The 144,179-nt window shown below is 36.2% G+C and overlaps 7 protein-coding genes and 2 non-coding genes across 37 annotated transcripts in view; 5 read left to right on the top strand and 4 right to left on the bottom strand.

Moving 5' to 3' along the window:
- Positions 1–9,433: 9,433 nt before the first annotated feature.
- Positions 9,434–21,810, bottom strand: armc1 (armadillo repeat containing 1). Of its 2 annotated transcripts, none has more exons than XM_067377153.1 (7): positions 21,596–21,810; positions 20,637–20,845; positions 18,677–18,768; positions 15,324–15,513; positions 15,104–15,220; positions 13,906–13,980; positions 9,434–12,773 (listed from the first exon to the last, which is right to left on the bottom strand). In XM_067377153.1, exons 2-7 carry the CDS (start codon positions 20,796–20,798, stop codon positions 12,582–12,584), a joined length of 828 nt encoding a protein of 275 aa, XP_067233254.1. In that variant the 5' UTR covers positions 20,799–20,845; positions 21,596–21,810; the 3' UTR covers positions 9,434–12,581. The 2 variants fall into 2 exon arrangements, with proteins under 2 accessions (XP_067233254.1, XP_067233255.1); XM_067377154.1 differs by having other exon boundaries at positions 21,555–21,810.
- Positions 21,811–26,323: 4,513 nt separating this feature from the next.
- mtfr1 (mitochondrial fission regulator 1) lies at positions 26,324–30,341 on the top strand. Its single transcript, XM_067377152.1, has 8 exons — positions 26,324–26,462; positions 26,969–27,071; positions 27,151–27,255; positions 28,133–28,257; positions 28,341–28,567; positions 28,853–29,105; positions 29,201–29,378; positions 29,449–30,341. Exons 2-8 carry the CDS (start codon positions 27,036–27,038, stop codon positions 29,494–29,496), a joined length of 972 nt encoding a protein of 323 aa, XP_067233253.1. The 5' UTR covers positions 26,324–26,462; positions 26,969–27,035; the 3' UTR covers positions 29,497–30,341.
- Positions 30,342–30,526: 185 nt separating this feature from the next.
- pde7a (phosphodiesterase 7A) lies at positions 30,527–83,728 on the bottom strand. 21 transcript variants are annotated; one of them, XM_067377127.1, is made up of 15 exons: positions 66,182–67,233; positions 42,595–42,655; positions 40,311–40,355; positions 39,783–39,815; positions 39,164–39,253; positions 37,913–38,064; positions 36,987–37,050; positions 36,682–36,777; positions 36,269–36,369; positions 36,042–36,173; positions 35,822–35,913; positions 35,536–35,680; positions 33,029–33,125; positions 32,854–32,934; positions 30,527–32,281 (listed from the first exon to the last, which is right to left on the bottom strand). In XM_067377127.1, exons 1-15 carry the CDS (start codon positions 66,317–66,319, stop codon positions 32,058–32,060), a joined length of 1,551 nt encoding a protein of 516 aa, XP_067233228.1. In that variant the 5' UTR covers positions 66,320–67,233; the 3' UTR covers positions 30,527–32,057. The 21 variants fall into 21 exon arrangements, with proteins under 21 accessions (XP_067233228.1, XP_067233233.1, XP_067233235.1 ...); XM_067377132.1 differs by lacking the exon at positions 66,182–67,233 and adding an exon at positions 52,189–52,379; XM_067377140.1 differs by lacking the exon at positions 66,182–67,233 and adding an exon at positions 83,595–83,728 and having other exon boundaries at positions 30,534–32,281.
- dnajc5b (DnaJ (Hsp40) homolog, subfamily C, member 5 beta) lies at positions 52,788–79,612 on the top strand. 3 transcript variants are annotated; one of them, XM_067377156.1, is made up of 6 exons: positions 52,788–52,883; positions 72,237–72,324; positions 72,763–72,885; positions 75,368–75,581; positions 76,791–76,965; positions 79,516–79,612. In XM_067377156.1, the coding sequence occupies exons 3-6, from the start codon at positions 72,779–72,781 to the stop codon at positions 79,599–79,601; spliced, it is 582 nt and encodes a 193-aa protein (XP_067233257.1). In that variant the 5' UTR covers positions 52,788–52,883; positions 72,237–72,324; positions 72,763–72,778; the 3' UTR covers positions 79,602–79,612. The 3 variants fall into 3 exon arrangements, with proteins under 3 accessions (XP_067233257.1, XP_067233256.1, XP_067233258.1); XM_067377155.1 differs by having other exon boundaries at positions 52,806–52,932; XM_067377157.1 differs by lacking the exon at positions 52,788–52,883 and adding an exon at positions 61,794–62,045.
- On the bottom strand, positions 81,848–81,933 carry trnay-gua (transfer RNA tyrosine (anticodon GUA)). The gene is given in 2 exon segments: positions 81,848–81,883; positions 81,897–81,933. It is a non-coding gene; the product is annotated as a tRNA-Tyr (tRNA).
- trnaa-agc (transfer RNA alanine (anticodon AGC)) lies at positions 82,449–82,521 on the top strand. The gene has a single exon. It is a non-coding gene; the product is annotated as a tRNA-Ala (tRNA).
- On the top strand, positions 82,584–92,244 carry trim55b (tripartite motif containing 55b). Of its 2 annotated transcripts, none has more exons than XM_067377150.1 (8): positions 82,584–83,224; positions 83,580–83,749; positions 85,681–85,855; positions 85,998–86,093; positions 87,741–87,974; positions 88,383–88,405; positions 88,485–88,609; positions 90,341–92,244. In XM_067377150.1, exons 1-8 carry the CDS (start codon positions 83,105–83,107, stop codon positions 90,508–90,510), a joined length of 1,113 nt encoding a protein of 370 aa, XP_067233251.1. In that variant the 5' UTR covers positions 82,584–83,104; the 3' UTR covers positions 90,511–92,244. The 2 variants fall into 2 exon arrangements, with proteins under 2 accessions (XP_067233251.1, XP_067233250.1); XM_067377149.1 differs by having other exon boundaries at positions 82,610–83,224; positions 85,678–85,855; positions 90,341–92,226.
- A 194-nt stretch (positions 92,245–92,438) lies between these two features.
- Positions 92,439–120,404, bottom strand: crhb (corticotropin releasing hormone b). 2 transcript variants are annotated; one of them, XM_067377159.1, is made up of 3 exons: positions 120,343–120,404; positions 104,596–104,657; positions 92,439–93,097 (listed from the first exon to the last, which is right to left on the bottom strand). In XM_067377159.1, the coding sequence occupies exon 3, from the start codon at positions 93,073–93,075 to the stop codon at positions 92,587–92,589; it is 489 nt and encodes a 162-aa protein (XP_067233260.1). In that variant the 5' UTR covers positions 93,076–93,097; positions 104,596–104,657; positions 120,343–120,404; the 3' UTR covers positions 92,439–92,586. The 2 variants fall into 2 exon arrangements, with proteins under 2 accessions (XP_067233260.1, XP_067233259.1); XM_067377158.1 differs by lacking the exons at positions 104,596–104,657; positions 120,343–120,404 and adding an exon at positions 94,692–94,887.
- A 15,785-nt stretch (positions 120,405–136,189) lies between these two features.
- pcyt1ba (phosphate cytidylyltransferase 1B, choline a) overlaps positions 136,190–144,179 on the top strand; it is a 12,782-nt gene continuing 4,792 nt past the window's right edge. For 2 of the 4 annotated variants that reach the window (XM_067378198.1, XM_067378199.1), the window contains exons 1-7: positions 136,191–136,761; positions 138,850–138,949; positions 141,089–141,205; positions 141,317–141,468; positions 141,540–141,618; positions 141,698–141,840; positions 142,820–143,008. In XM_067378198.1, the coding sequence (XP_067234299.1) occupies positions 136,723–136,761; positions 138,850–138,949; positions 141,089–141,205; positions 141,317–141,468; positions 141,540–141,618; positions 141,698–141,840; positions 142,820–143,008 (819 nt within the window). In that variant the 5' untranslated portion in view covers positions 136,191–136,722. Of the gene's footprint in view, positions 136,762–138,849; positions 138,950–141,088; positions 141,206–141,316; positions 141,469–141,539; positions 141,619–141,697; positions 141,841–142,819; positions 143,009–144,179 lie in introns of all 4 variants that reach the window. The other 2 variants (XM_067378200.1, XM_067378197.1) reach the window with 2 other exon arrangements.

Below are 144,179 nucleotides of genomic sequence, written 5' to 3' on the forward strand. Positions count from 1 at the left end.
TGTCATTTGGGGGGAATTTGAATGTCACACCATATTGTGGAGCCGTAATGGTGTCCGGCAGATCCACTGATGGGACGTTTTAGGACAATTATAGCAGATATTCAAATCGCAGGTGGGATATTGAGTGACCCGCAGCATACACAGATTTTCTGTCACTGTCTGAGACACACACACACACTTCCTCCTCCACACTCAGAACTTGACCCTGCGATCCTCCGCGCTTGACATTGACAAAATGAACGCCTCTGCCGCCGAAATAGTTTAACTGTAGCCTGATCGCTTTTATTATCCTTCTAATCCAGATATCAGCTATTTCATCAGGCCGGAAGATATGCATGTCATGAATTATTTTGACACGGGGACCTTTTAATTTTCTCCAGCAATATTTCATCCCACCAATCAGCGCCTGAAGTCAGCGGTGCCGCGCGGCCGTGGCGGTGTTAGAGGACAGTGCTCTCCCGACGGCTTCAAATCATCTGGGAGCTGTAATGAGCTATGGACACAATTATTATCATCTCCTGTGCTCACACATTTCATCAGCCCAAGGGGGGCAGATGCACGCACAGGGAGCCTTAAACATAACCCAAGCTATTCTATGTAAAAGTCTTATACTCCATGATATTCTGGGATAAATTCAAACACTATTGATGGCATTTTTTGGCATTATTTTGAGTCATGCTTGTGTTTGCAGTAATGCGCTTACTTTGGAAATCTAGGGGCTGACATATAGCACCGAATTTTCAGTGTTTTGAAAGTGTAGCAATAATATAAAGACATAATAAGGGGAGGAGATAGATCACTTATAAAAAAAAAACATTAAAAAAAAAAAAACAATTTGAGACATCTTTGTTGTTCCTGGATCAACATTTCAATCAACCAATCAGGTCTGAAGGACAAGTTTAGAGATTATGTCAAATTTAGGCTTACAACCAGATTTAGGTGCTTCTATATCAGTGTTATACACCTATCATTTCCCTCTGATTTTAGGAATAAGTTATGGTATAATGTTAGGTTTAGGGGGGAGGGATAAGGTTAGGACAAAATTTTCAGACAGGAATGTTGCTCCATGAATCAACAAAATATGTTGATCCAGGAACGTCTTACTTGGCAAAATCACAGTGAACAAGAATGGAAGTCTGCTATACAGTTAAAATACCAAACGCCTGTTCATTTTAGTCTATAAAGCACATGCATACTATATTTTTGCACAAGTTGAGCTAAAGAGGCACATTTTATGATACTTTCTCTGTCAGATATTAGTGTTGCTTTGAAATGCTTTTATAATGCCATACTGACAATCAATGTTTGCGATCCCGGTCTTTTCCATTTCGTTGATTCGTACTATACGTCAAAATCTGTTATAATCTGTTTCAGTTTCAAAGACTTTAGTTTTCTGTGTTTTCTTTCTGTTTACGTGTGTCATCATGGTTACCTAGTAGGTTGTTATGGTTAATCATAGGTTCATTGATTAACACCAAAGTCCCTTTAAGACAAGTCATTTCACTCGGCGGCCATCTTTGAAACGCCTCTCGGGCATCCTGGGCATCATGCAATCTCTTTAAATGGGGAAACATCAAATTCTCCAAAACTGTTCGCCACCCTTACGATTAAATTTCATATTTGAAATCACCAATGAAATCTAACAACAACCGGCTCATAAATGTAGTTTCTAAACGCTCGAATCATGACAAAAAATCTATTTTACAGGCTGGATCAAGCTAATGGCGCATGTGCAGACCTAAATGCGCGTCTCTTCGGAGGCGCGCGGTGATTCTAACGGCCGCTGAAGTGACGCGAAGACTTTACCAGTCGGCGATTGGCTCTTATTTAGAAGGCGGGACTTATTCCGCAATATTGCGCGTTACATTTTCCTCCATTCAAAACAATACGAGTGACACATCTTGTGTTATTCTATAGTCTTTGTTAACACACACCTGCTCCTTGCTTTCATCAGTAGTTCTCTCAGTATATATTGCCCTATAGATGGGTTTCATGACATGTGACGTCCCTGTATTCTATCGCCGCCATATTTGGGACCGGTCACAGCTGCGCGCCCTGTTAAAGTATGGTGACAGCAGCCACAACTACCAGAGGAAGGCCAACAAAATGCTCTTAGAAGGTTCACAACAAGTTTACAATATATCTGGGATATGTGGTGCTGTTAGCCGTTTCAACAGTCGTCAGAACTACAAATTTATTTGATCACAAAGTAGTTAGATCGGCGGAATTATTGGCTTCATTCAGAAGGGACCACACCACTGGCAGCCAAACAGCAATGCACAACATTAATAACTGCTGGGACTGTAATTTACATAACATTATAACGAAAACACGACTGTAATAAAATGTTGTGAATTCTCTGTGTTGTTGTTTCAGCGTGTTGTTGTGGTAAGAGCGCGTCGACTGAGTTAAACATTGATTACATAACTTGTTCAAACTTCACATGTGCATTCGCGTCATTTTGTGCAGATAAAACTTGCAATAATTTTATTAAGTATATCTGATTATTCTCATAAAGGATGTGTTTCGTTGAGGTAAATAACCCACAGAGCTGATGATCATCTATAGCTTCAGCGCGAGCGCTCAAAAAGTAAGACAACATTAATATGATTGGGACTGTTTTCTTCTTATACATGATATTATAATCGTATATACTTGTAAAATGACGTTGTGAATTATTTGGGCTTATTTGCTGTGTTTCGGTGTTTCAATGACGTTACTTCAAGTTCATCTGTGCGTGATTTTGTGCAAATACTAGTTGTAATATTATTTTTATTTTGTATTAATATCTGGATTATTTTATATAGGATGTGTTCCGTTGAGTTAATTAACTTTCAGTTTATGTTTTTTTTTTTTATTATTCTCTTCAGCTTCAGCGTGCGCAGCTCAAACAGCAATGATTAAGTCATTAAAATGTTTTACGTTACTACACAGTAATATTAAAACTTTAATATTTCTTTTAGAAAATTAATGCATTATTTTTAATACCTAGCTCTTATATTGTTCTAGTATTATTTTCATCAACACATAGTTTGATTAATAATAAGGATCATGATTTTTTTTTTCTCAAATCATCTCATTTTGATAACAGTATTATTTGAGCTGCGTACGCTGAATGAACACCGGTAAACTGAAGCACTTTGCTAGAAGGTTAATTTACTCAACGGGACACATCCTATATAGGGTAATTCATATATATTTATACAAGATATACATTAAATTACAACTTATATTTGCACAAAATTATGCATGTACTTGAACTAAGTAATGTAGTCAGCTGGTGTCGTGAATTTGTTTATCCTGTAACAACACGCCGAACTAGAATTCACAATATTTTCAAATAAATCAAATAAATTTGTAGTTCTGACGACTGTTGAAACGGCTAACAGCACCACATATCCCAGATATATTGTAAACTTGTTGTGAACTTTCTGAGAGCATTTTGTTGGCCTTCCTCTGGTAGTTGTAGCTGCTGTCACCATAGACTTTAACAGGGCGCGCAGCTGTGACCGGTCCCAAACATGGCGGCGGACATAGCGGAAGTGACGTCTTTGAAACCCATGTATAGAAACAGTGCAACGATTAATCTCGATTAATCGTTTGCAAAATAAAAGTCTGTGTTTACGTAATATATGTGTGTGTTCTGTGTATAATAATTATGTAATACACACACATACATGTATAAATTTAAGAAATATATGCATGTTTAAATAAATATACAGTATATATTTATATATATTTTATCTTACATACACAGAACACACACATATATTATGTAAACACAGACTTTTCTTTTGCAAACGATTAATCACGATTACTCGTTGCACATCCCTAAAGACGCGCACCTCAGAAATGAGGCACAAGAGACGCGCATTTAGGTCTGCATATGCGCATTAGCTTGATCCAGCCTAAAAAATCCAATTTTTGTCATGATTCGAGCGTTTGGAAAAAATAATTTATGAGACAGTTGTTGTCAAATTTCATTGGTGATTTCAAATATGATATTTAATCGAAAGCTTGGCAAACAGCTTTGGAGAATTTGATGTTTCCCCATTCAAAGAGATAGGAGTTGCATTTGCATGCCTGAGAGGCGTTTCAAAGATGGTCGCCGAGTGAAATGACTTGTCTTAAAAGGACTTTGATTATATATCTTATTGTGAATGATTTATCCATGCCTGTGTATGATTTTTTTTGATGATCTTTCGACCTCATAATGTTTAATCAAAATGTCAACTCGATCTTCCGCTAAAAATAACAGACTTCTCACTGGTGACGTATGCTGTTAAGCCCACTTAAAGGGTTGGTTCACCTAAATATGAAATGTCTGTCATTAATCACTCACCCTCATGTTGTTCCAAACCTGTAAGACCTTTGTTCATCTTCGGAACACAAATCAAGATATTTTTGATATAATCCGAGAACTTTTCTTTGTACATACAGTCCAGGCTTCTGGGTTCTATGCCAGAATGCCATGTTTTGTTTTGTTTTTGCACACAAAAAGTTTTGGACTATTTTAACAATGACTTTACTACCTTTCTGTGCTTTGAAATTGGTTATGTGGTCTATAGGGAGGTCAGAAATTAATTTGTGTTAATTTGTGTTCCGAAAATGAACAAAGGTCTTACGGGTGTGGAACGACATGAGCATGAGTAATTAATGAGTAAAGAAATTAATTTTTGGGTGAATTAACCCTTTAAACCCCATCACTCGACATTCAACTACAAGCTTGCATTCATTTTTGTGTGCAACACCAACATCTCCAAATCCCCACCCTACATTTTTTCTTTTGTGACAATCCATTACACTCGAATGATCATCAGAATAAGGTAGAAAATCTCTGTTGCTACTTCTGTTACATCCACTGAGTAAAGTAGTCCCGTTTTTCTGATCCCATGTTTCAAACTTTAGTTAGTGTGTAATGTTGTTGTTAGAGTATAAATAAAATCTGTAAAATTTTATGCCAAGCGAGATATTTTATTTATTATTGTCTTTTGTGTTCATTCGGCACAACACCACAATAATCCACATGTAAAACTATGTGCAGCACACGTTATGGTAAGAGGCGTGACCTTTCCGGGCAAGGAGCGCTAAGCTGCTGTCGAAACACAACACAGGAACCGCTGGCACAATCAGAACTCGTTACGTATTTCATAGAACAAGGAAGTCATCAGCCCGTTTTTATGACAGTGGAAACAGCCGTATACAGATAAGTAAATTATGTGACAAATACTGTGTTTTTTTACACGCGAAACATGAACACATGTTATATTGCACACTATAAACACAATCAAAGCTTAAAAAAACACGAAAAATGGGACCTTTAAATGATAAACATTTTTAGTGAATAATTGTAAAAGTAATTTAACCAAAAATACAAGCTTTATGCTTTTAAACACTCCAAAACATCTTGTCTCATAGACTTCCATTGTACGTGCATTTATGTAAATGTGTTTTTGGAGGTTTTGACAAACAGAGATGATTTGAAATTATTTTTGGTATACCTGTGTGCCATGTTTCAGACTGTCTTGTTGCATTTTTACCTCACTATATCTTGATTTCTGGAGATAAATGTATGTGGAAAAGCTGTTTCCTTTTCCTGAATCTGGGAATCTATGACCTTCTCCCAACCAGGTGATGACCCTAGATTTAAAATGAAACATTACAGTACATTACACAACAAGAAGCCATTCCATCAGCCTTTGGGGAAAAGAAAAATGTTTCAATTAAATCTCCGGTATCAGCACCGGCGCTGATTACACACACACTTTCACATCCTCAAAAAGTTATTTGACATAAATTACGGGTGTCACATCATTTTCCTGCACATAGAATGTAATTTACGGCCGATCCCATTGACTGGGAGCTGAACCTCAAATAAAATCGTCAAACTGCATGGGCAATAAGATGCACCTTTCTCTCCCATCAGCACACAATCAGTCCACCGGCCGCAGGCAGATTAACAATGCAAATACTGCTCATGATAGTAACGACACATTTATGCACAAATACTGAGCTGTGGTCGATATCTTTGAGCGCCAGAGAGGTTTGGAGGCATTGGCTTTATCAGCTTCCCTCTTCAAATAAAATGAACTGCCTAGTAAGAGGAGAGAGATGCATCTGTAATACTCAATAAATTAAAACATGTTTTAGTGGAATTCACAGCATCACTGTATTTGTCTTCAAGGTGAGTTTAAAGGTCTTTGTGACAGTTTGCTTTTCAGTCAGATGTGAAACAATGAAAAAACCTCAGCTAAATAAATACAATGTATATACTGTATGAGTCTTAACAATATAAAGAAAAGATCCTAAAGAAGAGTGTTTCTCAACTGGTGGGTCGCGGAGAGTGCAGTAAAAGAAACGGTAACACTTTATTTTGATGGTCCCTTTTGAACATTCGGTTAAGTAACTTTGCATCTCGTCATAACATTACTAACTATAAGTAAATTTGAAAGTACAACTTATTCTAACCCTAACCCTACCAGTAGTCTACTAACACTCTAATGATAGGCCTAGTTTGTAGACATAGGTGAAACGTTACTTATAGTCAAAAGAATATGTTGAATTGACCATCAAAATAAACTGAAGCCAAAGAAACAACAACAAACTGATTCTGTTTTTCTGATGCGAGACTTTTATTTTGAAAGACTTGCGTGAAAGCTGTTGACACTTCTGTCACGCAGTTTTTATGTGTGCCTGAGAAAAATTTGTTGTCCTGATTCAATATCAGCCAGATTAGATGTTGTCAGGATATTTGTCAGTGTCATTATTCCAACATTATTCAAGTAACTTGTTTCAAAAAAAGTCTCCCACCTCAGAAAAACAAACTTTCCTATCCTGTTAGCCGTGCTCATAGCGTGCACGCTGTATCTATATCACTTTATTATAAATGAATTATGTTTTCAATTAGTTAGTCATGAAATAAACAAAAAGTACCAATAAATATGTAACTGGTACGTCATGTATTGGGAAGGATTTGCATGCAGGTATGATGTTCATTATTCATCAGTAGTTTTTCATGCTTCATTAACAGCAAAAACTTTAGAATAACACAAGACGGGTCACTTGTATTGTTTTGAATGGGGGAAAGTGCAACGCAGAATAAGTCCCGCCCTCTAAATAAAAGCCAATCGCTGATTGGTAAAGTCACCGCGTCACTGCAGCAGCCGCAGTCGTGCGCCTCCGAAATGAGACACGAGATACGCGCATTTAGGACTGCGCATGCGCATTAGCTTGATCCAGCCTGAAAAATAACATTTTTAGTCACGATTTGAGCATTTAGAAACAACAATTGTTGTCAGATTTCATTGGTGATTTCAAATATGAAATTTAATCGAAAGCTTGGCAAACAGTTTTGGAGAATTTGATGTTTCCCCATTCAAAGAAATAGGAGCTGAGAGACGTTTCAAAGATGGCCGCCGAGTGAAATGACTTGTCTCATAGGTACTTTGTTTACAGTTCATGTTAGTATTGTGTATTTACCATGGTAACTGTTGTTTCCTTAACCCCAAAATGCCACTCTATTTTCACTTTGTGTTATTTTGTATATTTTTAAATGTTCGTGGTGGCTTATACCAACTTACTATCTTTATTGTGTTAACAAAAACTAGTTTGGGACTTCTGTTCATATGTATTAAATTCTGAAAAAAAAATATAGTGTATGTTGGACTTTTATATGGACTAATATTATATTAGCCTAAATAATATGGACAAAAAAGTAACCAATTGTTACGTCAAAATTTCTACTAGACCTTCTCATTTAAACCACTTTCATTGGTGTAACCTAATTTGTCAATCTGATTTAGTAATTTTTAATTTTAACATTTTAGACTAGAATAATAACAGCAAAGCAATTTTTTTAGAAGGCTACCTGAAAATCACATTTTACAAAGCAGGATCTTGTTTGATTCGTTGAGGATTCTTTTTTGATCTCATTAGGATAGTATAGGGATGTTGGTCGCAAACTATGACAGGAAACTACCATTCCTTGGGGACTTTACCACTTCTCAAACTGTTCATGTTACTGGAAGGAGTCGACATGTAAAGCGGCTATCAGAATGGGTCTTAAATTGGTCTCAATGAACGCTTGCACACGGCCCTCACAAAGCTGGCATCAAACACTTAAGCACATGACAAGGCAAAACATGCACTTTGTCCTTAAATGTGATCGTTTATTTAGGATGCATTACTTCACTGCATGAAAATCATAGCCAACCAGCGCCCCCTAGTGCAAGGACTGACACAGTTACTGTAATAAAAGTGTCAGACGTTTCACCAGAGGCTTGGAGAGGTCTGACTGGGTAGCTCTGGCTTTTGAAAGCCAAAATCTATAAAGTCACGTAGTACTAACACAATTACCCCTAGCTAAACCTGCCATACGAGCACAGTATGGTAGCCATATACATGTCTTCTAGGCCTGTGGCCCAGTTGCAGTAGCTGACCCACTTCACATCACCATGTGCCATAGGGGTCTTTCAGAGATGGTATGAATGTTGGAAAAGGTGCATGGTGATGATTGATGAGGTTTCCTGCGGCTTTCTCTCTGCAAGGCCTGTTAGAGGAGCAAAGCAGAATGACTTTGTCCTGATATCTCCCTATACACTACCCTGCTGCTCGTTTCTAAGAATCTACAATTGGACTAGGAACTTGTCGATTTACTTATTAAAGCTCAGTGATCTAACACCATGTACAGAATCACATCTGACCATAAATATCTCTGCTATCTAAGCAGGGCTGGAGGAGGTGAACAAAACACTTCCTTTCCACACATTTCCTGTCCTCCGCTCTCGCTTTCTCTTCTCCTGCTGCAGGCAACAGCACTTTGGCTGCCATGATGATGCTGGCAGTGCCCCCCGGCCTGGAGGTTGGACCCTGATTTTACAACCCAGCAATCAGTACCCGCTGGTCTGGATCTAGACAGCCTGAATAGAGATATCCTGTGAAACTGTAGTTCCTTAGTATGGGGCCTAGTATAGCCTAATGCAATTACAGTGCTGGGATAAATGTAAAAATACATGACAATAAAGACAATAGACAATACAAGACAATTAAGGTGAGGTGGGGACTGAGGTTGCATTGGTAATTGGTAGCCAAACTTAGACCGCTTTACAACTCAAATAGCACATTTTGGTTGCAGTCGACCAGTATGGGTTTTTCCAGTGGAAAAGATAAATTAAATGTTAAATATAATATATACACTACCATACAAAAGTTTAGAATCAGTAAGATTTTTTTAGAGAAATTAATGCTAGAAAGGATGTATTAAAATGACACTCAACACTTTTACATTGTTATAAAGAAAAAAAAAAAATCTAATGTTTTATTCATTAAAGAATTCTGGAGAAAATATCAACTATTTTCACCATTGGTAATAATAAAAGTTTATTGAGCACCAAATCAGCATATTAGAATGATTTCTGAAGGATCATGTGACACTGAAGACTGGAGTAATGATGCTGAAAATTCAGCTTTGCGATCACAGGAATAAATTACATTTTAGAATAAATTAAAATAGAAAACAGTTATTTTAAATGGTAAAAATATTTCACAATATTGCTGTTTTTACTGTATTTTTGACTGAATAAATGCAGCCTTGGTGAGCATAAGAGACTACTTTCAAAAACATTTATAGACCCCAAACTTTTGAAAGGTAGTGCAAATTATATTAATAATTGTTTGATTCAGTTTACAATGAGTTATGCACAGACCTGAAATTAAACCTTATTTTACACATTTCAAAATTCTCTCTCTCCCTCTCACACACACAATGTAATTAGAAATTGTTCAGTATCCATAGCACATCTGCCAGTTGGAAATGTGACTGAAAAGGCTTGGCGATAAACATGTATGTTAACATTTAGCCAATGACAAGAAACTCAAAATGGGCAAATATCAGCTGATTAATCAGCATGGCCAACATATATGCAAAAAAAAAAAATGTTGTGATAGACCGATATAAGCACTGTATGAAAAGCTGCACATTTATGGAATGCCTTGCCTTATTACAGTAAAAGCAGTTTGTTTCTACAAACGGAGTCAAAATTATGTGCAATGATAATCAACAGCATGCCAACGATTGTGTTGAACATTTGAAACCTTTAAAGCTATAGTAGTACCCATTTAATTCATAATAACAACAAGCTTTCACAGAAAACTGACTTAATTATCAGATTTTTGGGTACTTCTTCTTGCTGTCTGTGAGCATTCAGCTTGAATAAAAAAATAAAAAACAGGAAGCAAGTTGAAAGTAACAAATTGGTGTCACCAAGCCTAATGAAATGCAATTTCCAGTGAAAACAAAACACAACAAACCAAATTTATTTTATCTATTTAATAATCCTTGTCATTACTGTGAACAGTCACGAATTGTGTGTCCTAAAACTCTTTGTATGGAACAGCGAATATGCCCTGTACATGAGAAGCTACTAAAATCTACCATCTGCCATGGGCTCTGGTTCTGCGTTCTTGGAATAACAGTGAACAGTAGCTTAAAACGCCTCAAGGAAGGATGATGTACAGTACAAGAGGGAAATAAAAACAAAGAAAATGCAAAACTCAATTCCATTTGGATTTTGTTCATAAATATAACACTGATGGCCTCCTTCTCATCTTGCACCCAACTAGAAGCATGCCACTGTTTATGGGGATTCAATTCTGTACACTAATTCTGTCTTTATAACAAATCCTTAATGTGAACCAACATGATGTGAATTAAAAAAAAAAGTCTCTTAAAGCAATGCTGATTAAATATTCAAATGAGGAAAAATACAAAAGGGTGCAAACACTGATGCTTTACAACAATCCGAGTTTTCCAGCATAATATGGTGAAAAATTAAATTGATTTCAATAAAACAACAGGAACATTTAGGAAAGGGCGTATGTTGGTTTGTGTAGACTCATTTTGATATCGATGTGTGCAGGTCTCCTTTTGGAAACACCCTATACTGAACCCAACGGCGACGTACAAGAAACCATCGGTTGCGGGAGAACGTACACACATCCCTGAGCGGACTGGATGTCCTGAATGCGATATGTGAGGTCAGTCGATCATCTAAACTGTTAAAAGACACCATTGGTCAGGGAGATCTCAGAGAAAGGCGCGAGGGGGGGGGGGGGGGGTCATGCAGAGCCGTCAGATTTGACCGGATCATGCATTTGGCTAGCAGGTGAACCCACACTAAAATGATCATGAGTATGAAAGGCCCTGAACAAAACATTCAGATTTATAGATTTAGGAATACACCGAAAGAAAATGTATAAATAGTCCACATGGCATAATGGAAAACTGTATTGATGCTTAAAGATGAAAAAGAAAAAAATAATCTTATGATATCAATTCCTAAAGGGTCAGAGCTATTTTATAACATATTTCGCTAGTGTAATGAGGTTATCTGGTGTTTGGCACATGCTGTAACAAACAACAAAAAAAAAGGTTAGTATTACACACAGAGTAACAGCCATTTGTGGTGACTTCCCATAAACCGTTAATTGTTATTATTGCACACACAGCAAAATCCCGAGAGTTAAATCAACTCTGTTCAGAGTACATATGGCCCCTCTCTAAATAGTGTTAAAATAACACTAAAGAAGGGTTAAAGTTAATGAGATAACTATACAATTAATTAAGTGATGCTTGTGCATTAGTGATGAACACCTGCTGTTAACAATCACTGAAGAAAAGAGTAACACAAGAACTACAACTGACTTCAGTCACAGCCTTGTTAATTGCTTAATTATCTCATTAACTTTAACTCTGGTTCAGTGTTACTTTAACACTATTTAGAGAGGGACCATATGTACTCTGAGCAGAGTTGATTTAACTCTGGAGATTTTACTGTGCACAAACCAGTGTTGGCGTTTTAATTATGTATGAACCATCACTACACATTTCAAACCTAAAAATCACATCTTGAGAAAGCTTTAGAAGTTCAGTCGAAGCAAATAAAGAGGATTTAAAACTGTGAAAATGAATCGCATCAACAAGCTATGTAGTAAAGGCACACACAGAAGGAAAGGGGTTCAAAAAAAGGCATGCTTTGAAAAGTGCTGATGAATAGTAACATCATGATTCTCAAATAATTGAAAACAAAAAAAGTTGTTTAAAAATGTACAAGAAAGCTGAGATGAAGGGTTAGAACACATCAGAAAACACCCAAATTCATAGAAATGTAGAAAACTGCAAAAGGTACGACCCACCCGGTGAAACCCCGGGGTGTTGTTTAGTCTCAACAGACACAAACCCACAAGGAGTATCTGGGGCAAATCGTTTAAAAACTTTCTCCCAACCAAAAAACAAAAAAACAAACAAAACAAAAACAAAGGTGAGTAAGAGAGAGCAGATACACACAAAAATCTTTCTGTGAACTTCTCCCGGTTGCTCTCAGGTTTTAGTGTCTCGTGTAGTGCGTATGCAGCGTTAATGTGAGTTTGGGAGCAGGTTGGATCGCGTACCATTTACAGCCGCCTGTCGTGGCATTTTTTTTAAAAGTTGGAACACAGTTATAAGTTTATTGCGAGATGCGCTCTGCAGTCTGGCGTGTCGAGGGCAGGCTGTAAAGAGGCGGGGCATGCGGGGAGTCGTCGGGTCACCAGTAAAATGAGCGGGACAGGAAGTTGGCGGCCGTGCTTAGCCAGCTCACGCCATCTTGCACGGAGCCCAGTCGCGTCACAGCCTTGTGCTGCTCCTGAGACGGGCTCTCGTCCTCAGGCAAATAATCCGGCAAATTTACGTTCTGCTCGACCACCACATCCGAGTCCTCTTGGAATGGGATAACAAGCTGAATGAGAGGAAAAAGAGAATGATGGGAACAATTACCCATTTTGTTTTAATTGCTAAGCTAGCAAGCAGTACAAAATGGAATTAAATAAATAAGCAACCAAAAACAAGGAAATAAATTACCAGCCAAAACAACAAAACAGAAAGTGAACCATCTGAGTAAACGTTTTTCCAATATAACAGGAAAGAACTGAACTCTTGAGTCAACTCTGTCACATTGAATTAGTTCAAAACAATGATATTACTACAAACAATTCTTTAATCTACTAAAGAATGACTGTTCAAAATTGATTGCTTTGATTTGAAAACATCTCATTTTTAAAAATACAGCTCCAATATCATCATAAACATTTTATTTTTTGTTATATCACCCTAGCCCTACTTACTATGTTGTTGTTTTGTTTTTTTAAATACAGAGCTTTTAGTGTCTGTTCAAGCCAAACAGTTTGATCAAGAAGTCCATAATTCAATCAACTGTGCCACCTGCTGGTTGATAAAGGAAGTGCATGGTACAGCAGTGTTCCAGACCGCCGGGATGACGGCCATCGGAGGTCATGACTGTGCCGCTGCAGGTAGAGATCGCCCTTCCAATTCAACCAGAGAGGACACATCTTTCTTTAATGACCACACAGTGTCTATTTGCACTGCATGCAAGTGTGTGTGTGTGTCTCCAGGGCCCTCTGACACATGGTTTCAGGGGAAGAGGGACATCCTGAGTGATCATGTGATGAGGGGAAAATGAGTAACTCTTCTGAAGGGTTGGAATAGCAGGGTTCACCCTATCAGACAGACAGCACCAGCTCCACATGACAAACTGCATTACCCTCAGCTTCCTCATGGCGTTAAGGACAGATGCAGCCATGACAGAATCAGCTAGCATCCTCAGGTAGAGGTAGTCAACAAAACTTAACGTAACTCAAGTCAAATGGATAGCTCACCTAAACTCTACACGGTTATATTTACTCTCTCATGTCTTTCAAAACATTTGACTTTATATGCACAGGGAGATCAAGATACTATATACTTTACTTTTTCTGGAAAAGAGTAATGGAGGCTAACACCAAAAAAATACTCATTTGGTTCAACTATTCATTTAAAGTGTGACCAGAGATCGGTTTGTTTGATTTACTCACCTCTGATCCGTCTTCCCTCTTCACTACCTGCTGTGCCTTCATGACTTTGGTTGAAGCTATAGCAGTTCCCAAGGCCTGAAGAATGAAAAGAATCGCATGAGAATGCTGAAATAGATTTTCTAATAGCAAGTGTGATTTCTTTCTTCAGAATGATATCTTTCAAACTGTTTATGTCTTACAATTCTGACTTTATAACTTGCAATTGCATGTTATAAAGTTAGAACAGCTCAAAGATGGATTTTAGTCTATGACTATCTTGCTTTATATCTTGCAATTCTGACTTAAGACGCAATTGTGAGTGTATATCATGCAATTCTGACTTTATAACTCGCAATTATGAGTTTATATCTCGCAATTCTGAGAAAAGTCAGAATTGTGAGTTATAAATAAGAATTACGTTATAAAAAAAAAAAATCACAATTGCAAGAAAAAAGTCAAAATTGCAAGATATGAAGGCGCAATTCTGACTTTTTTTTCCCCAATTGCAAGTTATCACATATACATACATACATACATACATACACTAATATATATATATATATATATATATAAAATTGTTTGTTTGTTTGTTTGTTTGTTTTTCTGAAAAGTCAGAATTGTGAGATATTCTTTTTTTATTTTGTGGCAGAAAAAGCTTCTATACGTCTCTTATGCTCACCAAGGCTGCATTTATTTGTTATTTGTAAATCAGTAATATTGTGAAATATTATTACAATTTAAAATAACTTTTCTATTTTAATCATTTTTTAAATGTAATTTATTCCTGTGATGGCAAAGCTGAATTTTCAGCATCATTACTCCAGTCTTCAGTGTCACATGATCCTTCAGAATTCATTCTAATATGCTGATAACCTTTTGTATTATAAAACTGTCACTTTTGATTAATTTAATGCATCCTTGCTGAATAAAGTTTTATTTTCCAAAAAAAAAAAAAAAAAAAAAAGGTTCTAAACTTTTTAACAGTATACAAGTAATTAAATATTATTATTTTTTTTTTTTTTACTTTATTAAATGATTTTTTAAATTACAAATACAAGACATCTAACCAATTTTTAATTTTAACAAAAACAAAATCTCCTCAATCAATACAACACTAGTTTAATTTTTCTCAGGCATTATTATGTAGTCTGTAGAGATTTCGATATGAAGATTTTTGACATGAGATTTTTATATGAATTCCGATAAATTGTGTACTCACCTCGGCCTTCAGGTCCGAACGTATCCTCACCACACATCTCTTCACAGCCATCTGGAAGGTAAAGCTGATGACTCCTTTGATCTTTAGCAGTGCCTCTTCACAAAGACTCCTCCGAGTCTGACATAAACAAAAACTGTGTCAAATTGTGCAGAACCTATATCTGTATCTCCATACACTGACATTAAACGAGCTACAGTACAAGTTGTTTGATTGCAGTTACCGAATCATCAAGCCCGTCGATCTGAAGCACCACTGTTTTGGCCCGTTTGTTCGTGGAGCCCAGGAAAAACTGGGCTTTTCTTCGGCACGATGCGCCCGCTTCCGCCTGTTCAGCCTCCGTGCTGCTGGAGTTCTGCAGGATCTCATAGATCTCAGAGGCTAGCAGCTTTGTCTCGCCTGGCGACGTGCCCCTAGAGAAACACATCACAGTTTACTGTAGGATTCACAACAGATGAAAAACAGTAATGGCCACTGATGATGAACAAAGGAATAATTGAGCAAATATGCTCATCTAGTCTTGTTAAAAGAGCATATATTGTACAATTCAGTGCTTGTCGGTGCTGATATTTGAAAAGGTCGCCACTCCAGCAGACAAGGGGACGCGACATAGATCTGTGCAGGGGGTAATCTGCACACACGAAGGCTACAGAAAGTCATTCTGATGGAGCTTGAACCAACAAACCTTTAATACGGATATAACATTGTGATTTATCCAGAGCTGTGCATTCCATATGGTTTAATATCATAACTAAGTATAAATGCATATTGAGCGTAAAGTTTGAAAATAAAGAGATTGATGCATCATAGTAGAAGAAAGTGTTTATAACACAAGGTCATAGAAACAAATAATAAATAAAAAATTAATAATAAAGAAAAGTTAGGTATTATGACAAATATGTAATATATGTGAACGGTTTACATTTCAAATGTAAATCTGGAAAAACGTTGATACAAAAATAAAATTGAATTACTCTTATATCATAATAGCCTTATTGTGCTGCAGAATTTTTTGAAATATACATAAACCTTTAATATCAGAATGTTTAGTTTAAATTCTAGATTAACAAAACAGATACATTTGCTAATAAAAATTGTTATATCTTAAAAATGCCTAATATTCTCATGTGCAGAGGTAGATTTAGATGATTGGCCCTTGCTAAATATATGGTCACAAAAAGGCCTTAAATAAAGACCAAGAATGAAAACAAATGGAAAGTTATTAGGAATTTCTATTTAGCCAATCTGTTTCTTGGTTGCTAACTATAGTTAAGTGACCTGTTCATTTAATGAGGTTAAAAAAAAAACAGCAGTTCATTGACATCCCCATTTTAGGTCAGGCATGACATCAGGATCTTGATATGCCCTACAGGCACTAATGGGGGAGATGCAACTCTGCCATCATTCATGCAGAGTTACAGGAATGGGCATCTGCTCACTGGCATATCTGAGCTGCCAGACCTCCAAGCTTCCCATGTACACCTGAGGGAATGCTGACGGCATCATATCCTCCGTCAAAAGGAAACTGTATAGCAACTTGCAAATTCACATATAAGACTTGGAAATGTACAAAAAAGTACAATGTCAGAAAACATTGAACGTTTCTCATAAAAACAAATTAAAGCCTTAATGTAGCTTATTTCTGAGCTCTGTCGTCTCATTAGGGGTGATGAAGGATTTCTTCACTTCCTCTAGCCATAAAATTTCACAGACTGGGGCGATACACAACCTCTACCCAAAGTCGTCGTGCTGGAAATAGTGACGGGCAGCTTGTGGAACTGCAGGGCACTCCTTGATGGCGTCTGTGCTAACTGAAGTGACTGGTGAATCGAAGGGGGTGGGAAGGGAGTCGCCCTGAGAGAAGGATAGGCATCTCTCTGCCAACCATCGGCACTTCTGTCTGTGAGGCTTCATGTAAACAGAAGGCACTCGCTGTCTAAAAGCCTGCAGACTTTCGCACTCGAAATAAGCCCGAACTGCAGAGAATATACACATATATGTGAATCCTGCGCCTCTATACTTAGCCTCGGGAGTGTAAAAAACATGCAGTTGTATGAATATTTAAAGCATCAGTTGGCATCTACATAAGTGTTGTTTGACATGAGGTAAAAGAAACCCTGTTTTCTCAAGCATAAATCTAACAAAGGCTCAACAATAAGGATCTTTTCTGCACTAGATCAGAACTGCCTTGCCACTTTACTACTGTGTGTGTATTATATTATATTATATTATATTATAAACACTTACATGCTTGAATACTTTCTATTCAACAAAGAATCCTGAAAAAAATGTATCATGGTTTCCACAAAAAAAATATTAAGCAGCACAACTGTTTCAACACTGATAATAATAAGAAATACTTGAGCAGCAAATCATATTAGAATGATTTCTGAAGGATCATGTGACACTGATATTAAAGCTGAATTTTCAGCATCATTAGTCTAAAGGAATAAATTACATTTTAAAATGTATTAAAATGAAAAACATTTATTTGAAATTTATAAAATATTTCTAAATATTAGTTTTACTGTATTTTTGATTAAATAAATGTAGCCTAGGTGATCATAAGAGACTTCTTTAAAACATTATTATTATTGTTTATTATTATATACACTTTACAATAAGATTCCATTAGTTAACTACTTCTAAATACTTCTACAGAATTTATTCAGTGTTCAACATTTAACATTAATGGACTGAACTAACATGAACAAACAATGAACAACTGTATTTTATTTACTAACATTAATAAATAACAACAAATGTATTGTTCATTGTTACTTCATGTTAGTTAATACATTACCTAATGCTAACAAATGAGACCTTATTGTCGAGTGTTGCCACAATAAGTAACAAATATATATATATTTTTTGACAATAAAGGTAAAACAAACAATTTGAAAGGTTTTTATTGACACAGCTATAATGTAACTACATGACGGCTATAAATTCATAAACATTTTTGCTAGACAATTGTGGCTTCCTTATTCTCACATTTCAAACATTAGATAAGTTTGCAATGCATAAAAACACATGCGCATAATCTATACAAAAATGCAGCATAGCTAGCCCTAAACTGTCTCACACTGGCCACTGGGCCATCCTTTCTGTTGAACCCTGAGATATGATGTCATTTCCCTTCTTGTCAGGTAAATGTATAATAATTGAAAAAAACAACAACAACAACAACAACATATTGATCAACCAATAATTCTGAATATGGCCACTGAACGTGAACTCCTCAATGTCAACAGTGACGTGATATTTCTTTTCTCTCTTAGACTGACCTCTGCTGGACATTTACCGATGGCGAGCAAAACAAATGCAAGCATGCACTAAATCAGGTTGCTTGACAGGTCGCATTACACTTAAACAGCAAGATTGCATCATCACTCCTATTTAGTTTCAAAACAGACAAATCCGCTTATGACAGGACGACCTTTCTCATGCACTTAAAATCTGCCCAGCACACACATTCATTTCAGCTAAAGCTGCAGGATGAGGTTTTCTGCGGAAAGTGCAAAGCGAGCTCATGTGGCCTTCATGTTTTGTGGCAGCATGATGGGAGCGACTTACTTCTGCATGACGTTCTGCAGGCTCAGCATCATTCCCAGCTCGCCCTTCATCTTCTCCCTGTTGGCGCGGCATTCTGCCAGGTAGCGCACCGCCTGGAAGGACACAAAGCCATTAAGGGTCATGCAGGGCCATTACAGAGGCATACCGCCAGGCACCGCTGTGATAAATCCATTAACACAACACTAAAACTTCTCGGGTCAGAGTTACTGTGTGTGTGTGTGTGTGTGTGTGTGTGTGTGCATGTGAAAGAAAAAGTGTTATTCAGATATTCTCCAAATGTCTCCACAGGTGTGATGTCCTCCTGAAAGAGGTAAAACATACAGTGGGGTCAAAATCTGGGGTTCAAAATCTAATTTAAACTTGGAAATAAAGTTTTATGATTTAAAAAAAATGTAATGACATAAAATGAAGACAAAATATTTCAAGTTCAGCACTACCTCTAGGTCACTAATAAAGTAAGGAAATTTGTGACATTGACCATGACAACTCTTTTCTTTCTTCCATGGAAAAACAAGATGCTCAGGAACATTCTTAGATCATGTTGGAGAACATGGATCATGTCCAGATGTCTCTGTCCGTCTTACAGAAGAAGTGGAAACCCTTTGTGGTCAGCCTGCACAATGAGGCATTCCTGTAGAAGTTACGCTAAGCGTTGTGACAATATTGGACAGCAGGTGGCAGTCATGTGACATGTCTTTAGACAGCTGGGTGGGCACTGAGTGATCTGATTGATTAAAGGCATTCATATCAACCAAACAATTGATATCAAACTATTTGAGTTTCATAATAATAATAATAATAATAATTAGTGTTATTTTTATAATAATAATAATAAAACTAATAATAACTAATACATTAGTTTAAAAGTATTATTATTATTGGTGGTATACATTTATTGGAGTTTAATAATAATATAATACATTATTATTGTTGTTGTGTATATAATAATACTATTATTAATAATATTATAAACTATGTATCATAATAATAATGATAAGCCACCATATTAGTTACAAATTATTATTATTATTATTATTGATATAAATATTATTTGAGTTATTAATAATAATAACAATAATAATAATAATAATAATAGTGTTATATTTTATAATAATAATAATTGTGTTATAATATATTATAATAAAAATAATAAACTACATATTATTGTATAAATACAAATTATTCTTCTTATTGGTATAAATGAACTTTGGTTTAAAAATAATAACATAATAAATTATTATTATTTTTGTTATGTATATAAAAATAATTAGAAGAAGAACATGCAAACTTACATTGGTTACAAATTAGTTACAAATTATAATTATTGATAAATATTATTTGATTTATAATAATAACAATAATAAGTATATATTATTAATAATAATAATAATAATAATAATAATAATATCAACAACAACAATAAGCCACTATATTAGAAGAATATCATTAATATTTTTGTTATGTATATACCAATAATGGCATTATTAGTTACAAATAGGTGGCAGTAATGTGTCATGCATCGAATCAGCTGGGTGTGCTTCGAGTGATCTGATTGGTTGATAGGAATACCTTGATATCAACAACTGGGACATTTAAAAATGACTGGAGGTATAAGATCTAAAATCATAAATGCCATCTATAAAGCTTTAAATTGGGAAGACTGAATTTGAAGCTGAAGCTGAGACTGCTTACAGCACACTATAAATAAACCATTCATAAGATTTCCCTGAAAAGTGGAAAGATTGCAGCTATCAAAACATTGCCATTTATTTGAGAACACATACCAAAATTATACAAAATATTTATGATTATTATAGCGTAGGAACATCATCATCATCGTTTATTTCTGATTTGAACCCTTACCTACTATACAAACATAGCAGGAAGTATCTTACAGGTCACTATGGCAAGAATGTCTGCACAAGTCTTGACTGCAAACGTCTTACGAACTGGATCTTACCAATAGCGCAGAGTAGACGACTTGTGGATTGGGGTGGTCGAGGAAGAGAATGAGGCCTGGCAAGCAGCCTTGATCTTCAACAATAGCTCGCCTGTTGAGGGGGTCAGCAGCTAAGTCCCTCAGCTGATTCACCACAGCCAAGGCATCAGGCTCCCCGCTCATGGTGCTCCCACACCAAGGGCCATGCACAGAAAATACACTGATCTTAGCTGAGGGGGAATTTAAAAAAAAAATCATAATTAGATTATTTCTGATACCATGGAACTCTTTGTTAATGACAGAAATCACGCTAAGGTTTATGATAATAACATAACATACAAGCTAGTATAAATTGAATTCATAATTTTCTGTCTGCTCAATCTCTTCAGTCATTAAATGTTTTACGCCTTTTTAAAGTAAATTATTTGAAACATAAAAACAGGAATTAGAAATATTTTGCCTGACGTCACTCAGTAAACATGCATTTTTGTCGCGCGTCACTTTCGCATTGATTTACTGAAAATCTTTATACACGTAGCTTATTATTGGCTTCATAGTGCACTGAATGACCCATGATGGTCATATCGGAGTCATGTAGCACAACAGAGTATAACGAGGCCTTTAATGGGGCCTGTGCTAACCGGCTAACATTAACACGGCATCACAAAACAATGACAATCTGCCTTCTCAAATGGTAAATAAAGGAACATGTATAAGCAAACATTTGGCGCTGACTGCTCATTCATATTTAATCTACAAACATCAATACATGTGGATCTGAATGTCTTTCTATGAACAATGCAAGCACCAGTAAGAGAAAGGCAGAAGCTGTTTCTATCGGGTCATATATAAACATACGCATATATGTAGCCAAATAACAATGATAAATGTGCATTCAGTGTATTTGTTTCTGATATTCGTGGTGTCTAGCTTGTTAACCTTGTGTGTGTTGTGGCACTGTTGTCCACGCATAACCTTACAGCAAACACGCCCAGGACGGCTCCTCGCTTCAGATGATCCTGTCCGGTCAAACGATCCCAACAAATCAAGTGCTGATGGACACGACACTGGATGTAACTAGTATAATAACGACGAGAATAAATATGGTTAAAAATCTCTATGACAGCTGTTCTGGTCAGGTATATTTGGCCATTATCAGCGGAGCTTTTAGCACCCTGTATAACACGTCCTAGAATTAGACAGACTGATTGGAGGATATGGACTATGACGCCATGCGTTCTTGACAAATTAGAGAGGGTTTTACTAAGAGACTTATTAATATTCCATAATAACTGTGATACATAAGCTATACAATACAAACGAGTTTTACAGATCAACTAAAACTTACTGAAATATTTGTTTGTTTAGCTGTTGTTGTTTTATGTATTGTAAATAAAAAGCATTAGAGCCAAGAAAGCAATTGAAAAAAAATATAACGTTACTATTAATATGTGTTTGTTTTTTTATTGGGCCTTATTAGGGAGCTGGACGTCATTTGGAAGCCTGTAAAAAAAGTCCAGTTCTTATATGAAATGATGCTGACATCTGGACAATTTTTTCCCTAGGTAACTTACACGTATATAATACATATATAAAACAACGGAGGGTTGGGAGCAACAAATATATAAAGAACAGGTTTGATACTATTTTATACAATTAAATGTTTTTGACAGACCAAACAGCACATACTTCCAAAATAAATTCATATAATAAAATACACACCTATGCATGCCTCGTGTATGTGAATCATAACTATGTCAAGACTGGCCAATTGAAATGCCTATCAACCACTCTAAGCCAATGGTTGGCTCAAAACTTCTAGGACCCACCCATTGTTGGAATATTCTCAACGCCTATTGGCCAATACTGTAAAGGCCCGCCCCTCTAACTAAGCGAGTGCATACTGTGGAAATCATAAGATACCGCTGGACTGGGGCCCATATCAGAAAGGAGGTTAAGTGAGTTCTCTGAGTAAGTTAACCCTGAAATTAGGATACTCTGGGTTTTCCGTTTGAGAATGGGAGGTATGTCAGCCCGAGAAAACCGGGTAAGTCAAGCCCGTTTCTTAAAGGAGATAACTTATATAGGCTACTCAGAGTCAGTTACCATGGTAACTCACTCTTTACTCTGTGAAACTAACCTGGTCAGGAGCAGGTTTTCTTCGGTAAACCCGGAGTTTCTTTCGGTTTCCTCATCCTTTTTAAAGCCCAGATGATGTTTAAATACTTCATTCACGTTGCAAAAATGCTCTTCTTACTGAGTATTTTTTCTTATTTCAAGTACAAATATCTAAAAATTCTTAACTTATATCAGTATTTTACTATATAGAAATTATTTATTTAGTCTTGTTTCCTGGGGGATCTAAATTAACCCTCTATGGTACAGAGTTGCCATATGGCAACAATTAATTTCTACTCATTTCCTTGTTATTCAGAAAAAAATACAATATATGGTACAATGGGAATTAAAAGGGTAGGCCTTAAGGTTGCCAATGATGTGCAGTTTTTAATTCCCATGACATTTGAATGTCCCTCAAAAACTCTCTTTCCTGTAGAAGTGCTCCAGAAATTGTTCCATTTACCTCATTTCTAAACATCTCTTCTCAAGGGGGATTTTTCTGCAGCATCTTTGATAAGTAAATTAGAAAGTTTTACAATTCAATGGCAAATATATCCGTCTTACAGCACTTACAACAAAAATACAAATCACCTAAAATAAAGCACCTCTTCTCTTTCCAAATATCAAGAGAAGCACAAAAACTGTCCGTTCTGTACAGAATCCAAAACCATACACAAAAATGGAATGTTCAATGATAAAAATCAAATCAAGTACACATGAAATCAAAATAGACCTTATTTATTTTGTTAGCTCAAATTGCTAGTTTTCTGGTGAACAATTCATCCGTGCAAGTCAATCCACACACACATACAAAAAATGCTTGGTTTCGTAATATTTAATTAAACTCTGAAAATGCTCCTCCCCTCTGCAACCGTGCCCCTTCTCTAATGACATCAGTTTGACGGCTTGGGTTGACCCTGCAACCGTGAGCTGGTGATGGAGAGGAGGAGCGCTACAGTAAAACCCTGCCCTCTATTCAATATATTCCGTTTCACTTGGAAATACTTCACAACACTGGAGAAAAGTCGTTTGCAACTCCCGGTTCACGGGGACTTTAAACCAATTCTTCTCCATACTGTATATATATATATATATATATATATATATATATATATATATATATATACAGTATATATATATATATTTTTTTTTTTTTTAAAAACGTCCACGACAAAAGGCAAATAGTGCACTAAATGGACAAGGTGATGGGTTTTTAATGAAAATGACAGCTGGTTTGGTCACTTAGCTTTGTGCATAGTTTTAAGGCATTGTGTAGCAGTCTTCCGAAGAGACGAGAGTGGCTTTGAGACATTCTGAGAAGGACTTTTGTTTCTCTTGGTCTGAGAATCCTTCAGGTGCCTTTTGGCAAACTCCCGGCGAGCTGTCATGTGCCTTTTACTGAGGGGTGCCTTCCGTCTGGCCACTCTAAAATACAGGCCTGATTGGTGGAGTGCTTCACAGATGGTTGTCCTTCCGCAAGGTTCTCCTATCTCCACAGAGAAATGCTGGAGCTCTGTCAGAGTGACCAACGGGTTCTTGGTCACCTCCTTGACTAAGGCTCTTCTCCCCCGTTTGCTCAGTTTGGCCGGACGGCCCGCTCTAGGAAGAGTCATGGTGGTTCCAAACTTCTTCCATTTAAGGATGATGGAGGCCACTGTGCTCCTTGGGACCTTCAATGCTGCAGAAATTTTTCTGTACCCTTCCCCCGTTTTGTGCCTCGATACAATACTGTCTCGGAGGTCTGCAGACAATTCCTTTGACTTCATTGCTTTGTTTTTTGCTCTGACGTGCACTTCTTCTTCTTCTGTGGATTAATTGGCGGGTCGCATATCAGCTTTTTGGTGCATACCGCCACCTCCTGTGCTGGGGTGTGAAGTGAGGTCAGTCTAGGTAGGCTACATGATGTTATCTATATTTTTAAGTCCGCTATTTTTAATGAATTTAAAAACTAATCTTTACAATTTTACCAGATCCTTTTTTATGTTTGATATGTAGCTGATTGTAAATTGTTTACATCTTATGTTCTGTATTTGTCTTTGTAGTTTCTTTCCTGTTCATACCCAGGACAGAACAATAACACATGATCAACCGTTTCCTTTACTTGGCATAGTTCACATAATCCTGTACTGTGTTTTCCTATTATATGAAGTTTTGTATGGCACATCCTTAGTTAAAATGACCTGATCTTCTCTACTTAAATTTTGTGTCCTTTTACTTTGTCTTACGCTATTGTGTATATTATAAAAATGTCTTCCTGTTTTACATTAATTCCAATTTCTTTGCCATTTCTGATTGCAAGCTTCTTTAATTATACTTCCATCCTAATAGTAGGGTTTTTCAGTTTAAGTGACTCTTTAGCCATTTTATCAGATCTTTCATTTCCATTTCATATCTACACGTGCTGGTACCCAAACAAACTTATATTCTAGCTTGCCTTTATCTATACAATATATTCAACATTTCTATGAAGATATCATATCTGTTTGAAATGTTTGTAGTTTTGTAAGTGATGGCATTGAATTTGAACAAATCACAACCTTGTTTGTGATCACTCCTTCTACCCAACAAAGTGCCATCTGAATTGCCACCAGAAGTCCTATCTGTTAACATTCCATAATTTCCATTTTAAATTCTGGAACATAGAATGCTGATCCAGTACGACCTATCTCTGGGATTCTTGATCCATCTGTGTATATTGGAAGAAATGCATAGTAAACTATTCTGATATATTCTATTGTTTAACTCCTAATATCATTCTGTCATTTTTGAATACTATCATGAATTTGTAAAAAACATTGCCAGCACACGTAAAAAGAAAGGCTGAATCTATTGCTACAATAATAAATGTACATTCAGAGTATTTGTTTATGATAGTCATGTTAACCTTGTGTGTGTGTATGGTTAGCTGTGCATATGGTTAGCTGTTTCGGTCAGATATGTTTGGCCATTATCATAGCTTTTACACTCCCTGGAATTAGACAGACTGATTGGAGGATATGGACTATGACGCCATGCGTTCTTGAGCAATTAGAGAGGGTTTTACTAATATTAATATTTTATAATAACTGTGATACATATACAATCAACAATTCAGAATTAAAACTTAATCAGATATTTACGTTTGTTTCGCTGTTGTTATTTTTTGTATTGTTGGAATAAAACAAATAAAAAGCAATTGAAATTTGGAATTGGAAGCCGGTAGAAAATGTAACGTACAGTTCTTATAGGAAATGACGCTGACATCTGGAAAATGTGTTTTTCCAGGCACACGCCTTTTTATATTCAGACATTGCAATACACGTTTAAAACAAGGGAAGGGGGAGCAACAAAGACATAAATTACATGTTTGATTCTATTTTATACAATTCAAGTTTTTAAAAAGACTTGGTTGTCATAGTCAACCAAACACCATAATAAAGTCATACTCGGTTACACACCTATGCATGCCGCGTGTTATGTGAGTCATAACTATGTCAAGACTGGCCAATTGAAATGCCTATCAACCACTCTAAACCAGTGATTGGCTCAAAACATCTAGGACCCACCCATTGTTGGAATATTCTCAATGCCTATTGGCCAATACTGTAAAGGCCCGCCCCTCTAACCAAGCGAGTGCATACTTGTGGAAAAACATAGGATACCGCTGGACTGGTCTGGAAAGCAGTTTAGCATAGCATAGCACAGCCAGAAAGGTCCACTAGAAAGGTCTGTTACACTACGGTTTACACGGTAAGACATCGATATTTCCCTGTAATATCCTATTAGGAATCCCGACAATTTTTGTAAATAACTAAGAGTGCGTTTAATACAACGCTGAAACAATAACGCTTGTGTTTTAGCGCCTTTTTAACACTTACAATAAAGTTTTGTAGTCCGCTGTTAATGACAAATACTCGCGTGTTTTAGGAACTAACAACTGGAAAATTTAGCATTTCAGTGATTTCTGGTAAATATCAAGGTGAACGATGGTTGTTTTCCACATAGTAACTGTTTAGGAAAGCTGGAGTGGAGACACGTTTGTACAAGATGCTCCTGAAGATCTTAATTAGCTGGTTCAGTTGTTTGACAAGGTTATGCTGAAGTTTGTAGAAAGCTAACGTAGATCTTCCAGGAACAGGATTGAGCAACCCTGGTTTACAGGGATCATGTTTTTATGCAGGAAACCACTATACTGTATTAAAGGTTAGATCATGTAAAATAAAAAAATATGCGCATAAAACATTGTTTTTGTTTAGGTTTTGACCTGAAGATGACCTAGCACAGATCCTTGATGATGAGACAGATCTGTAACTGAATCACAGGATGAGCAGAAATCATAGGCGGATAGAAATGGATCTGGTAAGTTCATATATGTACAGTTTTGGCTAAATCTCTCATCATTTAAATAAAGGAATGATTTTCTTTATGTCTCTCTCAGGCCTTATCATCATTATCATCAAAGCCTTATGGGTCATCCCGAAGTATTGTCAGAAGAATTGCCACAAGTCTCCCATTGGCACCTTGTGCTCGTGTCCATTTTCAGGTAATGCGTCAGTTTTTATTCAATCATACATACAAGTAAAAGAATATGTGTTTAGTGTATTTTGTGCACACATTTGTGTTTTAGGTGCCTGTTTTCTTATTTTTAAAATATTTAGTCTTATATTTTCTATTTTTGTATGTGTAGGTAGTCTTCATTCATTTTATTCCATTATTGTCATTGTGTTTTCCATCTTTATTGTAGTTTTGCATCTTAAAATCTTTAACGCCCTCCATCTTTGGCCTTATTAAAGTCTTCATTTTTCAGTTCTCCAGTATCTTAATGTTTCTGGCCTCTTCTCTGTTTTGATCCCATTATTGTGCTGACAATAAACAATAATGACTCACGGGGACAGGTTTCGGCTCACAATATCTAATCAAGCCTTTTCCTACTGTCTAACCTTTGAAATTATAACTATGATAACATTAAACCCACCTTGAAACTTTTATTACTGTTTCTGTCTCTCTCTCTTCTCTGCCCTTCCTTCCAGCTGTCCTGTATGTCAGGAATGCAACATGTCTGCTTTAGGTCAGTTCTCAGGTTCATTCTTGAAAAATCTAGGCCAAGAGGTTTTTATATATATATATAAATATATATATATATATAAATATAAATATATAAAAGCATGAAGTGCTTTTTTTTTTTTAGATGAATGTAATGTTCTAATTGCGCATACTGCACCTCATTAATCTCTAGGCAGTATTTAAACCAGTTTCCCTGGTGCTATTTACGTTACGTTGGCTGTGAAAACATTTAGCGCTTGCTCTGCTGTTGTAGTTCTTACATTGTTTGAGTGCTTGAGTGTCTGTGAGGGTTTGTTTGTCTTTGTGGTGAGACTTGAGCAGGTGTTGTAATTATTAACCATCATTTGGCCATGTAGCTTCATCCGTTCACTTCAGGAGCGGGTTTCCTCAACAATTCAAACGGGCCAAATGGACTTGTGGCCACACTCGCTGATGTGGGCTGGATTGAAAGAGAAGAGAGCGATGGAGCTGGCAGAAATAGGTAAAAAGCATTTCTAATTTGAATTGGAAAATGTATAAATATTGATGTGCTGTTTATCATGTATGCATCTGTATGTCCTGCAGGTCTGAGGCGAATCCCGGGTTGTTCTTTCGCACCCAGCAGCGCAGGCCCCTGAGACGTCAGCGGTCGTTACCCAGCTTGCACCAGGCTGAACCTGCACCACAGAGCCAGACAATCATCAACGATGAAGCCATTCAGAAGATCAGCGTTCTTGAGACTGAGCTGGCCAAACTCAGAGCGCAAATCGCACAGATAGTTCAGGCACAGGAGCAAAGCGCTCAATCCACAGGTTAGTTGTAGTGTTACTCAAGCATCATTTATATAGTATTATAGTACTTATTAATATTTTGAAGAAGCTTTTTATTTTTTAGCTTTTATACATGATTTATACTTTTTAAATCTTAGTGTACACTACAGTCTCCGTTCTCACAGAGTCCTGAACGCCAATATTTTAACGATTCATAAAAGATTAATCTCTGTCCGAACATCTGGGATTTCAGTATATATATAAAAATAGCATTCTGCAAGTAAATACTTTGGTATTGGTAAAGTAGCAATTTTTGTATTGGTTCAGCTCCAGCACCAGGTGGTCCCCCTGTATCCCAAGCTCCACCAATGGCTCCTCCTCCACCACCACCCCCTCCTCCTCCGTGTCCTGCACCCGGGATGCAGAGGAGCTATTCCGCCATTGACCTCATCCGAGAGCGCCGTGGGAAAAAGACGGAGCAGAACACTGTACTAGACTCCGCACCCAAAAAGCCAGAGCTTCCCAACATGCTAGATGTGCTGAAAGACATGGGGAAAGTGAAGCTGCGCTCAGTTAAGAGGTGAATGTATCACAATGCTCGTTTTGGACAGTGATATCATACACGGCTAATTGTAAATGCTTACCAATAGGTTTCATTTGTCCGTTCGTTCACAGTCATCAAGAGGACAGTCACACGAAACCCAAACCTGTTGAGCCCACAGACGCTGCAGCGTTAATCGCAGAGGCTCTGAAACGCAAGTTCGCTCACCGCTATCGTAGCGACAGCGAATGTGACAGCACTTTTAACTTGCCGGCCCCTGAGAATAATAAGACCCACGTAGAAACACCGCTGGTAAGAGAAATCACTGAATCTTTCTGACGTTTGCTAGTGCTGTATTTATTTTGTGCTGTTTCTTTTGCAGTTTGGACAGCACATGCTGAAATCAACTGGAAGGAAGAAACTTTACTAGGATGAAGCTGACCCCCGTTTCTTCTTAGTGGGTTAACCTGATGACTCAATTTAGCTAACTTTTCTTGTTGGCTCGTAAACTTTGCGTTCACTTAAGCGAGCATGCACATGCTGAAACACTACATAGTCAAACTGGTTTCCCTGTTGGATATCTTTGTAATTTTGCACTTTTGTATCGGTACATGTTGTGCCACAGTCAGTTCCATCATTAATGCCAGTTACATGGAAAAATGTTTTTATCTATGATTTTACTTGTGAGTTTTAGCTGCATCTGTTAAGGGATAATGTTGAACGAAAGCACCAAAATGTGTGTATTTTTTAACGTATGTTTGCACAGAACTTCTTTCTACTTCAAAGGTACAATTCATAATTGCTGGAAAAATCACTCATTTCTGAAACCAGCTTTTTCTGTCATGATGCAATAGCAATTATGAAGCACACTTTTGTGATCATAAATGGGGCTTAGATGGTGCTAGGTCAGTAGTATTCGCTCAATGTTGAGAGCTAATTTAAAATGCCTTTTTAGGTTGTAATTTATTTTTTTGGACATTTCTATTATTTAACCAGTTTAACAATCAAATAATGTAGTTTTGTTTCAGGATAGTATGTATAACAAGTCTACTGGCATTTAATCATACTTCAGAATTGTGTGACAATGTTTGTACCTTTTAAAAGGTGTTTTCTTTTTGCACATTTAACCTAGTCTATCTGTTGTCCATCAAAACCCAGTGCATTTGCATTATAGTTCAATACATAATTTCTCATTTCAAAAGGTTATACTGGATTTAATGTTCAGCACATACTGTAGGAGCAGTACCTCAGCAGAGATATATTTTGTTTCATTATAGATTGGTTCTGTAGTGTGAAATATCACATTCTGAATGGACTTTCACTTGTTGAATAAACCTAAAACAATTGGTGTCCTCATTTGTGTAAAGGTGTTCGACCACAACACATTCAACACATGATTGGGTCTGGTTTGAACAGAACAGCATGAGCTCATGCCATCCAGTAGAGAAACACTTTGTGAAGATTTATTCATCAAAAATGCAACTGCAACAAGTATGTATCAAAAGGTTATACGGCAAAGCCTTTACAAAATGGCTTGACACATAGGTCGTCTCCCCAAAATGGCTGTTACAACAAACTGTAAACAGTTTTTTTTTTTCTTAAATCAACAGTCTTACAGCACTTACAACAAAAATACAAATCACCTAAAATAAAGCACCTCTTCTCTTTCCAAATATCAAGAGAAGCACAAAACTGTCCATTCTGTACAGAATCCAAAACCATACACAAAAATGGAATGTTCAATGTTAAAAATCAAATCATTAAACCAATTCTCCATACTGTATATTTAAAAAAAAAAAAAAAAACTCCACGACAAAAGGCAAAGGGTCAGACAGTGCACTAAATGGACAAGGTGATGGGTTTTTAATGAAAATGACAGCTGGTTTGGTCACTTAGCTTTGTGCATAGTTTTAAGGCATTGTGTAGCAGTCTTCCGAAGAGACGAGAGTGGCTTTGAGACATTCTGAGAAGGACTTCTTATCTTACTTTACAAAATACAGAGGAGAAAGAGAGGGTGGTGGCTACCTAAAAAAGGCACCTTTACTTCCTTGTTTCTCCCAATAAGCAGGTCGGTAAAACCCTGAGCAAAATCCATGGATAGTCCGTTCAGCTACATGTCCTTCTTCCATGGTCAAAAGGGTTCATCTCTGCCACCTTTCACAGAGTGACGTTCCTTCAACACAGGGGCATTGTCTGAAATACAGGGGAGAGAGACGCAATGGAGCACAAATGGCATTCGTATGGCATCTGATGCATCACACCGGCGGGGTTGCAGTCTGACAGATTTTGTTGATCATCAGCAGTAGGTTTCGAACAAAATGTACAAGTGGTTCTTCACATCTGTGCTTAAAAGGCAATAATCACAGAACTAACATGTCTCAGTTAAAAAACAACATGTGTAAACAGTCTTCCGAGGCAGCAAAAGGACTGGGCTCTTCACATTTGTATTTTTGTACACAAGGAGGAAGATTGATTTGCAGAAGCACTGGCACACGCTCACACACACACGCTCGCACACATTCAGTTTCACACACATTGTCTCTTGGCGCAGTTGTAAAAACCTCTCCTATAAATACTCAAGGTGTTTCAAATGACTTTCAGAGCAATTCATTGTTTCAAAATGGCACTTTAAAGCCATAGGAGGGGGCTTCCTTCCTACCCCGCATTCCCTTACGGTCTTTAATCAAAGCATCGGAGGTGAATTAGTAACACCCAAAAAAAAAAAACGAATAAGGATAAATAAATACACCACAATAATTAAAAGGAAACAAAAATTGCAGCAGTAGCCAAATGAGGTATCTATGTATTGCTCTATGTCAAAGGGTAAATGAGAGTTTAAAATTAAATAAATTAAATCCACAAACAAACGAAAAAAGAAAACAAATCATCAGTGGTTGGTTCGAGATCGGTGGCGAGCAACTCAAATGTGACGCAAGATGTTTGGCTGAGGGCAGTAGAGGTGTTCTTCCCCCCAATGTGAGTGTTGGGGTGTCATGACTCTTGGCTTCCCTGAGATAAGGCTCTGGAACTGGGCTCTTCGGTGGCTCGGGCCGGCTCGGACTCCCCCTCCTCGGAGCTCCCCGACGCCTCGGGCTCCATGGCACTCCAACTCGCCTTGTTCAGGCCCAAATGACCAAGCATGGTCTGAGAGAGCCGCGTGTCTGAAAAACGCGCCCACTCTGCAAACAGAGGCTCCACCACATAAGTCATGAAACCTGGTACAGGAAAAAGAGAATCAGAGGCAGATATCACTAGATCAGCCAGAAACCTTAGAATATAGATTGCAATGAAACTGGAAAGTTGGTCAAAGTGCTACTGAAGTGGAGATAACTGACGTTTTCTCACTTTGAGAGAACGCAAATGAAGATGCAAATAAATAAAGTGTAATAAAATAAACACTTAAATGTGTATTTTGGATGTTGTTTTCTTTCCCTGAGTCTAAAAGACGACAAAATTTGGAAGCAAAATTGTCCAAAATCTTAATTGACCAGTGCCTGAAAAAACACTGGTTTTGCTTGTACTATCTTAAATCAATATATATAATATTATTTATATATATATGATTATTATAATTTTCTTTTTTTAATAGTGATTATAGTCTATAAAGTTATAAATATGGATAGTTTTCTTACAAAACTGCATTGCTTCGCTTCATAAGGCCTTTTTTAACCCCCAGAGCTGTGTGGATTACTTTGCACTTTTTTGGGCTTTAGTATTTTTTAATATAACTCTGATTTTTGGGTGAACTAACCCTTTAAATCATATAAATGAGTGTTGAAGTTCTTACCGATTTGAACACTGGCTATGGTGTTGGCTTCACTGTCACACAGTGGACTGATTTCAAGTTTATGCTTCTTTTCAATGTCACCTAAACAAGAAGAGAATGCCAAAGCACAAAGATTAAACTTTTGAACATAGTGAACTAGTAGTAAAAAAGTTTGGTCATCATGAGGACTGGGTACCTTGGTGGAAGAATTCTTCTGTGACCTTCTCACTCCATTGTTTGCTGAGCTCCCACGGTCTACATGGGTTACAGATATCTGCACACTTCAGGGCCATCTGGAACATATGAACACGTGGATTTGTTTTTAAGTCCCCAAAAGTGTACTTCTTTATTTAAAAACATGTTATGCAGTCCCTTCCACTTAAAAATGTGACTTTCACATATCTTATCACATCACAACTTTAAGTACATCAAAATTATAGTAATCAAAATTATTTTTTTATTAGTAAATAGTAGTATTACTGTGTTTTTTTTTATAATAAAAAATAATCATTAATAATTAAAAGATAATTTTGAAAATTAAATGAAAGATATTGGTAACACTTTACAACAAGGTCTCATTAGTTAACGATTATTAATGCATTCACTTTAACTAATAATGAACATTTCATCTACTACAGTATTTATTAAATTTTTGTTTACATTAATTGGCCACGTACACTGTTTCAGGAGTGACAACCGCATTTAAATCGGGAGTGAATCCCCTAAATTATCATTACATGTGTACGGAACAGGACTCTCATGTTTGGTATCCGTTAACGTGACCAAAATAATATTAAAGTGACAAAACACTCGTTATATTTTCAGCAATTTAAATTAACTTCAGCAGCTCCAGGCACGTGAACAAAAGCACCAATCTCATTGGTCGGCCAGTTTTTAACGCGACGCGTCAAACTACAAAAACGAACCAGAGGCGTTTTTTTTTTTTAAAATGACGCTTTTACGCCTCGCGTTTTTCGCGTCGGTGTGCACACTCACACGCGCGCGATATTCGTCCCGGTGTGAACAGGCCTTAACACAGTCGACGGAGGCGTCGTGTTTTGTTTATGCTTGTACAGCCTGTTTCACACAGCGCGCGCTGTTTGTGTGTTGCCATGGTCACTCACTATAAGCGTTTTTGGTCTTGTTGTTTAAGCTCGTCTCATAAAGCGAACAGGTTTATGGAGTTATTAAAGTGAGCAAACATGAATCGCGATTTTCAGCATAAAGGATTTGGATGGATAGGCTTGTGCTTTCCCTGTGATTCGCCGCGCATGTTACGGTGCACGTAAACGTCATTAACAACTAGTTGTTCAATTCGGTTCCGTACACACTGCATAGAATTTCTGTAAATGCGGTTGTCACTACCTGTATTTTTCGGGAGTTAATTCAGTTGTAGAATGCGGTTGTCACTCCCGTATTTTACCGAAGTGTGTGTGTACAGAACGCGATTAAGCACTAAAAGGTGAACTGACAGCTGAATTTAGCTGTAGTGTGTACGTGCCCATTGATAAAAATACAGCTGTTCATTGTTAGTTCACCTTAGCTCAGATCCATTTAATAATGTTAACAGATACAACTTTTGATTTTATTCATGTATTATAAATGTTGAAATTAATATTAATAAATATTTTAGAAACATTTTTCATTGTTAGTTTGGATTAACTTAAGGATTTAAAGGGATAGTTCACCCAAAAATGAAAATTTGATGTTTATCTGCTTACCCCCAGTGCATCCAAGATGTAGGTGCCTTTTTTTCTTCAGTCGAACGCAAATTATGATTTTTAACTGCAACCGCTGCCGTCTGTCAGTCAAATAATAGCAGTAGATGGGAACTTCAACTATAACAGTAAATAAAACTTGCTTAGACAAATGCGGCTCGTGACGACACATTAATGTCCTAAGACACAAAACGATCGGTTTGTGCGAGAAACCGAACATTATTTATATAATTTTTACCTCTAATACACCACTATGTCCAACTTCGTTCAGCTTCCTGTTAGTGAGGTCAAAAAACGCGTTGTGATGACGGAAGTGATGTCTCGCCCATATACTTCAATGAGCGCGAGACATCACTTCCGTTGTCAGAGCGCGATCCAACCTCACTAACCGGAAGTTGAACGATGTTGGACATAGTGGTGTATTAGAGGTAAAAAATTATATAAATACTGTTCGGTTTCTCGCACAAACCGATCGTTTCGTGTCTTAGGACATCAATGTGCCGTCACGAGCCGCAGGGTTTAATTTGGATTTGATTTTAATTTTTAATTTTTTCTATGGAAGTTTTTTCGACTCTTATTGTTCAAGTTCCCAATGACTGCTATTATTTGACTGACAGACGGCAGCAGTTAAAAATCATAATTTGAGTTCGACTGAAGAAAAAAAGTCCTCTACATCTTGGATGCACTGGGGGTAAGCAGATAAACATCAAATTTTCATTTTTGGGTGAACTATCCCTTTAACTAAGGTTAGCAAACGCAACCTTATTGTAAAATGTAACCAAGATATTATTTGCAATAATTAAGATATTATCACTTGTTTTTGGAGAATTTATCTTGATTCGCAGTGTATTTAATTAAATTAAATCTTTTCCAGTTCACTAAAGCAAACATCTCAAACGTATTATTTTATTTTTAAGTCATTTTTGCATATCACCTGTATAAGTATATATAAACCATTTTATTTTATTGAATTCGAAATTCCCACCTGCAGAACGAAATGCCGATGAGTAGAGTGTCCTAAACACAGGTCATTCTCATCCAGATGTGTCCTGAACCGGGACAGGTAGTCATTCTGTCGGCTGATATCGGTGGCCAGAATCAGTGATCCCAGCTGCCTCTCTATACTCATACTGTTAGAGACCAATTGAAGTCAGTCAATCATAAGTAACAGAGTCTTAAAGAGATGGTAGCAAAAAGCTAAGATGTGGTGTAAGAAGCTCTAACTAATATTACAAGAGGACTTTAGGCTAAAAAGAAAAGCTGAGACTGACCTGTCCTCAGCAGGAAGATGTGAAAAGAGATCAGTCTCTCTGAGCAGACCAACTGCAGACCTCCAGTGATGGTTCTCCAGAACTGAGGTATTCTAGAGATTGACACGCACGTCAGTGATGATCGACTTTGACATATTTACAAATACAGTAATTTACTTAGAACGTAAAGAGGATTATGAAGCTAATGATGTGCTTAAATCCCATTGGATGGTGCTCTAACCCGGTACAAAGCTGCAAGGTAATGGTTAGTTTTGATGAGGAAAGGCTGGTTGACTCCAGGGTGGTCCAGATCGTGTGTGGCCGCTGCCAGCAAACCTAAGAGGATGTCGAATGATGTGAGGGACTGGGCGAGCTGTGAATACAGACACACAGAGACAATCGTAAGTCTATAAGTACAGTATTCTAATTACAAGGGAATAATGGTACATTTAATACAAGGACAGTCACCTTGGGTTCTCTCAGGTAACAGTGCATGGCCTGGGTGACATCAGCAGCGTGGACTGCATTATGGTAAGGGTTTTGATTGTGGTAGTCTTCTTGAACCAGAACTTAAAACCAGAGCGCAATGTTTTAAAGTAATTCAGCAAGATACTTGTCATTATATTAGGGCTGCAGCTCATTGCTTAAATACTAAAAACTTACCTGCAATTAACTTCATATACATCTATATTTGTTTTATAGGCTTTCATTTGCACATTGTGTGGAGGAGATTACTGTGTAATAAGTATTTTCAATAAAATTAAACTGTTTTTTAAGATAACATTAATTAAAGCAAAATTCATCAGATTAATTGATTAAAAATGGTCACGAGCCCTAAAGCATTTTTATACTAAAAAAAAAAAGACATTAAAAACTCTTACCTAGAAATCGACGCACTTTAACCATGTCTAACTGGAAGAGTTCGATGAGGCCATACTGGTTCAGCAAATGAAATGTCAAGAAGATGAGACTGTTTCCTTAAAAACAACAAAGAGCACAAGAGGAATGAGGATTTGGGCAAGGCATTGCTTCGTCCTCAATATTGCACATGCATTGTTCAACCAGCAGGTGGCAGTGTTCACAACAAAAAGTGAAGTACATTCACACTGTGTATTGCTACAGTGGAGGGAAAGCACAATACTCACAACATACAGATATACAGGTTCTTCAAAATCAAAATATTTACCATTTGTAAGTCTGTCAAATAGGAATATGTCAAAATTCCAGCTTCCAACCTTTTCAAGCATACACTGTGAGAAAATAAAAATATCAACAACTTGTTTTAAGAACATGTTACAAATACTGAATATACAGATAAACTAAAGTCACTCACTGCGTCCGAAATCAAATACTTCCCTACTATATAGTATGCGAAAAACAATATGCCAAAAGAGTAGTATGTCTGAATTCATAGTATTCAAAAAAAGTAACTTTACCCAGACAACCTAGTAACGTACTTATGCAGATTCTAAAGCGCGCATTTGACGGACACTTTGCTATCCCATGAAGCCACAGAAGAGGATTTGTGACAACTGACCCAGGTAGGTCATGTGACTAACATGGTGGATGTAGTACATCCGAATTTCATTCATACTACCTATATCAAAGTCCCTTTAAGACAGGTCATCTCACTCGGCGGCCACCTTTGAAACGCCTCTCGGGCATCCTGGGCATCATGCAATCTCTTTGAATGGGGAAACATCAAATTCTCCAAAACTGTTCGCCAACCTTACGATTAAGTTTCATATTTGAAATCAACAATGAAATCTAACAACAACCGGCTCAAAAATTTAGTTTCTAAACGCTCGAATCATGACAAAAAAATGTATTTTTCAGGCTGGATCATGCTCTTCAGAGGCGCGCGTCTGACTGTTTCTATAGAAACCGGTGATTCTAACGGCCGCCGAAGTGACGCGATGACTTTACCAGTCGGCGATTGGCTCTTATTTAGAAGGCGGGACTTATTCCGCCATATTGCGCGTTACACTTTCTCCCATTCAAAACAATACGAGTGACACATCTTGTGTTATTCTATAGTCTTACAAATTCAAATGTAAGCGATTTCGGACACATTGACAGTTTTTAGCAAAGTGTGTGTTTGTTAACCCATACCTTTGCCTGACCGCAGTAGTCGTCGTCCAGTATGTGGAGGGGATTGAGGTGTGGCGCTCCTCGTAGCAGACGGGACGAAAGCAGGTGTCGCTGGAAACTAAAAAGCCTCCGGATTCTCCGAGCTGGAATCGACCCTGCTGACTCAGCACGGGCTGCACACACACAGGCGAGAAAGAGAACATGGAAATTCCATGATGCAAGATGCCGGATCCTCAATAATTAGTAGTATCTTCAATAATTAAGCAGAAATTTAATTCGCATTATAAGCATTTAGTGTCTTTAGCTTTGGTTCCTGTTAAAATCACCACCCCAGCCCCCATGACTGGAGCCCCTGCTGTTTAAAAGTTTGGTTGCTATCGTTGCCTACGAGAGGTTACGCCTGACCAAAACACAAAAGGCAAGAACAGTCCGAAGAGAGTCTTTAAAACAGTGTTTCATTTCACCATCACAAAAGAGCAATAAATCTTTTCATGCGCTCTGTGTATGTTCTCCTAAATTCAGTTCAACTAACGTTAGTCCTATTAACACAGAACGACATATGCACCACGAAAACTGGGGAAAATATCTTTAATTAGGTTAGAATATATTCATTTGGTTGGAGGGATAAACAAATGAAGGAATTTTTAATAAATAATAAAAAGTAAATACACAATTTTCATATTAAAAAAGGTGCTAAAGAGGATGATACATTTTTGCAATATTACTTGAAACTGTCTTTACTAACTGATAAAATACTATTTATTAGGTGCACTGAAAGTAATAATATTAATATACATCATCTGTGCACGAGATAGGGCCTTAAAAACATCAGGCAATCGCGTAAACGATTGGCCATCTGGCTTGTCATTGCCATCGCCATGAACTAAGATGAGTGACAGCTTTTAGTGATTATAAATGTGCTGCTCTCGCTTTCTAAGCGATATATAATCGGTTCAGAATTTGAATAAATGTTGTTGTTTTTCATGTTTGACCAGTGGCCACTTACACTCAAAGGACTCAAACACTTTCCTCATTTGCAATATGTTATGAGTAGCTCATTCTTTAATTTTGTCTAACTTTTGATTTTCAAGACTTTTTTTGCATTGAATCAAATACTGTAACAATTAATTTCAAAGCTGGTTCAAAGCTTCAATCATTTTCAAATCCCTATGGAGAAAATGAAAACTTTCAGAACAAAGCATCCCTGTTGCACTTTGCTACACAGAGGTAGGAATGCGTGCATGTGCTGGACGGTCTTAATTCGGTACTTACAGTGCAAAGTGCGGAAATCGACGCCCAGGTATGGGTGCGAGCCTCTTCGTTCAGGTTCAAATCCTACCTGACTTCTCACTCTCACATCTCCTAGAAGGCATCAACACACAGGTCCTCAAGAGATTTGTTAGCAAACACAACATACAGCAGGTTACAGGCCTGGCTACAGGGGGACAGAGACACAGACATACACACACCGCCGATGGATGGGAAAAAGGGAAGGACAGACCATGCATCGCCATGCCAGAGGGACTTATGCATTAGTATTCAGACGGCTAGGAGCAAAGGAGGACGCATGGAAGAAAGACAAGCTTGTGCTTCAGCCCAGGACAGAATGGAGAGGAAATCAGAGGGACTTCAACGAGGCTGGCCAAAGCTCTAAAGTCACATCTGTTAAAAAGTCATTCAATAGGCCTTTTCATCAAACTCTGGCTGTGTGTGTGTGTATTTGCATGGAGAGGGAGAAGGAGGGGGACGCATAAACTTTTACTGAGTAATGGCAGCCTCCAACATGTCAGTCACTACTGATTGGAGTTCATGTGCAGTAAAAAAGTAGTCAATGTGTAAAAAAGTCAATAAACAAATAATAAAACAGCCTCCCACCAGTATATTTACTTACTTGAAAACAGCTGTTTGAATATTACACAAGCCCCTATCAAAATACCAAAACTGTGAATTACAATTACATAAAAAACACTATTAAAATGAATTGACAAACATGAGTTTCAAATGAAACAGAAAAAAAAAAAAAAACAGTAATAATTGAAACGGACCGACCGTGTAGCACAATGTCACACATGCAACAGGCGAATCATACATTTAAAAAAGAAAAAAAACAGACGGAAGCTATTCGGACATGCAGAAGAAAAGCCGCGGAGGTCGAGGAAGCAAGACCACATCCAATTTATTGAACCAAAAGTGCGCCCTTTTGTTTTGCGCCAAACCTCTCGTACGCAACCAGAACTCATCTCCTGACCCACAAATATAATTAGAAGACATTTTAACGTGAGAAATGCCACTGATTAGACTGTGCCCACTGATGCAGGTCTTTAAGGAGGAATGGTGTGGAAGAGTTATTAAAGGGAAAGGCCGTGAAAGCGAGTGAGTGGGTTTGTCTCTCCTGGTGGTGAGATGTGTTGGTTCATACCTGGTGTAAACACGAATGAGGGTTTGATTGTTTTGTTTGTCACAGCTTAAAAACAAAACAAAAAAAGACATTACGATCAAATATTAGGTCAGGGTTAGCTTTACTGGGTTTCTGGCTACATGCTTGAAGAGGTGATGTTACTTAACGTGTAGATATTCCAGGTTGTTATGATGTTCTATCGCTAATTCATGGTACAGTGACAGAAAGCAAAGAAGTCGAGTCAGTGTGACACGGAAGTGGTGAACTCGGACATGATCAACTAGTCTGATTATGTTAACGCCACAGTATTCCATACAACCCCAGTGGATGAATCAATGTCTTCTGAAGCGAAACGTGTGAGAATACAAAATTTTCTTTACTTTTTTTAAACATTAATCATTGCTTCTGGTCTAGTCATACAAGCATTCATGAGAGGGACACATAAGTGCGCATCAATCCTCGCACCAACTTCACAACGCACTTACATTTATGTCAAGCTGAACTTGTGAAGACACCTAAGACAGTTGGCCGGAAGTGATGGTTTATAGTTAAAAGAGTTTAAAATTAGTATTTTTCTCACAAACATCATTTCACTTCAGAAGACAGTGGTTCATCCACTGGGGTCGTTTGGATTGTTTGTGGTTTTACAAGAGTCAAACGAACATTATATGGATTCACAGAGATTGATTGTTTTCCTAAAAATCTTACTTTGTGTTTTTTTTTTTTTTGAAGAAAGTCAGTAATATACATCAGAGATTGCATGAGTGTAAGTGAATCATGATAGAATTTTCATTTTGGGGTGAACTATCCTTCTAAAAAATGTATATATATAACAATACAAAGTACCTGTCAAGTTTGGTAACATTAATTTTTTAATTGTCTCTTGTGCTCACCATGGCTGCATTTATTTAATCAAAAATACAGTAAAATTTATATTACAATTTAAAATATTTTTCTATTTTAATAAATATAAAAATGTAATTCATTTCTATGATAGCAAAACTGAATTTTCAGCATCATTACTCCAGTCTGCAGTCACACATGATCCTTCAGAAATCATTTTATGTTGATTTGCTGTTCAAGAAACATTTATTTATATCAATTTCTTTCATATTGTTTCCAAACGTTTGACAGATACTGTGTATTATGCCAAAATCTGTGCAGTTTACTTTACAAATCCACTAGCAAAAAATTTGCACGAATGTTTTCTGCTTCTTGAAGTTATTTCCACACGCATTTTGCCATCCATTCACAGGATACTATTGCATTTAACAATACTAAAACAATAAGAAAACATTTAACATTTAAAGGTGCTCTAAGCGATGTCACACGTTTTTAGGCCAAAACATTTTTTGTCACATACAGCAAACATCTCCTCACTATCCGCTAGCTGCCTGTCCCCTGAACACACTGTAAAAAAAAAAAACGTGGTCTCTGTAGTCGCCACAAGCTCCGAAAATGGCAATAAAAACAAACTGGTGCAGCCTGGACCACGAAACATAATAAACATGCTCCAGCCAATAACCGACAAGAATGATTTTAAATGCGCGTTCATGACTGTTTCAGGAAGCACGGAGGGGAGGGGGAGGAGGAGGAGGGAGGGTCTAGCTAGCCTCTGTTTTGTTTGACATATTTGAATGTCAACAGGAAGTTACTCCGCCCAGGATCGCTTAGAACACCTTTAACTAAAACAATCCTTAAAGTGCGATTATATACTGCAATAAAACTACTCCTAACTCACTCTTAATTGTCTCGTTTTCTTATAAAATGTCTAAATATCCTTAAAGACAAGATAGATTTACTTGAAATCGAAATTGCGTAACATAAGACAATGACTAAAGGCATAAACCTAAGATGCTTCTTAGGTTAATCCGACATGGGATTGCGTATACTTTTTCGATGTCCATTTTGTTCATACGCAACGTTTAAACATCAGGCCCTTTCAGATGTTTCAGTGCTGTCCTATAAACTCAAAGGGTCACCAGGGTCGGCAATCAAGCAGAGCTGGGGCTTGATAAGTATTAAATCAAAGAAAAATTCAGGGAAACACTAAGCAATTCCCTGTTGAGGAATGACTTAAGCCGTGTATGTAATGACGAGATTATCAGAGGCTTTTTGACTGATGGTTGAGGCTCTCCATCCCCTCTGTTACACAATCTGTTGTATAATGCTGCGCTCAGTAACTTCCAGTGCAGAGTGGTTCATCTACCCTGTGTCTGCATTCGTTTACAGGTTGAGAGAGTATGTGTGTGTGTGTGTGTGTGTGTGCGTGCATTAGGCAGGGAACGGATGGGATGGTGCTTACCTAGCATGCGAATATACAGAGCAGTTTGATCAGAGCTGTCATAGGAGATTGCTCCGCGTCTCTGCAGGGGGAAGAGATGCAGACGAACGTCAGTATTTGCATTTACTCAAACACGTGGGGAAAAAACCTATACAAGCCAAATGCTCAGCAGTGTATATTCAAATAAGGCACCACAACTTCAAGAAAGAAAATAAGCAATTTTTATATATAAACTGTCATATTTTGCTCTGTTCTTTGAAATCATCTGCCATCTGATGCACCTAAAATGTACCCATGTAAACATGCTTTTATACTATACATTATTAAACCGATTCAATGGGATTTTAAGAATAAATGGGAATTTAAAAAGGGGAAAACATGCTTTTAAAGCACCTTGACAAATAGAAACAGTACACAAATAAACAATCCAAACTTCCTGATCAAAGATGAAATATCATGGTATATGACTGGTAATAATTTATTAGTATGGTTTAACAAAGTGCCGTAACACATTTCAGTAATAAATAACACTATAATAAATAATAATAAAGATCAATTAATAATAATAAATAATATAATTTAAAATACTATAAATATGCTATTAAACACACTTACGGATGAACAGATATTGATAATCCGCAAATTATTTTATATTTATATTATTTTATAAAGGCTTATCAACTGCTGATATTAAAATACTGTATTATTTTGTATAAATAAATCAACTGAAAACAGCATAAATTAAATTCAATCATTTAAAAAAAAACAACATTAAAACATACAGCAATATTTTATTTTCTGCTATTTACATTTAACAGTGTTACTAAATTCTTAGTGTTTTTAAAGTAACTTAACATGCACATTTAAATATACAATAATTAGTGTATATATATATATAATATAAATATATATATATATATAATATAAATATAAATATATATATATATAATATAAATATAATATATATATATATATATATATATATATATATATATATATATATATATATATAATATAAATATATATATATATATATAATATAAAATATATATATATAAATATATATATATATAATATAAATATATATATATATATATAATATAAATATATATATATATAATATAAATATATATATATATATAATATAATATATATATATATATATATATATAATATAAATATATTATATATATATATAATATAAATATATTATATATATATATATAATATAAATATATTATATATATATATATATATATATATATATCAGTGCTTCCCACACATAGACTTTACTGGGGCGGGCCGCCCACGTATAATAACGGCCGCCCAAGTATATTTGGAGACATTTTTGCTTTTATTATTTTTATCCTCATACTTTTATATCCGCGCAAGATAATGAAACCATCCTCGATCGAATAACTAGTCATTTCATACCTGCTCTTTATATGTACGTCAGAACCGTTTACTCCCGCTAACATTCCCACGGGCGCTGCATTTTGCAAAGTCACTAGGCGGCGCTGTTGCGTGTTCTACAAGCTCGCGCAACAGCGCTTCAGTCTGCTTCAAAGTGATTCTCAATCAATGAAAAGCGCAGAATTTTGCCAAGTGATTGCTAATGAACACAAGTTGATGAATTATTACAATGTCTACTTTATGGCCTTTATATAAAATGTTTTAGACGATTGTAAGAATCTGAAGGATCAGCCTGCAATAGTACAGACATTTCAAAATAAGAGTACCTGTGTATTTCGGGCTTGTTTATAATTAAAAGTCACACGCTAAGTTTTTTCTTTTTCTTTTGGGCATTATTGGTATTTTGGTTACACTAAAAATTGTATTTAATTTGATTTCCATTTAATTCATAGTAAATTATTGTAGTCTCCCCCACAGGAAGAAAAGACTAAGAACATTTGACACATTATTCATTTTATAAATTTTACTAGTAAAATCTGTGTCCCATTCACTGAGAGAGACACTATATGACAGCAAGGAGAACATAGGAAAAGCAAAACCATTTAAATGCTGTAATTTTGCATAATTTACAATGCATAATAATGCATAATATTAGTATGTAATTAAATGTAATATGCTATTTAATTAAAATTCATTTCAATAAATAAAAACACTGTTAAAAATCACACATTATTTGTTTGTCACATGTAGTAGACCATTTTTGTGCCGTGGGTAACAGGAGGATTTTTCGCCCGGCTACGACCGCAAGCATATTTCAAACCTGTGGGAAGCACTGGATATATATATATATATATATATATATATATATATATATATATATATATATATTATATATATATATATATATATATATATATATATATATATATATATTTTATTCCAAATATCAGATTAAAACAATGCCATGAGGCCTCACTTCAAGTATTCCACTACAATTCTTCAAGTAATTCTTCAAGTAGCCATGTAAATAAAAGAGTGTGATAGTTGCCCTATACCTCTAAACACCTCTAATATGAGTGACTGGCCAGTCTGTGACTTAAACACTCAGTTACACTATAATCACGTGAGGGAAACGCACATGCTGGAGGGTTGAATGTGAGCTCAACTCTGTTACCAGCCCAGCCTCCAGTGCACATTTCCCAGCAGCAAGAGGAAGCTGGAGCGGAGAAGCCTGCTTCACTGAATTAAGCGTGCATCATCTGTCTAGTGTAATCTGCTCTCCTGTTCATTACGCTTCCATACAGGGCCATTCAGAGATTAATTCATGAACAGACACTCGCACCACTGCTCATTATGCAGATGCGAGCATGATTGGTCATCCGCGAGCAGTAGGCGGAGCATTCCCTGCCCGCAGTAGTCGAAAGAGGTCTTTGTGTGCCGAACGCGTAGTTTTCGTACTTGTCGTTTCTTAAAGGTAGCACAGATTTAATTTTGAAGATGTTACAGGCACTGCTAGCACAAAGCACAACTAGAGGACAGCACAAGGGCTTGTAATAAAACGCTTCTTGAATACATCAACCTTTCTCGGTCATATTTTCTTTGTCTCTGGCAAGTACTGGTCCATGTGAACTCAAAAAAAACTTATGAATAAAGGGGATCCTTTGGAGAAGATGAGGAGGAGAAAGGTTCACTGTGAAAACACAAGATCTGGCACGTCTTGTGCCGCCATATACCCAAAAAGAACCCGTGCATACGCAGACAAAGACAAGCACTTCAGCGCAGCTTTTAGATGGCTGGTTAGGGTGTCCCCAGATGGCATACAATTCAGTTTCTGACGTCAATGGACTGAACCAATTTGCATACTTGATTTTTATCCATTAACAGCCCTCCCTTGCCTCGAGTCTCTGCCCAATAAAACTGCAAAAGCACAAAACTAGGACTGTCACTAAAGATGGACGATATAGCTGAAGAACATTTCAGCATTGCGACGAAATATCTCAACATTAATATTCAGATTTTCTGCCCAATTGTTTTAAATCAAAGAGAGAACAAAAAAATATATATAAAAATACAAAAGAAAGCTAATAAATAAAAGAAAAACATATTTAAGCATTCTTACCAATTAAAAGAATAAAATCATACATAGTAATAAACAGCAATATTTACCAACATATTTATACAAAAACATTTTAGTACATGAAAAATGTTCTATACAAAAAAATATTCTTGAGAATTACACAAGACAGTTATAAGCAATACACAGAATTAATATTTTAAATAATAAAATGAATATATATGTATGTATATATAAAATATATACATACAAATACACACACACTGTCAACTCAAATTATTCAGACATTTTTTATATATTTTTGATATTTTTAAAAGTTGGTGCAGGACACTATAGTTCATTTATGTAAGCAAAAAGAAGTAAACTGACATATTATACACAAAAATTCTTCATACAGTAGACTACCAGTTAAATTGATACATTTTCAGACACTTTTGACCTGACTATGTTTTGCTTAAGTGTTATCTGACATAAGATTATTTTTTCTGACAGTTTAACTCTGAGATCTTGTCATATTTAATTACCATTTTTTTAAACTAGTGAATAAACTGTATTAATGAATGAAATGTTCAAGGTGTCTGAATACATTTTTGTTTGACTAATATATATATATATATGTGTATGTGTATGTGTATGTGTATGTGTATGTATGTGTATGTATGTGTGTATGTATGTATATGTGTATGTGTATGTGTATGTGTATGTGTATGTATATGTGTATGTATGTGTGTATGTATGTATATGTGTATGTGTATGTGTATGTGTATGTGTATGTGTATGTATGTGTATGTGTATGTATGTGTATTTGTATGTGTATGTGTGTGTGTGTGTGTGTGTGTGTGTGTGTGTGTGTGTGTGTGTGTGTGTGTGTGTGTGTGTGTGTGTGTGTGTGTGTGCTTTTGTTTATATTACATTGTGGGGACCAAATGTCCCCATGATGTAATATAAACCTGAGTTCACCTACATTGTGGGGACCAGCCAGCAGTCCCCACAATGTAAATGGGTTTATAAATCATATAGAATGAGTTTTTGTGAAAAAGTAAAAGTTTGCACAGTTTCCTGTGAGGGTTAGGTTTAGGGGTAGGGGCAGGGTAGGGGGATAGAATGTACAGTTTGTTCAGTGTAAAATGCATTGAAGTCTATGGAAAGTCCCCACAATTCACAAAAACAAACATGTGTGTGTGTGTGTGTGTGTGTGTGTGTGTGTGTGTGTGTGTGTGTGTGTGTGTGTGTGTGTGTGTGTGTGTGTGTGTGTGTGTGTGTGTGTGTGTGTGTGTGTGTGTGTGTGTGTGTAAAAATCACACCAATGGCATGTAGCCATTAAAACCCTACACGACTGCGAGAAGCAACTACAAAGATGATTTTAGCACAATATGTTTTTATGTAATCCTGTGGCAAAATGCATTTATTAAAAATGAAAGACAGAGGGTCCGGTAATCTCCAGGCGGCCACTATTCAGTCAGGGTATTAATGTTGCTGAAGGCCAGTCTGCAGTTTCAACTTAACTGATGGCAGTGCTTTGAGTTAAGTTAATAACCAGTGGACAGATAAACTGTAAAACTGCTAAGTGAATATACAGGCTACAAAAACAACTGCACATACAGTAACCCTCATATGACACTTTGACATCCCCCATCTTCAATAACCACCATCAGGCCAGTGAAAAACAAGCCTAGAGTCATCCGATATTGCCGCGGCAGTATTTTAGTATCAACAAACTCAGTGTTTACACACATTACTTGGTGTTTTTGCGTGTGAGTAATTTCTACCAGTGAGCTGAGCGGGGCATGACAAACTCCCCAGCCGTGCCCATATGGGCTCAGCACACGAGCGGCATCAGCGCAGCCGGACATGGAGCAGGAACGGAGGAGTTGAATTTCTTGGAGAGGGCAATGCCGCTTGTACGCCAGCGAGGCATGACAGTCTGTGCTGTTTTGCTGACTTTCAGCAAGCAGGCTAGAAGACCAAAAAAATAATAAAACAAAAATAATAATAATAAAATAATTGAGAGTTCAGCAAAAATTACTTATTTCAGGAAGGCTGATTTCAAATCTTTATCAGAACTCAACTCACAACAGACAAAAAAAGAAAAGAAAAAAAAGTCAGTCTTCACTCCTTCTTTAATGGACAATTATCTATTATATTTTGAGAGTAGTTAAATGACTAGCTCAATTAAAAAAATACTTTCAATTCTGCTGTAAAGCAGCTCTAAAATAGTGTCATTGTTCAACTGAGGTCAGTTTAATTAATGCTAATAACAACAAAATACCAGCATAATATTGAAGTATACCAGCATTCATAAACAATGCTGATACCAATGCACCTCAGTCTCGTTTTTTTGTGCAACAAAGTACACACTAAAATGTTTTTTTAACAAATAACTGGGCAGAAGCATAAATATACTAGAGCTTCTGTACATTAAAGGGTAAAGACTTTGTAAATTATGTATTTATAGAATACATTTTAGCCACAAAAATCTGGATTGAATAATTTTATGTTATGCGTCATTTATAATTGGTCAAAAAGTTTCTTTAGCCGTCTAAACACTGTTGCATCTGTCTGACACAAGACTCTAAATTGCCTCAGGCGAACCTGGAACTCAAACCCATCCAGCAAGTTTGTTCAACAATTCATTCTTTTATGTGTCATTCATTGATCTTTCTTAAATACCTCATTGAGACATCATGTTCAACTAAACTATTTAGACAATCAACATCTCGTGCCTCAAAAATGCATTAAGTCACGCCTATTTCTCCATGATACTAGGCATTTGCGAAGCAAATGAATGGGCTTCATCTAATCGCAATAAAACAAACAAGCTCATGACTGAACAAGCAGTCAAGAAAATGAGATCTGAGAACATCTGCCATTTATCTACAATTACATAAAAGCAAAACATTCCGTATTTTATCTCTAGAATGAATCCAGGGCGTGTTAACTCTCTGTTTACATGATGGATTATTGTGATATGTTTGGTTTCACAATGTGGACAAACTACTGCTGTCCCCATTTACGTAGTTTTAATATGTAACTGTCAAATGTTTGACATTTGCCATTTTTTGGGAGTGTTCCATCTACACTTTCAGCATCGTCTGATCCAATGTTATTGTAAAGATTTTTCATGTGGGATATATGGGGACCATATCAGTTATGGTATCAGCTGATATTAGAGGTTTCATTTAAGTTGGTATAAAACGAGAACTCATCCTCTCAACTTTGTAAATGCATGTTATAGATCTTATTGTGAATAATTCAACCATGTATACTTTATTTTTATTTATTTATTTTCTTCTCTCTGGTGACATATGCAGAATTTCTCCAATCATTTAAGTCTGCTTAATTCCCAGGCCCCGTCTTACAATCAACTGCATTCATTTTTTGTGCAATGGCCACATCTCAATATCCAATCAACAAACAATGGCTAAAACTACAAAGTTTCTTTTTCGTTAACCTGTCACACTTGGATATACATCCCAATACAAAATAAAATCTGTTGCAACTTTATCAACTTTCAACTTTATCAATTTTTTCAAAAGCCAAAGCAACTTGTAGTGCAACTTCAGCTAACTTCAGGAACAGTTCCATTGGGGCAACCATATGTTAAAGGGTTAGTTCACCCAAAAATGAAAATGATGTCACTTATTACTCACTCTCATGTCATTCTACACCCGTAAGACCTTCGTTCAGAACACAAATTAAGATATTTTTGATGAAATCCGATGGCTCATTGAGGCCTGCATTGCCAGCAATGGTACTTCCTCTCTCAAGATCAATAAAGGTACTAAAACATTTAAATCAGTTCATGATTACAGTGGTTCAATCTTAATATTATAAAGTGATGAGAATATTTTTTGTGCGCCAAAAAAACAAAACGACTTTAACAATATCAAGTGATGGCCGATTTCAAAACACTGCTTCATGAAGCTTCGGAGCTTTACAAATCGAATCAGTGGTTCGGAGCACGAAGGTCACGTGATTTCAGCAGTTTGTCAGTTTGACACGCGATCCAAACCACTGATTCGACACAAAGATTCATAACGCTCCGAAGCAGTGTTTTGAAAATCGGCCATCGCTAGATCAAGTTAAAAAGTTATTTTATTTTTTTGGCGCACAAAAAAATATTTGTCGCTTTATAATATTAATATCGAACCACTGTACTCACATGAACTGATTTATACATGTTTTTAGTATATTAATGGATCTTGAGAGAGGAAGTACCATTGTTGGCGATGCAGGCCTCACTGAGCCATTGGATTTCATCAAAAATATCTTAATTTGTGTTCCGAAGATGAACAAAGGTCTAAGGGGTGTGGAACGACATGAGTGTGAGTAATAAATTACATTATTTTCATTTTTGGGTGAACCCGTCTCGTTCAAAAGAACCACAGTATGATAAAGTTTACTCAGAAACTGCCAAGTTCAGTAATACCTATTCCTTGGAAGTTATCCTTCAACGTTTTTGTTACCGACTCCACTGGATTACCACCACTATTTATCAAACCTGTCCAGAAGCTGATAAATCAATGTACTTCTTGCTACAGCTAACCTAAGGACTGCTTTGATGGTAGTCAAAGGCACGATTGCCACCTTTTATGAAGCACTTGAGGAATTTTAGCAATGCTTTGAGGGGTCTATTTGAACAGGTTAGCAGGCCTACAAGCCAATTATTGACACAGCGTTTGGATGCGAAACAAGTTAAAGGCTTGTGTGAAGAGGGACGGAGCCCAATCAATTCACCAAGAGACTTCACAGTAAAACGCCACAACCACAGCGGACTCAGGTCCACACCGCCGTCTCCCGCTTCGACTGAGGCCTTCAAACAGGGGAAAACACCATCACCACTTCCTTTAAACTAATCCAGGAAAAGGCAGTGGGAAAATAATTCAGCACTTTGTTCCTCTTTGTTTACCGCATGGATTGCCTGAGAAAAAAAAAAGTTCAAGATGAACTTTGTAATTTTTTAAAATAACCATTCAGATGGGAATAAAATGTCTATAAATCAAGAAGTTTCAATAGTTTTGATTCCACTTAGGCTAGTCAGCTAGCCTTAATATAAATCAACCAGACTAACTTTAGCACAGAATTTAGAAAAAAATCATTTTAAATATGGTACTACATTTTTAGATGGTCTAAATCAAATTAGCCAAAATATTGAATAATCCAATGCTCAATGGGTAGGAGATGTGGTTAAAGTCAGCAAGAAATAAAAATCTACCTATTTTCTCATAACATGTTATTAATCTTATTGTGAATGATTCACCCATGCAAATTTTAATCAAAAATCAATCATAAATCTATCTCCCAGTGAAACAACAGACTTATTTCAACAAACATGATGTTAGCCGGACTTCTCCAAACATTTTGTCCGCTTAAGCCCCGCCCCTTTCTTACAATCAACCACAAGCTCACACCCAGATCTACCATCCCATCATCCAATCAATATCCAATGGAAAAACCAACTCCCGACTCTACATCTTTTTTGTTTTTGATAATCCGCTTGAACGCTTCATTAAAATGAACATCACAAAACAGAAAGAAAAGATATGTCGCTACTTCTGTTTCATTGCAACATTAACAAGTTAACTAGAGACACATTAGAATTCTCTACGGATGTAACTATAACAAAACGAATATCACATTGCAAGCATTGTCTCCTCTGTGTTTATTTCTCAAAAAAAAAAAAAAAAAAAAACATTTTACCATACCAGAATTAAACTTCAAAAGCCTAAAGAGCTTTAATTACTCATACTTTTACCTCCATGAACATCTTGTGTAGAGTAAGATGTTCTGCAAATCATATACTCAACAAAACCAAACAGACGGTTAATTTGCTCTTCCCAAGGTGACTGCTATGGCTTAAGCCAAGGCGATTGGGTCTGTATACATTTTGGTGGGGTTTCCTCACTGATTCATAATCACTAATTGACTAATAAGCCCCATGCAAGAAACTTTCCAAGTGAAGTTATCTCTAAGTCACAATCTGTATCTTAACTGATCCACTTCAATATCAAGACAAAGAGTTTGGGGCTATTACCGGAGTTAGTTTTCGCTCTAAAAACAGACAAACACTTGTCAAGGGTTATCGTGTAATAAAAACTGAGCCAACTAGGAAATCCACCGAAACCTACCTTAGAAAGAATCCATCTGACAAGAACCGTGATTAGAGACCAAATCAGAGCTATTCCCATTGGACCTTGCGAAAACTGTGGACCATAGTCTCTGTGTCAGTTTGTGCGCAGGTGTTGCAGTGTATGTCAGTATGTGGGTGTATGGATTTGCGTACGTGTGTTCGCATGTGTGCACGACTGTAGATGGCCGAAGACCAGCTCAAGGCCCAGACAAAATGCGTGGTGAGCTTAGTGCAGCTGTCTTAGTTGTACACACACACACACACACACACACACACACTTAAACGAACGGTCCGTGTTAGCCCTAAATGTCTCTCTCTCTCATACACACTCACACACAGCCACCTAGCAACAGCCAACCAGACCAGCAGCACCACTGACGTACATGGTGGGAGGGGCTGGCAGCAGGAGAGCATGTTAGAGTCTTCTTATCAGCAGTGCAGAGAGCAGAAGGTATGCTTTATTTTCTAAATAAAACACTGTCAACTTCTCAGCCTCCTTGTAATCAAAGATGTGTTACTATCATGAAGCATATTTTTAGTTTTTGTTTAAATTTGGCCTGTAGCATCAATTCTTATTTTTCAATCAATTCTCAGCATGCCTGACAACTTATTCTTAATAATTCTGTGAGACTGCATGAGCCCCTCCCACTATCTGACATCTCGTCACAGCCACCACAGCACTCTGCAGAGCAGGTGAGCAGAATCCACGTCTCCTGGATCTGCCTTCATTGGTGACAGCCAGGTAATGACTGTGTTTGCCCTAAAGTCCGGCACTGTTTGTCACCACTGTGAAATTAAACCACTATTAAAACAATACAGTCAGCCTAACTTAACAGGCGATAGCCCTCCACTAAGCTTAAAAACAAGCAAGCTAGTCTGGCGTTGACGTAAAATAGCGTCATTCAAGGTCAGAAATGCCTTTGTATGAGTTATTTTATTTTATTTATAAAATAATATAGTTAAGCAATATCACACTTGCAAGAGTGCCATGTTCTCGAATATCAGTATGGATGCAAAAGGTGATATTTTACATAACAGTTCAATAAACAAAAAGGTTGATCATATGAATTGATCATTTTTAGATATAACATTGTCAATTTTGACTGTTTTTGCTGTATTTTGCCAATGAAGACTGTACAAAAAAAAGCAGAAAAGTTGCGTCACCCAGCAACACATGAGTGTTTTGTTCTTGAATGATTCCCTGTTTTGAAAGAATCGGTTGAGTCAATGATTCAATGACCCATTCATAAAGTCAGTGGACTGTTTTTGCTGTATTTTGCCAATGGAAATATTCCAAACAAAATCAGAAAAGTTTAATTCCTGAATGATTCACCATTTTTGAATGAGTCAGGTGAGTCAATGATTCAATGACACATTCATGGACTGCGTCCGAAAACTGAAAAATGCTGCCTCCGAAGTAGTGTTGTCAAAAGTACCGACTTCGGTACCTATCGGTGCTGAAATTTTAAAAACGTGACACTTTAAGCGCTGTTGAGTGGATTCATAAACATCTCTGATTGGCCATTGTGTTGACGCGCTCATCGGATATGCCTGTGATTGGCTACAATGATCAGCGCATGGGAGCATTTGAAAGCACACGGAAGTGTTTGAATTTGAAAGCGTTTTGAAAGTAGGAGCGCGAGCGATTGAAAGCAGGCGTCTAACAGTGGACCGATCCGCGATAGGCGCTCCTGTGTGTATCTGTGTAAGCGCTTAGTGAAGAGATTAATTGATGACTATTTACAACGTTTTTACAGCGTTGATCATTGAAGCCTATCACAGACATATCCGATGAGCCGTGAAAACAACATCCAATCAGAGATGTTTACAAATCCACTCAACAGCGCTCAAAGCGTCACGTTTTAAAAAACGTCTGTACTTTTGACAACACTACTTCGGAGGGCACATTCCAATGTAGGAACACATCAAGGCATGTCCAAATCCAATGTTAGTTTTACTTCCCGTCTCCTGGGATACCTTCATATGATCGATTTTTGAAGGTAGCATAGATGTAGGCTATCCTTCACTGCCTTTGATATCCCACAATCCTGTGCTTTCCATTCTGTGACAGTTAAGCTAGAAAAAGAAAGATGGCGTCAAAGTTGCGTTTTTTGCTGTAGATCATTAAACCGTTATGCTGCCTCAGAAGTCTGAAGAAATAATGCCTTTTCTGAGGTACCTTTATGCGCAAACGCTGCCTGCGAAGCCACTGCTTATAAGGCAGCAAGGAAACAAGTCAGCTGTTTTTGGATGCAGCCATAAAGTCAGTGGACAATGAACTGGTTGGTTGAATGATTCTATAGGCCAATTCACACCGCAGCGACAGACAGCAACAGACATTGTCGGGTTTTGTCGGATAAGTGTGTTACCCTTGTCGGAGTCTGTTGGCGTCTTGCAGAGCTTGTTTTCACTGAATTAAAATCTAAAAAGTGATGTGCTGTAATCTGGTGACTGTCTTTCGGCAGTCTTTAGAACTGGCCTCATGATTCGCTTATTACGGTTTGCCGCCACCTACTGGCTGTTTTAGTTTCATATAGCCTATAAGAGTAGCATTTTATTTTTTTGCATTTTATTTTTTATTTTTGTTAAATGGTAAGGTGGGTTTTGTTCATACCCATTTCATTTAGTTAGTGTAACAGCCCTATAGTGTAAAGTATTAAATAATATAACTACATATGTTAAATATGTAATTAAAAGATGATAAACGATATGTAAATTTTTTAAAAATAATTATACAAGGTGTTCCCTTTTTTTTTTTTTTTTCACTTGAGCACCTGCCGCCCAAAATGTCTGTGCACGTCCCTGCTTTTCACAAACTTTTTTTCTGATACAAAAAGTAAAAAATAAAAAATAAATTCTGATACAAAGAAAAGCCCTAACCATCTTTTTTGTTGAATATTCACATTACAGTAATGAAAAGCATTTCATGTTGACTTCAATGAAGAATAGTGCAATTTTCTACAAAATAATGAGAATCTATAATTAAGCATGAGCCAAAAGCATAATGATTTAAGTTTTTGGATTTTAAGTGTGGCTTGGACTCATTTTAGGAGCAGGTGTAACAAGCTCCCTCTCTCAGACCAAAGTTGGCCTCTCTTAGCAGTGACATCACCACATCTATCTGCGGAGAAGCATTTCCATAAATAGCAGAACGGCAAGTTGGATGAGCCGAACCCCCGCAAACCACAGTCACAGAAAACAGACTTTCCTTGCAACTCAAAGACACTAATGGCCCCGTTTCACAGAAGCGAGACACATTCGACCCTGCTGATAGCATGTGTGGAATGAGCACTGCAATCAAATATCATTCCTATTTAAACATCTTTGCTTACAGCCCGGGAAAACCCCACCGCTGTGCCTAAAACCCAACATCATCTCTGCTTTGAATGTTTCTCCTAGTACAGACTTACTGGCACTCATGTAAATGTGAGATCAATGACATGGGAGTTGCATGCTGGGTCACATGTCTAATAAACAGCACAGCTGACGATGTGTGTATTTGCATTCGAGAGCAAAAGAGCCTAGCGCTTGAGAGAGGGGCCATCGCAGCTGTGGATTCCTGAGTCAAACACAGGAAGTGTAATGATGGAGAGCATGACGTGGTCCTCATGAGGCTCCTGTTCCTGACCCCGTGCTCTCAGGCCCGGGTCCAAACAAAAAACCCTGACAGCACGTCATGAGGGGAGTCAGGGGTGTATATACTCGACTTCATTTAGTCAATGTAATGCAGCCTGTTCAGACAGAAAATCCCATTCAACATTACTGAGTGATCTTGATTCTGTTCCAAGGACTGACACACAAAGTCTAATTACAGTTCTTGTCGATCAAGGTTTGGACCAAAAACCAGGATCAGCTCTTATCTGCACCACGTTTACAACCTGACTGTCTAAGATGCTTTTTGGGTGAAAATTTGTGAATCTTAAAAGGATGAATTTCACAGAAATTGTTAAAGTATTGCAAGTAATCACTTGAATTACCCAAAAAATAAAAATGAAAAAAAGAAAATTATATTTTATATTGGCTAATTGTTTGTTTCTTTTTTTACAACCACTGCTTTTTATTTTTATGTTGCTTTACAGTGATTCTCATTATTGCAAAAGAGTACAATAAGTGCAGCTGATACAATGATTGTTTCATTAAAGGCATAGTTCACCCAAAAATAAAAATTACCCTATGATCCTCAGACATTTCTCTTTCAAATTTCTCATTTTAGACTTCCATTTCGTGACCGGTGTTTTGTTTTTCTCCATCCTCTGCGCTTCCGCATTCATCATTATGCCATACGTAAGGTCAGGGGTTATTCTTCCACCGCAAATCGATGTGTACAGCCTTCTGCCAGAAGCTAGTTATTATAATTAATAATGTTTTAAATATATATATATATATATATATATATTTTTTTTTTTTTTTTTTTTTACAAAAACCCATCACTTCGTATCGCTTCGGAAGGGCTTTATTTACCCCCCCTGAGCCGTGTGGAGAACTTTTAAGATAGATGGATGCACTTTTTTTGGCTTCAAAATTGGGCCCCTTATTCACTGCCATTATAAAACTTGGAAGAGCCAGGGTATTTTTTAAATATATATCCGATTGTGTTCATCTGAAAGAAGATCATATCATATATACCTAGGATGGCCTGAGGGATAATTTTTGGATGAACTAACCCTTTAATATCAGATCATATTTATTGTATGTGTTAATCAAATATCTAATATATATCAGCTTTAATATGCAATTCTATATAATTTTTACATTTAATTTAAATATCTTACATATACAAACAAATTTAATTGATAAAAAAAAATTATATTGATACAAAAATTACTATCACCTACAACCATTATACCATTTTAAATTGGAAGTAATTATACAAATCATGCATAATTACCCAAGTACAGTCTGTTCAATTGTCATGAAACAAAATGTGTTTATATAAACACAAACAAATTTGATTAGCTCAAAAGCTAATCAATAGGAATCAACCATCAATCAAGCCAAGAAGTGGCACAAAGTCAAACTTGCATAAAAGTCCTTGTATAAAACCATCCTCACGTTTTGCAAAGCCTTTACATGGTCCCTAACAGGTATAAATGTCTACTTATCATTGACTCAAATTTTCTTAGCTTAAACATGATCAAAGTTTTATTTCATATTGATCCAACTTGACGTCATTTGAAATGAAACAAAGGCCAGCATAAGGTCATTTTGGGTGTGCCACAGGCTTGTCGTGTTCTTTCTTTTCTCCCCCAAGCACGTTTCCACTTTCTTTTTTTTTCTTGAAAGCGATAACGGTCAGTTTAGAATCAAGCTCTAACTTATTTCTTCCTCATGTCTAATTGCAGCCGAGAAAAAAGAGGGAGTGGGTTCATGATGACAGAACACGCAAACAAAAGAGGAAGCCAGACAGATTCCCATTAAACCTTATCCGACGTTGTGCTCCTAAACTCACTCAGATTAAAGTAACAGGCCTCGGAGAGGGCTCATAAATTCAAAGCGTCCTCATGAGTTATAGCACCATGCTGTGAGATGCTGGATAACGGTAGTGCACATTCCTGTAAGTGCCAAGCCATAAACGCCGTTTTTACTGCACAGGTTATAGAGTCGGTCAGGTCGCATCATAAACTAACTTATTAGTTAAGTACACCTGAACTTTCTTCACGCAGTTCCAAATCTGTAGGATTTTCTTCTTGATTTATTTTTTTTGGTCTGTACAATGAAAATCGATGGGGTCCAAAGTTGCTTGGGACCCCACTGACATTTATTGCATGGAGAAAAAAAACAAAAAAACAAGCAGTCTTCAAAATATCTTATTTTAGTTCTGCAAAAGAAATAATGCCATACAGGTTTGGAACAAAATGAGCATGAGTAAATGATGACATTTTTGTGTGAACTATTAAGCAATACCAGTAAACAATGTCAAACATGTGATCACCTTTCCTTACTATAGTCAAACTTCTCAATGCGTTGTGTAACAATTTGATGGTAGCACAATTCGCCGATGGCCGTTTTGTGGTGCAACAAGGATTAATGTGACAGGAAGTGAATCAGTGTTATATTGTGACATGACATTCAACGGTCATGGCGTTGAGGCAACAATTGAGTCAACAAACCAAACAGACCACAACGCAAGGAATCGTTTTTGCAGAAATGCCACCCGAACATCCACCCAAACCTAAAGAATATTTAAATTTATATATGAATCAATTAACATCAACATTAATATATGAAGCCTTCAGATGCAAAAGCCTCGAAGTGCCATCTGAAATTTTCTCCTAAAATGAGCATTTTTATCAAGCTTGTATGTTTATGTTCAGTTATTTCACTTGGATGGCAATGAAAATGACCAATTAATTGCAATTAAATTGAAATTACTGAACCTAAACATAGGCTTTTGCATCTGAAGTCTTCATATGTAATTCAATGTATTTTTTTAACACTTAAATTAAATATATATTGCATATTATACAGATATAACATGCAAATTGAACTGATAAAATAAATAATAAAATAATAATTAAAACCTGCAACCATTATACTGTTTTGGAGTAATAAGTAACATCATGAATAAGAATTACACACACACACACACACACAAAAAAAAAGCACAATGTGTTATATATTTTTGCAGAAATGCCTCCCAAACTAAATATCTCAGAGGGCCATACATAAGGGAAATGACATCAAGACGGCACAAGAAAAACTTTTGTGAGATACTGAATGCCTGTCAACAAGGGTGGAGAAATGCGTCACTTCTAAATGAATGCAATACTTTAATGCACAAGATCCGCCATCCTGATGTGCCTCCATTCAAATGGCATCTTTTAAAACTCACTGACCTGAACAGCAAAAGAAACCACAAACCTTGTACAAATGCAAAAGCAACTAAAAAGTTAATGGTGAATGTGAAAGCAGTCTCGGCAGTGCAAGGGTTACTCACACATTTACACACACCAGCAGCAAGTTGTGAAATACTGAAAACCGAACAGCTCCCTCCACATTCTTACCACATCCTGAAACTACGTCAGTCTAACAACATGACACAAAAAAACCTTATCGCATGAGTGAGATAAACAAACTCCTTCAAAAAAAAAAAAAAAAAAAAAAAAAAAAAAAAACTCCTCCTCACCCTGTCTGCACCACCAAACACGGCTGATATGACCTCCAACAAATGCACTTCAAGCAAGCATGTCGGCCTTCCAGCTACTCACACACAACGATGTGATCTACCTTTGGCTCACCACTCGCAAACTAGATGCCAATGGTGTCAGCGAGAGCCCACAGATATAGCGGACGCACCGGAGAGCCGCAATGCTTCACATGGCGCTCGGGAATGGGCTGCTCTGCCTAAATGGCAAAAACATGCTGTCGAGCTGCTGATAAGTCATTGACGCAGTAAAGTAATGCAGCACATGAATAAGTGTGTGATTCATGAGCACATCAGAGACCAACAGGGAAAAATTCACATGCACCGTACAGCTGCTTTAACCTGCTAGAAAGCATGTCATAATCTGGCACGAGATTGAGTTACTAAACACAACGAGAACAACATCTTTCTTTCCCAGGTCTTTGTTCTTTCAAGAATGTTTCAGTCGCATGTATGTGTAATACTGCTAAACACATAGACTGTGACTGATAACACAACGCAACACCCTCGGTTTTTGGGAAGACATTCGTTCGTTCATTTACAAAAAGCATGTTTGAGAAAAACAAGTGTGGGAGAAGTTGAGAGGGGAAAAAAGAGTGAAGAGAAGAATGACGATAGAGAGCGAGAGATCCTGGCCATCTGTGATGTTGGCTGCAGCCCAAACCACTGCCCCCAGAGTCCAGGCACATGCTTAACTACCTCCCTCTGCAATGGTAGCCTAACAAACACAGCAGCGAGGGGTACCTACACACACAAGCATTGCAACAGTCACTTATGTTTTATGACTGCACAAACACAAAAATTCAGTGTTTACAAAAAGATAATTGCCCTGCCTCTACAAGGCTGCAAAGTGTGCATATAACCTCCTAAAACATTACTGCTCCAACTCTGAGGCACCGTTTGTGACATTCAGCGATCTGTTGAACGATGTGCTTTAGCTGATGCGTGGAGATGTTAAAACGCTTACTCTTTCTCTTATCTTTGCAGAAAACTGTGGTGGCTTTCAGCGCTATTCTGTTAGCGGCCCAACGGTTGCACCTTTAAAACCATGAACATAAAAATTTGTGTAGCTTTTAAATTTGTGTTTTCACACCATCCATATTGCTGGTATAGGTCTAAAAACATTTAACAAATTAACGTTTTAAGTACACCGTAAACCTGAATAAGTTGGCAAAATTCAAAACAATTGAGGCAATCAGTTGCCTCAGATTTTTTTATGTTAAGAAATTCAAAGTTTAAGTAAGTAGAACTGGCTTTTTATTTTATACTACTCAAACATTTTACTTATTTATCTTACTTAATTATCATGTAACCCTAATGTAAACATTTTTATAAGTGTAAAATTAGCTAGCTATAACAAGCTAATTCAAAAATGCTAACTTGCTAATTTGTTGGCATGTTAACAATAGCATGGTATAGCTGAATGAGTACAACAATATAAAACATTTAACATCCTTGCTCTCAAATCAAGCCACATGCACCGCTTGTCACCATAATGGTAACTCTCCAAAAACCCACATTAACAGAAACTCTTCTAAATTAGCATAAAACAAATATCCTACTAAAAACATTATATAACACTTAATTTTAGCATTTACTCTCCCTTTCGAGTGCCATAGGCAAAGCATGCTGGAAAATAGAAATCCCAGCCCAATTTCAGTTAAACTTAAGTTCATCTAAATTAAAACAATTAACTTCATAAAATTAAAAACAATGAAACAGTTCAGTTTACTTAAAATATATCAGTTCTGTTAACTCGAAAGAAAAAGTGCTAAAAGTTAATTTGACTGAACTAATTTGTTTAAAGGTGCCCTAGAACCAGTTTTTATAAAATGTAATATAAGTCTAAGGTGTCCCCTGAATGTGTCTGTGAAGTTTCAGCTCAAAATACCCAATAGATTTTTTTAAATACATTTTTTTAACTGCCTATTTTGGGGCATCATTAACTATGCACAGATTCAGGCTGCGGCCCCTTTAAATCGTGTGCTCCCTAACCCCCTCGCTCTCGACTATAATACAGTGCATTTACAAAGTTCACACAGCTAATATAACCCTCAAATGGATCTTTACAAGATGTTCGTCATGCATACTGCATGCATGGGTCGGATCATGTGAGTATAGTATTTATTTGGATGTTTACATTTGATTCTGAAAGAGTTTGAGGATATGCTCTGTGGCTAAAGCTAACATTACACACTGTTGGAGAGATTTATAAAGAATGAAGTTGTGTTTATGCATTATACAGACTGCAAGTGTTTAATAATGAAAATAGCGACGGCTCTCGTCTCCGTGAATACAGTAAGAAACGATGGTAACTTTAACCAAATTTAACAGTACATTTGCAACATGCTAACAAAACATTTATAAAGACAATTTACAAATATCACTAAAAATATCATGTCAGTTATTATCGCTCCTTCTGCCATTTTTCGCTTTTGTTCTTGCTTGCTTACCTAGTCTGATGATTCAGCTGTGCACAGATCCAGACATTAATACTACCTGCCCTTGTGTAATGCCTTGAACATGAGCTGGCATATGCAAATATTGTGGTCATACATATTAATGATCCTGACTGTTATGTTGAGATTCGCCTGTTCTCTGGAAGTCTTTTAATCAAATGAGATTTACACAAGAAGCAGGAAACAATGGTGTTTGAGACTCACTGCATGTCATTTCCTTGTACTGAACTCTTGTTGTTTAACTATGCCAAGGTAAATTCAATTTTTGATTCTAGGGCACCTTTAATATAAGTTTGTCCTACTCAAACTAATTAATTATTTTGAGCGTTAGGGTTTACAGTATATATAAAAATATTACTATACATTAAATATATTTTCTAAATGTGTATACAATTATGCTATTTACATTGATAATATTAATATATATTATTTTTAGCATATTATTAATTGTATAAAATTTATCCTACTACAACTAGGGTGTGCGATATCCTCATTTTAGACTGTGAATGATTAAAATGTCTCCATGATCTGCCTTTGAAGAGAGATTATTGTATCAGCGTGCATTCCATCAGTTGCAGTCTACACATCACATGTTTAGCCACGCAGCGTTAGGGTTACGCTCATGTGACACTTCAGTTTTTTGCCATCACAAACTTTTATTATTTGATTATGTTTTAAAGCCTTGCAAGTTAATTTTTTATTTTCACACTGTTCCAACATAGGCTTTTAGTGTCCACGCTTCGGGAGTATGTGTTTAGAAAAGCTTGTCACTCTGCACGAGTACTGAACTAAGTTCTCTTTCGCATCGTATTGTGCTCAAATGGTCAAATACACATAAAGTTTACTTAACACAGTCATTTATATTTTAAGTGATTGTAAACATTCTGGATGTGTATCAGTTTATCTGATCCGTGCATTCGTGACAACCGCCTAATTAATCTGCTGCTGTCTGTGTCATTAATGTTAAATAACAGAAGAAATCACTCACTTCTCTTGACTGAATAACTTCAGTAGCTTTAATAATAATAAGTGCACATTTAATTCATACAGTGAAGTCTATGTAGCGTTTTATTTTTTACATTTGTTCAATTTCTTGAACGCCACTGTTACAGTAAGTATATCTACTGTAGCTAAAGTATTAATGCATGGTTTATTTAATTTGTGTCTAATATTGTATTTTGTCCTATATTATTTGTAATATGCACCCGTTTTTATTTTTAATAACAAAGATTTTGGTTGTATCAACCACCCTAAATGGCCTAAATGGTTGTAAAGATAAATTTTCAAAATAGGAAAATTAATTTGGCTTAGTGACTTGCAAAATAGTCTTAAAAACCAACATGAATTGTGATCCTACCTGAAAAAAATTGTGAAATATGATTACTATATCTCCCACCCCTAACTACAACTACTACTAGTAGTAGTAGTAATAATAACTTTTTCTGCTTCTAATTATTATTATTGTAGTTGTTGTTTTTATAAAATGTAAAGTACAATACTATAATAATAATAATAGCACATTAAATATATTTTAAAATGTTGCACAATGCCATTTACAATGATAATATATTAAAAATGGTTGTTATTTCAATAATAATTATAATTAATTGCATAAAATGTGTATTACTATTACTACTACTACTACTAATAATAAATAAATAAATAATAAATTTCTGTTTCTAACTATTATTATTTGCATCAAATGTATACCGTAGAAAAAATACTGAAGAATTGTCTTGCACTATAGATTACGATCCAAACAAACGCCCTTAAACGGCCAATGACTAGTAACAGCAAATTGCATGGTTCATGAATGTGACGTCATGTTACTAAAGCCTGTATCAACACAAGAAAGACAACTGAGCTTGCCAAGCAATTCAATAGGGTCTAGAATGATTTAAAAATGAATGTACAATATGACAGGACCAGAAATGTTGACCCTAACTTGGTGAAAAGCTACACTGTGCTGATCTCATCTTTTCATGAAAATATTGCTTTAAACGGCTGCACTGCAAGCTGGCCCAAGAACAGGCTGGCGAATGTGACCAGCTAATTTTTGTCACTACAGAAATCCCGAATATGCGTCCCTTCCATACAGAGGGAGCACAAAGGCCTGAACTTGTCAAGACTGAGGGCCAAGAGCCGCTCCGGGTCTATCCCACATTCCACCCACGAATGAAATTCCAGCGAAAATCCAGGCAGAGCTTTGGTAGGTTTCAGAGCAAGCTCTCTGGGAGGCACTTAGTCAGGCATTGTGTTTTTAGAGAAGGCGGTTGTAGCTGCTGGGCTTTCATGCATGCAGCATAACAGACAGGGATAAGAGACAAATGCTTTTTGCACAAAGCTTGCCAAAGCAATGCCATTAAGAGAGGCAAATAGGTCTCAATGCATTCTGGGTCAAACTCCCAATGGACCTCGAAATTGTATTAAAAACCAAGGGAAACAATATTTCTGCTGACAAAACACCTGTTAGGATCCGAAAATCTATGATATAATGCTAATGTGGCCACTGTTGTTCTACATAACAATCCAAAACATTCAGCAGTAGTTTGACTAGAAAAGCAGTAGCCAAATACATTTGCATATGTTTGACTTTAAGAGGTGCTGATAGCATCTGGTAGAGTCAGACATCCAGGGGCAGTTGAGGCAATACACTGGACAGAAGGGTTATCTAATCTAACTCTCAATACAAGCGGTTGCTTGGTGACATGACCCTTATTATTGACTGACTACATCTTAAATTCTAGGCCTCGAAGCCCTGCAGGGCTTCATCATTAGCTAAGCATGTTATCTCTCACAGTGTGAGCTTGCTGCAAGACTCGTAAATTTATCAAGTACAGTGAGTGACAATCCTTTGACCTGGAGATATGCATTATCTCATATTAAAGATTAAGTACAGGCCGCAAAAGATTACAGTTCATCTTAAAAGCATCTATACACATGCACTGCCTTTATACTTGATAACACACAGCTTTGCATTACTCAATGTGCAACTGTTTCACCGTTTCATCACTTTATACTCATTTTAAAAAGCAATAAATCCTTTATACCGGGTTTTAATGTGGTTGATGCAATGCCAGATAACCCTATAAAGCCTATTGTATCATATTTGATACATGCATAATCAATATGATTAAAACTTTGCTGGAAAAAACCTGTTGCACTAGAGTGTGAGCTCCATATTCTCACTTTCATAATGGCTCATAAATGCTTGATGTATCAAATAAGATACAAAGCATAAAAGATGATTATTTAATGTAATATTTTATTATTATTTTGTCTATAGGTTCAATAACTTCCAATTTTTCTGACTATTATTTAATATATCAGGCTTTACAGGGTTAAAAGCACCAGATGAATCATTCGGCTTGTTAGAGTAGCAGAGAAACACCTAAAATCTCCCCACTGGACACGGAGTAACAAGTTGCAAGAGGGCTGTCCAAGAGAATCCCCAACAAATTCAAACATTGTGTTTGTGAGGGGGAGAGTGACACACTTTCAGCCTGAAAAGACTGTCAGCATGTGGCCCAAAGGGACAACAAAACATATTTTGTGTTGCCAACACCGCAGTATGACAGCGACAACAGACAATTAGGGAAAATAACACTGTCTCTTGTCAAGCCCTGACACTTGGAGACTTCTGAGTAAATAAATCAAGACCCTGAACAAGAACAAAAATTATTAAGCATGGATAGAAACTGGGCCTCGTCTCAAAACCTTGTGAGCTGCCTACAATAGGGCTAAGAGCTGAGAATCGATTGGGTTAATGGTCCACGAATGTGCACAAGGTACACTTAGCTAAAATATTCTGGGTTTGCTAAATCTATATCGCGAAACATACTGTACGACTAGTGTAGTCCGATTCCCCATGCAATGACTCTTATGATCCGGTTCTTTTTAATGAATCAAAAAGTACCTATGAATCAGTTGCGGAATTATTCCGATTCGCTAATTACTTTCGCCATTTCAGATTCAAAAACAAAACAATTACGGTGTACTTAAGGCGTCAGATACTGTTACTGACTAGTGGATATATGACAACGAGTAGACAAAGATATTGACCATATTTTATAAAAAATGAATGAACAATTGAATGAAATGTATTACCATTCAAGTAAAATCAGCATGAATTTAATTTCTTTTTTTTCTAAATATTCTTCTTCAAAAACACTAATAGAATCGTTAGTGGAACCATTAATGAATTCGGAACGTTAATTGTTCATTTCCTACTACACAGACAGAATCTGAGCATCATTTGCACGTTCCGAACATTCGAATAGTTTGGATGCTCCAAAATGATTCGAACGAACGTTCGAAACGCGCGTTTGATTCTCTAGGTAGGCAGCTCGCTAGGTTTTGACACACAGCCCAAATGTTTTGTTCTTTACCTGTGACAGCTGCCTCGGGTCGGGGGCTCCGAATAAAGAGGAACTGGAGCTGAAACTAATGGCTCCCCTCCGGCTGAGAACATGTTTGGGAACCGGCCTGTCTAGAGGCAAAACCGGTAACTGATAACATAATTCCATTGAATAATATCAACGCTATGGATCCGGATCAAAAATAATTCAAACCCACTGGAAAAAAAGTAGTAAAATAATCAAAGAAACCAAAAGAAGGCGGAGGGGAGAACTTGCATGGAACTTGAGCGCTGTTTGCAACTCTCAAAAAGCACGGGAATCCCCTCTCCTTCAAATTGCAAATAAAAAATATCAGTTTAAATGCTCAAGAGGCGAAGTGCTTCATTTTGTTCGGATCTATCTGGTTCTCGCGCACACCGCCGTCATTATTGATATGGTCCATATTTCCCCACGCGCGTGTCTCGTGCTCCATTTCACTCGATTTTTATTCATCAGGCTCGTTTTTCTTCCTTTCTTCTCCTTTTTCCCATGCACAGATCACGGCCTGCGGGACGACGAGGCCTCTCCTCTATCTTTTTAGTATCTTTAGAAAAAAATGCTTCCTCATTTTTTAAACTCCGTCCAGTCGTGAATCATCATCATCGTGCAAATGGCTCCGCAGTCTTGTCTCCCAAATTAAAACAAAAGGCATGACCACTTCAAACCCCGATGCCGATGCTTGGAGGAGAAAACAGAGAGAAATCCTGCGAATATATAAATAAATGTACGTGAAGTTGTATCCGTTTAACGACGGATTTCATTCAAGCTCTGCGGTGCATGAACATTTATTCTCGCTCTGTCTTTTTTCTCAGTGCAGACACACAGATAGCACCCGTAATTCAGCACACACTCAATGCAGCACTGTATATTAACCAGAAAAAAGTGGCCTGGGTGGAATAAAAACACGCCCCGCGACCACGCCATGCGTGTGTTGGCACATGCTGTTCGGTCAGTGTCAAAAAGAAAACGCAAAACGGGAAATAAATCACGCTGATAACATACGACAGCCTCAGTTCGTCCTGAACATTGCGAGCTGTTTCCGAACATGCACCACCTGCGAAAGAGATGGGGTTGTACAGAAAGCGTTCGCAAAACATCCTCGTCTTAATGAGCCAATAGGCGTGCAGCAGTTTATGTAAGCCCGGTTCCCATTGGACTAAACCGTAAAGCGCTGTTGAGACGGCGAATCTCATTGGCCATGCTTTCAAGACTTGATTTATGCACTCGTTCACTGACTGTACGGACCTCAACAAGGGTATTCCACTACAACGGGGTTTGCCCTGCAGCCGGTCTACATCATTGCCAGTGATTACCTTTTCTCTGTATGAGTCATCCAGTTATTCGTGAGCAATGAGCCACTGTTAACTTCTCTCAATAATAAAACCCATGAGTAAACGTGTTTTTTTCTTTTTTTTTCTCATTTTAAAAACATTTTAAAGGACCCTGCTGATGAACAAATCTACCTACGTTGCTTTCATAGCCTGAGCAACCAACAGTAACCAGTAAACAACCGACTGAAGGATGCCAAAACAACTTTAAATCCATGCTGGGAGACCAGCTAAGACCGCCAAACCATCTTAGGCCGTTTTTTTCCCCCAGCAGGGTATAGAAACCTATAAAAGGTATATAATCCAGTAAACATTGGCTATGTTTAGTACCTCTAAATAGCAGATCTATGTGATATAAAAATAAACTAATTTCTTTCTTCCAGTTTTGCCTTTAGAGTATTTGTTTGCTTAAGACAGAGATTCACCAGAGAACTTTGTAAGTTTAAACAATAAGAGTGTTGTCAGGCATTACCAGGTAATTGCATGACAACACTAGTCAATAGCAGTCTCTAAGTATCACATTGTGTGCTGAGGTTCAATTTGCATGGAAACACACTTCAGAGTCATCATCATGAACTAACTTGTTCCGGTATCAACAAAAATAGCAATGTCAATAAACATAAACTTGCATTTACTAACTGAAATTCATCCTTGTGGTGATTGTGTGGGTCAAATAGTAATGCATGTTATGCCATTTTGTACAGTTATCACTTAAGTAGTGCCTTTTTTACCTATATAGAGGCAAAATGATCTGTGCAAGTTCGACCCCCTCACTTTAATTCATCAATTTAAGTCGTAAAGCTTTGCAATGTTAGCAAAGCTTTAGCAAATGTTTTAATTCGAGTTGCTGGAGACCAGGGGGACAATAGTGAACTGTGCCATGGCAACAGAGGCCATATGCCAGTAGTGAGTATAATTGCTCCGTCCCACCCCCTCCCCACCGCTCACAATACAATTCTGCAGAACCAAACCCCACACCATGCAGTCCTAATCCGTTTCTAGGCATCCTGAATAAACAGTGCCAAAGCGCAGAGATTACCAGAGTGTTTTACCCTGGTGAACTTCTTGGAAATATGATACAAAAGCTTTGAGATTTATTTATTTATTTATTTATTTATAAAAATAAATTGTTGAATTACAGTTCAATACTCAATAATGTTGAAGAACATTTCAATACTCTGAAGAATCTTTTCCCACTGTAGAACCTTTTGTGCAATGGATGTTCCATGGATCTATTGATGCCAATAAAGAACCTTTAGTTCTCCCAAAAAAGAAAATTACCCCATGATTTACTCACCCTCAAGCCATCCTAGTTGTGTATGACTTTCTTCTTTCTGATTAACACAATCTGAGTAATATTAAAGGGTTAGTTCACCCAAAAATGAAAACAATGTCATTTATTACTCGTGCCTCATGCCGTTCCGCACCCTCAAGATCCATTCCTCTCTCAAGATCCATTAATGTACTAAAAACATATTTAAATCAGTTCATGTGAGTACAGTGGTTCAATATCAATATTATAAAGCGACGAGAATATTTTTGGTGCGCCTAAAAACAAAATAACGACTTATTTAGTGATGGCCAATTTCAAAACACTGCTTCATGAAGCTTCGGAACATAATGAATCAGTGTATCGAATCATGATTCGGATCGTGTGTCAAACTGCGTGACGTGACTTTGGCGCTCCAAACCACTGATTCGACACGCTGATTCATTATGCACTGAAGCTTCCTGAAGCAGTGTTTTGAAATCGGTCATCACTAAATAAGTCGTTATTTAGTTTTTTTTTTTGGCACACCAAAAATATTCTTGTCGCTTTATAATATTAATATTGAACCACTGTACTCACATGAACTGATTTAAATATATTTTTAGTACCTTTATGGATCTTGAGAGAGGAAATGTCATTGCTGGCGATGCAGGCCTCACTGAGCCATCAGATTTCATCAAATATATCTTAATTTGTGTTCCGAAGATTAACGAAGGTTTTACAGGTATGGAACGGCATGAGGGTGAATAATAAATGACATTATTTTCATTTTTGGGTGAACTAACCCTTTAAATAATGTCCTTCAAAGCTTTATAATGGCAGAGGATAAGATTTTGAAGCCCCAAAAAGTGCATCCATCCATCATAAAAGATATCCATATGGCTTCGGAGGGTCAATAAAGGCCTTCTGAAGCGAAGCGATGGGTTTGTCTTAGAAAAATATCCATATTTAAAACTTCATAAACTAAAATAACTAGCTTCCGACAGACAGCCGTACGCATCGATTTACGGCGAAAGAGTAAACTCTGATCTGACACATGAATGACAAGCACAGAGGATGGAGCGAAACAAAATAACGTTCACGAATTAGAAGTCTAAACCGAGCATTCTTAAAGAGAAATGTCGGATGATTTGGATATAAGAGAAGAGGAGCTTGACTTTGTCGCCCAGCCCTTTTTGTTTGAACAGTGAGAGGCGTCTAAGCGTACGCTACTTCTACATTGCGTCAGGGGTTACTCTTTTGCCATAAGTCGACTTGCGTATGACTGTCTGCCGGAAGCTATATATTTTCATTTTTAAAGTTTTAAATATGGATATTTTTCTTCACTTCAGAAGGCCCTGGAGTCGTGTGGATATCTTTTATGATGGATGGTTGCACTTTTTTGGGCTTCAAAATCTCATCCTCTATTCCCTGCCATTATAAAGCTTGGAAGAGCAAGGATATTATTTAATATAACTCCGATTGTATTCGTCTGAAAGAAGAAAGTCATATACACCTAGGATGGCTTGAGGGTGAGTAAATAATGGGGTGATTTGCATTTTTGGGTGAACTATCCCTTTAAGAGTGTGCCAAACAGAGAAAGCAAACACTACACACTTAACCAGATAAGACGTCTGGCATCATGCCTATATCTGCCTGTGTAGTTATTAACGGATCTGTTCATTCATTTACTTTTACAATACCGTTTAATCAGTGTCAAGGACTGCTTCCCGTCCACTACCGGTGGCCCCACGTGCTGCTCATTTGGGAGTCTCACATTTCCTGACTGAGGGGCAATCATTTCATTAATGGTTTGTTTCTGAGGCTTAGTTTGCCACAAATGCCATTCCCCAGGCAGACGTGCTTTGCAGGAACAGCCTCCCGAGGAGACAATGATGAGGGGTGGTGAGCAGCACACCTGCTTAATTCCCCTTGAGACTCCATGTATCCACTTGCAATACGACCTGCGCTATGCAGCAGTCTTCAGGAGACCATAAACAAGGGAAGCGCCGGCATAATTTATAGGCTACTGCTGGTTGACGTCAGTTGGCCCACTGGTGATTTCCCCTTTGTTTTGACTGCTGCATGTGGGGAGATTTGGGAATGTGAGATTAGTTTTGTCATTTTTCCCATAAAATGTCTATGCATCTTTTAGCATTTAATGACATTTTAAAAAGGTTAAAGAGAGTTATAGATGAAAATGATCTATACAAGTAACTTTTTTTTTTCATTACCCACTGGTAGAATAAAACTCGTGCTCAGTTGCCATCTTGTGGTGATACAAGATAAGTGCTAGTTTTTTTTTTTTTTTTTTTTTTTTTTTTTTGCTTTTCAAAAGGGATTTTCAGGGGGACACAAGGGAGTGGATTTTTGTTGTTGTTGAGAAAAACGTTAACTTTTTTTAACTAAATAAATAAAACTAATAACAATAATAAAATTAAATTTGAACAATTTAAATATATTTTAAATAAATAAATGAACAATACGTCTAACAGTACATACTATAGTACGTAGAAAAAAGTAATAATGTTGCACAATAGAGTAACTAAATATTTTCAATTTCATTTTACACACATTTATAATGTTAATTTTTCACAGTATAAATTGGGTCTTTACACATGAAATTTTAGAACAAACAACAAAAATGTGTATATTTGGCATCATCTCTGTTCTAATCAGATTTTCATTTTTTGTATCCATTTTTAGTTAAAGAATAATGTTAAAATATATCTTTAGTACGAATTTCGTAGGCCTATTCTATTATTTAATTCTTACATGTATACATTGACTTTTTCAATTAAAAATGTAGCCTAATATTCACATAAAATGTATAAAGCATAAAAAATGTGTCACAGAGTCAAACCTCAACAGTTCTGTTTGTTCACAAATTACATTAAATTAATCAATCTTCGATTTCTTGCAGTAGCAAAATATGAATGAAAATGTGAATATTGCTTAGATAGCTGAGCTGAGCATGCGCACATCCTCTGACGTGAGCTAATGTGGCGGTTATGCTGATAATTCTGAACATTAATTTTTATAACCAGACTAATTATAAGACTTTTCAGTTTTACAATTTTTGCATGAGCAAAATAGTTTTTGTTTAATATGCATTTGAACGTTACTGCGTTTGCAGAATTACACCACAAGATGGCGACCTTGCATCAGAAAGGAAATGCATAAAATCAAGCACATTCATGCACGCGCACAATGTAAGACTCAAGCTGAGTCAAGCGTGGACACGAAACCTAACCTTTTATCCTCCTCAGTCCTCATTATGCAGGTTTAAAAGTCAGTTATGGCAGATAACGTGTGTCCAACCTCAGAAACCAGTCACCAAACATCTTCCATCAAAGCGTTGCACAACCACCAGACACTGAAACCTAATGAACCTTGTTGGTAACCATGTTCAACTGGCCTAAAGTTACCTGAGCTCATGACTAGTTCCATGTATAATTTATCTCCTCAGTAATCTACTCACCTTCAGAGAAGGAACCTGACTCCATTAGCCTGTCTACCTGCCCTGGAGAAGACTTAGGTTTGGAGTCTGTTAACAGGTAAGAAAACTAATGATCTTCTTTGGGATTTAGGGCTCGTATTGCCCCATTTTTACTTCTCACTTTTTTGCAGTCAGCCATTGTAAAGCTCAATAGAGATGGCTTTATAATTTTTTTTAGAACCATTTAATATTCAATGGAGGCTCATTATTATCAAAGATGGAATTATTCAGGAGTGGGGGTTGGAGGTTGTTGGACAGTTAGATATTCTCTGCAATAACCTTCCAATGGTCTTTTCGTCTTTTCTTACAAACGGAGAGATTGCTTGCAAACTTATGTAAACAAAAAGTCAACCAGGTCTGGGTTGTTGTGGAAAGAGTGACGTTGTAAGTCTCAAACAAAGCGTCATTTGTATCTTGTTCACCACACAGGAGAACCGGACCTGACCTACTGTCTTATACAATTTATTGATGGTTGATTTGTTCTTTTGATGTTAAGGTAATGGTTTAAGATCATGGCTGAACAAAGGCAACGGGCCCTGTCCACATCAGGAGAGGCTCTGTACCAGATTCTTGGCCTTGACAAGAACTGCACCCATGATGACATCAAGAGATCCTACAGGTAAGACGTGATTCACACTCCTATTTGTCCTGAGATGCATTTACTTTGGGTTCTGGTTACTAGGTAAGGAGTTCATATTCTATTTGTAGAAAGACAGGGGTGAACGAGGGAGCAAAAGATGCCCAACTGCGACACATTCCTCTATAATCTCAGCCGTCAGTTGCAGTGGAGCTGCATGAATATAATATGACTTCCATAAAACTAAAATATTCATTATGCTGAACAGATGGCATCCTTTATTTCACTGGGATCAGGAATGATGAAAGAATCTCACATATGACAGCATGTACAGGGGTGCGCGACATGTGTATGTGCTTGAATGATTCAATCTGCACTATAACTTGGAAACGTGCCAGCCTTGCCTTTTGGTAGTCATTTCTTGATGCTGACATCACAACTTGTAGGTTTCACTTGTTGGTTGGTTTTTTGTTAAAAACTGCACAGAATGTTATACTGCAGCAGGGTAACCTTGGAAAAAATAATCTGAAGCATAATTTTGGCGTACGTATAGGAGTAGGTTTTACTGCTATCAAATCGATTAATCACAATTAATCACATCTAACATAAAAGTTTGTGTTTACATAATATATATATGTGTGTGTGTGTGTGTGTGTGTGTGTGTTTATGTATATGTGTGTGTGTATATATGCGATTAATCACGATTAGATGTGATTAATCGATGTGTGTGTGTGTATATATATATATATATATCTATATATATAATATATATATATATGTGTGTGTGTGTGTGTGTATATATATATATATATATATATATATATATATATATATATATATATATATATATATATATATATATATATATATATGAATGTGCATATGCGATTAATCACGATTAGATACGATTAATCGATTTGACAGCCCGTGTGTGTGTGTGTGTGTGTGTGTGTGTGTGTGCGCGCGCATGTATATAGGCTCTTTGTGAATATTTGGATGCTGTGTTGTTTTAATCAGTATTTGTCATTCCAAATAAAATAATCATATGTATGTATATGTATCGATGTGCATATGCGATTGATCACGATTAGATACGATTAATCGATTTGACAGCCCTTTTGTGTGTGTGTGTGTGTGTGTGTGTGTGCGTGTGTGCGTGCGTGCCGTGTATATATATATATGAATGTGCATATGTGATTAATCACGATTAGATTCGATTAATCGATTTGACAGCCTCTATATATATATATATATATATATATATATATATATATATATATATATATATATATATATATAATTTAGGTATTAGAAAATATGTAGGTTTTTTTATATGTTAGGTTTTCCTTTTCTGTGGCTGCAATTCATGCACAACTTGTTCTGTATCTTGTACACTAAAACATGAAGGCAACAAGTAGGTTCATTAGACAAGTGCGTTTCAAACACTATACTGATGTTCCAACAATTATAGAATGTAATTGCTCTAATTTGCACGATGTTCAAGGAGGCATTTAAATAGTTAGCATTTTAACATCACTTGTTTGCCGTTAATGAATATATAATCATCACAACTCTTGCAGACGCCATTGGCTTAATCAAAAATTAACAAGCGAGCGTGCTCAGAGAATTATAAATTATACATTACATTTTTTTGTTTCAGCAACAACAAAAAATATATAATATAGAGAGACTACTCATGTAATGTTTTTAAGATTCAAATTCTTGACTATTTTTAATGGTATTAATAGATTTATAATGCTCTCCACTGCTTTTACAAAATACTATAAATATTTATAGTTCGATATTTGATCATCCACAACCATTTTGAGCTGAAGAATATTGCATTCCACAGCATTAAAAAATGTCAAACTCTTTCTTATTGCTGCTGAGACTTTTGAAAAGTGTAGCGCAGAGTTTGGACATGCTGGCATTCACCTGAACTGAGTCAGAGACAGAGACATTTGCAATGCACCGCTGGTTCTAATGGGAAAAATGTCAACCTTGGTGACGTTCCTCTCTTCCCCACCCCTCGTGTGCCGAGGAGCTTTTGGAGGCGCTAATGGGGTCTGCGGTCTTGCCGACACATAGACAGGTCAAGCAGCGTGCGCATAAGACAGCTAGCCGCTAAAGATCACACCCTGCTGAGATCATCAAACAGACAGACAGCAGTTTAAACTGGTCACATGTTAATGAGTCTCCTCTCACTGTGTGTGAGTCTAAAAGTATTTTTGTTTCCTTTTATAAACTAATGGAGGTTTTATGCCACTCTCATTAGGTTAATACAAAGAAAAACGTCTAAGTGCACATTCTCGCAGACATTCTGTATTTCTAAAGTCATTTAAATATATTTCCTGATATTACATATTATGTTCTTGGGGGTATGACTCTTCTATTCTTTACCTTTTGAAATATCAAGTTTCATTCCTAAGATGTCAATATGATCCTCAGGCCAGTGAAGCTTTTTGCAGTGCATGTTTCAAGGTAATTTTTCATCTTTAAAATGTCCTTCTTTTTTTTTATTTAGGAAGCTCGCTTTGAAATATCATCCTGACAAGAACCCCGAGAACCCTGATGCCACTGACAAATTTAAAGAGCTCAACAATGCCCATGCTGTGTTGTCTGATGTCACTAAGAGGAACATTTATGACAAGTACGGCTCCCTGGGTCTCTATGTGTCGCAGCAGTTCGGGGAGGAGAATGTGAACACGTACTTCATGCTCTCCAGCTGGTGGGCAAAGGTGCAGTATCAGTTTCTTTCTATACAGGACAAAATGTGCACTTTTAGGAACTATTTTTATATGAACTGACCCTTAAAAAATACTGTTGTTGGTGTAATCTGCACATTAAATAATTTTAATTATATACCATGTAAAAACAATATTATTAGTCATATTAAATAAATAATATTTTGCAGCTAATTTAGGTGTTTTTTGTAAGATCAATTAATCGTGATTAATCGCATCCAACATAAATGTATGTGTTTACATAATATACTGTATGTGTGTAAATATATTATTATATTTACATTATATACACACACACACTCAGACATATATAATATATACAATATATATAATATATACAAAATATCTAGGGCCGTAAAATAGATTAATCATGATTAATCACAATTATTCACGATTCATCACAATTAGTCGCGATTAATCGATTTCCCGAAAATCGCTGCCTGAAAATATATTTTGACGGTCTATTTTATTGTCTGTTTCCTTGTATTTTTGACTTTATATACCTGAAACCATGTTTAAATATTTTCATTGCTATATTAGTTTATAGCAAAAATAAATTTACTTAAAAAAGACGGAATAGAATTAATATTGGAATGTAAAGTCTGCATGAAACAGAAGTTGTGATAGTCTTTTATTCCCTATTGTGAAACAGCTTCTTGAACAAGAAAAAATGTAGGGCAGGACTTGATTTTGTCCATCAGGAATTGATTGGATAGTTCGATCATTCTGGTTCACTATTGTTGTGATGTCATCTGAGTGGCAGGTTGATCCCGCCCTCATGCCAAAAAAACATGAAATCAAAGAAGAGAAGTTATTTTGATTAAAGATTATGAGGGCACACAAATAAAAAAAAAAATTATGTGCACGGGTAAATGATTTATAATATTGCAATATTTCAGTAAAAAAAGATTTCATTGGGACTTTAACACTGAAAGATAAATTATAACCAAATAGTACTCACTTTAAAGCCATATTTTATATTTCCATATGTTCATGTTAGAGCATATTTATGTAAGAGTTTACCGAGTAAGACTACTAAACTACATGTATGGTTTAATAAATATTGCTATTACAATAAATTGTATAACTTCATATATTCATATAATATATGGACACTGTAATGTAGATATTTTGAATGTACTTTTATCTAAACTAAACCATGACACTGTGTGCCTGTCTGATTTTGAACATTCTCATTTATAGGGTCTGTTTGCCATCTGCGGCTTGCTGACAGGTTGCTATTTCTGTTGTTGTCTGTGCTGCTGTTTCAACTGCTGTTGTGGAAAGTGCAAACCGCACACACCTGGAGAAGAGGACCCTGAGTGCTATGTGTCTCCCGAAGACCTGGAGGAGCAGATCCGTACGGACAACGAGAGAGGTAAAAGGACATGAGCAAACACTTTACATGTGTTCTTTAGGTGGATAAAGAACAATCACTCTACAGCCAGAAAGAAAGTGGATAAAAATGGTTAAAAGGGACACATCCCAAAATTACTGCATCACATTTTGTGCTTGATAACAGCATCTTCTTAATGTCTTAATTGTGAATGTACTGCTGTAATCTTCAAAACAGATTCTTCTATGGAAAGCGGAAAGAGTTTATTAAGACTTAAATATGATGTATTATGTAACTAAATCTTCCTATTATTATAATAATAAAAAAGCCTTATATGATGATTTTCTAATTAAAAAAAGTTCATGAAATATTTAAACAGAAAAATAAGCTTTGATGTAGCAGATCATGGCTTATCAGCTGAGGGAAGAGCTTTTAATGTAATAAGTCACCCTGCTAACAAAAATAAATAGAATTGATACTTCTGAGCCAGATGTTTGGATAAAATACGGCATTCTTCTGCCAGTGAGCTGTAGGAGGGTTTTTTTTACATCTTGTGCTGTAGTCCCTCACAAAAGTGATAATTGCCATCTGAGTCATTTCTCAAAGTGTGTTTGCATACTAGTTTTTTATAGCATTCTCACAATAAAAATAAACAATGTTCTCTTTCCCTGCATTTCAAAGGCAGCACGCAGGATGGTACAGACAAAAATGCCTTGTTTTGTCTTATATTAGACTCTAACTACATCTTCCATGTAAAAATACACTGTTGACTTACGCTTCTGTTTCAGTTGACTTGCATCCACCTAGACAATGTGCACAATATCCTGCTTTTTAATATTAATAAAGTATAGTGTATGGAAGCTTATTTCAATCACATGAAATAAAAAATTAAAAAGGTAATTGCAACTTTTTATCGCACAATTCTGACTTTCATCTCGCAATTGCAAGAAAAAAAGTCAGAATTGTTGGATAAAAAGTCGCAATAACCTTTTTTAATTGCAATTTATATCTCACAATTCTGACTTCTTTTTTTTTTTTTTCTTTTTTTTAGAATTGTGAGATATAAACTCAAAATTGCAGGTTACAAAGTCCAAATTGTGAGAAAAAGTCGCAATTACCTATTTCAATTGCGATATTATAATTGCAAGTTATATTAGACCCTAACTACATCTTCCTTTTAATTGCTAGTTTTAAACATGAAATTGTGAGAAATAAAGTCAGAATTGTGATATAAACGCACAATTGCAAGAAAAAAGTTAGAATTGTTGGATAAAAAGTCGCAATTACCTTTTTTAATTGCGAGATTATAATTACAAGTTATATTAGACACTAACTACATCTTCCATGATTTTAATTGCAAGTTTTAAACATAAAATTGAGAAATAAAGTCAGAATTGTGATATAAACGCACGATTGCGAGAAAAAAAGTCACATTTGCAAGTTTATATCTCACTTTATTTCTTGTGATTCCAAGTTTAAAACTTGCAATTCTGACTTATTTTTTTAAAATTGTGAGATATAAACTCATAATTGCAAGTTATAAAATCCAAATTGTGAGATATAAATTTGCACATGTGGAAAAGAAACTCAGAATTGTTGGATGAATTGAGAGAAAAAGTCAAAATTGCAAGTTTATTTCTGACAATTCTGAGTTTATATCTCACAATTTAAAAAAAATATATAAAAAGAAATTTGTGGTACAAATGGTACAGAGCTTGCTTAGCGTGCAAGTTTCTGAGTTTTTATCTCACAATTCTAAAAAAGATATAATAATAAAGGCAGAATTGCGAGTTATAAACTCTGAATTGTGAAAATAAAATAAAATAAAATTCTCTGAATTGAGAAATAAACATGCAATTCTGACTTTTTTTCTCACAATTAAAAAAAGTAATTGTGACTTTTTTTCTCAGAAGTGCTAATTTATATATCACAATTCGGATTTTTTTATAACTTAATTATGAGTTTATATCTCACAATTCTAAAAGAATTGCTATATATAAACCAGACTGTAGAAAGATATAAACTCGAAATTCTGACTTTATTTCAGGCAATTCTGAGTTTATACCTCACAATATAAAATCTTTTTTTTTTTTTTTTTTGAATTGTGAGATATAAACTCAGAATTGTGAGTTATAAATTTTTTTTTTTTTTTTTTAATCAGAATTGTGAGCTTAAAAGTTGCAATTACATTCCCGTGGCAGAAACAAGCTTATAGCATTTTACAGTGTTTATAGTAGTGTAGTGCAAAAAGAAATTCAATTAATGCCCATATCCTGCTCAAATAGTCTCTAAAAATCCACCCATGTGGTCTTAGAATCTTATTTCTCAGCATTAGGTAAGCCAGTGGACAGTGGGCTGCCCTTCAAACCAGTGTTACAGAGCCAGCTCAATGAGGTCATAAAAGTGCAGCCAGCAGGGGCAGGCTAACAGCAGATTGCTGGGACGTCCTTGGAGCGTACAAAACACTTTTCATTTCAGCAGGAACTTCAATTAGGAGTGTGAAATGGCATGACATTACACAGAGTAACCTCTTGTTTGTTCCATATTGATGATCATATGTGACCTCTTTTACCTGTGATTTTGTTTTTTCAGATGGCGACACTCCAATTGTGCTGCAGCCAACCAATGCTAGTGAGAAGACCCAGCTGATCGGTGACGGACACAGAACATACACCTAAATGCAAATGAGTCACGATAGATACTAATTTTAAAAATCTTTTTGAATATATTGATGTCTTTTACAATATACTGCTTATTTTAGGACTGAGAAAGCAAAAAATACTCAACTTCTTAAGCTTTGTTTAGTCATGCTGTCTGTAAATAACAGATATTATATTATTCTTATGCTTACATGTGCAATTAAAACAGATAATGTGATTAAAAAATGATGAATGATTCTCCTTTAAATAATAAACGTATATATTACAGGTTTTCAAAATAAGAATTCAGATATTTCTGTACATTTAAAGGGTTAGTTCACCCAAAAATGAAAATTATATCATTTATTAGCCTACTTATCTCTCTCAAGATCCATAAAGGTACTAAAAACATATTTAAATCAGTTCATGTGAGTACAGTGGTTCAATATTAATATTATAAAGCGGCAAGAATATTTTTGGATCGACAAAAAAACAAAATAACGACTTATTTAGTGATGACCGATTTCAAAACACTGCTTCAGGAAGCATTGGAGCACAAATGAATCAGTGTGTCGAATCTGTTGTTTGGAGAGCCAAAGTCACGTGATTTCAGCCGTTGGCAGTTTGACACGCGATCCGAATCATGATTCGACACATTTGATTCATTTATGCTCCGATGCTTCATGAAGCAGTGTTTTGAAATCGGCCATCACTGAATAAGTCGTTATTCTGTTTGTTTTTTGGCGCTCCAAAAATATTCTTGTCGCTTTATAATATTAATATTGAACTATTGTACTCACATGAACCGATTTAAAAATGTTTTAAGTACATTTATGGATCTTGAGAGAGGAAATGCCATTGCTCCATATGAAGGCCTCACGAGCCATCGGATTTCAACTAAAATATTTTAATTTGTGTTCCGAAGATCAACGAAGGTCTTACGGGTGTGGAACGCCACGAGGGTAAGTATTAACTGACAGAATTTTCATTTTTGGGTAAACTAACCCTTTAACAGCTGTTTCAGTATTTTATTTGCTCTGTCATATGTACTTGAATATAGATGTGGTTTTTCTTGTTTCAGAAAATCTTCATGCAATATAATGTGCACAGAGCCCTTTGGCCTGTTTTCAGACCTTTTGACCACATGCACGGTTACTTCCTGGTTTTCGTTAAGCCAGCTTGGTCATTTCCAGTGAACTGGTAGCTGTCATTCTTCAGCACAAAACCATCAATGGTTGACTTTTTAATGTTGTATTTATATTTTAATGCCGTTATCACACTTGCCTAATTTGTCAATAAACCAGTTTAATTGATTGCAATAAAGACGAAGCTATTGGGAACGTTTGAATAAGAAAGTCGTGTCAGTAATTCGACACGCAACATTTTCCCAGCTTTTTAAATGTTATTTTTAATGTGATGACCACAAACATTATTGAGATTGCCCCCATTTGTAAAACCTAATGTTTCAAGTAATAGGAAATCAAACATTTGATAGAAAACACTTTTATTTAAAATAAAAAAGACATGAATTACCACTATGAACCAACAGGTGGCGGCAGAGTAGCATTTATTTGTGCCTAGTTTTTCAATCAGTTTCGCTTTTGAATAAATATTAAACATTATAAAATCACTATTTTAAAAATACATTTTGTCAAGGTGAAGAATGAAGTACTCACAAAATATCATGAAAAACAATAACTTTTCTTATGAATTAATTACACAGAAAGCTAGCACAGTACGATTTTGGCTCACTTATGAAAACTCACATTTTATTCAATTAATCTAACTAAAGTGCACAATAAATCTTGAATTTTTGACGCTTTTTTCACACGAAAGTGTAAAAACTGATGGTCTAATTGAATGAAGCCGAGCAGGAACACTGATGTACGTCTTTATTTGTTTATTTATTATGTCGTCTTTAGTTTGAATACCTACATTAATTGTAGTTGACTATTTAAGTGACTATATTCTGATTATAAACTAAGTATTACACTATTGATGCTTAACACACCACTAAGTGACATTTCACCGGGAGTTTTCCAGCTGGCTTTTATTATTGCGGAAGTTCTAAAGAACGCTCCGTGCATATAAGTCCATTGAACAAATATTTTGGTAACACTTTACATTGTACTTTGTAAATGACTTATTACTCATCAACAAACACCTTTATAAACCCTTTATAAGGGAACCTTAATGTTAAGTGTTACCAATATTTTATACTTGAACTACACTGAGTGTAAGAATAAAACACTACTATTATTAACAAAAACAAAATCAAAAACGTTTCCTTCGAGCCGGATTCGAACCAGCGACCTAAGGATGTCAGTGTAACCGCTACAGTCCTCCGCTCTACCAACTGAGCTATCGAAGGAACACGTATATCTTAGTTCCGTTTCCGGCTTTTAACTAAAGTGAAACTAAATGCTGCATAATAGTTCATATAACGTTACATTGCGAATAAAAACTTTAATTGATAATAAATTTACTTTGTGAAGATTCCTGAAAAATAAGCCCAGGAAATAATGCCGTGACTTGCACCGAATTACACATTTAAAAAATTAACGGGGCATTTCTGGACTAAAAATGATATAGATAATATTGAATTATCCACTGAATTATCAACAGATGACTTTCGTTAGAAATATCAAACTTACGACGCATCGTTTCATCTAACAAAGTTGAATAGCAAAAATAATGTAAACAAATGTTAAACATTAACGTTAGCCTTCAAATACTTTCACAAAAGTGCAACATTCGGATACATTGATACATGGCTATGATAGAACAAATTACATTAATTCCATATATGAAATATCAAAATAATGTAGCTACTATTGTGTAATTCTCTACAGAAAAAAAATAGCGTTTCACAATTCCTAGCATGGAGGGGAATTAGCTCAAATGGTAGAGCGCTCGCTTAGCATGCGAGAGGTAGCGGGATCGATGCCCGCATTCTCCAAAGCTTTTTCTAACAGCATTGCCATTATTGTATTGTTATATTCTCTTACCGGAATTATGTTAAAGACGTCTATAATATTTTTGCGTCATCGATTTTTCTTTCTTTCTGGCACTTACATGGGCTACTACTTTGCGTTGAGTCTGCGTGTTGGTTGATATAAGTTATACGTCTGTAATTTAATTTCCTATCAGCATTCCAGTACTACAATTTTTACAGTTTATATTGAAATTCAATTATGCATTTTTACCATATGTATTAAATATTTTTTTAATTCTATATTTCTACGTTTCCTGTGTTTATTACGTTTAATAAGAGATGCAACAACAGTCAACAGTATAATTTTCATATATGGGCAAGTAAACATGGCAACCTCTGACGTGCGGCTTTCTAAAAACAGCGCTCACTGATAGTGGGCCCTGGCGTGGGGGAATGCCAAGCCTCATTATAGAGGGTACAGACAGGCGGTTGGGCAATGGTGAGGGCCTGATTTCACCCCGTACACAAGAACTGGGACAATTTAATTTTCTCAATCCAAAACAGTCTCATTCTCAACTTCAGTGGAGCCGTTGCTCTTCAAATCAGGATGGACAGCTTGGAGAAGCAGCTTATTTGTCCCATTTGTCTGGAAATGTTCACGAAACCGGTTGTGATTCTTCCTTGTCAACACAATCTTTGCCGGAAATGTGCAAATGACATTTTTCAGGTACAGTTTCAATATTTTTGGTTTGTAAACATCATTTATCACAAAAAAATGATATCCCATCTTTTAGAAAACTAATAAATTGTTTTATACAGGCGTGGAGGTTTTCATAAATTGTTTTAAACATTGTAAAATATTAACTGTAATTGTATTATAATTTACATTTTACATTACTATAGTTATAACATTGGTTATCAGAGTGTTGCTAGCTACAGCTTATTCACCTTTTTTAGAGCTTGGCTTTTTGGGATGTACCTTACTCAGAAAGCTAAAATATATGAATATTTGTAAATAAACAGTGACTATTCTCCAAAAAATGTGTTATTCATTTGCTGTCCTATACACACTCCCCATACAGTCCTCAAATCCATACCTTCCCACCAGAGGAGGCAGCGTGACGTCAGGTGGCCGTTTCAGGTGTCCATCCTGCAGACATGAAGTTGTGCTGGACCGCCATGGTGTCTACGGTCTGCAGAGAAACCTTTTGGTGGAAAACATCATTGACATGTACAAACAGGAGTACATCAGGTTAGATCTGGGAATGGACACCTCAGGAAGCTCTAATAGGATGTCCATGTGGTTTAACAAGATCCCTTGTGTAATACAGAATGAAGTAGGTTGAATCGTTACCAAGTATGACTCATGAACCACGAGTTTGGTAAATTATAGTTATGACATAAACCCCGGTTTCACAGACAAGGCTTAAGCTAGTCCTAGACTAAAATGCATGTTTGAGCTGTTTTAACTGAAAGTAACTTACACTGACATATTATAAAATGGTTTTATCTCAAGATGCACACCAGTAATGTTTTTTTTTCTAAGGCATGTTTATAAAAGCTACTTAAAAGTCCTAATTGAACTAAGGCCTAATCCTGACTTAAAGGGATAGTTCACCCAAAAATGAAAATGTGATGTTTATCTGCTTACCCCCAGGGCATCCAAGATGTAGGTGACTTTGTTTCTTCAGTAGAACACAAATGATGATTTTTAACTCCAACCGTTGCGGTCTGTCAGCCGTATAATGCATGTCAATGGGATTTCCATCTATAAGAGTCAAAAAAACATGCACAGACAAATCCAAATCAAACCCTGCGGCTCGTGACGACACATTGATGTCCTAAGACACGAAACGATCGGTTTGTGCGAGAAAACAAACAGTATTTATATAATTTTTTACCTCTAATACACCACTATGTCCAGCTGCCTTGAGCATCCGGATGTGTGAGGTCTGAATGCACTTTGATGCCGGAAGTGATCGCTCGCACTCATTGACATATACACGAGAGAGATCACTTCCGTCATCAGAGCGCGTTTTCCGACCTCACCAACCGGATGCTCAAGGCAGTTGGACATAGTGGTGATAAACATCAAAGTTTCAGTTTTGGGTGAACTATCCCTTTAATCTAAACCCTGTCTGTGAAACCAGGCCAAAAATTCATAATTATTGTGTAATCATATAAGTTGAAATTACGACAAAAAGTTGAAATTGACTGAAATGATGAAATACTAAGTCATAATTATGACAAGTTGAAATTATGACAAAAAAAAAATGAAATTAGGACATTAAAAAGTAATTTTGTTTTAGCTTTTTGTCAATTCTTCGTCATATTTTTTACTTTTCTTGTCATAATCATGAATTACTACTGCATGATTTCTTTTTTCTCTGCATTTTTTTTTCATGTGGTGGAAATGGGCTTTCACAGTTACCTCTCTTGTTTAGGTATACCGAAAAAAATGTAACCAAAAATTATAACAAATAATAATAATTATAAAAAATATTATTTAATACTGCTGAATCAACTTAAATATATTAATTTATACCAACAAAATTCATTTGTATAGGTAAAATCAAGTTTAAAACAGCTGTTTGAAGTAATAATTCCAAGTTGCAGTGTAATAATCCTTTAGCCTTTTAGTAGAGTGCATTAAGAATTACCTTAAGAAACCTGAAGAAACTCTCAAAATAACAGCAGACATGCTTTTAAGAATGAAATTCCCCAAGGTTGAACTATTAAGTTCTCTACCACCCTGTCACTTTGCATACCACTTAAGCGTTTCACTTTATGAACTTAAAAAAAGCTTGTTTTGGATGAGAGGTTTATCTTTTAAAGCTTTATAATTCAGGCAGTGTTTTTGCAATGCAGCAGACAGATTCCCCGGAGTCCACGTGACTCCCAAGACCTGTGACTCAGACAGGTCAGAAGGCTAAAGATGATGGTCAGCTGGCAGGACAATTATTTTTAGTTGCGCCACTCAGTGTTGAGTCTCCCAGGCATACTGACACACATCACAGACCTTCAATATGGCCTTGTGAACCCTACAGTTATTTCATTAAGCACTGATTTTGAACATATGAAGCAAAGCCGAGAGGCTTTGAACCTTTGAAAAGTGCAAATCTGATTTGTTATATGTTTAACCTCAGACATTGATAGTCATGGATCTGTTATTCTCCACAGCAGCAGACCTTCTCCTGAGAGGAAGGATGATCAGCCGATGTGTGAGGTCCATGAAGACGAGAAAATCAACATATACTGCCTGACCTGCAGCGTCCCCACTTGTTCTATGTGTAAAGTGTTCGGCTCTCATAAAGACTGTGAAGTGGCCCCTCTTAACAGTATTTACCAGACGCAAAAGGTAAAAAATCTAGCGCTTTGGGGGCATATTAATATTTATGATTGTCTGCATAAGTACGCCAGAGTTTGCGTCAGAGTGTATGCGTTTGTATATATTTTTACAGTTTGTGTGTTAATATGCTTACCCACGTCCTCATCTCCAGACAGAGCTCACGGATGGAATAGCAATGATGGTTGGCAATAATGACAGAATCCAAGGCATCATCAGTCAGTTGGAGGAGACCTGCAGAACCATAGAGGTTAGTCACCCTGTGTGGGGCTTCTCCCTCCCTAAAGCCTGGCATAAGTACAGGATTATTGATGAGGAACGTAAGAACGCTTCCTCTGACAAAAGATACACGCGCTCTGGCATGGACGAGCCAGGCAGGCAGGAAGCTGGATTCTCTCCAGACCTCACAGTTGCGTTCACAGAGGCTCCATGATTGACAAGCAAGCAGAAATGAGCCGTCTCTGTTGAGCATATGGCTCCTCTGACAGAAAGTCATTGTGAGCAAGGTTGCGGGTTATATGCGGTCGAAGGAAAGAAACAGGTAGTCAAACTATTGATTTAGAGAGCAAAAGTATCAAATCTTAATCTTTAAAAAACTTTGGTGGTCCATTGTCACATTGCGGGTGTGTTGCAATCGTACAATAGTATCTTTAGTAAAATTAAATGCACAGATTATGCTGAGAGATTATGTGATTACATGCTATATGTACATTACTGCTCAAAAGGGTGATTTTTTTTTTAATGATTTCTCTTTTGCTTACCAAGACTGCATTTATTTGAAAAAAAATTCAAATATTATTACAGTTATTACTGTTTTCTATTTAAATGTATAAAACGGTTAGTCCCTGTCCTTGATTCTGATTGGTCAATAGCTGTGTTTTATTCACGATAAAACACGGCTATGATCGCTTCACCCAATGGTTCTGTGTATCACTACACAACACCCTTAGCAAACACTGTTAGCAACGTAAACTGTTTGTTCTCAATTGATATTGTTCATTGAAGCTTACTGTATTATGTAGAAGAGTATTGTGAGAAAGGGATAGAGTGAGCGAATTTATTACCTGCATTCAGATTTAGCATTTTCCTTCAGGTCAATCCTATGTAAAAAAAAAAAAATCAGTTGAAATGTCCGATGTATTATCTTGTCCTTTTAACATTTAGGGGTTTTCCCATTACTGACAGCTTTAATCAAAGCATTTGTCAGTTGCGTCTTGTTCCGTGTTCACAACAATTCAGTCTTTTCAATGTAAAAGTCTTCGCTACTGACTGACACACTCATAAAGACAGTCTTTGCGCCATATAATGGCGTAATAATGTAACTTCTGTTGCTGTTCACGGTCAGGGACTATTTTTTCTGGCGGAAGGAAGGCTTTTAGTAAGAGTTTACTTCATGAAAGTTGCATTGTTACATATTTTTGGCTTTAATATTTGTATTGTGTGGTAACCATTTTATAAAAGCAATAAGGTACTCGAGGCTAGTGCTGTATCATGAATAAGTCACGGCTGAGGGGTTGCTTACAACACCCTTCAGCTGTGACTTATTCATGATACAGCACAGCCTCTCATACTTTATAGCTTACATATTTTAAAATGTAATTTATTCCTGTGATGCCAAAGCTGAATTTTCAGTATCATTACTCCAGTCTTCAGTGTCCCATGATCCTTCAGAAATCATTCTAATATGCTGATTTTCATTTTTTTCAGGATTCTTTGGTGTATAGAAGGTTCAAAAGAAGCGTCACTTTAGATCAATTTTATGCTGATTAAATGCTGATTAAAAGTATTAATTTCTTCTATAATATAAATATATTTTGATTTATTATATACTGTACATTTATAAATATGAATGTATTGTAATTCATATTGACTTGTATATTATTCTGTATTTTTACAGGAAAATGGCAGGCGACAGAAGTCGAATGTGTGTGAAAAGTTTGACCACTTGTACGCCATCCTGGAGGACAGGAAGAGCGAGATGAACCTGAAAGTGAACGCTGAACAGGAAGAGAAACTGAATTACTTACGTGGTCTTACAAGGAAGTATGGAGATCATCTGGAGACCATGAACAAAATCATGGAGACAGGAATCCAGACACTGGAAGAACCTGAGATGGCTGTTTTCTTACAGGTCCTTTAAGCCCACAATAAATTTTAGAAACAGGGTTACCACAATAATGGAAAACATTTTCTTTTTAGAAAAATCTTAGAAAATTCATGGAAATGAGAAATATACTATGTTCTGGTTTTGCTCTGCTCTAATATATTTGTAAATGTTTCATGAAAAACATGCCCCTGAGCAAGTGAAAATATCAGTCTGTCTGTTTAAGGGTCTTATTGGAGGCATTCGTACACCATTAAACATAATTATTGAAATCTATGAATTCAAAAGATTGGCAAGAAAATCTATGCCAGCAATGAACAAGATCATGGAAATTGATAAGTGGGAACCCTGTAGAAATTCAATATATTTTATACATACTTTTTATGTTATTTTGTCATAAAATAAATCTCTTTCTCTCTCATACATGCCATTCAGAATTCCAAACCCCTCTTTCAAAAGTAAGTGTTGATCCTTTCTGCAAAATTAATGTGTATTTTATGTTTTGTACATACCCTGAATTGATTTCTTGTTTACTAGAATTGCAGAGGCATCGAATACCTCGCACCTGGAGCGAGTGGAGCGCGGCTATGAGAACATGGATCTTTACTCTGTGAGCTTCAAGAGAGAAGCCAGGGCCCTACGCAATATTGACTTCACCAGAGGTATGGCTCACCTGAATTGCTCATTAACCTTTGACTGTCTACATGTGGGTTTAAATCAGGTTAGCTTGTTGAACTGATTACTGTATGAAAATAACAGTTTCATGTGCCATTCAGAAGTCTCTTTAAGCATGTTTTGAAATTGTGACTCAATGGGCAACCATTTCAAAAGCCAGCCTGGCTTTTCAGTATATTAATCAGATTTGTCAGCCAATTTTATACAAAATCCACCAGAAATGTGGTGCTAAAAACTGTCAGTCCTGTATGTGATCATCAGTATGGGGTTGATGGTATCTTCACACTCAAAATAGGTTGAGAAGATGCAACTTTTCCATTTTACACTGTTAGGTGCCACAGAACGTGCTTTTGCAGTTAAAAAAGGACACGTTTTTTAAAAAGTTTTATTTTTTTTTATCTTGAGCGCCGCATTTTTAGAACACTGTTTATGCGAGGGATGCTGCAGAAGACGCAATGGTCAACTATGTCCATGTTTACAAAGAAAATAACAAAAGCATGTTTACATACACTCTACAAAGTAATTCTGGGGACCTGTTACCACAACTTAAATAAATGCATGGTTGCAAGTTAAAAATTCTAATTTATTGTTTTAATTAAATCTTTTAAGTTCCTACATTACATTACATCAACTTAATATCGTATGTAGTTTAAACTCAAATGCTCAAATCACTTTTTTTTTAAAATTAGGTTGTAGTAACTTAATGAAATTGTCTTGATAACTTCGGAAATTAGGCAGTGGATTTCTAGTTCCCAACATGCTTTGCATAGGACTGGATAAGGAGAAAAAATGTTGAATGTAAGTGTTAATTTATTTGTTTTTAGTGAAGGGGGAGACCTGTTTGACATTTAAAAGAGTTTCTGTAATGAAGTTTTTGTGGTTACCATTGTGCTGAAGAGTAGATTCATGAAGTAATATCATACTTGTTCATTAAATATATATATGTTAAAGGTGCCATCGAATGTTTTTTTACAAGATGTAATAAAAGTCTAAGGTGTCCCCTGAATGTGTCTGTGAAGTTTCAGCTCAAAATACCCCATAGATTTTTTTTAATAAATTTTTTTTAACTGCCTATTTTGGGGCATAATTAGAAATGCGCCGATTCAGGTTGTGGTCCCTTTTAATGCACATCCAGACGTTCTGCCCTTGTGTAATGCCTCGATCATGGGCTGGCATATGCAAATATTGGGGGCGTACACCCCGACTGTTACGTAACAGTCGGTGTTATGTTGCGATTGGCCTGTTCTTCGGAGGTCTTTTAAACAAATGAGATTTATGTATGGAGGAAACAATGGAGTTTGAGACTCACTGTATGTCATTTTCATGTACTGAACTCTTGTTATTCATTTATGCCAAGATAAATTCAATTTTTCATTCGAGGGCACCTTTAAATAAATGATGCTGGCATGTGCTATGATAGCTGTTGGTTTGAACTGAAATGGATAAGATTAGGCTAAAAGGTTCCAGGGCTACAACTCTGGTAGTTGGAGTGACTTTTTTTTTTTTTTTTTTTGAGTAATCTACTTGTGTTTATGCTACAAATTATTAAGTTATGTAGCTTTTTGGTTGAACGTAAATTCACTCAAAGTTCACTAAAAAAAAATGATGCAGACTGTTTGTTGTTGAATAAACACATTATTTTATAAAGTGTAGAAAAACGGTGGAATGCAAAATCGTGTTATGTTTGAATGACCCCATAAACTCTAATTTTTTTGCAGATGATGATGAAGAGGAGGAGGACGAGGATGAGGTGGCCATCGATGTGGACGACCGGGCAGGGCAGACAGCCTCGGGAGAAGCGGACTCACTGGACCAGTTGTACGAAACCCTACCACCCCTCCTGCCCCCACAAACCCTGAGCACACGCAAACCCGCCACATCATCCTAACTTCACAAAGTGCACATGCCAACATGAATATTGATCCAACGTTCTTTTTGCAACCTCTTCACAACAATAAGGACACTTACAGCTGTAAAACAGACTATTTTACCAGTGAACTTCAGATTCTGGTACTGTTTTTTTCTTTCAGTTACTGCTTTAGATAAGTCAGTACATGACTAAATATAAATGTAGATGATTTACGAACCCCTTCCAAGATTGTGGTGTTGTTTACTGCGTAGGGAGTGTTCACGTGGTTTCATTGCAGTTGGCACAGCAGTGGTATTTGAGTTATGAATGATATGATTCGCTGTTTTGGATTTCATATTTATAAACGTTAACGACAAATAAAAGGTTACCCTTATGTAGTGTGATCATTTGTAACGTATTAAATTTAAAGCAACATCCAAGTCAGTTCAATCTGGACCGAAAGCATTGGTTTATCACATATACAGTAAATGCCTGATCTACCTGAAGGAACATCCATAGCAAAGCATGGAAGTAATCTCCACATCTCATTGCTCACAGGATTGTCTTCCCCTGGTTTTGTAGGCGAAGAGTAAACAAGTGTAGTTCGCACATCTCGGTGGTCGAGCTGAAATAACGACGCCGGGACATTGCGTAAACCATATATTCTGGCCCAGTGGAGGGTGATCAGTGACAGGATGTGCATCTGTGGCTGGATTCACACAGAGAACGGCTACAACAAACTTAATGAGACCCAGGGAGCACAACCCCAAAACAATATGTGTGGCTTCCACCTCTGGCAAAGAATGGATCTTTTGTGGTGCTGTATAAAACATACGATTTAAGTTTGTCTGAACACAACATTATTGATCAGATTTAGATGTGCTGCACCCATAAAATTTAGGACATGGTTCAGTGAAACTCACACCCATGATTTCCAGTTGCTGCATAGATAGAATGAGTCACCACACTTCAGTTATTTGGGTTTGGTGTGAAACATTTCAGTCAGCGCCAGTGTTTATACTGCAATTTAATCAGCTGTCTTTTTCATAATATGCAAGGCTACTGTTTTTTGTTCAGTAACATTTTGCACAAATAAGGTGAATTTTCTTTTCTGGAGACATCCTGCCAAGTCCAGAAAGAATTCAATATATCCTTTTTGAAAAATTACAGTAGTGTCATTGAACATTAGCAAGTATATTGATTTAATAATTCAGTCTGTACAGCATGTGCAATATACTTTGAGGTATATGTGTTTATGATTTGTTTTTGAGCTCTGTTTGTAATTACTAGGCTTAATTCTCTGAGGGTAGATGGTAAAATTGTACCTTTTAGTGTTGTATGGTCACATTTACTCTTAATTATATCTTAAATATGGATTAAATTTGAAGGGAATAATACATATGAAGGAAGAGTTGTTCTCACATGGTCAATTAGCAACAAGATACCTGTCAATCATCTCTGGATGACTATCCTTCATTGATCCTTAATGCCGTAATAAGATTTATCATGTTTTTTTGCAGTTATATTCACAATATGTTTTTTTTGTTTTTGTTTTTTTTAATAATGTAAGTTTATATGTACTGATTGTGAAATATGAGTCAATGCATTTTTTTTTAATTATTATTATTTAATCAGTTTTTCCATGTCAATAATCTAGACAAGAGGTGTCAAACTGGCTTTCAAATTTTTATTGAAAAATATAAATATAAGACATTCTCTTGCACAACAAAAATTAATGGTTGCTCATTAGTTTATTAACAAACTTAAACAATGTACTGTATGTTACAATGAAACTCAAGTCTGTCAGATAAAATAATGCAGTACTGGAAAATATTTTTAGTTTTTTTTTTTCAAAGAAACCCAAACGTTTTCTTCATCTACAGTTTTGAATGATCACTTATACAATAACATTGATGGAGAGTGATGACAGTTTTGCGCTTCTGAACACTTTGATTCATATACACCTACTGTACTCTATTCGCCTTCATTGAAATATCTACAAATAAATAAGTCACCGGTATAAATAGATCATGATGGAAAAGCAGCACTATGGTACAGAATATTCATGTTTGTGCTAAATGTAAAAATATCTTTGGCTGATGGGTTTGCTCATGGTTACTTCCCGAATATTTCCATCATTTTGCGGTTGCTGTGAGCTTGCTGGGCCATTTGTTCGGCTCTGGCCATCTCCAGTACTTCTCGTAGCAGATGAAAGGTCAGGTCCAGGGAAATCGGTGGCTCCTCCGACCTGCGCTCTCTCTCCATTGAGTCGAGCGCCCGGAGCGCGTAATTGCCATCCAAGCGGCCGATGTTTCCAACTTTCCCCTCCAACAGACGCTGCGTTAACTGGAGCTGCAGTGCTCTTTTGGAATACCGGGATGTCTCGGGGAAGCTGTCGGCTGGGGTTCGGAGAGAATTCTGGTTTCTGTTACCGAGCCGGATGAAGTACTCCTCCCCTAAGCGTGCCAAAACCGGCGGTGACTGTCGCTCTCCATCGGGGTCCGTGGCTGGCTGGTTGGAGCTGCTTTCGATGGCTCTACATTCATACGGTGGTGGAAAGGCAACGAGCAGAGCCACGGTGGTGACGAGAAAATTGAGCTTCATGTCAAAAAGTGGCGAGGAGAATCTGTGGGAGAAGTGAGTCAATTATGCGCACGATTTCAACTTCTCAAAAACTGTTTTGCACTCTCTGGGACAAAGCTCAATTCATGACAGATGCATTTTTTTAAAAGCGTCCTTACTGAATATATTTGCATTGCACAAATGTAGTATATTTCGAAGTCCACTTGGGCATTTACGCGCGCCTTAAAGTTGGATAGATGGGTGCCTCATTGTGCGCAAAACACGAGGACGCATCCATAGCAATACAAACTGACTATAAAAAGATTACTAGTGTAACATCATGATATTAGCTAAGGTTTACTAGGCTACCGCAATATGAGCTGTCTTATTCTAGATAAGATTTTGCGTACCTGTGCGTAATTGGTATATCCTTGGATGGTTTTTGAACTTTGCGAGGTGCGTCTCTCTTCCAGTTGTTGCCTATCAAGTTATTACTTTTAGGACTTCTTCAAAGGAAGGCTGGAGTTTGCATTTATATAGGCACGGTCAGCGACAAGTGTCACGCATTTAGTAGCTTGCGTCTGCGCAGAGGAGAGAGAGAGCTGACTTGAATGAACGTAAGTGAACAGTTTTCGGTTTGAATGAGTCATCGAGGTGTGTGTGTATGTGTGTGTCATTGAGTGTGTATGTGTATGAAAAAAGATGCAAAACCAGGGGTATTTTAGGATTCTTTATATTGATCTTCTCTCCTCTTTAATGAATATGTAAGAGTGTGTCATTTAAATATTTTACAAGCTTGAAATGTATACAAATGCATGAGGCGAATTACGAGGCTCTGTAATTATGACTTGAATCCCCAAAGAAAGTCAAAACAAAAGTTTGAGACGAGTGTCTTAAAAGTACGTATTTTTATTTAACACGAGTTCCCTAAAAGTTACATTTCAAGTTAAGCAGAATGCACTAAACAGACGCTAGGGAAGAGAAGTCCCGTTCGCCTGAGGAAGTAACCATGGCAACAACTCGCTGCTCGAGCGCTTCTCGTTGAGATCACTATGGGATGGTACGTAGACAAAACATTAGTATCGTTTTCATTCATCACTTTATTACAAATTTGCATATCAAAAATATGTCTTGGGCCTTTAGTGTTTTGTTTCATGCCTTTAAGATAGTTGACGTCGGTTAGCTGACCGTAAGGGCGCCAAATTGGCCTATTTGTTGAGCGCGAGACTGACTTGAATAATACATACACTGATTGAATTCGGATTGTATACTTTTATGCTTTTCTGTTATGAATCCATAATCTTTACTTAAAGGGAAAGTTCTCACCAAAATGACAATTCTGTCATTCATTCTGTTCCAAACCTGAATTCTTCTGCTGAACAAGAAAGAAGATATTTTGAAGAATGCATGTAACCCCATTGACTTCCATAGTATCTTTTTTCCATACTATGGAAGTTAAACAACTGTTTGGTTACCCATATTCTTCAAAATATCTTCTTTTGTGTTCAGCAGAAGAAAGAAATTCATACAGGTTTGAGACAGAATTTTTATTTTTGGGTGAACTATCCCTGCAGAATGTTTGAACAATGTGGGTCATTGTTTGGTTTTGAATATTTGGTTACATTGTTGATTTTTGCTTAGTTGCATATTCATCTTACCAAAGATTTTAAAGTGGTGTAAGCTAGTCAATTCCTCAGTCACAGTCCAGGTTGTTCCCTCTTTAAAATCGTCATCAAATACGTCACACTAAACCGCAGGTTGTTGAGTTGTTGCAGCCACAGCCACGCAGGCGTGGTGAACTTCGGGCAATGTTCTAGTGGGTGTCACTTATCCAGACAGCACAGACAGAGCTTTGGGTCCCGGTGATTACAGATGCGCAGCGGCAGGACCACGTCACTCTCGCAGTCACTGCTGTCAAGTGTTGTCCTCCCCCCTCGCTCTGCTCTGGCCATGAGGGAGGCTAGGAGATGGAACACTTGGCTCGAGCCCCTTCACACCTGCTTTCAGAATGCCAATCAGACGGCGTCCAAATCAGCTTCTAGACAATACATGCTAATGTCTAATGAAGCAGAGGTCACATATTTCCCAATAGATTTGAATGGAAATTCCACATTGCTGCTTCGTCCTTTCAACCAGTTATGTGGGTTATCCGTAAAAAACATGATTGGTTTTTAAACATTGCAAAAAACATGCAAAAAATTAGGCATAGGATGAATAGGATATAAAACAAGGTATGAAATAGAGTGCAACAGTCTGGTTCCGGAAGTAAAATCTCCATTCATTTTGTTCCATAGGGAAATGACCTTCGTTGATCTTCGAAACACAAATTAAGATATTTTTTGTTTAAATCCAATGGTTCAGTGAGGCCTCCATAGCCAGCAATGACATTTCCTCTCTCAAGATCCATTAATGTACTAAAAACATATTTAAATCAGTTCATGTGAGTACAGTGGTTCAATATTAATATTATAAAGCGATGAGAATATTTTTGGTGCGGCAAAAAAAACAAAATAATGACTTATATAGTGATGACAGATTTCAAAACACTGCTTCAGGAAGCTTCGGAGCGTTGTCGAATCCGCAGTTTGGAGCGCAAAGTCACGTGATTTCAGCAGTTTGGTGGTTTGACACGCGATCCGAATCATGATTCGATACGCTGATTAATTTGTGCTCCGAATCTTCCTGAAGCAGTGTTTTGAAATCAGCCATCACTAAATAAGTCATTATTTTGTTTGTTTTTTGGTGCACCAAAAATATTCTCATCGCTTTATAATGTTAATATTGAACCACTGAAGGAGGAAGTGTCATTGCTGGCAATGGAGGCCTCACTGAGTCATCGGATTTCAACAAAAATATCTTAATTTGTGTTCCGAAGATCAACGAAGGTCTTACGGGTGTAGAACGGCACGAGGGTGAGTAATTAATGACAGAATTTTCATTTTTGGGTGAACTAACCTTTTAAAGACAGGCCTACTGTGAGCTACGAAGTTGTTAATCCATGGTATTTGCTTCTGTTTGAGCCATCAGTCCGCATTATTTCAGCTTATTTTTAAAATAATTGTATTTAACAGCAGAATTTCTAGTGAAAAACTACATTACCCATGATGCTGTACAGAAAAAAATACACCAATCAGTGATTCGAAAAAGCAACAGCACCAAAATAGCTCTTTAGCTCCGCCCACTCTCATGACGCAATGCGAATGTAATCAGCTCTCAAAATACGTAAATGTTTGTATATATATGCATATTTTGCAATAAACTATTGTTTTTATATATATGTATAATCAACATTTTGAACATGAGAAGTTTTATATTTCTGCCTTTTTAATTTAATTTGCTGTTTGCAATGCTTCATGGGATTGTAGTTCTTTCCCTCACTAAAGCCATTAAGTACACTTTATCATTTGTCAGATTTTCAACAACTTTTTGCTTCAAACCAAAGTTTGTAACATTATGATTCACCTTGTGGCTAATTGGCTTGGTTCATGGCTTATAACTCTTTAACAAAGACTTTTTTAAAATCCCCATGAGAAAAATGAATGGAAAAAGTATGTGAACCCCTTGCAGAATCTGTGAAAATGAGAATTATTTTAATAAAATAAGAGGGATAATAAAAAATGCATGTTATTTTTTGTTTAGTACTGAGTAAGATAACCTGAGTAAGATATTTTACATAAAAGATGTTTGCATTTAGTTCACAAGACAAAACAATAGCTGAATTTATTAAAATAACCCCATTCATAAGTATGTGAACCATTGATTCTCAATACTGTGTGTGGTCACCTGATGATCCACGACTGCTTTTTTGTTTTGTGATATTTGTTCACGAGTCTCTTATTTGTCCTGAGCAGTTAAACTGAGCTCTGTTCTTCAGAAAAATCCTCCAGCTCCTGCAGATTCATCAGTTTTCAAGCATTTTTGCATATTTGAACCCTTTCCAGCAGTGACTGTAGGTTTTGAGATCTGTGTTTTCATACTGAGGACAACTGAGGGACTCAAACTCAACTAGTAAAAAAAAGTTCAAACATTCACTGATGCTCCAGAAGGAAACACGATGCATTAAGAGTCGGGGTGTGAAAACTTTTGAACAGGATGAAGATGGACAAACAAGAGACTCATGAACAACCATCACAAAACATAAAAACAGTTGTGGATCATCAGGTAACCACACACAGTATTGAGAATCAATGGTTCACATACTTATGAATGGGGTTATTTTAATAAATTCAGCTATTGTTTTGTCTTGTGAACTAAATGCAAACATCTTTTATGTAAAATATCTTACTCAGGACAGTACTAAACAAAAAATAACATGCATTTTTTATTATCCCTCTTATTTTATTAAAATAATTCTCATTTTCACAGATTCTGCAAGGGGTTCACATACTTTTTCATGACACTGTACTTCCGGAACCTTGACGGGAAATTTTGAACTCTATTGCTTTCCTTTTCCTCAACAAATGGCTTAACCTTCATAAAATACTAGCTGATAACCTGAGGATTCCAAATTAATATTCTACAAAAATTATTTTTCTAAGTTGTAAATAAAAATATTATTAGTTTTACAAGAAAATACAATATCAGTCTTTCTACATCAAAATTTCAGTTTTATTCTATGTCACTTGCCATGTAAATATTTGTGAAATGTTTCAGTGTATTCAGTGTTTTATGCTATATTCTGTTTATATAAAACTGAATATCAATTCAAAATTAGGACATTGTGGGATTTTAATTGTCGGATACAATCGTGAAATCAAAGAAATCTGATGTGGACAGGCCAAAATCACCATTTTAAGGAGCAATACAGATATTTAGCTAAGATTTCATGCTTATCAAACATATCCAATAGTTCTTACAATAAAAGCATGGGATTTGTGCCTGTAACACTTTTTTAAAAAGTCGGAGGGCACCAATTTGCACCCTATTTGTGGAAAGTGCCATTACATTTATGATATGTGGGATGGGGAAGGCTCAAGGGAAAAAGGCTGACGGTTAACAAGAAGAGTGGATTCATCCCAAGAATAACGTTATTATGGATAATGACTGCATCCATCTACGATAAAGCTGACAGATGAAGAAGGCAGCAGACATCTTGGTTCTATTTCCAGCTCCTCAAAGCACCTAGTCCCTAATCCACTCAAATTTACTCCGGTGATTCACTCGGTAAATTAATTATTATTATATTCACCCCACGTTGCGCAGCCGTCTGTGTGATCATAAAAGTTAGACAAAACACCTTTATGAAGCAATTCCTGACATTCATTGATGTTTTTGACTGAATATTTTTTCACTGCGTGGGAGTTTTCATTCTGATTGATTGCATGAAGCGATCAAACAAATGATGAGGTCAAAAGCTTAAGCGTTTCTCCGCAAAATAAAGTAGAGCAATTTTCCTTCTCCCTTCAGGCCTGGTGTCAAGTCCCATCATGACATGCGGCTGCTTCCTGACACAAATCCAGCGTACCACCTCGCTGTAAAATTCACAAATTCGCTTGTGGTCATCGATGTCACTACGATTTCAAATCAACGTCTGTAAGTGGATCACAAAACACGGCACGTGACAAAACACAGGAAGTGCCGTAGGCTCACCACACCGAATCCATACATGCGCTGAATGTGGTTTTTCACCGGTGTATGTTGACTAATAAGAATCATAAGGCATATGACGTGTTGGTATGTTTACCAGCGGCTCTCAAGACTGAAACACATCAGAGAGTAACTGAACCATTAAATCTTGCTCTTGATAAGCGTAACACTCAAAGTTCATTCACCTCTTTACCTCATATGTTCCTCACATCTACATAGGACTCTTCACTTTCATCCTTGTAATTGCATCGGATTACGGCAGCGTTGTTAACAATGACGCCGTTAAGCTGCGCAGCATCATCAACAGATATAGTCTATTCTGGTCAACTGCGAGGAGATATCAATAAAAGGTTGTCAGTACTAGAAATGAGTTTAAAGAGGCTCAGAGAGCATGCTGATCTCCCTGCTCCAAATAGACTGTGGTCTGACTCAATAGAAAGGCTCATCTGTCTTCTCAATGGGGTGTTTGCTGATATGAATTGGTGTCTTTAATTGAATCTGAAAACGCACAATATTGGCTCCCTCCTGGTTTTCACACACGACGTATTAATGGCACCCTGAGATGTTTAAAAACAGCACACTCAGATGTTTAAAGACACCATACCGGTGTTAAGTGGAAGACTTAACTGTATTACCCCATTTTTATGGTTCAATGTGTTGTGTCCAAAATCCAGTATACATTCATAGCATGTACTGAATTTGAAGAACGTGCTTCTTGAATGTCAATCTTTGAACTTTTATGGCACATATACAGCACTTTATTTACTTTTTATAACCATTAAAAATAAAACATTAATATTTTATATAAACTTTTAACATTTAATATTACTATTTAAATATTTACCTATGGCACTTTTTTTTTTACTAAATTCGATGAAGAACTCACTTCTAGACATCCATCTTTGAATTTCCTTGGTACTTATGGCACTTCATTTAATGTTTAAAAAAAAGTTTTTAAAGGTGTCCTCGAATGAAAAATTGAATTTATCTTGGCATAGTTAAATAACAAGAGTTCAGTACATGGAAATGACATACAGTGAGTCTCAAACTCCATCGTTTCCTCCTTCTTATATAAATCGCATTTGTTTAAAAGACCTCTGAAGAACAGGCGAATCTCAACATAACACTGACTGTTACGTAACAGTCGGGATCATTAATATGTACGCCCCCAATATTTGCATATGCCAGCCCATGTTCCCAACATTATGAAAGGCATTACACAAGGGCAGAACGTCTGGATCTGTGCAGAGTTGAATCATCAGACTAAGTAAGCAAGCAAGAACAATAACGAAAAATGGCAGATGGAGCAATAATAACTGACATGATCCATGATATCATGATATTTTTAGTGATATTTGTAAATTGTCTTTCTAAATGTTTCGTTAGCTTGTTGCTAATGTACTGTTAAATGTGGTTAAAGTTACCATTGTTTCTTACTGTATTCGCGGAGACAAGAGCCGTCGCTATTTTCATTTTTAAACACTTGTAGTCTGTATAATTCATAAACACAACTTCATTCTTTATAAATCTCTCCAACAGTGTAGCATTAGCCGTTAGCTACGGAGCACAGCCTCAAACTCATTCAGAATCAAATGTAAACAATAATCAGCATGCAGTACTCACATAATCCGACGCATGCATGACGAACACTTTGTAAAGATCCATTTGAGGGTTATATTAGCTGTGTAAAGGGCCAGTAGCCCTGAATCGGCTCATTTATAATGATGCCCCAAAATAGGCAGTTAAAAAAATGAATAAAAAAAAAAAATCTATGGGGTATTTTGAGCTGAAACTTCACAGACACATTCAGGGGACACTTTAGACTTATATCACATCTTTTTAAAAAAAGTTCTAGGGCACCTTTTTAATGTTGTTTATATGTATGTGGTGTTTTTAATATGCTTTAAGACAAACCATGTGCAAATTCATAAGTCAGCACCGATGCGGAGTTATTTTCTCTTTAAAACTGCAGTGATCTAAAGAGGGTTTCAAAAACGCAGTTTGAAATTGCTGGCGTTTCTTACATCACAAACTACCTTGTAACCAATCACATCAACGTGCCGACGGGCTTTAGCATATCATTAACTATAACCGCTGTAAAGCAGGGGAGTCTCAAGAGATGCCAGGTTATCCCGGTATATTTTGATGATATGAAATATCGAGTAAATTTAGCAATATAGTGAGTGTATGATGTATATTACGATGTTATGATGAACTTTATACTATTGACATTCTGAGTTGTTCAAAGTGTTTATAAGGATACTGATTTTTAGAAGGCAGACTGAGATGGTGAACGGTTTGTGTAACATTAGTAACATATTACTAGCTGTTTGATAATGTAGTCAAGCAAATGGCTAATCATATTAATTACCATTATGTGTCCGACCTTGTAAAAAAAAAAAAACAATACCATTGTGCGGCGTTTACCTCAGTAAGTTGACCGAGCGGATCTCTGAGCTTGTGTGAGTGAGTGGAGGCGGGGCTAATTAGCATATTCATAGATTCACATACTAAATGAAGCAAGGGTGTAGAGTTACATTCAAGCTATTTTAAGTCATGAAGACATTTTTTTTCACAGGAAAAAAAACATTTAAATGTGTTATGTTGGTGATCAAAGATGAGTTTTAAGGGATAAAATTATTGACTACAGAGAGACTAAAAATTCTTTTAGTATTTTATATAAGATTTAATACTTTTTAAATATATGTTTTTTGTATTTAATATATCAAAAAGTAAAATCAGTGACTGTAAAACAATATTAGGTCCAATATTTTTCATGGAATAATTGTCTGTGTACCATTATAGTACAGTATGTACTGAATTTGATGAAGAACTTACTTCTTGACTATCGATCTTTGAATCGATAACACTAACACTTGAAAAGAGCTTCCTGCCTCACAGTGTACCTTTTTTATTATCTGATGGGCCCTCAATTCTGGTGGGCTTATGGGATAGCAGAGTCCACTGGTTGCACACTTCACTGCCAACGCCATAAGGACTGTACTAGTCTTTAATCTCAGATGGATTGAATCATAATGAAAATACAGCGGAGACTTTATTGTCTGACAGACATGTCTGAATTCATCAGCTGTACCCTATAAGTTTTAATAAGCTTGTTAAAATCCAATTGCTCATGGGTACGTAAATGTCATCCAGCATTATAGTCCAAACAGTGGAAAGTTATAAAAAAAACAGAGAGCTCCAAAATCATGTTACTGCAACCCCATCAGGCAACTGTCCTTTAGGTGCATGCATTTGGAAATTTCATTGAGAGCAGTGAGTCCTTTAGGTCTCTTAAAATACAAGGAGCTCTTGGCTGACGGGGAGAGCAGATGAGGTCAGGGCTCAGAGCGCCGATCTCACCCCCCTCAGGCCACGATACTCTAAATCCAACTGGATCAGCACCGCAAAGCCTAAATCACACACAGCGTCAAACATGAGCAAAATATCATCTGGCTTAATTATTCATTCAGAGTGAGAGGTGATGGTCTCCTCTGCTCCACACACATCTTTGATTTGTTACTTTGCATTTCTGGGCCTAATTAAGTTTTCCATTGATAATTTGGAGCTTGTTGTTCTGCGATGGGAAGCTTTGTTATATTGATGGATATTTTGCGAAGACATGCCTAATTGTGGGGAAGGAACAAAGGATTGTCTTAATTTAAAATTCAAAAGCTAAACAGTGTCTTACAGAAGAACTGAAATTTATCTTTTGTTCTGCCACCCACAGGTCTGTTCATTAAGAAATGTATTAGTTTACAGCAAACATGAACACAATGTGCAGTCTTAGTTCTTTTACTCCTGAATGAGGAGTTCTTCTATCTTGCTATTTTAAGCATCGTTCATTTGAATTGTTTACACGGATTGTATTTTTTGATCTTTTTAAAAAGCAATCTTAGTTAAATCTAGGTCAAAGTTGGTGTGGGGGGGGTGGTTTCCCCCCTCACTTTATTTAAATGTTTCGTATTAACAAAATATGACATACAATTACAAAACATATACATATACTTATTTGGCCTCAATATATGTCTTTTGTTACTACATCACTCAAAATATTTTGCCATAACCTCAAAACCTTTTGTATTGACATTCGATTCATTCATATTTAAAAAAAAAAAAAAAAAAAATGTAAGAGCTGTGTTACTGCATGATTTCCCTGTTATCAAATATCAAATTATCAAAAATATATCATTTTTAATTTATTATTATAAAGTGGTTAGTTCCTGTCCTTGATTCTGATTGGTCAATAGCTGTATTTTTTTCACGATAAAACACGGCTATGACCGCTTCACCCAACGGCTGTGTATCACTACACAACACCCATAGCAGCCACTCTTAGCAACGTAAACTGTTTGTTCTCAATTGATATTGTTCACTGAAACTTCCTGTATTATGTAGAAGAGTATTGTGAGATAGTATTACCTGCATTTAGATTTAGCATTTTCCTTCAGGTCAGTCCTATGTTCATAATAAAAAAATATGCAATATCTTGTCCTTTTAACAATTAAAGGTTTTTCCCATAACTGACAGTGCTAGTCGAAGCATTTGTCAGTTGCGTCTTGTTCTGTGTTTACAAAAATGTAGTCTTTTCAATATAAAAGTCTTTGCTAATAAGTGACTCGTTCATAAAGGCAGTCTTTGCCGCCATCTAATGGTGTAATAATGTAACTTCTATTGCTGTTCACAGTCAGGCACTATTTTTTCTGGTGAAAGGAAGGCTTTTAGTGATTTTACTTCATGAAAGTTTCATTGATACATATTTTTTTGGCTTTAATATTTGTATTCTGTGGTAACCATTTTATAAAAGCAATAAGGTGCTTCACGTCTTGCCTAACAACGCCCTTCAGCCGTGACTTATTCATGATACAGCACAGCCTTTCATACCTTATTGCTCACTTAAAATACTTTTACATAAAATATAATATAAATATTTAATAACTATTTTTACAATTTAATATTTTTTTATTTTATTTTTTACTTTAACTAATTCTAAAATACTTTAGCTTATATTAATTTTATATTCATTGTAATCAATAAATACAAACCAGTAACTGGTCTTTAACTAGCTAACTTGCAACATTTTTACTAGAAAATGATAAAACAAATCACTGCATTTAGACAATTTTGTTGATAGGGTTGCAATAATTGTAAATAAATATAATATTCTAATAAATAAATATAAAATAAAACAGTTCATATAATATTTAATTTGACCTCTTGAGGTCCTCCTGAAACCAATTTTTCAGGCCCTTATTTCATTTTCATTTCATTTCATTTTATTATATGTAGACTGTATGGAGTTAAATCAAATAAACAAATTCTGAATGAACAAAACTCCACTTTTCCACATTCTTCACTGTTGGCCTTTGTTATTGAATCACCTTGAGATAATGAGAAGGCACAGATATCCTTCCAGAAATGCCATGCTCTATTGCACCTGTCCCTTTCTGGTTTCATTTAACTCATAAAGTTTTGAGTACCTGTCACAGAAAGTGTAGGATCCCTGTCTTTTACCTTTTTCTGACACTTCTGGCTTTGCGATTTGGTGGGCCTGACAATGTGATTTGATATGACATGACATGAGTCACCCTCATGAGAAGATCTTGGGTTTGGCATGAGAATCAATCATACATTTTAGTCAACTGCACTGACATCTTAATTTAACTGAGATATCCTGTAAACTTCCTCAGGTCTTCCCTGTCTTTAATACAAAAATCGCTACTTAAGCAGGAGATTATAAAACAGTAAGGAAATAAACAATGTAGGGCAAATTCACAAAACAGTTACACCAGTTGCGATATTCACAAACCACCCACTATACAGTGTAACCAATCACTGAATGTGCCGGAATTGTGCTGAAATAACATCATAGTCATCGTTTTCAAAGCAAATCTATCTCTTTTTCTATGCAAATGAGGGTTGTTTTAGAATACTACCTATTTGCTATTAAAAAGTGCATGTTAGAATGAACTTCACCTGAACAGCGGAACCCATTGCAATCTTCAAGAAGCATATGAAGACACACTCTTCTGGGAACACTAGAAGAAAACAATATCAGAGCAAAAAAAATTAATGTGAACGTATAATATCCCTGATGACAATAACAGTGAAGCACAATATAAGATTTTTCATGGATCGAAATCGTGATGTACTACTCAATTGGGGTTTGACAACATATGGGTCAAGCATCACTGTTTTAAAAATGCTTGCTGAAAAAACTCTTTTGTCTCTTGGTGCGTCAAGGTGCCTTTTTTTCCCCTTAAGAATACCTTTAGGGCTTGCTGCTGGCTTCGAGTCCCTCTGAATTTGTTATAAGGAGTTTAAGATTTAAAGAAGACCTTGCAACATTAAACATATGTATGTAAGCATCCCAATAAAAAGTGTGCAAAAAGTGTATGTTATTTACAGGTATTTCAGTTTATCAATGTATAATTTAGGTACTGTGGAGTATTGTTTTATTGGTAAACCGAAAAAGCATATTAAAATTATCTGTGTAAGCAATTCAAATCTCGTACTGCACGCAATGATTGTTTACTGAAGTACCTTGCCAACTAACTGCACTACCTAAGTGCAATTCCATGAATATTTTAACCAAAGTGTACTTAATTTTCTTTTGTGCCGCAGCTTTTAAACTAAAATGCTTTAGAGACACGGCATTGCACTGTAAAACATGTTTTGTTCAGGGCAGTTTCGTAAGAAAAACGTCACTCTTTTTTGTTAGGTAACCTAAATATATAAGTTTTATTCAACTCAATATACATTATTCAATACAACTGAATCAATCAGACTACATTAGGTAACACCATTGAAAGCAATTTTAAGGGTCAGGTCAGGTAGAAGTAGTTACACAGTCAGTTTTTATGGTGTGTGTTAGTAGTAACTGATCGCATTAAAAGATGTTTTAATATTAGCAACTTAATAATTTTTTGGGGGGGGAAAAAAACAAAATTAGGATAGTTTAGTTTGTAAACTTTAAAGGATTAGTTCACTTTCAAATGAAAATTAGCCCAAGCTTTACTCACCCTCAAGCCATCCTAGATGTATATGACTTTCTTCTTTCTTTTTCAGAGATATTTTAAAGGGATAGTTCACCCAAAAATGAAAATGTGATGTTTATCTGCTTACCCCCAGGACATCCAAGATGTAGATGACTTTGTTTCTTCAGTAGAACACAAATGATGATTTTTAACTCCAACTGTTGCTGTCTGTCAGTCTTATAATGCGAGTGAATGGGAACTTCTTTTATAAGAGTAAATAAAACATGCTTAGACAAATCCAAATTAAACCCTGCGGCTCGTGACGACACATTGATGTCCTAAGACACGAAACGATCGGTTTGTGCGAGAAACCGAACAGAATTTTTATCATTAAACACCACTATGTCAAACTATGTCAGCACTCGTTTAGTGAGGTCTGATCGTGCTCTGACAACGGCAGTGATGTTTCACACTTATACTTCAATGAGTGCTAGGCAACACTGCCGTTGTCAGAGCACGATCAGACCTCACTAACCGAGTGCTGAACGCAGTTTGACATAGTGGTGTTTAATGATATAAATACTGTTCGGTTTCTCGCAAAAAACTATTGTTTCGTGTCTTAGGACATCAATGTGTCGTCACGAGCCGCAGGGTTTAATTTGGATTTGTCTATGCAAGGTTTTTCGACTCTTACTGATCGAGTTCCCATTCACTCCCATTATTTGACTGACAGATGGCAACGGTTGGAGTTAAAAATCATCTTTTGTGTTCTACTGAAGAAACAAAGTCACCTACATCTTGGGTACGCTGGGGGTAAGCAGATAAACATTAAATTTTCATTTTTGGGTGAACTATCCCTTTAACAAATATACTGACGCATCCGAGCTTTATAATGGCAGTGAACGGGTACAAGTATGAGCTGAAGAATGTGTTTCCATCCACATCCATCCGTCATAAGCATAGTCCACACGGCTCTGGTGGGTTAATAAAGGCCTTCTGAAGCAAAGCAATGCATTTGTGTAAAAAATTTAACAAATTACAAAGTAAAATATCTAGCTTCCGCCAGACGGCCTTCCGTATTCAACTTACGAAGAAAGTGTAAAACTCTTGCAGTTCAAAAAGCTTACTACGCCTTCCCTATTCAACTTACGGAAAAAGTGTAACTGAACCGACACCAGTTTACACTTTCTACATAGCTTGAATACAGAAGGCGGTTTGGCTAGATATTTTACTTCATAACTTGTTAAATATGGATTTTTTTTTACACAAATGGATTGCTTCGCTTCAGAAGCAATCGCTTTATTAACCCCCCAGAGCCATGTAGAATAAGTTTATGATGGATGGATGTGGATGGAAGCACTTTCTTCAGCTCAGGATATTTATTAAAATATCTCAGATTGTGTTCATCAGAAAGAAGACAGTCATATACACCTAGGATGGCTTCAGGGTGAGTAAAGCTGGGGGTAATTTTAATTTGAAAGTGATCTAATCCTTTAAAAACACAAAACAGAACATTAATACCAAATATCCTGACTTCTCTTGATTTATCGTTGAGCAAAAGTGACCTCATTTGGTGTCTTCTCTAGATAGGGCATTCAATCCCGTGGGAATGTTTCTGGACGATCTTTGATCATGTTTCAGTGACACAGAATCAATGACTTGTGGCCTTTTCCTCTGTGACTACACAGAGAGCGTGCAGCTTTGCCCTGTCACTGCCCCCTCACACACACACACACACACACGCGCGACTTTGCACTGATTAGGAGCATCATATTCATTCCGCTCCTTTATTCTGCTTTTTTTTTCATCCCAATGTGTTGCCCTAACATGATTATGCACATAATTTCCAAACTATTCCTGCAGGATTGTCACTAGAGCTCTGACCAAAAACATTAGACATTCTCACTTCATTGGTCGTGTCCATATTCCACTTCTTTTTATTGAAGACTTATAAAAGATATTGCAACTGTTGCACAATAGGGCTTTTCACACTGCGCTTAACCCCGGGTTATCGTCATTCTAAACACCGCTTTTAACCCCGGTAAAAGAACGTTTCACACTTGTAATTTAGAAGCAGGGTTAGCACCGCTTTTAAACTGGGGGTTATGAAACCCTGCTTCGGAGCATTGCGGTGCCAAACTTGTACAATGTGAAACGATAAGTAGGGCCCTATAATTTCCGTGATCACGGAATCCAGTCATAAAAACGGAATTTACTATATAACGCGGAATGTCACGGAATTTGTCAAATTTTTGATGGATGAATTAAAAGCAGGTCAGTACACTTAAATTAAATCACGATATAGACTAGTGTCTGTGAATATTTAACCGCAAAAAAGACTATTTAAACATGAATCCTGCATGCCTGTGTGACTCTGAAATGAATGACGCGGAAGCGCGGTTTCATCATAGACAGTAAAAGAAATGGACACAGCGACCCCATTGAAACTCAATTGAGACAAGTGAAGCCCATTTTTAGCGATTTATAGCACTTCCGTTTCTGACGCGCAGACTCACACTAAGCTTGATGACGTCCGCAACCTGTCTGACAGATGTAAATCTTCTAGTAGCTGTGCGTGCAAACTGCCATCGTTAATCTTGCAGAGACGGCGAGCTTGAGCGGGGAGTTCTTTGGCGTGAGTGAGCAGGAGTAAGTATTCTGATTAATTATTTTGTATAGTATTTTTAAATGTAACGCCAGTACGCCATATTAAGTTAATGCATACTATTGCCTGCGAGCTTCTCCTCCTGTCTGTACGGTAATTTCTCTACTGTGCGACAGAGAGTCGAGTGGTTATGACGCAATCGTTAGCCTATTTTTTACAAAAACTGTTTCTACGGGGCCATAATGTAACATAGAAGGTAATGGAGCCCTTTATACATTGTCGTGTATATTTAGAAATAAATAATGGACAAATGGAGTCTTTAAACGCCTCAGATGTAAAGTTATTCACTGTCAAAGTGACGCCAAAATGAATGGGAGTCAATGGGATGCTAACGCAAGTAAAGTTCTGCTACAAGATGGCGGCACGCGGCCGACTTCAACTTCCGGTCGACTTCCTTAGGCACTGGTAAAAATCTTATCTCGTCTCATCTCGTGAACTCAATCTCTCGTCTCGTCTCGTGAGATACCTGTCTCGTCACACCCCTACTAAACACAGTGCAGTGCTTCCTCGTTCTACGTCAAAACACCAGCTCAGTATTGGCTGACGCTGTTCACATGAGCACTAATCTTTTTGATTAAATCTGAGATATGTCTGTCTCTCCATAGACTGCCTTTGAAACTTGATCTTTGACACTTCAAAAAATGTATAAAGAGATCAAAAAACTAATCCATATGACTCGAGCAGTTAAGTCCAAATTTTCTGAAGAGACTCGATCGCTTTTTATGACGAACAGATTTAATTTAGGCTTTTACTCACATATTAAATATAAAAACATACTAAACACAAACAACAAATACTCAACCGAACATGAATGATGCACGAGATCAAACCTCTTCCGGAAGCTGCGTAACCAATGAGATTAATCCTGTCACTTACACATTTATCACATTTTTGTTACTTTTTAGTAAACTAACTACCATGGATCTTAGACTTAAAACCTTACTTGTCTTTGGATTGTGTCAATAATCATGCATACACACACACACACACACACACACACACACACACACACACACACACACACACACACACACACACACACACACACACACACACACACACACACACACACACACACACACACACACACACAGGTGTCTAAGTCTAAGATCCATAGTAGTTTAGTAGTTGATTTACTAAAAAGTAACAAAAATGTGATAAATGTGTAAGTGTACATGTGCAAAAAAAAAAAAAAAAAATCAGTTATTTTCTTTTTCTTATCTTTTGGACCCTGGGTAGATTACTTACAAATTGTAGTCCATTACTGAATACAAATTAAATGATGAAAACAAGTTAGTTACATAATTTAATAGATTACACATTTTAGGTAATATAATCTGATTGTTTAGATTTCTTTTGACCTAGCGTGTTTATCACATAGATTTGAATAGGATAATCATGTGCCATATTGATATAATACAAAACATTATGTTGAAAATGTGTTAACAACATGAAGTGTATTAAAAATTACATTATGACAGGGTTTGATGAAGTTGATGAAAAGGTAATAAAGTAATTATTATTTATTATTAATTATTATTATATAATTATTAAAGTTAAATATTTTTTATTTAAGTATAAAAAATGTTTCATTTATTTCTAAATAAAACAAAAAATATTAAATATTTTATTTGATTATGTGTGCCCTCAATTTTCTACGTAATTATATCCTTTAAGAACATGTATCAGCAATAATAGGCTGTTTTAGAAAAGAAAATTTAATGAGAATATGATTTATAAATAAAGATTTATAAAATGTAATGATGAATAATACTGCTATTTTGTTAATATTAAGTATCATGTAATCAATAAAAATGTAACTGTACTCTGTATTTTAAAACATATAATCTTATATAATTTTTGGAATCTGATTATGTAATCAAATTATATAATCAGTTACTACCCAGCACTGTGTGTGCGCGGCCGGTGAGTTGTCAGAGACGCGACGCTGCGCGGCGCCGAGCTTCGCGTCCGGTGTGCGACCCCCTTACTGTTGTACAGTAGAATTTAGATAAATTAATTTAACAATAAATTATTAAAATATATTTATATAATAATAAATATATAATCTTAGTGTTTCTTCCATGTTTTAATTTTAACAGTAGCTCTGTTGTGCAGCACATTGTTTGACAAAAAAGTTTAATTTCATGATTAAAAGATAAATTAAATGGTATGCGTTCATTTGATTGCCAGAAAAAATGTAAATACACAACAGAACTTCTGAAAAAAAAATCATAAAAATATATATTTTTAATTAATAAATATTGTTGTTTTTAAGAATTCAATTAATTAGACATGCTTTTTGATTATTAAAATGGAATTAAACCATTAAAATGGAATCCAGAGAACAGAATTTGGTAAAAATAAAAGTTGAAGGGAAAGAATAAAACGTTTATCATAATTTTTTTGTTAAACTTTTATTAAATTGTTGGTAAATTGGACAAGATTAATTATTTCAATTAATTAGACATGCTTTTTGATTGCTAAAATTTAATTTAACCATTAAAATGGAGTCAAAAAATGAATAAAACGGAAAAAAACGGAATCCAGAAAAATTAAAACGGAAAAAAATGAATTTGGGAAAAAATAAATCGGAATTTGGGGAAAAATAAAACAGATTTTATAGGGCCCTATAAGGTGTTATAACTAAATGATTAGCAACGGACAACCAATCGTGCGCCTCATATTTACATGCTTTAGACAGTCACAGAAACACTCACAATGTATATAAAAAGTAAATTTAGCATTTGAGAGGAAAAATGTCAAATGCTGACAGAAAACATGAAAATTTGAGTGAAGAAGAGATCATTTCATTCTTACCTTTATAGTCCGAAATGTCCATTCATTATAAACTCGATAGTACAGTCGGCAATACAGGATGCGCAATGCTAGAACTACTGTATGTAAACAAGTTGCGTGTTGCGTTTATCCAATCAATGACACTGACACTGCAAATATGCAAATAAGAACGTTAACCCAGGGTTTATGGATGTACAATGTTAAACATCATCTTATGAATACCCAGGCTTAATTGTTAACCCCAGGGATATTATGAAAAGTGAAGCAAGATAACCCAGGATTCCATTTACCCAGGGTTTAGAATGACCCAGGGTTAACCATTTCAAGTGTGAAAAGCCCTATAATGAAACACAAGGCACCTGACAGGAAATAAAATTAAGTAGTAGTACACAAAACACAGTCAAATCCCCTTCCCCCGATCCAAGCCACATATGAAAAAAAAAAAAAAGAATAAATAAATAAATAATAAATTCAGACACAGGATCAAACCTCTCACCAGAGCTCTCTAATCAGCAGGTCCAGTCCACTTTATTATCTGGCCCATTAATAAGAACATCAATAATAGCAGGTAAAGGGTTCCAGGTCATATGAAAAGAGCTCAAGGATCCCTTCAGAGAGTATCTCAATTTTTAAAATTGGATGCACTGTAATACCTCTCGCATTCACTACTCATGCGTTGGTGGGGAAGAGTGCTTCCATTTGATGAGAATGACACATCTGGCTAGCAATTTTGCAAGGGCACTAACACGCTCCATTTTATAGGTATAATCAGAAATGAAAGAAAATTAAACAGGGCAGTTAAGGTGTTAGGGACAATGTTGGTATTGAGGGTCTGTAAAAGAGTCTGAAACAATAGTCAGAGTAAATGTAATTAGTTACTGTACCTTTTAAGTATCTTTTTGGCTACTTGGTAGTTTGAGTATCAAAGATATTAGCAACTTTTACTCTCTACTTGACTACATGTTTGAATAAGAATATGTACTCCAATACATTTGTGATGAGTAATGCAATTACTTGTTAGATTTTGAATTTGGCACCTAACTTTTTCTGAAGCATGTTTATTTCTGCCATCTACAAGGCATTGAAGGTACTATATCTTGTGCATTTTGCCCTTACTCACACAGAATGATCTCGGAATTATCGTAAATATGGGTTTAAGAGTTGCTGAATCACAGGTGTTGCACATATGAGATGAGGACATCCCTGACAGCAACACAATATAATGTTGGCCCAGACCCGGCCCACATCTTGTCCGTGTGTAATCCACATGTATTATCCACATTATGTTGCTGTCTTGGATGGCTGCAGTTGGTGTTGAGGCCGAAAACAGCATGTACAATGCAAGTAGGCTTTGAATATTTAATTTTACTCAACATTATTTTATTTATCTGTTACACTGAAAACACCTTTTTGAAGGATATTGGTTTATTTATCCCTTTTTAGAGCACTTAGCTTAACTGAGACTTGAGTGTAGATGTTGAAGAGGCTGTTGTGTCAACCTTGATTTATTGCAATGTTGAGGTGTTCAGTTTTATTTTGACTTCAGAATTAACGTGATTGCTCTCCTCACAAATCAACGGTTTCTTGTTTTCACTGGCATGTCTCTTAGGTGTTGAGAACTAGTGCATCTTTGAGCCTATGTTTAGTACTTAAATTTTTAAGTACTGTTAAAATCAGATACTCTTAAGACTTTTCCTCAAACATATGGTGACTTGTAACTAATGGAGTCATTTTCACTGTATGTTATCTGTACTCTTACTCAATGGTATGGTTTACAGGTACTCTTTACAACTCTGACAATAGTCTATTAGCTTTAGACAAGTCTAAAATATATGTATTGTATGTGGTAAGCCGGAGATTGTTTACATCCAATACAGGCATCACTTCTGTTAGGGAACATCTTTACTAATTTAGCGTTGGTAAAGTGTGCTTTGTGTTTCACTTTATATTGCATTAGGGCATGTGTAGCACAGTTGGATGAGAAATGCACTAGACTATGAATGTTCTTCCACTGATTCTCGGAAATGTTAAAGCCCAAGTCATGCTCCCAGGACTCTTTGAGAGTGTCAGTGGGAGATGGGGATAAGGAAGTTATTTTGCCATAAAGGGTAGATATCAGCCAACTTTGTCCATGGTCAAGAGTAAAAAAAAAAATTATTTCAGATTCAGAGAGGTGGTTGGGAAAGTGGTGAAACTGTTTTTGAATAAAATGCCTCAATTGGAAGGACTGGAAAAGATGACTCTTTTAATTTTTAAAGTTTAATTTAGCTGACAGGGATGAAAAAAAAAGACTTAATTAAGTCATTAAGTATACAGAGACCCTTAGTAGTAGACCAACTACAAAACACCAGTATTTTTACTTTGTTACTTTATTTCAGTACATTTTTCAAGTATCTGTACTTTGTCTGAGTATTTTTATTTTGGGAAACTTTTACTTCGCAACATACAAAGTATAATGTTGTACTTTTTACTACACTACATTTCATAAAATCATGTCATTTTGTCTTTATTTTAAACTGAAGAAATCATCACCCAGAGACGTAATAGTGGTGTCCGATTCTTGAACGAGCTGATTCTTTTCAATGAGCCTGCTAAATTGTTTCACAAAGCGCACTGTATGATTAATTCGTGAATTGGACAGACCCGATTGCATCTGTTCGAGTCAACAACTCACTGATTCAAGTGATCCGGTCAGAGCAAGATTAAAGTCGAGCCTGAGTGCGCACATGACTGATGGTGTGAAAAGTAAGTTACTAATGCCAAATTATAGGATTTATTATTGTAAAAGAAAATCATATTTATGTCAAAACTGTCAGCTGTTTGTGAACTAAATCTTAAATTTAAAATTAAATCTTATTTAAAGGTGCCCTCGAATGAAAAATTGAGTTTATCTTGGCATAGTCAAATAACAAGAGTTCAGTACATGGAAATGACATACAGTGAGTCTCAAACTCCATTGCTTCCTCCTTCTTATATAAATCTAATTTGTTTAAAAGACCTCTGAAGAACAGGCGAATCTCAACATAACACTGACTGTTACGTAACAGTCGGGGTGTACGCCCCCAATATTTGCATATGCCAGCCCATGTTCCCAACATTATGAAAGGCATTAGACAAGGGCAGAACGTCTGGATCTGCACAGGGAAATCAACAGACTAGGTAAGCAAGCAAGAAGAATAGCGAAAAATGGCAGATGGAGCAATAATAACTGACATGATCCATGATAACATGATATTTTTAGTGATATTTGTAAATTGTCTTTCTAAATGTTTCATTAGTATGTTGCTAATGTACTGTTAACTCTGGTTAAATTTACCATCGTTTCTTACTGTATTCACGGAGACAAGAGCCGTCACTATTTTCATTTTTAAACACTTGCAGTCTGTATAATTCATAAACACAACTTCATTCTTTATAAATCTCTCCAACAGTGTAGCATTAGCCGTTAGACTCGGAGCACAGCCTCAAACTCATTCAGAATCAATGTAAACATCAAAATAAACACTGTACTTACGCAATTAGACCTGCTGCATGACGAACACTTTGTAAAGATCCATTTTGAGGGTTTATATTAGCTGTTTGAACTTTGTTTATGCTGTTCAAGGCAAGCGCGAGCTCTTGGGGCGTGGAGCACGAGAATTAAAGGGCCAGTAGCCCTGAATCGGCTCATTTATAATGATGCCCCAAAATAGGCAGTTAAAAAAATGAATTAAAAAAAATCTATGGGGTATTTTGAGCTGAAACTTCACAGACACATTCAGGGGACACTTTAGACTTATATTACATCTTTTTAAAAAAAGTTCTAGGGCACCTTTAAGCGTCTGAAACATTTGTGTTTTACTGTCTGAATGGGTTTTAGGTAAAATCTTATAATGCAAATTAATGCCCTTGCATCTTCCCCGATGCCATAGCAGTTTCAAATGAAGAAAAACTAGTAAAATGCTAACACATTTTGCCCTGTGATGTCTGTTTTTATATTGTAGGTTTCTGTTTTTCCTAATTTTTATGTACTATATGGTATTTTTTTTCTTTTTACTTGAATTATCACTAATTCAAATTAAACATTTAAAAATTTCATTTTTCACTCACTTCATGTCATTCTAAACCCGTTTGGTTTTCTTTTTTTGCTGAAAGATTTTTCAAGAATATTTCAACTGGTTTTGTCCATCAATATCCTGTTAAATTTAAAGTAAAAACATTAACTAAATTACATAAAATTTAACAAAACTAATTTACATTACTGATAATAAAAATACAAAGAAAACTATTAAAATAAAATAATTGTGTATATTGTGTAAAATGTAATTGTGATATGTCACACAAGGACCTCTGGGAATGTCCTTTTACTGCTTTTCACTATAAATTAAACAGTAATTTGTAGGTTTTACTTGCAAAAATTATAAATTTGCTGGTACTTTACAGTAAAATTACATATAATGCAAAGTTAAACCATTTACAATTTTTCACCTTATATGGTAAGATAACCTGTAACCAATTAATAGGTTTTTACTGTAGCATCTTTTTATAGGGTACGAGTCAATAGGGTCCAATACACCTCTCAACACTGTTTTTTTTCTTCAGTGATAGTCAACAAACAACCCAGACATTTTTCAAAGTATTTTTTTGAAATATCATCCACAGAACAAACTTGTACAGATTGCAAACGACATGATGGTGAGTAAATAATGACCTAATTTTCATGTTTGGGTGAACAACCCCTTTAATGGGCATATAAGTACATGGAGTCCAAGTGACTGATCAGTAAAACATCTTCATGCTTCATTCAGCATTGTGTTATTTACATAATCAGCCACCAATTGTATCTCTGGATGGATGCGGAAGTGTATCCCTCAGAGCAGATAATCAAGGTGCGATGCTACAATGCACAGAAATACCCTCCGAGAGGCCATCCGAGAAGTGTCTAGTCTACTTAAGATGGTGAAATTTCATAATAAGTCACAGAGTACACATCCAGGTTTAAAAATCCTGAGGAATAATTACCTCGGGCAAAAGTTTCACTTCCTATATATGAGTGTGGAAGGCTAAAAAAAGAATTTTTAGAACAATGCCATTAAAGAATTGTCTAATTGGTGTGTGAAAAGGTCTCCTTGGTCATCTCCATCCACATCATTATGTGGATATTTCAACACATGGTTGTACTTTTTTCATTAGGGACGACGAGTGTGAGCCTAAACAAAGGCGTACCAAAGTCATCTACTGCACTAATTGGTGTTCATTAGCTCCAAGGTTGATACTTTGAGCTCTCTCTGCGAAGCACAGACTGAACAGATCATCAGAGGATTGCACCCATCAATCAGTTTGATTTATCCTGTTAATTAATCACCATCATTAAAGTTGCTAATTGTGCAAAAAGAACAAACGTAAAGCTCCACTGTGCGTAAAACGACTCTTCGCCGTCAAATCATGTTTCATTCACGCACTCGAGGCATGGGATGTATAAAAATGACTTCATTCGCACAAACCTATTCCTATCCGAAACCAATGTTGAGAGACACGTCTGAATTTACTTAATTAAACGCTGTTGATTTATTCAGACGCAGGGTCATGCATCAGCCAATTCCATGTGAGCATAAATCGAAAGACACCTCTTAGCCAAAAAAAAAAGCTTCATTTAAGGGTGTGGAGAGGCGAAGATATTGAGATGCTTGGCCAACCTCTCATTGCAGTAAGTGTACTGTTTATTTTTCACTTGTTGAGAGAAGTCATCAGCGTAAGTGATTGCAGTCAACAAAGCTGACATCTTGTTTAGGACTGAATGACAACAGATGTCCGTGATCAATTAGAAGGAGATGCCTGCGATGTTGAATTGGCAGTGGAATTTATCGATATATGAGTTACAGGCTCTCATTGGATGAGTCAGCCTCTCTCAAGGGAGCGGTGCACGTATCTTTATAGTTTGGGCTTAAAAAGTGTTCCCTCTCCAAACCTCTTTCCAACTTTTAACATCAAGAAGGGAAAAGACACAGCTTGATGTTCTCTCTGAAATGAGGACAGAATATGGCACTGAATCAATAAAAATGTCGATCCACTAAAAAGAATCTCCCCCAGTCTCTGAAAATGAAGGGAATAAATACAGTGGATTGAATTTTCCTTTGACGTGTCTAAAAATTGAGAAGGTCTCCAGTGTCTCAGGAGAGCTGGCGTTCTCTCTGAAGCACACACTTTAAGCTTTATTATATCGGTTTATGTCATTACTGAGCAAGGACCGCGAGTTGCCGATGTAAAAACAAGAAGCTCTGTTTTGTCGTAATTGTATTTTCACGCTGCACATTAGCAGTTCATTAGAGCAATTAATGGAGATGTTGTTTATTGCATTTAGTGCAAACATGTCACAACACGCATTAATGAGCAATAATAATTACACAATTCAAACAATTTGAATCGGAAGAACCTGAACTATTTATTTATAAAATATTAGCAGGCACATATATTAGACTATGATTTTAATAATTGGAGGAAAAAAAGCAAAAAAAAACAAAAAAAGCAGGGCTAGTTGTCACACAGAGAAATGTTAGTTTGGGCCAGGTTGTCACATGATTTAAATGCTTTAATTTTACGTAATACATTTTTTATATCTAATTTTTTATCATTTTCACATTTAATAATTTGGACATTTACAATGTTTTGAGATTATATATAGGCCTATATACAGTATATATTATAATTTTCACACATTTATGCATAGTTTTGAGCTTAATTATTATTAATTATTAAATAGCCTGTTTAATACAGGTTCTCTTTTGATATACTAAAAATTGTGCTATTTTGAGACACCATGAATATAAATTAAATGTGCTTTTAACATACTATATCTGTAAAGTTATCACTTGAAGTACACTTGAACCCATCTTTCATACAAGTGTACTACAAGTGGTAACTAAATACAATTTTTAATACAGAGATAGTATTTTAAAAGCACATTTTAGTTCATATTCAAGGTGTCTCAAGGTTGAGTACACTTAGATGTTCTTGAGATTATCTTAAGAAGTACTAAAGAAGAATTTTTAGTATATTAAGTACAAAATTAGTGTGTGAAAATAGAGCACTCTACATTATGGAAGTCTAATTTTTTTTTCACCTGGGACTTTTTTCGAAAGGATCTTGCTCCAGTTACTCTATTTTAAAAGTGGAAATTCAAAACGCAACAGTTCAGTGTGTTCTCAGAGAACAGACTGGCTGCTTTAAAAATGTTTCAACAAAGTTCTGAAATGACAGAAAAGTACATTTTGTGTGTCCTTGTTCTTACTGAAGAACCGTTTTCATATCCTGAAGTAGATGGAACGTTTAATGAAAGCACCTACATATTCAATGTCAAAAGAGATGTATTTATGATGCTTTAGTCTATAGGGACCAGATCTGATTTGATGTTAGAAGAATTTTAAACAAGCTCACGTTCAAAATGGCCCTAAGATGGTTTCATTTATTCCATCTATAAAGTTTATTAATGTATTTTATGAGTCCAAATTTGTAAGCCAAAGAATTGCATGGCTTTATTCCCATGCTCATGGGACAGAAAACATCTCTGCATATTCCTGCCCTGAGGAAAAGATGTACGTGTGCATCATAATGCGGCATTTGTTTCATGTGCTATGTACTAGTAGAAACAAAATTCCACACTCCAGCTTTCAGATCTGTTAACGGGATTGGCAAATCCACACCTCCTGGTGAATTGCCTCACATCTAAAAAAAAAAAAAAAAAAAAAGGCTTTTCAAGCAGTCAAGTCTTGGAAGTTGCCTAGTAGAATTTGGGTTTTAGAGCTCTGCTTCAATGTGCATCAAGTTTTATAGAGCTCCAGAGTAATTAAAGTGTAGGTTGTCGATTTCTCATGATTATCTCTGTTCAGTGAGCTGCAACATAAACGACTCCGTTGGCAATATTGAGGAAAGACTCAAAAGAACAATAGCGGAAGTGAAGTCCTGACTCATTGGCAAGAAACACAATGATTCACACTGTGAATTGCATTATATTGCAAACAGTATATTGCCACAGGACTACTGGACTGTACATATACTGTTTTCCAATATAACATCATGTTTCCTTAATTATAATGATTGCCTTAAAGGGGACCAATTATGCCCCTTTTCACAAGATGTAATGCAAGTCTCAGGTGTCCTCAGAATGTGTCTGTGAAGTTTCAGCTCAAAATACCCCACAGATCATTTATTATAACTTGTCAAATTTGCCCCTATTTGGGTGTGAGCAAAAATAGTTTTTGCATGTCCTTTTAAATGCAAATGAGCTGCTGTTTCTGTCCCACTTCCCAAAAGAGGGCGGAGCTTTGACAGCTTCACGCTTCAGTCAACAACAAAGCTGGAGAATCTCACCCAGCCAAAATGATGAGAGTCGGACACTGATGGAGAGACTCAGGAAGAAGTTACAACTTTTGCAACTGAAGAATGCAACTGGATGTTTCTGAACGGTTAGTGGATAAATTTACGTAGTTGCTGTGGAGTTGATTCAACTCATCGACTAGCATTTGCCGTCATGTTAATCTTTTGTGCAAATCCAGTGTTGAATTGATTCTTCTTTGTGAAGCAGTCCGTGTAAAATGACGGCATAGCTTCCTCTTCTCTAAAGCAGCCCAACATGGCCTAAATAGTGTTCTGTGCTCGTCTATGCAGCCAATGACAGAACAGTTAGCATGCTTTGTTTGAACTTTTACCATGGCGCTAGAACTGGTACACCGTTGTCACTTGCAAAAACAAAGGGGCAGATTAAGGGGCGATAATATTACAATAAGATCCCCTTCCTACGTCACTAGGGGGGCAAAATCTGAGTGGCTCGTTTTTTCACATGCTTGCAGAGAAAGGCATACCAAAACAAAGTTACTGGGTTGTCCTTTGTCATGTTTTCTGGGTTGATAGATGCACCAGGGACCCAATTATAACACTTAAACATGGGAAAAAGTCAGATTTTCATGATATCTCTCCTTTTTTAGATATAGTTCACCCAAAAATGAAAACAGTTTTGAATTCCGTCTAAACACTATCAGAAAAACAGGTGTGCTGCCCAGCTGTGAGCTGATGTTTATTTAAAACTCAAGTTTAAAAGGAGTCATCCCAAAACCCAGAATGAAGAAGCCAGAGAGAAATCAAGCATGCTTGCCCCTGGCCATTGCTGCCAACCACCTCTAGAGCAGTGCAACAATGTAAACGTGAATCCACTGCAGTGGCATTCCCAGGAGCTCATAATGATATCTATAAAGCACAACAGGAGTTGACACATGGAGCCTCTTAACACTCTTCAAAGCAATGACTCACCAGCTTTTATTTAGAGTAGATATGCAAATCAGATGCCGCAGCCATCACCACGTTCTCTCCTGAACCCTTGACAGAGCATTAATCACGCCATCCTCGAAACGTCGACGGCCACCCATCATAATGTCACAGACACCTGGAGATCAGTTCATTGTCTTTTTGCTGTAATGCCAAAGAATGTGTTAAGTACATCTACAGGCTGGTGTGGATGGACAGAAGAACATGATGCATCATGTGCAACTGCTGTTTTTAATATAAAGACGCATTTCATTTAAAAAAAAGGTTCACAGTACGACTGTCAGAATATTGCACAATGATATTATAATTAACCAAGAACAGGAGGAGAATTAAGATTTATTGCTGTGTTTAAGTTGTGCTAGAATGATCTTATTAGGAGATGAGCGCAGATGTAATTCAAAAAGCCCAATTTCTGAGCTGGGGGTGTGTCAATTAAAGATTCATGGTGGAAATTTGTATTGCTCATAATAAGCTGTAATTGGGAATGTTAAATGTTCAATTTATTTTAATGAAGAATTGCAAAACATTTTAGTGATAAATTATTCTGATAAAGAATAGCAATAGAACACTACTCAATTTATTTGTTTGTTCATTAGACGAAAGGCATGTGCAACCAAACTACATTTCCCATCACTCTCTGTTAAAAAGTATCTCTTTGTCAGTGAATGAAAAAGAAATATGAAATTTCCAATTACTTTATTAACCAAAATCACATGATTGCACATCACATCATAATTACGACTTTCAAGATCTTAAGGAGGAGCTTCCCAAAAGGACTTGTAGCAAAAGTGCAGAGATGTTTTAATTAAATGCTGAAAACCAGAGCCAAGAGTCTACAAATAAGTCACAGATAAGGTTGGAATTATAATGATCGAATGATGTGTGGATAAATGATTCGATAATGATCGAATCATGTTTGGGCATTTTAATATGATTTTAAACCATTTATGCCAAAGAACACTCAAAAGAGAACTCAAATCGGCATGCGAATACTGAATTGAGTTTTCTTTCCCATCTTCTTGCGCTTGAATGGAGAAATACACACAAAATGATGTCAAAATATCCTCGTAAACACAGTCGGTTATGTCTTAAGTGAACATAAACAGTTGAGAAAGAAAACGCATGTGTAACAGTTTAATGGATCTGTGCATGAGGACTTAAAGTGACAGCAGCCTAATAAACCTGCTGCCAATCAAAGAACAAAAAAGAAAATCACTCACTGATCTTAACTGAAAAACTTTACTTTAATAAGGATTCATTCATCTAAATTTTATTTTAAATTCAATTTCTGAACTTTGTTCAGTTGTATTTATTTGTGCTATTGCTAATTATATTATTTGTTCTTATTGTATTATACTTTTCTTTAATAATGTTTGAAATTTATATTAGTCTAGCTAGGTAGGCTGCTGATTTTTGTTCATGGTGTTCATCTGCAACAGAATGTTTTGCAAAAAGACAAAAGGATATATGTTTGACATATATATAAATGTTTGACTTAATTTTTTTTTTTTTTTTTTACCATATTGGATTAGAAACTGGGAATGGATAGGAATTGGAAATCGATAAGCAGAATCAGAATTGGAATCGCTAAAACGATACCCAACCTAAGTCACAGAGAACTAATTAATTAATTTACTCATGAGCACTCAGTTATGGGCACTGATGTTTTTGAGACAGTCACCTGAACCATAATTGACATTTTTTATTAAACTGAATTGAATTTCTTTGATATCATTGTATGCGTACAACTTTCATTGTACCCGCCAATTAAATTTCACATGCAACTTCCACACTAGATGCAATTAATAAATTATTTAAAAAAAAATTAATGCAAGGACATTCATTTTAAAATATGACTCAAATGTCCAAATTACTTGACTGTATGTTATATGACATGATTATTCAAAACAATTAATTATTGAGTACTAAATTTATTCCATCCTGTCTGGGGTAATTGGAGCAGTGGTAAATTTATTTATCCATCAAAGATTTCATTGCACTTTTTTGTTGTCATGAGTTTACTGAATCATAAGGTCATCTGCAGCAGTAGAGACAGCCTGAGACCTTTTCAGCAACTGATGTTATCTTCCTGCCATAACTGTGATAACAATCTTTTAGTGACTTTTTCTAAACTTGAGCTTAATTTTGTTGGAAGCCAATTAAAAACAGAACCATGGCAGGGGTCAGTCTGCTGTTCATCCAAAACTCTTCTTTAGCACTCACCATTCCAACAGAAAATCTGATTTAAGACATATTCCAAATTATCCTAGTGACTTCCCCTCATTTTAATTGCAGGTCCGCAGGCAGGACAGCTCTTTAGTTTCTCACTGTACCAAGAGGGTTAAGAACCCCCAACTTTTCCCAAGCACTAATTGTATGGGTTTGGCCATCATTTAAAGCAGGAACAAACAAGTGCAGCCAGGCTGGAGACTTTTTAATGAGAGGCATACGGTCACATTAATAAATTATAATTTTATTATAAAAATTTTCTTTTTTGGGTGAACTATCCCTTTAATACGTATATTCCACCTCCCATTCTTTGAGAGCTTCAGTGATCACTATTTAAATCAATTATCACTGCAAACAGGAAACAACAGCTAATTGAATAATGTGTGATCTTCAACTATTCTTAGATTTCAGGGTGAGGCATTAAACAGCTTCGTGTTCCACAAAAGTGAAGCTCACACACAGTACCTGTTTTTTTTAGCTCTCTAATCCAATTTTGAAATATGAATTAAGTTGAAGGTGTCATTTGCATAACAGGATGTCTTGCGTACACGTAATCTAAATTATTTATGGCAAACCAGAGTGGCACTGGATTTTGCACAGTTCAGAAGCTTTTATGCTCAATGAAACTGACGGTTCAGCAAGTTAGCAAATGTGGCGGCTTGTCTCAGCCAAGAGCATTACACCTTACATTAATCACTGCCAGCAACTGATCTGGAATATTCGGTTGCAGAATATCACAGGTGACATGGAAGTGCGACTTGTTAAATGGTAGCCACAGGGGATAATTGCCGCATTCTGCAAGCGATTTGACTACTGACTTCTGAACTCTGACTGGTATTGACTGAGTACGTCAAGCAACTGGCAGTCATTCAGGGGGATTCTTTCTACGTACTATATACAGTAGCACATAATTGCGTTTACATGCCGGTAGGTGCGTGCCTGACATGACGGAGAGCACAAAGAAATTGAAAAAGGTCAGGCTTGTCACATAGCACTGTTTGCAGGGGTGTCGCCAGTCCATGCAGCCAAACTCCAGCTGTGTGGGAGTTTTGTGAAAAATATGCTGTTTAATTAGCTCGGTAAGTGTTTTAAAAATAGATCATTATCGCTGTAAAGGGTTAAACTTCTTTGGGCTCAACTCCTCAGGGGTTTTTGCCTTAAAATTAGCTACTGATGAGGTATCAACAGAGTATTTCACACTTTGAGATTTTTTTCTGATATTAGTCACTTTCAAGTCACCACATAAATTAACAGATGGTCTAACAAGTGTTGAAATACTGCACTTTTCAAACCCTCAAAGGTTGTTTATACATGAAAAGAGTTGGTTTTTTTTTCTAAAGGACTGCAATGACTTAATGAAAAGTCGCAATCAAACTGTCTCCATAATTGATGTAACTTTGCACAAATTTGGATGTAGAGTGTAGGGTGAACGTCACTTTGTGAGCGGCCCCTTGGGATACGAGAACCGCCGTAATGGCCTCAGAACATCTCTCAAAAGGCTAATTTGTCACTTGTCAAATGCAGATTTGGTGAGAAGTAATTTCTTTCAGATTTGCCTGTTCCCAGCGGTCGTACTCTGTCAGTTCACATAGTGTCAGAAGAAGGTGTGCTGACGACCAATTAGATGTTTAAAACTCTCAAACCACCAACCTCCCCTCTAGATCTATTGAATTAAAATGACATCTTCGCATGATTGCACACAGCTCAATCAGATTTCTTTGGCCACTAGCTAGACGTTAACTAGGTGTTTAATATTAGGAGTCTGGAACTAATATGGTCGCTAACTTCTTTAGAGGTACATGAGACATTGCAGCAAATATTTTTATGTTCTCAGATTCTTATTTTAAAAAAAATAGAGTCTCAAGTCAGTCGGGCAGTCAGAAGATTGAAAGACATCAAACTGCCCTAAAACTTATGGCAGGGTAATATAATACAAAGTGTTAGAAATGTACACTACATTTTTTAAATGAACGTATTAAAAAGTTAGATTTATATTAACAATGCTAGGCTTCACAGAATCAGTTTCACTCAGTGAATAATTCAGAGAGTTCCTTAAAGGTGCCCTAGAATTAAAAATTGAATTTATCTTGGCATAGTTAAATAACAAGAGTTCAGCATGGAAATGACATTCAGTGAGTCTCAAACTCCATTGTTTCCTCCTTCTTATATAAATCTCATTTGTTTAAAAGACCTCCGAAGAACAGGCGAATCTCAACATAACACCGACTGTTACGTAACAGTCAGGATCATTAATATCTACGCCCCCAATATTTGCATATTACAGCTCATGTTCAAGGCATTACACAAGGGCAGCCAGCATTAAAGTCTGGATCTGTGCACAGCTGAATCATCAGACTAGGTAAGCAAGCAAGGACAACAGCGAAAAATGGCAGATGGAGCAATAATAACTGACATGATCCATGATAACATGATATTTTTAGTGATATTTGTAAATTGTCTTTCTAAATGTTTCATTAGCATGTTGCTAATGTACTGTTAAATGCGGTTAAAGTTACCATTGTTTCTTACTGTATTCACGGAGACAAGAGCTGTCGCTATTTTCATTTTTAAACACTTGCAGTCTGTATAATGCATAAACACAACTTCATTCTTTATAAATCTCTCCAACAGTGTAGCATTAGCCGTTAGCCATGGAGCATAGCCTCAAATTCATTCAGAATCAAATGTAAACATCAAAATAAACACTGTACTTACGCGATTAGACATGCTGCATAACGAACACTTTGTAAAGATCCATTTTGAGGGTTATATTAGCTGTGTGAACTTTATGCTGTTTATGCTGTTTAAGGCAATGTACATTCTGCTCTGTGTGAGAAATATTTTCCTAGAAAGTCATTGACCATTTTAGAAGATACATCTCAAATTTTGTATTCAAAATTTGAACGATACAGAGTCCCCAAGTGGAGGACTATTAGAGCTTCCAGATCTTTTGTGTCAAATGCAGTTACTCTTCTGAAGCATAAGGATACAAGAGGATTTTAAAGTTTAGTTTTTTACATCCTAAAGTTATGAGGCAAAAGGATTTATGTATAATTGTAATGTCTTGTGCTATGTCAGTTTGTATTTTATTGTTGACACTGCAGAAATTGCCCTGCGAAGGGTCAAATAAAGAGTACTACTACTACTACATCATTGTTTACTTAAATTTCATTGGCCAAATTACAACTTGATCATACTTACAATTATAGGGTAATTAATAATGAGAGCTTATGACCTCCTGCCTGGATCTTTGGTTCAGCACGTTTGGCACTTCAAAGGGAATTTCTGTGGGCTCTGTTTCCAGAGGCAAACACTGAATATTTGCATGCATGATATTTCCATTTTGTCTTGCACTCTGGCTGAGATTATGAGAATATAAAAAGAATTTAGCCCTGAGCTTTTTGACAAGCTTGGGTAATAATAGTCTGATTTCTCAGGTTTATTGACACCGTGGAGATTAGTCACAGTGTTTGAGAACAGAGAAAAGTGGGGAAAAAGTGAACATTTGTCTTGTGGCTAAAATATTAAGCTTGGTGAATGATGTCACTGTTTTTTTAATGAGGCCTTGAATGGTAGAGGGGTTAGGGATGACCTCTGTGATTAATACGGCTTGCCTTTATAGTTAGTCCAGGCCACAGCATGGAAGCGCATCACTTCCTGCTGTAGCAGCATGTTCTAGATGGATGAAAAAATGCTACGAAAACCTTGGAATGCAATTTCAAGGACGCAAGCTCGCATGCTGGGATTTTCTAGGATACCAGCCAGATCGTGCAGAATGTTAGCAATGGCAAATGTGGCCAGAGTCTCTTCCATCTCATATCTGATCATGTGAGAAGAAGCAGGTGTTGTAATACCCTACGAAACACGTAACATCACATCCCCTATCATGTGAGAGAACACTGGAGCTATGTATTGAAGTGGTTCAGATGTTATTTTCATTTTTACTGAGCTGTTTTCTCTGGAAAACCATTTTATATCAAATTAATAAAACTGTAGATAATCTCTAATCACAAGGGAAAATATAATGCTTTGTTATTATATCATTCATGATATTTGGTCAACATCAACATATTTGGTAGTTAAGTAACATATTTGGTAGTTAAGAAAGTGGAATCAGCTTGTTTTCTAATTTTATGTTCTGGGAAACTGTGGCAATTTTTGGGGATTTTTTTTAAAAGGTTACTACCGAATCTTCCGAAACATGTAACCTTGTGGTCAAAAATCATGTCACTCTTAAAGGGTCCCCCATTATGCAAAATTCACTTTTATAAGGTGTTTGAACACAAATGTGTGTCCAGAGTGTGTGTAAACCACCAGCCTGTAATGGTAAAATGAACCCACTCCTTTTTTTTTATAATCTCCATAAATCATAAACAGTCTTTCCAAAAGAGCGTTTCCAGCCCCGCCCATGACTGGCGACAGAATCTGCCCTATTAGCTTAGCTCCTCCCCTGAGTGAGCTGTACAGTCCGCCATGTTTATCTCCTTGCCAGAGCATTTAACAGCAGCATTCAAGTAAGAAATGTATTCTCATTAAACCTACTAAAATTATTTAATCAAGAGCAGCGAGTGATTTCTGTTTTTCTTTTTATGTCTGGTTCATATTTACAGCATATACAGTAGTAGGTGCTGAATATTATGCTGCTTTCACATTTATACACAGATCTAATATACACACGCTATTTCTTTCCCTGCTGTTTACGTTCACAGTCATATCCGACTGTGTTTGTGAACTTTGTGTGTTTTTGACATAACCTTGTGTGTATTTGACAGTTTAAGCGCAATAAGTGTGCCGTCTGACCGTCAGCTTTCTGTGTGCGTGCTTTGGATGTGTGCCCTCAGAAAACCATATCAGAAGTTTAAACTGTTATGGCTTTAAAACGCATGCAAATAATAAACTTTTACGATGCCAATAAACTGCAATGTCAGGTGAGTGTGGCCACGGTAGAGATGGTAATCATAACCAAAGAGATGTTTCTGAGTATCTGAGGCACAAGCTGTGCAGGCTCCACCCTCTTCTGGAAGCAGCAGCTAATAGAGTGCCCCAGGGATGACGCATTTTTGTAGGCAAAACCCGGAAGCGAGTTAGCATTTTAGGATTTCCGGTTCCAATGCCGTAAAGTCTATGGGTTTTTTTAATGGGTTTTGCTAAATCGCCTGAAATAAGGTCTGTGGTTAACAAAGCCTCTAAATACTTTCACGTTTTGATCTATGACATAAAACACACCAGTTATAACCCACTTGTGATTTTTTAAACTTTTACTGTGTCTTAAAATCGGCGGTTGCTAACAAATTGCTAAAAGGGACTACTTCCTTTGGTGGGGACTTTAGACGTCATCATTAAAAACGGGACATTTGGAAAGCATTTCTCATGAAAAAGTGGATAAGTATTCATACACAGCACAGATCATAATCAGCGAGCATGTTTTTAAATAAAGTTGTTTTTTAAATACAGTTTGAGGAAGTTTGGTGGTGACGACGTTGATCCGCGACCATGGTGTGCTGTAGTCCGTTTATAGCCTACTGTTAGCCTTTTATATCTGACGACTTTATTCAGGCTTCAAAATCTATAAATGTTGTGTTAACTTGTAAAGATGATCTTGATAGACAAAACGTGTAAGTGTCATAACCCTTTGTTAAACACAGAGCTTTTTTTCTGCGATTTTCCAAATATAATAATTATCTGTGGGGTATTTTGAACTGAAACATCACGGACACATTCTGGGGACACCTGTGACTTACATTACATCTTGTCTCAAGAGGCATAATAGGTCCCCTTTAAATATCATGTCAGAAAGATCAAACCTTGATTTTTAAAAGGGGAAATCTCACTCATGTAAAAATATAAGCGTTCCATAAAAGCAATTTTCCTATGTATATCCAAATAAAATGCAGTGGTTGTGAATGGACACATGCAAATCTTGATATTCTTGATAAAATCTTTTCAGAATAAAATGATTGTTAGTTGCTTTTATATTACACAATAAGCAGATGTGACCCTTTAATCCACTGCATTATTTTTATGAAATAAATTGGATTTATTCAAGAAAATATGAACTGAACAAATTTCAGGGTAAATTGTTTCTTATAACAAATTTCTGTGCAAATAACCATTCTTACATACATTGTCACATTAAATTCAATGCAACAATGGATTTATGAGCAATTTAGACAAAAAAAGAAATCATTTTGCTCATGTTTGATGGCCAAGTGTTTGTAATGTGACTCTTTGTTAAAAACATTATTTTTGTGACACCTTGAATTGGTTACTCCAACGAAGTTAGTCAACGGGACAAATATGAGATGTACTGATTCAGTGGGAAATCACGGTCTATGGATTTCCTGACACACTTTTTCACCCAGTGTGATTCCATCTAATTGGATGTCCCAGGCCGAGTGGGTCTGTTTCATTTATATAACACTGGACTAAAAATACAAGAACACGTCCAACTGAGCTTCTTTCTTTATATGGTCACTTGGATTAAGTCAGACGGGCATGAAATCATTGCCCTTTTGTTTGCTTCCCTTCTCTGCCCATCATGCCCTCTGTTTATGACAGGTCAACAGCAATCTCCCTGAGAAGTGAAAAGCCAACACAACAACACTTTAACGTCCATTTAGGAAATGTCGGTCCCTCCTGTTTCATGATTCATGGATCACAGAAGGTGCAACCAGTCAGAAACTGTTACAGGGAGAGCCTGATCACTTCCACCACCGACACAATGACAGCGTGACCTTCAGGTGCATGTGCATTCTCAAAACTGATCATGTTCTGCTGCGGAAATATTACTTAACTTTAAGGCCATGGTACATCCAAAAAAATAATGCTCAGGAAGCCTCAGGGAAATTTAGCAGTGGTTTGTGATCACATCTTGGTAACTTAAACACTGCGATAACAAATAAATTCACTAAACAAAACACATGCACATACGTGCTCTGATTACAAAACAAGCACTCAATAACCCTTCACGATAACCAACTTCTTTGCGTGCGTCACCAAACAACCAGCAGTGATGGAAAAACTCGAACAACAGAACATGGGACTTCACACGAGGACCTAAACAAAAACTGTTTGCGACTGTTAATATCGCGCTCACCTCTCATTAAAATTCTCGGCGTCACTCTACCTGCAGGCAAACATGAGAGCGTCATTCCTATTCTCATTTCCATAGCTGTCAGAAGCTTCACTTTCACAGGAAGCCTTCAATACCAGGCGTAATTAGTGATGCCCAAAATAAAACAGCGCTATTTGGTGATCTGTTGACATTGTTAAATGCAGAATCACAGCTTTAGGTGCAGTAACAAGATTCTTCACATACCTGTAAGCTAACTATAGTAAACAACTGGATGGATGCTGTGTGGCTTTGGGGTTCTTATCAAACAAATGATATGTGATGCTTTGTTTGTTGTTTTATCATATGAAAATGCTTAACTATGAGAGCCAGATGTCGGACATAATTAAGCTTTATTTTCACACTGAGCATGTGTGATCAGGCCCTTATAGTCAGGAAATTGCTCTTGCTGTGACATGAATTTTATTTCAATAGCTCTATATCGGGCAAGTTAATGAATTGATTGCAACTAGCTGCGATCTGTAACTACATTAATTGTCCCGAGCATGTTTCCTGCAGAGCTCTTCAAACTGAGAAAGCCCTTGTGACTTAAGCTTATGCACTCTAAATATATATCCTGAATTGCTATACATAGGTCTGACAAAACAATGGGAATCAAGGCACTCTATAGTTGACAAGCATGTCAGCATGAATTCACATCATAATGCTCTGACATCAGCTTTCTCCTGATTTTTCCTGCAATAGTCTCCCGCACAACTGCATTGTTTTAAAAAAGAAGTAATTAAAGGAATACGTAAGGGATAATCCATGGCTAGCTGTGCATTAAACGATTTTAATGCACGACACTACGCTATGCTTAGCGGAGGGTCGCTGCCTCCGCGGAGTACATTCAAATCGTTTAATGCACATCCAGCCATGGGTTACCATGGTCATTTGCCAAGTTAAGGACAAGTTAAAATTAAAAAAATTCTGCCATTCTGCCAGAAAATTAAAATCCTGCCATTAATTATTCACCCTCATGTTGCTCCAAACCTGTAAGACCTTTGTTCATCTTCAGAACACAAATAAAGATATCTTTGAGGAAATCTGTGAGCTATCTAGCGTTTTGACAGACTGCAACACAACAGCCATTTTCAAGGCCCAGAAAGGTAGTAAAGACATCAGTAAAACAGTCCATGTAACTACAGTGGTTCAACCTTAAAGTCCCCCTGAAATCAAAATGTAAGTTTTTTAGCTTTTAGTATGAATATGTTAGCCTTAAGGTTATGAATAAGCTGGTGTGTTCCAAATAAAATTACAAAATTTGCATTTAGGAGATACAAGCATTCAAAACTTAGTCTCTCACTTCCGTTAAAATGGATCATGGATTTTCATGACATCACATCACACTTCAGTTTCTCGTCAAATCTTCTGTCCAATCAAATGTTCTCTAGAATCTGAAGTCCCGCCTCCTCCTACACTCGAAATCGGCCATTTGTTCACATATTTACTAGTTTCTACATGGTGAATGGCACATAGTGCACTATATAGAGAATAGGGAATGAATCAGACAGTGCTTTCCTTTAATATGAATGAAGTCTGTTTTCGCGTTAGTGTCACATAGGATGATCCTATGTATGCTATTGATGATCCTATCTATCCAATTATATGTGCATCGCGAGTCGGCACAGACCACAAAAGGTATCGGACCCATTTGAATTCTGCACAGAATGCAGTATATTTAAGCGATATAAAGGACATTAGGAGGAGAAACGGTTAGAGATTAGAAGGAAACTGAGGTTTTACAGAGTTACGCGCAATCGTGAAAGTAAACGCGAGCGCGCATTCAAACATGATTTCAATACCCCGTATTTTGAAAGCGGCTCCTTGATGAATGCAAATATCTTTCAATATGAAAGCTATTTTAGGCTGGGCAGTGTAGTTGTAACCATCTCTAAGATCTGTATCAAAGAAAATTTTGGTCTTATTTGCACTTTGAATATTGAGAGAGTGCGATTATAGTTGCACTTATTGTATAGTGTTGCAATAAAAATTAAGAAATAGTTTTCTCTTAATCTTATTAAGTACAAACAATAAGGTTTTTATTTGTTAGCATTAGTTAATAAACTGTGAACTATCATGAACTAACAATGAATGACTATTTTTATCAACTAACATAAACAAAGATTAATAAATACTGTAGCACATGTATTGCTCATTGTTAGTTGATGTTGGTTAATTAATGTTAAAAAATGAGACCGAACATGAATGATGCACGAGATCAAACCTCTTCCGGAAGCTGCGTAACCAATGAGATGAATCCTCGTTATTAGAGTCATTTGCTCGTGAGTCGAACACAACACAGGTGCATGTTTGTTTTCCCGTCGACGCTGAAAAGGAAAAACTGTGACCTGCCTCATGCCAGAGTTATGTAAATGCAAGTTATGACCTCAACTTGTTAAGTGAACTCCAGAAGGCTATATTTTAGTATTTCTACGTGTCATGACACTCGGCGTAACCTATTTCCACTCTGCGAACCAACACCAGAGGTGGGTGTGATGTTTCTTTTATAGAATAGCTTGAAAAGTTGTTGAAATTAAGCTACTTACATTTTAGATACATTCGCTATCGACAATTGCTTCGTCCCTTTTTGCTCCGCCGACGAATATAGTTCCAAACGAAGGCAAAGCAGAATTGACAGTTGCGCGTCTCCGAGCAACACTGCAGTTTCGTTCCTGAATGAATCAGTGCTTTGAACGAATCGGTTTCGTGAATGGTTCAATGCCTCATCACTCTACCATACAGACTGAATAAGGAAAGAGTAGCTTTAAAAATACTAATGAACAGGGCTGCGTTGCTCAAAGCATTGTAAGCCTAAGTAGATCGTAAACCTATTGCAGCCAGCAAAAAAGACAAAAGGAGTGATACAAACAAAGTTTGACTAAATACCGATCAAATTCGAACATTGTAATTAATTGATAAATAAATAAAAAAATACTTCATGCTTTATGCTTATGCTTAGTAAATTAAAACTTGTATTTAGCCTGAAATATTCCTAAGAAGTGCCTTGCATGAACTCACTCATTTAGGAAGGATGCTACAGTGGATACTAATTAACATTTAAATTAATTAGGAAGTAAATGAGCATGCATTTTCTTTGCAGTTTATTATTTTGCATGTCTAAATGAAAAATTAATTAGTTTGTTTCTAAATGTTTGAGGCCAGAATGAAATGTCACTTAAGTGAAAGTTACTTAAGCGGATTACGTCAAACAATCCTCAGGGGAATCTCAGTATTCAAGAGAGATAAAAGAATATCCTTAACCTTGAATCACCATATTTCACATTGCAATTGCCTCAAAAAGGAAGTTTTTTTTTCTTCTCCAGACCCTCTCAACGCCTTCGAGGGGAGAGTCTCTTCTCTTTGTAAATGATCTTCCTGTTTATTCTCGATTTGATTATGACACAGACCGATAACCTTTTTGAGCTGGAGCACAGCTGCTTCACAAGCCATGAGAGTTGAATCTATTAGCTACGGCCCCACAGATGGAAGTGTTATTCACAGTACTGTTGTTGGCCTCTCTGGGGATACAGCAGTCAAAAGTACATATCCCCAGTCTAAGAGGAAAATGAGACTCGGTCTTCATGCTGATGAGGAGAGGAGCTCACAGGAAACACATAAGAGGATATCAAATCTCTCATCAGCTCTCCTGGACCACACTGTGCCTCTCTGAGGGAGGGGGGTGGTTCTTCAAAGCACTTCTGTTCTGTCCTGTGACTGAAATAATTACCTGTGCTGAATGAGTAGACTGAAAAAAGCAACACTGGCACTCATTGGAGAGATGCACACAGGATATATTCAGGGAAACATCTGTCAGAGGAAAGTTTTTGTGCTGAATGGAACTATTATTTTCTTAATCTTGTTTATCATTAAACATTGTCGTCTAATATTAAGAAACTGAAATGATCCATTTTGTTAATTTTATTAGCTACAGGACTGACAGCAGAGAGTAAATGGATGGGGAAAATTTAACAAATACTGCATGAGACGCTTCTAAATTCTCATTATGTCTAATTTACAACCATTGTTTTATTCGGTAGCATCTTGTAACTATTTTAAATAACCATATTGTTCCAAGTTCAAACACACTAACTAAAATTGAAACAATGGTGCCACCAAGTGGATAACAACTGAACAGTTCTCAAATATTTTCCTCCTGGAAAAAAACGAAACATAATACAGTGCTCAGCGTAAATGAGTACACCCCCTTTGAAAAGTAACATTTTAAACAATATCTCAATGGACACAAAAACAATTTCTGAAATGTTGACAACTAAGTTTAATATAACATCTGTTTAACATGAAAGTAAGGTTAATAATATAACTTAGATTACACATTTTTCAGTTTTACTCAAATTAGGGTAATGCAAAATGAGTACACCCCACAATAAAAACTACTACATCTAGTAGTATGTATGGCCTCCATGATTTTTAATGACAGCACCAAGTCTTCTATGTATGGAATGAACAAGTTGGCGACATGTTGCAACATCAATCTTTTTCCATTCTTCAAGAATGACCTTATTTAGAGACTGGATGCTGGATGGAGAGTGATGCTCAACTTGTCTCTTCAGAATTCCCCATAGGTGTTCGATTGGGTTCAGATCAGGAGCCACTGAATCACTTTCACCCTGTTCTTCTTCAGAAATCCAACAATGGCCTTAGATGTGTGTTTAGGGTCATTGTAATGTTGGAAAAGTGCGTGACGACCAAGGGCATGGAGTGATGGTAGCATCTTCTCTTTCAGTATAGAGCAGTACATCTGTGAATTCATGATGCCATCAATGAAATGCAGCTCCCCGACACCAGCAGCACTCGTGCAGCCCCACATAAGGACACTACCACCACCATGTTTCACTGTAGGCACCATGCATTTTTCTTTTCTTTTTCTTTTGTTTTGAAGCTGTCAGTTCGAAAAACATTGATCTTGGTCTCATCACCCCAGAGTATAGAGTCCCAGTAGTCTTCATCTTTGTCAGCATGGGCCCTGGCAAACTCTAGGCAGGCTTTTTTTTGTGCCTGTGCTTTAGGAGAGGCTTCTTTCATGTACGGCAGCCATGCATGCCATTCCTCTGCAATGTACAAGTAGTCACCCCAGTTTGGCTCTCTACTTCTTTAGATAACTGCAGTGAACTTGCATGCCGATTTTCTTCTACCCTTCTCATCAGAAGACGCTCTTTTCGAGGTGTTAACTTCCGTGGACGACCTGGACGTCTCTGTGAGATGGTTGCAGTTCCATCTTTTTTCATTTTTTGTACCAATTTTGCTACAGTATTCTGACTTGTAGCCTTCACCTTTCTGGTGTAAAGAAGTTATTTTCTTTCTCTTCCATGTGGTGCCATTGTTGACAGCATGAAATGGGAAGGGGTTTTAACACTCTTTTATAGTCAACTGTCTGCTGGACACCTGTGTAATGAATAATTAGACTCACCTGTGGTTGAATTCTTCTTAAATTAGACATTTGTAGTCTAAGATTTAGCTTTGCTCCAGAGACTTTCAGTGGGGTGTATTCATTTTTGCATCACCCTAATTTGAGTAAAACTAAACATTTTGTTCTCTAAGTTATATTATTAAACTTACTTTCATGTTAGAAGTTAAACAGATGTTATATAAACCTTAGTCTTGTCAACATTTTGGAAATTGTTTTTGTGTTCATTGAGATATATATACAGCTATGGAAAAAATTAAGAGACCACTTAACATTGATTTCTGAACTTGGAGTGGTCTCTTAATTTTTTCCATTGTATGTGTGTGTACACACATATATACATACAAATATGTATTTGTATATATGTTTGTGTATTTAAATGTATGTGTGTGTTTTTGTGTGTGTGTGTGTACATATATATACATATATGTATATGCAAAAACATCAAAATATAAGTATAATATATTAAATCTGTAGTAAGCTTTAATAGCTTCAATTATTGTATATTAATTACCATATATACATTGTACATTACATTGTATATCAATTATTGTATAATTATTACCATAAATATATTTATTATTATAATTATTAGGATATTATTTATAATATATATCATAAATCAAACCAATCATTTAATTTTTCTATCATTTGTTCCTGTTTGTGAAAAAAATAATTGCAAACTTGCATTGAAAAATATGATCTTCACTAGACTGATCAAATTCAAGTAGTAAATGTTTTCAGAACTACACTAAACTAATAAAAAAAAACTGCTAATGTTTTTTTTTTCTGTATAGCTTAAAATGATTGAAACTAATAGATTTTGTTTGCAAACTACCTATCTATCTATCTATCATATATATATATATATAAATTTTTTTTTTTTTTTTTTTTTTAATTTCTTGTGATTTTTATATATATATTATATATCTCTTTTTTTCTATTTTTTTTTTTTTTTTCAAAATCTAAAATCTAACAGCATGGTTGTTTTTAATGGTATGAAAAGGATAATCACTACAAATTGCTTCAAACACCTTTTACACCTCAGTGTCATGTCTAATGTTTAGGGCTGATAAATAGAGATCCGATGAGAAAAACTATTCTATGTTACTATCCTAACGTAACTGTATTGTTATCTCTTTCAGAAAGCCTTTGTGATGCACCACAATGATGAAGGAAGGTGAAGAGCAGTCAGAGATGCTCAGCAGTGGGTTCACAGTTATGGTGCTATAGCCTGCTCAGCCAATCACACTCTCGTATGTAAATAGAGAGGAATGACTCTTTGCTGATTGGTCCACCCCAGACTTGCCACTGCCCTCATCAACTGACTCTCTTCCTTGTTGTTGTTGTTATGCCATCATTGAGGTCCTGTGTGTGGGCGCAGGGAGGGGCCAAGCGTCTCTTTCTATAGGCTTTTCTGTTTCTGCCAGGAGAGGCTGAGAGGAAGAGAAGGACGAGTGGGCGGGAACTAGGCACAGGCTGGAGTAGAGCATCCCTGACCGAGGCTCGGCTAACGGCTAGAAAAGCGCCTCCAGACTGATGCTGAGTCAGGTACAGGTGGAGTCACACCCTGTTTGGCTTGGACCCTCCAGAAATCATGGAGGAGCTGGAACATACCTGTCCACTGCCACGAACGGTGAGATATATGCGTTTTGCTGTTGTCGAGGGCATCTGTGAAACAGTGAGGAGAGGCTAGATCACTTTTTCTTTGTTTTCATCTGTCTTTCAGTCTGTCTTTTGTTTTTGTCCTTTTGTGCTGCTGTCAGGGTGACGCTGAGCTTGTGAAACTGCAGTTAAAGTGAGATGTTTTGTACTGACTGTCTGTGCTAATGCCATGTCGTAACGCCGCTATCAGCTCTTTTAATCCTCTGCATCTACCAGATGTTGTTTTTAAGAGAGAGCCAACGTTTTGGTGGGATGCTGCAGAGCTAATGTTACAGACACCATCCAGATTGCATTTATCTGCAGGTTGCCCTTCTGTGATGTTGCTCCTCCTCTTCACCTTGTATAGAATTCTGGGAAAGGTCCCCAACATCCTTCGAAACACTGTCTCCGTTGCTATGGGAATGAATCATGCATTGCTCCATGGAGATTTTTCCTCCAATGAATAATTACATATCACGCCTACATTGCATACCTTTATTGTAAAATGTAAATGTGTACCAGCTGTTTCCTGTTGACCGGCAGGAAGAAGCTCTCAATGGGCATTTCCTGAAAGGACAGATGGTCACTATTGCCCCAAAGGTCCCAAAAGTCAATGGAATTTTAAAGCAGAAAATATTCTAGAATGAACATTTCTGTAATGTGTTTGCCCAGTATTTATTTAAACATCATCTGGTGGCAACGGATTGGGGCTAGTTGTCACACTAGGAAGTTGCATCAGGATAATATCTCAGTAACTATAAAGTCTACTTTATACTTGATGGCTCTAGATTTCATAATTTATTTATTTTTTATTTTTTTTCTGTGCAGTGGTTTTGTATTGGTTTCAAACACCAAGTTCAAAATGGTCTTAAATTAGAATAATTTTTCAATTTTTCAATTAATTTTGCCAAAGCTGTTGGGTAAACAAATGAATACTAAAAAACACATTTTAATGGTTTGATCATTTTTGTATACCTTTTTAATTTTGTTGTTTATTTTGCTATTTAAATTAAGCAAAAACCCAAACATAATATAATATAATACTTGTAAGTGTACAGTTTTTTTATTAGGCAAAAATCCATTGTCTAATATATTTTATATAATATATCAAAATATAAAATGTATATAATATAATATAATATAATACAGTCCATGTTTCTATGAAACAAAAACCCATTAAATATAACATTGTTTCAAAAGTTCTAATTCAAATCTTCTTATATTAAGTCTTAAATTAGAATATTTTTTAAATTAAAATATTTTTGCGAGTTTCTGTAATTAAATTGTTTGCTAGATGTTGGGTAAATAAGTGAGCACAATAAAACCACATACCAGCAGCTGATATTTTTGTATGTTCACATGAATTATTTAGTAAATATTATATATGCATACGTTCCAGCTATTAATTTAACACAGACTTGAAGTGGACACTTGTTTTTACAAGATAATATTTCATATTTAAAAATTCATTCTATACAAAAATTGATTTTAGCCTAAGAAAAATTCAATAAAATTTGACAACTAACCCCATTCTCCCGAACATGGGATACGAACAGCCCACTTTCTGAATATAAGGACTTTTCATTTAAATTCCCTGAAAGATGCACAAAAAATGAAATATCCCTGCTACCTTGCTATACATTGAAATGCTATTTCAGAACCATGTGTTGTCACAGTCTCTGCAGGCCTATTGTTCTGTTTATGCTATAAGCCTCTAGGAGGTTTGAATGGATTGAACTATCTGTGTTATGTGCAGCATGTCTATGTCTATCTCCCCCACTCTGTGCTGCTGTGGACGAATGATTTGTCTTTAGTCAACGATATCAGAGAAGCCTCTACTGGACAAATCAATACCCAGAGTAAAGCGGTTGTTACACAGATTGTCTTGAAATCAATACGTCAGATAATAACCTGTATTGGTACAAAAAGGGAAAACATTTTTGAGAAGGCTAAATAGGATGTCAAGTCAGCAGGATCTAGGCTTGTTTAACCTAAACAGTATTTTATTTGGGAAGCTGCAATGTCTGTATATTTCTCATAATTTTTCTCAAATCAATTTATTCTTCAATGTTCTCTTCAGACTCTTATAGAACCAGCCATATTTACCCCCGAGACGAGTTGTGAGTGTCGGGCACCACACGAGAAGCTGACCGTAGAGCAAGCTCGAATCGGAACGCCCGGTCAGTCTGTACTTTATTTCTTCCCACTGTAATTATCATTACAAAAAGGTACACACAAGTTAAAAAATTACTTTTGTAATAAGGTCATTCCTGTTACGCTATAACCTAAGAAAATGAATTTGTCGCATGAAGAGTCTCTGTTACTGGGTGTAACAGACACTCAGATATATGCTATGAAATGCCCTATTTTTGTGTGCTTTTGATAAAAGAATATGTATTTATTACACAAAGTAACGTTCAAAAGTTTAGGGGTCAGAATGAATACTTTTAATACTTTGTGTTCTGTTGAACTATTGTGTTCTATTGAAGAATCCTGGAAAAAATGTAACACTGTTTCCACAAAAATATTAAGCAGCACAACTGTTTTTAACATTGATAATAATGATTAAAAAAAAAATGTAACCAAATCTGCAGATTAGAATGATTTCTGAAGGATCATGTGATACTCAACTCTGGAGTAATGATGTTGAAAATTCAGCTTTGCCATCACAGGAATATATACACATAACAGTATATACACACAGTGCTGGGTAGTAACTGATTATATAATTTGATTACATAATCAGATTCCAAAAATTATATAAGATTATATGTTTTAAAATACAGAGTACAGTTACATTTTTATTGATTACATGATACTTAATATTAACAAAATAGCAGTATTATTCATCATTACATTTTATAAATCTTTATTTATAAATCATATTCTCATTAAATTTTCTTTTCTAAAACAGCCTATTATTGCTGATACATGTTCTTAAAGGATATAATTACGTAGAAAATTGAGGGCACACATAATCAAATAAAATATTTTATTTTAATAATACATTTTAATAATAAATATTTTTTGTTTTATTTAGAAATAAATGAAACATTTTTTATACTTAAAAAATATTTAACTTTAATTACTTTAATTATTAATAATAAATAATTATTACTTTATTACCTTTTCATCAACTTCATCAAACCCTGACATAATGTAATTTTTAATACACTTCATGTTGTTAACACATTTTCAACATAATGTTTTGTATTATATCAATATGGCACATGATTATCCTATTCAAATCTATGTGATAAACACGCTAGGTCAAAAGAAATCTAAACAATCAGATTATATCACCTAAAATGTGTAATCTATTAAATTATGTAACTAACTTGTTTTCATCATTTAATTTGTATTCAGTAATGGACTACAATTTGTAAGTAATCTACCCAGGGTCCAAAAGATAAGAAAAAGAAAAGAACTGATTTTTTTTTTTTTTTTTTTGCACATGTACACCTACACATTTATCACATTTTTGTTACTTTTTAGTAAATCAACTACTAAACTACTATGGATCTTAGACTTAGACACCCGTGTGTGTGTGTGTATGCATAATTATTGACACAATCCAAAGACAAGTAAGGTTTTAAGTCTAAGATCCATGGTAGTTAGTTTACTAAAAAGTAACAAAAATTTGATAAATGTGTAAGTGTACATGTGCAAAAAAAAAAAAAAAAAAAGTTATTTTCTGGAGAAAAAAAACAAGCTTATTTTTATCTTTTGGACCCCTTTCACTAATCCCATCAAACTTAAAGCTACTTCATCTGATCCCATATCAGTGGCAGAGGAGAAGGCAGTGCTTTTAGGATAGCCCACCACTGGGATCAGACATGGCAAGACTAGATTGAGGGATTCCTTGTTCATTCTGTGACCCAGATTCGCACAGCCACTCCTTACAAAGCTCTTCCATAATCATTGCCCAGTTCTGCTGAGCTCTGCTATAGTGAAGAAGAGACTAAATGAGAAGGGGTGAAAGGTTTTTGATGCCCTGAAATGACTATTTTATGTTTGTGGAAGGTAAAACTCTGTGGAAAATAGTGAACATGACCATCTAATTGACGTACATTACCATTCAAAAGATTGGGGTGAATACAATTTTTTTGAAAAGTTTATTTTTATTTGAAAAATAATCTTTTGTAACATTATACATGTCTTTATCATCATTTTTCATCAGTTTAATGTATGCTTGCTGAATAAAAGAAAAAAAAATCTTGTTTCCCCAAAACTTTTGAATGGTAATGTATAAACTTTTTATGTATGTACAGGAAAATTGTAAATAATTTCTAAAAGTGTCTTGAATTTTCCATTCTCAGTGGATCGGCCTGTGCGAATCTATGCAGATGGCATCTTTGATCTTTTTCATTCTGGTCACGCTCGCGCCCTGATGCAGGCTAAAAATCTGTTCCCTAATGCCTACCTTATAGTTGGAGGTACAGACACATTTAATTTACAAATCCAGACTTTTCAGTATTCTGTAGGAGTTGTTCAATTAGGAATTGTGTGGTTCTAAACTGATGAAATATATATTTGTGTGTGTTAAGTATGTAGTGATGAACTCACTCACAAGTTCAAGGGCTTCACCGTAATGGCTGAAGAAGAGCGGTACGAGGCATTGAGACATTGTCGCTATGTTGATGAGGTTTTGCGTGATGCACCCTGGACTCTTACCCAAGAATTTTTAGAAAAACACAAGGTCAGTCAAGTCTTCGCACAGTTCCGTACCCATAACTCCCTGCGATTAACCCTCTGGTTCGTATTCTCTAGATTGACTTTGTGGCACATGATGACATCCCATACTCCTCTGCTGGATCTGAGGATGTGTACAAGCATATTAAGGAGGCAGGTAAGGAAAAGCATTCGTCGCTTAAGAGCATGTGTATGTTTGTGCTTCAGACCAGGTCTAACATGTGTGAGTGTCTCAGGTATGTTTGTGCCCACTAAAAGGACAGAAGGGATCTCAACGTCTGACCTGATCACCCGGATAGTGAGAGACTATGACGTGTACGCAAGACGCAACTTGCAGAGGGGCTACACCGCTAAAGAACTGAATGTCAGTTATATTAATGTAAGCAAGTGAACTTAATGTACTTAAATGTTGAATCTAATTTCATTTTCTTTTGATAAATAAAACTTATTCAAAAACGACATTTTACAACCTGACCTTAAAAAAAAATCTAAATAAATTTTAATTCATAAATTTAAACATCATAGAAGGGGTGTATTTGAGTCACTCTATGTATGAATATAGTGTGAAATGAATATTTAAATTTAGTTTTGAAACATTAGTGTTGCATTATTTGACCCATAATTAAAATCGATAAAACATTCTCACTAAAAATGTACTTTGAAGTATGAAAGATTATGAAAGTAAGATGTGTTTTGACATTTAAAGGATTGGTTCACTTTCAAATGAAAATTACCTCAAGCTTTACTCACCCTCAAGCCATCCTAGGTGTATATGACTTTCTTCTTTCTGATGAACACAATCTGAATATAAAGTAAAATATCTAGCTTCTGCTAGACCGCCTTCCCTATTCAACTTACGAAAAAAGTGTAAAATTCTTGCGGTTCAAAAAGCTTACGCTACATCCTACGCCTTCCCTATTCAACTCCCAGAAAAAGCTTAACTGACGCAATGCCAGTTTACACTTTCTTCGTAAGTTGAATACGGAAGGCAGTCTGGCGGAAGCTAAATATTTTACTTCATAACTTGTTAAATATGGATAGTTTTTTACGCAAACGCAACGCTTTGCTTCAGAAGGCCTTTATTAACCCCCCAGAGCCGTGTGGAATATGTTTATGATGGATGTGGATGGAAGCACTTTCTTCAGCTACACTCGTTGGTATCGCTCACTGCCATTATAAAGCTCACATGCGTCAGGATATTTATTAATATATCTCAGATTGTGTTCATCTGAAAGAAGAAAGTCATATACACCTAGGATGGCTTGAGGGTGAGTAAAGCTTGGGGAAATTTTAATTTGAAAGTGAACTAATACTTTAAGAAATGCTTGCTGAACTGACTCTAAACTCCTTTTGGTCAGGAAAAGAAGTACCGCCTGCAGAATCAGGTGGACAAGATGAAAGAGAAAGTGCGGACAGTAGAGGAGAAGTCCAAGCACTTTGTATATAGAGTGGAAGAGAAGAGCCATGATCTTATCCAGAAGTGGGAGGAGAAATCACGAGAGTTCATTGGGAATTTCCTGGAGCTCTTTGGTCCAGATGGGACATGGGTGAGATATGCATACATACATTGCTGGGTAGCAACTGATTACATGTAATCTGGATTACGTAATCAGATTCCAAAAATGTAGTACTTGTAATCAGATTACACTTACTTTATTATGGATTAAATTATTACATATTATTCACACAATGACAGTAAATTATTCACAATTTATTGATTCTCCCTAATTCTTCTTTTGTGTGTCATACCATTTAGCTTTGACTATATTCACAATATAGAATGGCCATGTGAATGTCATGTAAATAAATTTGAGATGCTTCTAAATTTGGGGACAAAAGTACCTCTCATTTACACCATGTATGAAATGAAAAATTATGCAAGTTTGTAAACACTGCTGATACATAGCTGTGAAACACTGTCTTCATCATATCCAGTGACCTTCACTAATTATTGATCTGGACATAAATATTTAAAGGTGCCCTAGAATTAAAAATTTAATTTACCTTGGCATAGTTAAATAACAAGAGTTCAGTACATGGAAATGACATACAGTGAGTCTCAAACTCCATTGTTTCCTCCTTGTATAATTCTCATTTGTTTAAAAGACCTCCGAAGAACAGGCGAATCTCAACATAACACCGACTGTTACGTAACAGCCAGGATCATTAATATGTACGCCCCCAATATTTGCATATGCCAGCTCATGTTTAAGGCATTAGACAAGGGCAGGCAGTATTAACGTCTGGATCTGTGCACAGCTGAATCATCAGACTAGGTAAGCAAGCAAGAACAATAGTGAAAAGTGGCAAATGGAGCAATAATAACTGACATGATCCATGATTACATGATATTTTTAGTGATATTTGTAAATTGTCTTTCTAAATGTTTCATAGCATGTTGCTAATGTACTGTTAAATGTGGTTAAAGTTACCATCGTTTCTTACTGTATTCACGGAGACAAGAGCCGTCGCTATTTTCATTTTTTTAAACACTTGCAGTCTGTATAATTCATAAACAAAACTTCATTCTTTATAAATCTCTCCAACAGTGTGTAATGTTAGCTTTAGCCACGGAGCACCATCAAACTCATTCAGAATCAAATGTAAACATCCAAATAAATACCATACTTATGCGATTAGACATGCTGCATGACGAACACTTTGTAAAGATCCAGGGTTATATTAGCTGTGTGAACTTTGTTTATGCTGTTTAAGGCA

Source organism: Chanodichthys erythropterus, chromosome 23 (genome assembly GCF_024489055.1).
Source record: "Chanodichthys erythropterus isolate Z2021 chromosome 23, ASM2448905v1, whole genome shotgun sequence".
NCBI classification, from domain to species: Eukaryota; Metazoa; Chordata; class Actinopteri; order Cypriniformes; family Xenocyprididae; genus Chanodichthys; species Chanodichthys erythropterus.

Excerpts from the sequence above, each read along its gene's own strand:
- trim55b (XM_067377149.1), top strand. The coding sequence starts at position 83,105 with ATGGACAGCTTGGAGAAGCAGCTTATTTGTCCCATTTGTCTGGAAATG. Across the intron at positions 83,225-83,579 it reads GTGCAAATGACATTTTTCAG|TCCTCAAATCCATACCTTCC; the intron begins GTACAGTTTCAA and ends CTCCCCATACAG. Across the intron at positions 83,750-85,677 it reads TACAAACAGGAGTACATCAG|CAGCAGACCTTCTCCTGAGA; the intron begins GTTAGATCTGGG and ends TATTCTCCACAG.
- pde7a (XM_067377127.1), bottom strand. The coding sequence starts at position 66,319 with ATGGAATTATGTTATCAGTTACCGGTTTTGCCTCTAGACAGGCCGGTT. Across the intron at positions 39,816-40,310 it reads CTCATTCGTGTTTACACCAG|GGGCTTGTGTAATATTCAAA; the intron begins GTATGAACCAAC and ends GTATTTTGATAG. Across the intron at positions 32,935-33,028 it reads AGAAGAATTCTTCCACCAAG|GTGACATTGAAAAGAAGCAT; the intron begins GTACCCAGTCCT and ends CTTCTTGTTTAG.
- armc1 (XM_067377153.1), bottom strand. The coding sequence starts at position 20,798 with ATGAGCGGGGAGCCTGATGCCTTGGCTGTGGTGAATCAGCTGAGGGAC. Across the intron at positions 18,769-20,636 it reads TCGTCTACTCTGCGCTATTG|GCGGTGCGCTACCTGGCAGA; the intron begins GTAAGATCCAGT and ends GTGTCCTTCCAG. Across the intron at positions 15,514-18,676 it reads CTGCAGAACGTCATGCAGAA|GGGCACGTCGCCAGGCGAGA; the intron begins GTAAGTCGCTCC and ends GTGTTTCTCTAG.
- dnajc5b (XM_067377156.1), top strand. The coding sequence starts at position 72,779 with ATGGCTGAACAAAGGCAACGGGCCCTGTCCACATCAGGAGAGGCTCTG. Across the intron at positions 75,582-76,790 it reads TCTCCAGCTGGTGGGCAAAG|GGTCTGTTTGCCATCTGCGG; the intron begins GTGCAGTATCAG and ends TCTCATTTATAG. Across the intron at positions 76,966-79,515 it reads CCGTACGGACAACGAGAGAG|ATGGCGACACTCCAATTGTG; the intron begins GTAAAAGGACAT and ends TTGTTTTTTCAG.
- mtfr1 (XM_067377152.1), top strand. The coding sequence starts at position 27,036 with ATGAGCAGAAATCATAGGCGGATAGAAATGGATCTG. Across the intron at positions 27,256-28,132 it reads GTGCTCGTGTCCATTTTCAG|CTTCATCCGTTCACTTCAGG; the intron begins GTAATGCGTCAG and ends TTGGCCATGTAG. Across the intron at positions 29,379-29,448 it reads CCCACGTAGAAACACCGCTG|TTTGGACAGCACATGCTGAA; the intron begins GTAAGAGAAATC and ends TTTCTTTTGCAG.
- crhb (XM_067377159.1), bottom strand. The coding sequence starts at position 93,075 with ATGAAGCTCAATTTTCTCGTCACCACCGTGGCTCTGCTCGTTGCCTTT.